We start from the raw sequence: 111402 nt of genomic DNA, 5'->3' as shown, positions 1-111402 counted from the left end.
ATTTACATTTCTATTTTTTCTTTCCCTGTCTTAGATAAGTGGAACTTTATCTCATGACATGTTCTAATCTGTTTCAAGGCCCCGTTCAAGTTTTTTTTTTCTATTTTAGCCCTGAGATGAGATGATTGCTGGCATTAAATTACGACTACATCAGGCAGCTTTGCTTGGTGAGCACGCAGACATCTACATTTACATTATGTTATATGACAGTGTACTCAAAGTTATAAAATTGGGATTTTTTTGCGGTGTTTGCAGGCTTTTCTTAGATCATTCTGATGATTTAGTATTCTTTTTTCACCAAATCCAACAACATTGGGCCACAGGGCTCAAGTAAATAAAAATAAAAAAAAGAGGTGCCAGACATTACTGCACTGGCAGACATCAAGTTGAACCTGAGGGCCTAAAAAATGAAGGTAGTGCCAAACACTGCAGTTCCTTGAATGGCCACTTGAGGCTGGCCCCAAAAGGGAGTCAACCCCCATAGACCCCCATGTTATAATGACCAACTGTATAGCAGAAATAGATATGTTTACAGCCTGGTATGAAAATGATTTTGGTCTCTTTAGCTTATCTTACTATTCCTAACAACTGTGTGTAGAGTGAATTGTAACTGACTTGTTTAAATTGTAGTTAAAGTCGCAGTAATGTGACCGTCACAGGAGAGTCAACGGACAAAAGATTGTTTGGCCCATCTCAGCTCCGCTCACACTCTACCTATTAGTTCATTTTGGCTCCCACACTGAGCTTCAAAACCTGTGGGTTTGTCTTTTTTTTTCTCTCTCTCTTTTTTTTGTCTGCAAGTCCGCTCAAAAATGACACCAACCAACCATGGTGTCATTGCTTAAGCTTCATGTGCAATTTTTTTTCTTCTTTGTGACTATGACCATCACCTGTCCTCATGGCAAATTAACCTATCATGTTTATTTCAAGCTGTTTCCTGCATTATGCCATTGAGGGCTGTGCACACCCACGTGAAACATAAAACAAACACAGGACAGACAGAAAGGTGAGGCATAGACAGTGTTCTAAGAGAAAAGGTGCATTTTATTTGTTTGTGCAAAACCTGTGGGTTTGTCATCACAGGCAACACATTTCACAGTCAAGTGATAACATGATCTAGAGCTGAGCAATTACATTTATCAATACTTCAATCTGTCAAACTGACCTACTTTTACTCCTAAGGTGTGTTTGATGAGTTAAGTCTTTCCAGCAGCTAGCCTTTAAGATTCTGGAGGTGCCTTAACTCGCCTGAATCAAACCAAAGCTCACAGAAACAACCAGCCGCAGTTTATTTCAGCAAATGCTTAACAGGAGGTTAAACCAGTTAATATGACACATGAGCACAGAATTTGTTCTTCAGCTGTGATATTGGTTTTAGCCCTAAAGGTTCATATTGATTATAGCTGCTTTAAAGACCAAGCATGCCCTACATATTTCAACCAAGTTGCACTTGACGACCTTTGAGGAAACTCCTCTCGGCCTTGAACATCCTTCAGCTCTCCTTCCGGCTCGTCTTCCTCTCTCGGAGCTCTACAAAAGGCCAGGAAACCACCACGAGGCATTTCCTGCATATTTTACTTCACCTTGAAGCAGGGGTCACTGGGAACAGTGGAAACATGCTCCTCCTAGCAACAGTGTCCCCTGTGTGTTCTTGCATGTACTGTGTTATGACAGGAGCATGTGTCGGTTCATGTACCCTCTTTTGGCTCAATAACAGTGGGTATTTTCTTTCTCTAATGAAGCTCGTATGCAGCACGCGTCTTTGATGTCACATTACCATGGAGACTTTCAGGCTCTGCTTCTTCAGTTCAAAGCTTCGGTCAATTAGATCCTGGTTTAATAGAGTTTGTGGCTGCCTGGATGTTAATTTGGTGACAGGTGACACATGACAGACCGGGATAAGCCTTGATGTTGGTCAAGTCTACAAATCTGCTGATGGCGTCTGATTTTAGCTGCATCTAAAGAACAGGTCTAAAGCCAAGAAGCTGACACATACATAGATCAGCCACAACATTAGAACTGCAGAGGAGCTGAAGTGAATAACATAATTTTCTTGCTACAGTTGCACCTGTCAAGTGGTGGGATATATTAGGCAGCAAATAAAAAGTTAGTTCTTGATGTTAATGTGTTGAAAGCAGGGGGGAAAGAGCAGCATAGGCACCTCAGAGACTATGACAAGTTAAATTATGATGGCAAGACAACTGGGTCTTCGTATCTCAACGACATTAGGTTGTGTTGGGAAGTGGTCCAGGGAAGGACAACCAGTAAACTGGTGACAGGTTCACAATCAGCTAATGGTTATTGATGAGTAAAAATTGACCCATTTGGTCTGATCCAACAGAAGAGCTACATAGCACAAACTGCCAAAAACCTCAATGCTGCTATGATTGAAAGTTATCAGAACACACAGTGCATCCCACCTTACTTCATATGGGGTTGTGCAAAAATGCAGACAAGTCAAGAGTTCCAAAGCTGATCCCTGTCCACCATCAAAAGTGCCTACAGAAATAAACTATAGAGTAATAGAAGACGGCCACCTGGTTGGACGAATCACGCTTTCTTTTAGACAGCCAGGTCCATGCGTGCTGTTTAACTGGTGATAACATGGCAGCAGAGCGCACTATGGGAAGGAGGGCTTTTCAACTATAACCCTACAACTGCAAGGCTCCAGTTTGCACCATACAGAACTTCAAGAATCTATTGTCAACATCTTGGTGTCTGATACCACAGAACACCTTTACAGGTCTTGTGGAGTCAGTTGTTTTGGAGGCACAACATACACAAAATACACAATGGTCAGTGGAGAAGTTCAACTGCAAACCTGCTGTTTTATATTAGGCACAAAAATGAAATGAATGAATGAATGAAGGAATAAACTGGTATTCCTCATTTTAAAAAAACAGTTACAGTAGAAAAGTAACAAGTAAACTGAAGAGGTGAAGTTACTGAATCAACAAAGAACTACGAAGCAATAAGGCTAAAAGTCCTTTTTGACTCCAAAACAGTCACAAAATTCCATCACAAGATCCATTTAGTTGCTCAGAATAGTTCAATGTGAACCACACAGACAGGGTTTCAATACACTGTTCTACTAACAAAATCCCGCACACATAGTCTAATTTTCACAAACTGATTAAATTGTCTGTGTTCAGCATTTTTTTTTAAATTTATCAATCACTAGTCAGAATTTCCATGGTATTTTTTTCAGATTGTAGTTTTTGTAAGATCAATAGTTCAAAATCAAAAGAAATTCAGTGACATAAGAGAGAGAAAGTGTTCCAATTCTTGGATTTTAGAGGCTAAAACCAGTAAATGTTCTGGAATTTTTCACATATTTCGGTATGGTAGTGTTGGTTTGTTTGTTCACGACTTTGGTACAGAGTGAAATGCCTCATCTCACCATTGGATGTATTACAATGACATTTTTGTACAGACCATAATGACGGACAGATAATTAATCTTTAATCTCTGGTGAACCATTGCGTAGCTCATGTTAGCACTATTTCCTCATAAAAAGAGCAGTTGTTTCATCATAGGAATAAACCAACATCTGTCTCTGTTCTGTTTTGTCAGCTCGCTGCCACTTTAAGACATTAGAAATCTGTCGCATGGGAACACAAAGAGCCATTTAGTAACAAAAAACGAGTGTTATGGCTTTATGGGGGCCAGTGTTTGATGAGAGTCCGTTACACCTGTGAACTCAGCAGTGTGTGCATGGATGGTGCTGCTTAAGTTCACAAACTGCAAAAGAAAGACGAGACTAAACCAACAGAGCCTCGTTCGCTCGCACACAACCTCAAAGTGCAGCTGTAGACATCTCTCATATGGCTGTGATCTCCTGCATGTCCACAGGGTTTTTGTGTGAGTGTTGTTCATAAGGATGTGGGTGTAAACCATCACTCACCACCTTCTAACACACTACACGGCAGTCAAAGCAACTTTAAATCTGTCTTTTCTCTTTTTTCCTTTGGCAAAATATCTTCTATAAACATTATAAAGGCCTCTGTAGACTAAGTGCTTTGCTGGATTCCCTTTCTGTCCTAGACTTATTAAAACAACATGACTCAATTATAGTCCCAACTTAAGTAATCATGTTTTATGGCAAAACCACTACCATTATGTCCGTCTGGGTGCCTACTGAGTCTCTGAAGTGAGTGGATCCTGCAGATTTCACTTAAGATGTGCAGTGATTTGTGCTCTGAAGCACTCGAGCATATGGAAGCGTCCATACATTACTGTCTTCAATGTCAATACACACACTGCTGAGACTGAACACAAACCAGCCCAGTCAGCCTTTGATCTCATCTGCGATGGCAGAGTGCTGAAATAATGAAATTGTAATAACAGAGTTCCCTGACTGATGCTGGGACATGTTCACTCAAGCTTAAAGATTAAACGACAAGGTTTAAAGAAAGAAAAAGATCTTAACAAGGGGGATTGATGAAGGAATTACATTTTTGAGCCAAAAAAATACATTCACAAACTTTCTTGGCCGAGATTCAACTAGATGTTGTTTAAACAGTAGTTTGACATTTTGGGAAAAATACTCTTTTCTTTTGTTTTCTTTCCAGCAGAATATTAGATAAGAGGATTGATACTTTAGCTCTGTCTTGAAGGCTGCATCTGGAGACCGTCAGAGCATTGCGACAAAGCTGTTGCATTTCGAAGGTGTCTTCAAATAAGGCCAAGAAATGCAGACTTTTTTCCACCTGTTGGATTTTGACAGCACGAGCAACATGGTTCTTTGCACACCAGTGGCGATTGGATATTGTCCAAAATGTGGCAGATTCTGCAAATTAAGCAGTGGCTCAGAAGTACATATTTAGAAGTAAACACTGGGTTTCAGCTCAGGTGAATATCCAACAATACAAGCTCTCCTTAGACCAAAATCAGTTTCCCCTTTATGTCCTTCGACAGATGCATCCTTTGCAATGAGACAGAGCTAATCTTTTAGCTACAGCTAGAAGGTGGTTAGCTTAGCTTAGCATAAAGACTGAAAGCAGGAGCTTTGTCTGCCTACCAGCACCTTTAAATGTAATTAACACACTGTACTGGAATGCAGGGCTGCCAACTTGTGACCAGACTTTAGAGTGAGATTTGGTTTGTGTTGGATGCTGATGGGGGGTCTGGTTGCACTCCTCCAGAAAATTTAGAAAATTATTGATCCTATTTCTTGTATTCTGGTGTAATTCAAGAGCGTTTTGCCAGTTAAAATCTTATTATAGATATTAAGGATATATTTCAAGGATATTTAGGATAATAAAAAAACTTTGACCTTAAAAAAATCTGAAAAAAAAAACCCAAAGCAAGGGCAGGCAATGTTGAAAATGGTTCTTCGTGTAAAATATGGATAAAAGTTCTGTGGCTGGATGAGCACAACACATTTCAGCATCTTCCATAAATATATCCATAATTGAAATAACTCCAGCAACCACTTTGCAACATTTGTCTTGGAGGATTTTAATGCACGCACTCAACAGCTTCAAGTTCACCACATCAGCCCACTAAACAATAAAAAGTGCTTAAGCAAAAAGAAAACATATCTTCATATCTTAAAATATCCATTCACTGAACAGAATTACAATCAGACACTAAACTCTCTATTAAATGTCAAAACAATCCATGTGACTCTAAAAACTCAACAGCTTTACAAACTTTAAGATTAAACTCTCCACAAGGATCCAAAATAAGTTGAACTTCTACATGAGAGCTAAAATTATTCTTCATCTACTTCCTGAAACGTTTGGTCAGTAAAAAAGACCAAAACTAATATTTTGAACTAAAGACAGACTTTGTAATTTTTCTGCTCACATGTTGTGCTGTTCAAATAAATAGCCTCCTAACCCCCTGGAAACCAGTGTTTGTCCTGTTTTTGTGTCGCTCCTCAGCGACCCAAGACAGCCGGTAGTAATGTTTTTTGAGCAACACACCATATTATGATGTTTTTACAGTGAAGGTTCTACTATGGAACCAGTTTAACATGTTCAGGCATTCTTTGTGTGAAAACTCAGAGATTTCAGGTATCAGAAGGTGGTTTTCAACTTTCTTTGTTAACTTTCTGCTTCAACTTTAAACTAAATTTACTTCACTAAGCCAACCCTCTGGACTTCCACTAAGCTGTGTTCCTATTGGTTGTCCAGGTGGCTGCTTGGTGTTATCAGGAACACCTGAGCAGCTCAGTGTCTTCCTGCTTTATGTCTGCAGTCAAACATTTCCTCTGCTTCTCTTCACTGAACCGGGTTTGGTTCTGTTGCTTTAGTTGGTTCTTTAGGCATTGGCTTGCAGCTTCCAGCAGTAAAATCCTCTTTAATGTGTTTCTTGGTGTGTTGTAGGGCTTTGTACTGGATAGTTGTCTTGGTAAATGTGGTTCTTTAGCCACAGTTAGCACATGGTGCTAATGTGTGCAGTGATTAGTGAATTTGGTGCAGCTGAGTTGTCTTTATCTTGGCTGTATTGAGTCTTTAGAGGTTTTTGGTCAGACACATTCTGTATTGTTGTTTGTGAACCAACGTTGGTTGTCCAGAAGGTAAGAGTTCCTGTCCTGATTCTCTGTTTAAAGGAGCTTCTCTGGTAAGCTGCAGGAGACTTTAGCGTTTGGGTTGTGCTAGTTTGGTTTTTGTACGATTTCATTTGGACGACTATCTTGAGGTCCCTCCATGTGGTTTAGTGAGGTTTTCTGTAACAGTTCTACGAAACAATCTGCAGCAGAAGAGACTTTGAGAGCTTTTAGGAAGTTCAGGAGATCAGACTCTAGAGCAGCAGAAACATTTGTCAGCAGTTTGAGCAGGAGAAGGTGAGCTTCAGAGTATAAATGGGCGTTTTTTCGTGATTGTTGCGGCCGAAAATGCCTGAATTCACGGCAGCTTTTCTAAAAAATTGCGATAAAAGTTGCGATGTTATGATGAAATTTTGGGAGACGTAACAATTGCTAAAACTGCATTTTTTTCCAGCTTGTAGAACATGTTTCAACACAGTAATTGACAATATTTATTCCGAAATTAATTATTTAATGTTCCAACCCATTTCCACAAAAGCTGGCACACCACGGTGGGACATTAGCAGCAGCCAGATACTGGTTTAACATGAAGTGACCTAACTATGCAGGGGGCGACGGGAATTGATGGGACTCAGAAACACTCCCTCGATTTAATCAGTAGTTTCTTGTCATTTCCGATACGTCCACAGAGGTAGATTTGTTGTAGGATCACAATCATGTGATCGTCAGCGGGCTGCTGAGGTAGCGTTCACTTGTTGCCATGGTTACCGTACCGCTATCAGACGCCGTGGCGCTATGACTCCTTAACAAATCTGTGGATCCAAACTTTAAGCCGTATCACTGCCGAAGTCTAATCACTTGGTCCTTGTGTCATTTCTGACCGACCCTGAGAATTTCATTCACATCTGAGTCTGTTTTTGAGTGATGTTGGTAACAGAGGAAGGATTCACACACGCTGATCGTCACATAACTCCACCGTGTTCTTTGGTGGAATAATTAATCTAATTTACCTTCATTCTTTCAGTGCTCTAACGGATCTGGATGCAATAGTTTCCATCATGGTGATTTGTCTGGTCTGTTGTCCGCTCATTTCAGCCGTTTTAATATGTTTCGCGTTTTTAAAAAAAAGTGTGTATCAATCGATGATTTTGTTTTCTATTTTTGTATTCCACCACAATATTGCACGGGTGTAAAACAGTTTAGCTCCGCTTTGGTGCAGAACATCAGTGAATTAATTGTTTATCACGGTCTTCAGCAGTAATCCTTGTTGGTAAATGAGAGGCATTAGTATCTCACATGTCTGCATCTTCAAACCATAAACAAGGAAGTGAATTCGGTGATGTATGTGCATTACGTTTGCGCTGGGAGCTGCTATGATTGGTAGAACTCACAGGAGGCGGGCCAAAATTGCGAGAAAGTTGCAGTGATTGGAAAAAATTGCAAGCCCGCGCAAAATTCGCGGAGATTGGTTGATTTCGCGCGATCGCAACATCGCGAATTCCTGGAAGGACTGTTATATGATGAGGCTTTTATTTTTCTGAAAGTAAAAGGAAACGTTGCTTATCCATAGTTTTGCTAACTTTACTTTAGCTGCATTTTCACCACGTTCTAACTGATAGATCATTTTTTATATTAAAATAGCTGCACTTCCTTTGTATATTTGGTCAATTCTTATGTTGCTGCTGTTTCATTGCAATTATATTTTAATAATATCACTGTAAATACAGATAACTGAGAAGAAAAAACTGGCTCTGAAATACTCAATGAACTGATGCATCATCTAGTGTTAAACTGAATAAGAATACTTAATAATATAAAATGTAACTGACTGAGCCGTATTAATTAAATCGAGATATTTCAAATTCAAAGAAACACAACATTGACTGAAAGGTTTCAGTCAATCAAACCTTAAATTCATTTACCTAAGAAAACCATCCTTTAATGTCTTACCTTAAACTTACTCACATTTTTTTAAAAATATAGCTGCAAAGTAAAGGTTTCACACTAAAGATGAATCACTGATGAACATTTAATGGCATTAACTAAATTATTGTGAGGAAACAGAAATGCATTTCTAATATTTCTATCAAATATGTTTATGTCTATAAAATATACTGGACATCAATAAAAAATGTCTGCATAGTCAAATCTATGAAGTCCATCTGCATTTATACATCATATTGATGTTTAAATAACGGGAACTGCAGCCCACGTTCAGTCAAGTTAATGGACTTTTTGTTCTCGTCTTTGTCAAGCCCAAACAAAAAATTAATCCATATTCTGGCTACATTACCAGCAAAAACATCCCTAGAGTGACCGGAAGTTAGCTGACCTAGCGGAAGTGCTAATGAGGTCTGCTCTGGCACGGATCATTGCAGTCACACATGTGGCTTTGAAAATAAATCTTCTACAAGACACAGAGCTGTAGCTCCGTTTCAGTGTGAGGTCTAATGTTTCTCTGTGTGACTGTGTCTGACCCTCTCTAATAAAATCATTCTGTCCACTGGGAGCTGCAGCCATAGATATCTATCTATCTACTGATTCATATCTATGCACATTAGTCTGGTCCGATGCAGTCTCCATGATGACGTTTCAGGAGTACATGAGAACGCAAGTACGGACAGTTGCATACTGAGAAACGGCCACAGTCTTCTTACCGCAAAGGTACAAAGCTGCTCGTCTTCTCCTCCATCAGGAAACGTCTTCAAAGCTCCTTCAAATCCAAACGTAATACAATCAAAAGATCAAACTAACGTCATTGGTGCTTTCAAGTGCAGTCGGACAACGAAGTTGATTTCAGGAGCGTCGGAAATTGGACTATCAATAATGTAAATTTCCAACTAAAATTTTGGAAATTAATAATTTTTTTTTTCTCAGATCACAGGGGGCACCACTAACCCTAACCCTTCTCTCCTTTACAACTAAATGCCTCATTGCCGTCCTAACCCTAACAAAGAAGTGACACGCCCGAACAAAACACGTGTAAGTTTTAAAGAAGTAAAGGTTTTATTGATGATGAAGTTATTCTGCATACATAGTGGCACATGTGTAGGGATTGTGTTGAGGTTAGAGGATGATTTGGGTCATATTTATGCTTGGCACGGAGGTAAAGGGGAAGCCTTCTGGGGCTGTTTTAGTTAGAAAGTGTCCCAAGAGCCAAGTGCTTTTAGCAGGACCAGATGTTTCAGTTTGTATATAGAGACATGAACTTTAGGTTCAGGATTGTGGTTTGTTGAAATTATCATATTGAAAATATGCACTGTGATCACATCAGAGTTGTTGGCCCTTCAGAGACACCTGATACTACTTTGAAATTGCTTTGGTGCACAGCAAAAGGGAGGCATATGTAGCCTATGCTAATTGGAAATCAGAGGTTGGAGCACAGAATTTCGCGTCGTTACGGTAACTTGGTGAACTTTGCTTCTTGATAATCAGTCCCACCGGCAGACTAAACATTTGGAAGAAAGAACCCTCGGATTTTAAATGCAGGTCCGGCTGGCTCGGGTCAGGTCCCATTGTCTACGGTCTGATTAAACAAAGTGCATGCCAGAGTTTTTATCTGGAGGAAGTCAACAGTATCAAACAATGATAGCATTTCTGCAGACTTCCATGTAATGCAAACAGCACTGCAAATGTTTTGTGTGTTTCTATATGTGTACAATATCACACATGCTCAGTACTGTGGGAGTAGTGGCCACAGGTCACTTTATATTTAGTAAAAGAGCATAAAAGCCTTTCAAAACTGATGAATAAGGAAATGAAAACAGAAATTAATCATGGAACTGTTCAGTATTTTGGGAATTATACAGCCAGCTTGTAGGTTAGCACAGAAACCAAGGGACTTTTACCAGGTTTTGTACCTGCCATTTAATATATTTTTCATTTTTCTTGACAAAATACACAGTAAAAATGTCAGTGCATGATGGGAATTTGTGATTGTCACTACTTTTAGGGTTCTGACTGTACATTTTCTGCACAGACATGACAATGATATCAGCCCAACTATAGAAAAGCATGTGAGTGCATTTCCCTAAAATGTCAAATATACAAAATGCCTTGCTCAAAATCTGAACCTGCTCACTGTGAAATTAACAAATAAAAACAGATTATAAGAGCAGAAGTCATTTGCTTTGCTTTGGATCAGTTCTTTAATTAAACGGGACATTTTCCCCAAAAATGATCGAAAGATTTTATGGGGAAATTTGATTTGCTTTTTATACATTTTTATTAGATTTCCATCTGTGCCAATGTGTGAAGCCACCGACAGGACTGCTTATAAATGAAGCTGTGAAACGTAACAAAAAAGAGAAAAAACTGCTTATTGTTAATCTATCATTGTCTGGATATATTCTGCATCTGCTTCTTTCAGTTCATCATTATGTCTCACTGAGACGAATATGTAAACTTGTTTTTTACATCAATCAGCCACAACATTAAACCAGCTGTTACACCTCTGTACCATTGGGGGATGTCCTGTGCTCTCTGACAATGAAACAATGTGAGTCTGAAGGCCAGATCATGGTACATGTCAAAGTAAAATCCAGGGACTTGACGTTTCCCAGTAGAACATTAGATTGTAATGAGATGATTAATGTCATTCACTTTACATGTCAGTGATTTTACTGTTGTGGCTGACCAGCTGTATATGCATTTTGTTACATCTTTCCATCAAATGGAAATATTTTTCATCTTTTTTTTTTTTTACTAGAATCAAAATCAACCTGATGTATTTTGTATTTGAAGCAACCTTGACATTTCCTGCAAGTTCTGCAGACTTGAACAAAGTTTGGGAAAGCATCTATTGACTGTTAAGGTTGAACTGGTAATGTTTAATAATACTAGCAGAAGCTTCAATGCAATGTCTTCATTTTATTTCTTAATAATATACTTTAATCCTAAAAACAATCTTTGAGGTTTTCTCATCTACCCTCCAACTGCCTTCCTGAGGAGGGCACATAATTCACCCTGTGCAGACTGAAGTGATGTGTTCTTTTCATGTACAGAGGAAGCATAATATCCTGTTCCCGCATGAGCTCTAATACCACACTGAGGCAGACTGGCCCCCGGCCTATCAGGGGCCTGAGTGCTCCTGAAACTAAAGCCACAGGCCTTCTGAGGCCGTGATATATGAGGTGTCTGTCTGTCTGTGCCTCGGACTCGGCCTGTTACAGCGTCAGTAAAAGCCGGGCCTAATGGGGTCGATCTTCTGAGAGCGCAGGAGGGTATGGTTCTCATTTTAGTGGCAAATGTGTTCCCTGTGGCTGAGGCTCATGCACTTTTATTGAACCGGCATTCTTCTTGCAAAGTCATTGTTGAGAAATGCAATAACTCAAGTTTGTGTTACGTGAATAAAAATCCACAGGACTTTTATTTTTCTCATGAGATCTGCATTTGCCACAGAAACCAGGCCACTCTGGCATCTTAAGTGATTTATGTGTGGCACAGGGGTGGAAATTAATGAAACTTTCATGAACAAATTCTAAATCACTCAATAAAAGCGACTTTCAGGCTGTGCTGTTTGTTGACATCATTTGATGGCATTCATGTAAACACAATTTTCTTTGCAGGAAGTGTTTTTATGAGTCCTCAGCGATGCCAAATAAGATTTGTGCTTGTGTCGCAACTTGCTGGCTACTTTGCTGGTATTACTGAGTTCATTTTTACATTAAATCATCCTTTAAGCAACCTCGGAATTGTCAGATTAAAAAAAAAAATCAAATCATTGGAAAACAAAACAACAAGACAGACTCCTTGTGTGCCACAGGCCATTTGGAAGGCATTTATCTATAATAATGCATGTAGGGCATTGCTGAAGTGCCCTTGATCAGAGCACTGGCTCACTGCCACCCTCATAAATCCTGTTCAGTAGCAGATCCTGAGCTTTGATCTGTTTGCAGGATTCCACCTGAAGAGCATCCTGTCATATTATTGCGATTCCCTTTCAGTGGCTGAGAAAGAAACTTCACCTACCAGGAAACACACACCTGTGAAGAGTCGGTGGGAGGTCCACCTGTGTGTCCCAGAAGCAGCAGCAGTCTGATGATCCCTCCTCCTCCTCCTCTCTGCCACCGTCACTGTTTCTCTGGACGCGCAGAGAAACCAGTCGGATGTCCTCTCGCGTCTCCGCTTCAGGATCCAGACGCGCACTGAAGGAATGCGTGGCACAACTCGCCGTTTATCTGGAATACCTGTCGTTAAACGCGCGCATTCCGAGCATGATAGTCCCCCTCCGGTGCCAGTAAAGGCGTAAAAGAAAATGTCTCACCAGCAGCGGCTCGTGCAGCTCTCCGCGGCTTCGCTCGCCGTCGTCTTCGGCCCGGACGAGGAGAGTTTACGCGCCGGCGGAGGGAAACTCAGCGCCAACACCGCAAGCGGCCAGGAGATTTTTGCAGACTTCAAAGCGCAAAACTCTCGCAGTTTTTGGAATAAAAGGCTCGTTAAGGCCATAGCCGAAGTGTACTTTCAGGGATGGATGGAAAACTCGGTGCTTTTCATTCAAGGGAACGCGAACAACTTGGAGGTGCTGAGAGAAGCGTGGATGCGCAGAGCTCTGAGGTCTCCAAAGGGATTTATCATTAAAGCTGTCGGTATGTAACCTCCCTTACCTGTGACATTATACAGTTTTACCATGAAGCATCTAATGGTGATAATGCAGCTTTTAAATGAGGTCCATATAACAGAGCACAATATATGAAACAGCTTTCAATGTTCTGTTTTGCTACAGACATGAGGGCACAAGGTGTGTTTTTTTCTTTTCTTTTTTTTAGGGGACTCTAGTGGAGTCACAACGTTTGTTTAACACAGAGAAATGTGTGAAAGCCATAAACTGATTAACACACGAGTGACACCTCTTTTCTTTTTTTCCTGAAGATTTTCATTGGACCAAACCACAAACTTTAGTTAAATCTTATAGAAAAGTGTTTAGTTTTGAGCCAAAATCTATAGTAAAACTGGAATATGTAGTGATTTATTTACAGTGTGGCCTTTTATTAGTGACAACAGGTTTGGAAAAACAGAGTAAGTCTGATTTCTTGGATATGTATGCAGAGGTGTGATTGGCCACAGCCACATCTTTTCACATATCTACATGGCTGTTAGGACGTATGCAAATTTATAAGGAGACCAGATTTTGTGTCCATGAGCAGTGAAATGTTCCCAGCTTTACCAGTTTTATCGCTTCTGAAGTTACTCCCTGAAGATTCTGCCCCTCCAAATGTGCTTTTGAGAAGCCTGCGTGACCATTCACACCCTCTTTATTGTCGACACTGTGATACGTTTACCGATGCTTGTTAACAAAGCTCCTTGCACTTGTAATTGCTCTGCTTCCCTGGCTGTGTTTTATGTCCGTAGCTGCACAGAAACAATGAAAATGGAAACCTTTATGCAGCCTCCTATAGCATGATCTCATGGGCTGTAAATGTCTGACAGCACCGACTGCTGGAGGAAATGACAACCTTGTGTGGGTTTTATGCCTAATGACAGTATTTTTACCAGATACAACAGGTTATTCACATATTTTTTGCATTTTAAAACTGTAGTTTGCCACAAATACACATGTGGAAGCTGATTTTTTTTTTTTGATGCCACAAAGCACCACGTTCTGCTCAAAATGTGCACAATTACACATGAAATTCTGAAACGGCAGGATGTAAAAGGCTAAGAGGTGTGTTTTCCAGCTCTTGGAGTGGCAGGTTCTTGTTAGTTGTTCCAACAGTTTCCCAGCAACACGCACTTTGGCTCAGAGTTGCCATTTTGGTGTCTCACGCTCTGTTTAAAAGTGTGTTTTGTGTGGATGTGCACCTCGCCGCTGTCTACCTGTGGACTTTGTATCAGTCTGCCAGCTCTGCCCGATTGAGCAGTGCACAGACAAGTAAATGGAGGAATGTGGAGGGGAGGAAGAGACCACACAGAGGGAGACCCCGGGAGGGCGTGGAGTGACGGAGGAAAGGGGGGAGGTGGAGGCTGACATGCTGTCCCGCTGTGAGACAGTTTCTGGCCCTAAGCCCCGACTCAGCACACAAACAGACACCATATGGGCCAAAGGTGATGCCGAGCTTATTATTATGCGCTGCGTCGGCCCAAAGGTGTACACAGACGTGCATGAGCTCACAGTCAGGCATCAGTATTTCAGCAGACTCTTCGCGTTTGAGTTTCACACCAGAAACTTGTCAGCAAACATGTGGATGTGTGGACATGTCACCTCCGTCTCCTCCTTAGCAAATCCTTCACCTCAGACTACAGCAATTTGTATGGAAATCAGCGCTGGCAGGCATTCAGAGCCTGGTTTACTGCCTTCTCACTGAGAATTGGTCAGCAGTGAATCACTGAGCGACTGGCGGCCAACCACAGCCGCTTTTCTGTTACCCAGGATTAATGTGCCTTCGTTTCATGGCCAGTGAGGGACTGTGGAAGTCAGACTCCCAGATTGATATCAGACATGGACTTAAGACCTTGACATTGTCCTGATATAAATATGTCAGCTAGAAAACAGAAATGTTATGAGTTATGGGCTACAGTGAATTTCAAACGGCCCTATTTCCTCTCTCAGGTCAGAGCAAGGTTGAGACGTGACTTTATTGCTGTGAGGAGGTTTTTTTAAAGGAGAGTTAAGGGGCTAATTTAGGGGATGTTTAACTGACACTAACCAGATGTGGACAAAAGTTAGTTAAAGTTAGGTAACTGAAAAGAGATGTCCATGGCACGACAAATCATCTGAACAAACAGACACAGTCAGTTTAGATAATTAGTAGAGACTCCTCATTGGTCCTGTCTGGTTATCAGAGCCGATAGAGTTGTAGGCAGATTGTTCTGTGGGTTCATTAGCCACCTATTCTGAAAGGAGATATGGAAGAAAGGAGGTGTGCAGGAGGTGAGGAGGGTCGATGGAGGAAGAGGATGGTAGTGAGGAGTTAGCACGAACAGGCTGTGTTGCTATCTTTATGGGAACGGCCCCCCTATGGTGCCATAATTGGGTCAAAAGTCACGCACACGTAACGCTGTCTCACGCGCGCCAAACACATACCCCGTGTGAGCGGAAAAAAGTCTCTATTGGCACAAAAAACACTTTGCGCATGCGTAGCAATGTCTCCGTGCGCGAGGAGTCTCCTAGGCGCACGGAGACATTGCTACGCGTGTGGAGACCAAGCTCCGTGCGCCCAGTGTCTCACGAAACTGTCCTCCTGCGTGCGTGGAGAAGACTTTTGACCCTTTGTGGGCGGATACCAGTGCTCGCCACAACCTCCCTATGATTGGCTGTCTGCGGCAGTAAGAACTCACCGACGACGTGGGATGCCACTGTATACAAGAGAGCAAATGGTTGTGGAGCAGGGAATAACACGGGCATCAAGTCTCGTAACACATCTCAACATACACTCAGGAAACGAGCTAACACCATGAAAGGAGCTAAGCGCGGTTAGTAAGTAGCACCACAGTCCGTGTAGCAGCATTTACCACGATGCTAACAATCTCACTATTCTCTGGATGCACACATCTCCGAACACCACACGAACGCGATAATCTCCGCCTCTATGTCTCTCCGCGACGCAGTCTACCGTCAACATCGGAAGTCGAGCTTGTTGGTGCCAGCATAGAGCACAGTCTCGAAGCGCCCTCCAGTGGATGAGAAAAACATAGCACCAACCGCAACCCTCTCTACTGTGACAGGTGACGTCATTTCCTCTCTTGTATACAGTGGCATCCCACGTGGGGGGTGAGTTCTTGCTGTCGCAGACAGCCAATCATAGGGACGTTGTGGCGAGCACTGGTATCCGCCCACAAAGGGTCAAAAGTCTTCTCCCCGCGCGCGTAGATCAGAGCTCCACGCACGCAGGAGGACAGTTTCGTGAGACACTGGGCGCACGGAACTTGGTCTGCACACGCGTAGCAATGTCTCCGCGCGCGTAGGAGGCTCCTAGCGCGCGGAGACATTGCTACACGCGCGCAGAGTGTTTTTTGCGCCCGTGGAGACTTTTTTCCGGTTGCGCGGGGTACGTGTTTGGAGCAAGCGAGACAGTGTTACGCGCGCACGAGAGAGAGTTATGTGCACGTGACTTTTGACCCAATTATGGCACCATACCCCCTGGTACTGAGGTCAACCTCTCAGCTTCAACTCCTGAACATCTGCAGGGTGTTCAGGGTTTTTCTTCTTCTTGCTCTAAAATGATCTCTTCATTGGGCGGCTGTGGCTCAGGTGGTAGAGCGGGTCGTCCAATGATCGAAGGGTCGGCAGTTCAATTTCCGCTCTCGCCTAGTCGTGTGCTGTTGTGTCCTTGGGCAAGACACTTCACCCGCCTTGCCTCCAGTGCTGCTTTCACACTGGTGTATGAATGCGTGTGAATGTTGGTGGTCGGAGGGGCCGTAGGCACGGATTGGCAGCCATGCTTCCGTCAGTCTGCCCCAGGGCAGCTGTGGCTACAAATATAGAGTGAGAATGTGTGAGTGAATGAATAATGGATCCATTGTGAAGCACTTTGAGGGCCTAGAAAAGCGCTATATATATATAATCCATTATTATTATTCATCCAACCAGTGCAACATCATGCCAGTAATGACTGGCATGCGTGAAATTTGCATGATTCTACTGGAAGTATTCTTTGCACTGTGAATAATCAGACGTAGATACGGTTTACATAATCAACATGTGGCATCTTACAGGAAACGCACAATATAAGGATGGAAATTCAACAGCTTTGTTCCTTTTCTTCTGCACCTAAATTAAATTTTCCACCTCTTGTTACTTTATATCCGGCTCATTTCCTGCTCTTTTTGCTGCATATACAGGAACCGAGCTGCAAGCTATAATTGATTGGTAATCTAGTTCAGTCGGAGGGTCCAGAGATGCTTTATATGCAGTAATCAGTGTATTGCCTGAAAGAAATAGTTGTGCACTTTGGGAAATGCTCTTATTCACATGACTGCAGAGGGTTAGGTGATAAGATTTATATTGTTGGCATACCTATGTGTTGACTGTGGAGCTAGAGGTGGAATATTTTACATAAAGACTTGAAGCAGAAACTCCGACTGTCAAGATTAAACAAACAAACACATTAATTAGTGAAATTTCTTGGTGCTTGTAGGCATATTTTTTTTTTAACCTGGGCAAGAACAGGCTAGTTCAACCAAACTCTTGATCTGTAGACAGTTATTCTCATCTAACTCTCAGCCAGAAGGTTGACAAGCAGATTTCCAAACTATTCCTTTAATCTGATTTCAACTTCTTCTTGTCAGCAGTCTTTACAAAAATGCCTCACAATCCTCAATAAGGCTTAAATTCCTTTTCGTGAGCCATCCAGGATCTCCTGAAACTAGAGGCTTCATAGTGACTGTTAGCTGGCTCTGCATTATTTAGTGTCACTATTGTCTCTGCAACAGGATGAGCATGGATCCACGAGTTGAAACATTTATATGGAGTCCACCACTGATGTAATGAGGTGTCCTGTGTCCTCCTTACAACTAGCCTCTGTAAACTCTCCTCACCCTCTTTGAACATGGACGTGAACGAGTCTTCTCACTTTCGCCATGGAAAACTCTACTTTGGTCATTGTAGGACTTACTGTACACCTCCCTCAGTGTGTTTTTGGAGCACTAGGGCACGGCCACACTGTGCTTTTTAAGCCAAGTTTCCTTTTTAAATGGTATGTTTCATTTAGCTCGCCATACCATGAGGTGGTGAAGCATTCCTGAAATGCTTCATTTACTCTTGAGATCATTTCCTGAGCACGCAGCCCTGCGAGCCTCATTTCTGCTCTTTGCTTTTCACTTGAAAGTGTCGTATTTTCACACAAGGGGTGTCTCCTTTCATGAGGGTATTTTGTCAAAGTCTCAAAGCGCTCCACTAATGGTCATAACTCTTCCAGATGTTAGCTTATTAACCATGACACCCCCTCGCAGGGCCCTACTGGCTTTAAATGGCCCACCCTGTCCTAACTAAGCAGCACAGGTCAGAGGTTGCAAACTTCCTGCTAGCAAACTACCTTGAGGTCATTTAGCTTCAGAGGGGTTTTTTTCAGGGCAAAACAGAGCAACATACATCAATACAGTATCCAGGTGTTCTGTGCTTACTGGGCAGTTCTACTTATGTTCTTCCGCCATGTTCCAAATGAGCTCTTTTGAATGGACTGTAAACCAGATGTAAGCAACTAATGAATCAACAATACTAATACAAAATCTAAAATCTTTGATTGCAGCTTTTGAAATGTAAATATTTTCATTTTTTATGACTTAATTTAAATATTTTCAGTTTTTAAAAACATCTATGAATTGTGTTGTAGACAAAACAAGACATGTGAGGTTGTCATAGTTACTGATAAATATTTTTCACTATTTTCTGACATGTTTTACATCAAACAACTATTTTATTCATTTAAAACCTAACTGACAGAATAATCACTGAAAGTAGCCATCAGTTGTATTCCTGGTTCTTACAATACGTATTGTTGACATCCTAAAACACAGTCTTTGGGCTCAACAACAACAACAACAAAATTTGAGACAGTTTGCATCAATCTTCTTGTGATGAATTTATGTCCAACCAACATACTTTGTTCAGTTATTGGAATTATATTTTCCTCTACAATAAAAGTTATTTTTAGTCACTAGTTTTAACTGGTGGCTTGACTTGAAATCCTAAACTCAAAGTTACAAAAAATAAGTTAAGCTAATTTCATAAAATTATTTCAACTTGATTTTAATTTTAAATCAACTACTGCAGAAATTTGAGGTTAAATTACACTCAATATTAAGTTGATGCAATTACCAACATTATTATGTAAACCAGACCATTAAAAGAATGTTTATTTAAGTCCCTGATTTATTTATTTATTCATTCATTTTTACTCCGGCAAGGAACGCAACAGAGTTATGTGATGATCGTCGTACATTTGTCTGTTAATCTGTGAATCTGTCTGTCAGTTCGCAGCACTACTCAGAAATGGAGCAACAGATTTGGATGAAATTTTCAGTGAAGGTCAGAAATAACACAAGGACCACCTGATTAGATTTTGGAAGTGATGCAGCTTATAGTCTGTATCCACGGATTTGTTAAAGATTTCCGTATCATTGCGAGATAGCATCACGGCATCATTGTAACTATGACAAGTGAACACTACGTCAGATGCCTGCTGACAATCGCATGATTTCGATCCTACTAAAAACCCACCGGGACTTGTCAGTCGAAAGTTATACGACTGAGCAGCCTAGGTAGAGTACTACACTCTCTGAATGCTTTTTTATCTTGCAATCTTGAAATAGGTTCCTTGGAATACTTTTTAGATTGTACTAAGTAGTCTATGTTAGGGATTCTTTGGTCACTTTAAAGCCTTTCTACTGTTACTATTATAACTGTTAACTGTAAATACATTTTGCAATTTTGACTGTTTACTTTTAGGCAAGTATTTACTTTAGTTTTAGCTCACAATTTATGTTTTTGTTCATTAAACTATTTCAGTTGTTCCCACTTTTTCCTTAACATGTCAGTCCATTATTTTTAGTCACGAGACCTACCAACAGTTGTCACACATTTTCTTACTGTTCATAAGCTTTCTTAGTAAAAATTAACATCCTGCCCATTTATAAGCCACTTATTTTTCTTCTTACTTCAGTGTATTTTATATAACAAGTCACAATTTCTGTTTGGTGTTGAGTTAGTTGAGCTTTCCACATACCCTGGCTGCACACGTGTGTCTTTACTGAGGAAGGAACCCTCATGATTTGTTACTGTATTACTTTACTTCTGGTTTAAGTCAGAAAGATGAAGGGAAACACTCATAGAAACACATTTGTGTGAGATTTGCTCCAGTCATTCTCATTCTCATCATTTGAGCTGCCGGCAAACAATATGGGTTAAAAATAATGACACTCCCGCTCCCTTGACACCAATTGTATGCTACATAAAACATGTGCTGCTGTTTGTCAAGCTCCATATGGTGACAGTGGCTGTTTAAAAAAAAAAAATAGAAGTAGAAAGTATTTAAAGGAAACCATGACTGTTCAGATTCTTATGTCTGACTGCAATGTTGGCTTTTTAGATCAAAGAACACCTTATTCCATGTACATGTATATGTATGAATTTAGAGAAGTTGAGTGGAGCTTTATTAAATTTTAACATAAAAGGTGTGGACTTAATGTGATGGAAAGAAAATGGGGCCACTGTGATTTATGTGCAGCTTGCTGAAGTTTTAAATTGCTTTTCAAATTGCATTGTTGGTGTCAGATAATTAGGCCAGAGTCTTTTACAAGTCTCTTATTATCTTTTACGGTGCCACTGCCAAGGTTGTGTTCCTGCGTTTATCTAGAGGGTCTTTCTTTCTTTTCCCTGCGCTTGTAAAAAAAAACAGCCTTCACTTGCAGTTCAGATATGATGAAACCTTGACCTTTATTCTCTGAAATGACCCTCCACATGTGCAAGAAACTGTGCATGCAAGCCTCTCAACAAACCATTTGTTAGCCACATCCTTTCCCATTGAGCAGGAAGCTGATCCCCGTTGTGAATCAGGCGTATCAGCCTCTGTATCGACCCAAACACTAAGCTCACCCATAGCGGCGGAGTGGGCCGGTGCCAACAATAACATTTGAGGAGTTTCCTCTTTATCCCTCAGCTTATGCACCCTGTCAGCGGCTGCTTGGGTTTCCCTTGTGGGACTTCTCTTTATTCATTCTCTGGTCAGACAAATGGGTTGACACAGGAATCGGACTATATTGCATTAAGTTTGGGATTAGTATTACTCCTCAGTTTCCTGACAGGATGTTTTCTTTGCTTCATTTAACATTGATAAACGCAAAGGTATGCTAACATTGTTTCTGTGATAGCAGAGCATCGTGTTATTCTATTTCAGCAGTGAAAGATGCTCTCGAGCAGATCGGTGTGCTGAGTTACTTAAAAGCAACAGATCATATGGCAAAAACTGGATGGGAGCTCCATTCTAAACATTGGGATAATATACACAGGAATCTTCTGCACCTTAAGCTCAGTTAAGCTGAAGGAAATGTGCTTCATCTGTAACCAATGACTGCTATCAGACTTGATTAATGGGTATGGATTTGTTGGAAACCCTCTTACATTCTACATATATATGTTTTAGTGGCACGATGTCTGACTAGGATGATAAAAAATGTCTGGCAAAATAGACGCCACTGCCTATTTCGAGCATTGCTTACTTTCATCATCACTGAAAAAATGCAAGAGTATCATAGAAGTGCCAAGAAACTTAATGCAAAGTTGTCTACTACGAGATTAAATAGTGAACGAGATGGGACCTCATGTTGATCCTTGCGGGACACCTTTTCTTGCACATGAAAATGACTGAATACAGGACATTTTCTCTCTCTGATAGGACTCAGCCATTTAGTTGGATCAGAGCCAGAAAAGTCTGGACAGCATCTGTGAATCAGTAACTGAATCAATCGCTAGTAAAGGATCAGTAAACAGAGCAGCATTGTGTTGTTTTTTTTGTCCACCACAGACACCATATTATACGCTAGTGACTGAGATGTTTGTCTTGATCTGATGCCAGACTGATTAAAAGTAAACAGACACATGTCAGGAAAAATGCTGAGTTTATCACTTACAGTACTTGTCATTGTAGAACTGTGAACAGATCAGATATTTCAGAGATGGGCTGGTGGTTACGGTTTGGTCGTCCTTCAGGAATATGATAGAATTCCCTGCTTTTTCCTGTGGGAGAACATGAGCAGCTATCAGTGCCTTTCAATGCTGATGTAAAAAATTAACAATACTGCCTAAATTTATTGCTAGCTTATAGAATTTATTCAGATTGTGTTGGATTTGTAGTTTGCATTTATGATTTGAGGGCTAAACAGTCAAATGGGTCAACACACAGATCATCTTACCAAAGACCTGAATCTTTTTCTTGTCCTGAGAAAAACAGATCTGCATTAAGTCTCTTATCTCCTTATCAGCCTAAATTAAAACTGGTTTTACTTCATTAGTCTGAAGGGATAAGTAATAAAGATCACAAATATGAAGTCATTTCAGCCGGATGAACGCTTTGGATAAATAACCACCTCTTTCGGTTCTGTCCTTTTCATCACAATGATATTTATAACTATGTCCAGTAGGCAATTTGTGGCGTCATGAGTGGGAATGTCATCCCTCCTGTTAAAGAATAACAAATCGCCACCTGGCTATGTTTTTGTAAAACGGCTGTTCAAGTTTTTGAAAGATGGAATATTTTCTATGGCCCTGTATGAGCTCTCCAAAGTCTGAAAAATACCCCTGATGGGCCTCTGTGTAAATATTTTTAACCATTCATCTCGAAAGCTTCTTATAGTTCCCTATTGCCATGGAAGTGCAACACAAATCTCTGGATGAAATGTTGAGGTTTATCCTTAAACACATCACATCTCGGCTGGAATAAAAGTGAGATGAATTCAGGAGATGAATGAGAGGTGGAAGATGACTACTTTTCTATACAATGCACAAATTGTACTGGAAATGTTAAAGCATGTGTATGGCCAAAGAAGTAAAGAAACGCACTATGGTGAAAAATAGCAGACAAGAATCAAATTTGTTGGGATATGGTATGTTAAATGTGAAGAGTTTGATGTGGAAAGATGGGGAAAAAGTGGTGGGGTCCATATCATGTGGGCGAATATGCCATTAACAGTAGGTGTCAAGAGGTTTTGTTACACTGAGAACTTTAGGTTTTTACAAGAGAATACAGTCCTGTGTGTCTTCCACTGCTTCCTGGTCCTCTCCTGAACACCTGCTCAGGTGTGTTTTCCCATTCCACACCATGATAACAGGGGTTTGGCACTCTAGTTTAATGCCATGTCTTTAACAAGACCTGGATCGCATTTTAAATTGTCCTTACCATGAATCAGATGGTAAAAACATTATTTAATCGCATTACAGCTACGGGGATTTACAGTCAAGATCTGTGGTGAAAGACTATGCGAGTGTAGACATTTTGATCTCTGAGAATGTTGATTTGAAAAGCTTAGTCACTGCCTGTTTGTGCGTTCTTGCCAACATACATTAAGTGTCAAAGGGCTGGTTTGGCAGAGTGAGTCTCAAAGCTGCAGCTGGATTGTAGATACCCACAATACATTTCTGTTGCTGTTTCTTCTTTTTCTTTGGCTTTGTATTGCGTGTGACAGGTCGCTGCCACAGTAAAGGTTTCTATGGTAACATGAGTCAACACAAACCCGGCATGTGTTTCTCTTCACTGCTCTGCGGTTTAGCTCATGAATCTTCTTCAGTCATGGCGTTTTGATTTTCTTTGTCTAAGTCGAAGTCCTGACAATTAGCCTAAATTGCCATGTTTGTCTGCCAAAAAACACACTTACTCAAGCACTGATTGCAAAGAGGACATAGTCCAGATTTGACTCTTCCTCCCACCTCACTTAATATTTAAACACCTGCAGTCTGAGATGCTGAACCATCAATGGGTCAGATTAAATATTGACTTGATGCTGAAAGTTTGGCCAGAAAGACTGGTTTTGTAGTTGGGAATCCATCAATAAAGCTGAAACATGATCAGCTGCCCAGCCTTTACATTTTATTGCTTATTGATGGGTTCCTAAGTGGGACAGAAAAGGCAAAATTCTACCAGCCAAATACTGGAAGGTCATGTGGAGGGCGTATAAAGTACATTCGACACTGGATATTTGTTGTAGGCATTTTTATACAGTATAATGTTGTGTTCAAAGTGCTTTCAGAGTGGAAGAGCAAGAAAGGACAGAGCTGCCAGACTGGGAAAGCTCTGGCTGCTGGGACATTTGGGGCTGTAACTGCTTTCTAAAGGGACCTTTTTACTCAGTTTATTGGGCCATTTAACTGCAACGCCCACATTTGTGTGTTCTGTGGGAGTGAAAGACACAAACTCGTAAAGCGCTTAGAAAAAGTGTGATACACACACACACGCAGAAATATAGGAAAGGGAGGGCGGAGTCACGGAGGCCTGCTGGTCCAAAATACCCAAAACAAAGACAAGTGGTCGTGGGACTGGAAGGTAGCCGCGGTATAAATTACAACTGGCATCTCTTCCCGTTTCACTAAATCTGACTGTATGAATGTTTGACATTGTCTCACCAGAGACTTAACTCAAATCTTGCGTACTGCCTGCAGATTCACTGAAGCACGTCCTTCACAAGGTCTTAGTTGAGAGGAGACAGGGAGGGACTCTGCAGTTTGGGCAGGCCTCAGGTTCATGTTGAATGGCACGCAGTGTGTCCTTAATGAGGGAGAGAGAAGATTAGCCTGTTTGCTTACCGGAGCCTGGGAGATTAGACGATAGCAGTATGTGATAAGACGGTGTCTGTCTGTGGGTGTGCGTTTCCCGGGAGGCCATGGGGTGAGGGATTGTTGCAACAAATGTGATATTTCAGTTCGATTTTACCTGCAACAGCACGAAGGTGAAAGTTCAAGGACTAGATTTAGTTAGATTTTTTATTGCTTTCTTGGTGGTGTGTACAATTGCACAGACGATGACTATCTGCATTTGATGGAATGATTAGAGCAGCAAGGTTTCTCCCATCTCATGTCTCCACCACCATGTGATGACTGGTTTGTGCAGCCTTGGTGTAAACAAGCACGCTAACACGATCACAGGTATAATGTTTACCCCATTCACCCCCCTAGTTTAGCGAGCTTGTGTGCAAACAGTTGTGAATTAGCACAAAACTCAAGGTGTAGCTGAGGTCTGTGGGAATGTCACAGGTATTAAGTCCTAAACTGGAATATTGGTGTTTAATATATTCATTCAATAGTTATCTAGACATTTCACTGGAAGTATATCAGTCTATTGGTGGAACTAGAGGACAATCCATTCAAGAGTAGTTGAGTGAACTATTTTACTCTGGTGTTGTGGGCCAGTAAGTATTTTCATTACTAGAGGCCCAAAACAGTGAGGAAAATAAGTCACTAAACTTCAGTATATGTAGTATATAGTATAAGTCATGGCCACTTCAGAGTAAGCTCAAGACTTCATGAAGAGTAACCCAACAGTTCCTACTGAACAATTATTATGTGATAGTAGACAGAAATAGACAACAATAAACATGGGGCAGGTTGGTGAGCTCAGCAATGACAGACCAGGAAAATGCTGCTCTGGAGTCGAGGATACCTGTCAAATGGTACAGGAAGAGAATAAACAAACACTGAAACAGAAAATGATGGAACCATTGTTTGTCGACTTTTCTGCAATATATTTCATAACTTGACACCACATCAGCTTGCTACATGCGCTGCACACAGTGCTGAGATTAGTATAAACAATAAAATTGGAGCAGTTGTGCTAACTACATGGTGACTATGTAGGTTGCCCAAGACATTTTTTGTTAAAATTAAAAAATACAAAATAAAGAGGTTTCCATATCGGACAGCACACACACCCACAATATATACCTTATATCTGTGATACGGGCAACAAAGTTGTCTATTAGGCTCTAATCATAACCCACACTTTATATTAATGTGCAGTGGTTCTAAATTAACAGGAATGTTGCTGTGCTGTTTTACAGAGCAAATTAAAAGTGGTTTTCACACGTGCAAGTGGTTATGATCCTGGAGAAGATGATTACTGTAGAGCTGCACTTGTCAGATATTAGGAATGTCAGCAAAATAGTTGAAATACAAAATGATGTACATGCTGTCATGTAGAGCCTGTCATTTCTGTTGAATTGTGTGCCTGAATGTGTGTGTGGTCGCTTGTCTGTCTGCATATTTGTGGTCAAATCATTTATTATTTACACAACATCATATACCACATGTTTGATTAGAGGAGATCTCTGTGTCGCATTTTATTACCAAGGTGAGTTTAGTGAAGGTTAACAGGTACCTTTGGCCTTTAAATGCCAAATGTTAGTGTTACAGTGTGTCTCATCCATTCAGCTACAGACTGAGAGGTCAAAAACAGTTCTGGGTTTTGTGTCGCCGTAGGACTTCACATGAAAACATTTTAATGATCTGCATCACTGCAGCTTATGGAGAGTCTACAGTATGTACTGTATAGCGTGGTGTGTCCGCTTTTTCTTCCAGGAAGCTCAAGGTAATGCAATCACGTATGAAATGTGAGTCATGTGGCTCTGAGGCCATGTGAATACATGTGGCATTGATCAGTGTCAGCAGTCAAAAAGATCTCAGTGGGGATAGAGGAGACAAGGTCTCTGTCAATCATCTTCGCAATGTGAACAGTCAGCTTCAGGCATTTTTCATTTTATCCCCAAGGCAGCAGTTTATCTTCACATGGAGTGTTTATGACATGGGAAGAAATGCATGTTTGTAGTGCCTCATGGGGCAGAAAGCATAGTTTGGGCTTTGTCACTTTATGTTGAGGTAAATGCTATTAAAATAACATTTCAGATGAGTCATATGAAGTCACGATGATCTTTCAGTTTCAATTTCAAGTATTTATTATGACCAAGATTCTCACTGACTATATCTTTGGAGGTTGTAGGATCATGTATAACATTTACAAAATAACAGGAAATTCCTGCTGCTGTTCCAATTCTAACAACCTGGCAAGGAAAATATATTCTTTGCCTAAACTGTTTATCTGTCTGCTTATTTATGTCTGTGACAATGGGCCACAAGTCATTCCTTTGACTCAGTATTACACTGACACAGCATCTCGGTCGTGCAAGAAGCAATCTGTGCACCAGATGCTGCGATATCTTGACTTTAAGTTTCTAGTACTTGTCAAGCTCCAAAAACACTTTATCCAACACTTGCCATAATGCATCTCAGTAGCATCTGATATTGTAATCAGGGTATCTTCAAAAAGAAGCAGTTTGTTGGACATGCAGTTAGACCACATTGGAAATCAAATGGGTTGATTGTTCAGAATGACCTCACTGGAATTACTGGGATAATGGAGCAGTCTTATCTGCACTCTGTTGTTTCTGCAACACATTAAATAAGAGAGATGTTCAAACCCTGCCTCGTTTCACTCATGGTGACTGACACGGCTTGTTGATTTTGTATATTAAAATATAGGTTTTTAGAGCTATTTGCCCATCTGATTGACAATTCTGATGACGTACACTATGAGCTTTAACATCCATCTGCTATAAATTTTCAACTTTGCGCAACTCAAGGTGAGATGATATTATGGTGACATCATCAGTCATTTTCTTGGACTTCACAAAGCTCCTTGAGAGCCAAAGCAGCCATTATACAACACCGGCTCAGCAGAACCAACCCTAATTATTCAGTGGAGCGGCCCTTTAAATGGTTAAATTGAACTGCTGCTTTCTCTAACTCATAACACCGGTCTTGTCTCCTGTTTGACTCTCGAACTGCTGTTTTCCTCCCTTGTCCTTGTGGCACAGGGTTCGGTTGCCATGGCACCAGTCTTGGGTATTCATGCTGTGTATGACAAAGGGTGTAATGTCGGTGTCGCTGTCTTGGATTACAGGAACACAGAGGTCCGTTCCCCCTGGAGAGAAGACGGTTACAACAGTGAACCTCCCCGACGGTCACGCCTGCTAATGTTAGACTCAGTAAACACTAATCCTGCTTCTGTTACACCAACTTTTTCCCACAAATTAACTGCCACAGGTGTTTGGTTTTTTTTTTGGTTTTTTTTTTTGTGCGTGTCTCACACTTTGTTCGTCAGTGCTGCGATCCAACTAGAATTATTTGAATTGCATGTAATTCCTTGAACCTGTTTGCATTTTTAACTCCCTTAAGAGTACAGATCATGCTAGCAGGTGCCCACCGGGATATCCAGCTTTCCAGAGGATCAGTCTCAGTTTAAATTACCTCTGTGCAAAGAGGGAATTAGTTTATTGATTCCCTGTGATTAAGACATTAATTATTTGCCTTCCGCTCCGTGGACCCCCTCATATCCTCGCTGACCTTTTGACTGTTGACAGTGGTTCTGAGTGGTTGCTATGTGGACAGCCTGCCAGGCATTCCTATAGGAAGTTAATAACAATGAAGAGCAAAGTCAGCAGCACTAATTCACTGCCCAGGGAGACTGCTATTGAGATATCCGCTCTGAGGTTTAGCCAGCTTAACGTCTTGTCTCAGCCGGAGGAAGGCAGATGTTTTTTCTTATTTTTTTTCTTTCGCAATCCCTCCGGATCAGTTTTACAAAGAAGGACCCCTGTCTGTGAACCTTATGAGCCTTAAGTGAGCTCAGCATTCTCATAATTGTTTTTTTTTACTGACTTTGCTTGACTTATTCCTTACTAAGAATAAAACATTTTTTATTTGAACTAAAACAGAATGAGTAATAGTGTAATCAATTCATTTCAGGAAGGAAAAAAGTAGTTCTGTGGTCTGTGCTGCCAGATTGAGTGTTTTAACACACTTTCTTTTACTTTATTTGGACAAGTAAAAATAGATTGGGGCAGGTGTAGAGGAATGTTTTGTACTATGTGGATGGTTTCCTCCTGTGAACTGTGAAAAATTAGGGGTCATTTTAACACATTTACCCCCTTCCTCTCCTTTATTTGTTTTATTGTGGTTGTTTATTTCATTTATTATAACCAGACTCCGCATTTATGCCCTATGTAAGTCAGTATTCAGTCTTAACTCTGTAACAAAAAGACTTTTTTTTAAGTGAAAGTGTTAAAAAAGCATTATTTTACTAATTTTGAAGCCCATATTTTGTGTGTGTTGGACTTTTTTTTTTTTTACAGATTTTAACTCTGATTGGGCTACTTTTTCAGTCAAAACTGGGAACATTGTCTGTGCTTCTAGTGCACATGAAACCAGAATGTTTCTCACCAAACAATAGTTATTCATAGATTTTCCTGCCAGTGCGTGTTTCATACATGTGCGTTCTGTCACGCCTTACTGTGTCAGATATTTAATTTGTTGTTTATTTCCCCTGTCTCGGACATCAGGGGTTCAAGTGTGAGGGCTGTAAATGTTTATTTTACATCAAGTGTGAGCTCTGCAGTGTTTTCACTAAATGCCCCGAGGCTGATGGGAGAATCACTCACAGTCACACACGCTGCATGTTTAAGCTGAAGCCTGAATTCACACATGTGCACACAAACTGTTGTCAAAACAGCTGGAACCTTGAAGTTCCATGGGGGATAATGTTTCTGTTGATAACAAGAATGAATTCCAGCTAGTTATGAGGGTGATTTTTACACTCAACCTGCGTTCTGTGAGGAATTACGTTTTAACTGATATCTCTTTTTTCACTCCTTTGTTCTTCTTTCATTGAAGTGATGTAGCTGATTAACTAAAAGCAATTTTCCAGCCCCGTGAGTAAAGTGATGTTCATGACCTTGTATCTGCCGTTTAATGGGGAAGAGTTTGTGTTTGTGGTAACCCAGCCCAGATGCAGAATCTGGTTAATTTTTGTCCTTTAAATGAATGTGAACTGATGATTAGAGAATTGGACATAACAGCAATGAGTGTTGTTAGTACGGCAGTATTTTAGATCACAATGACCTCTGTATAACACTTACAGTAACTGTTTCATAAGAGCTGTAGGAGCTAGACAAACATTTATCATATGTCTCAGTTTTGCTTTTATATTATCACTCAGGGGTTTGCGAGTATTCTTAGGATCCCACTTAGTTTCACTCTGCAACAAAACCCAAATTCTTACACTAATCACAACCACATCCAAGCTAGGCCCAATTCCAACCATCACTAAACTTAATCTAAATGTCACTACATACCTAAAACTATAAATCTAAAGGCTCATATCTCAAAATAGGCTTTTGTAATATTCCCTTTGCACACAGTCATCTGGTTTGGCAGATTTCTGAACAAAAACCTTAAAGTGATCCAAAATTTTGCATCTCTCATGGCTGGCATGGATGTGATAGTGGTACCTTCTTTGGACTTTCTGACTTTAAAATTTTCTACTTTCCTTCCAAGATTTCAGGTTTTGGTGGAGACGATGCCTCACTTTGTTAGAAAAAGGAAATAAAAAGTGACATGAACCTACACTGGTACAATGACACTTTTATGTCACCCAGTGAAGTTATGCAGTGTTTGGATGTGAGAGAGTCTTTATGGCACTATGAGCTTCACACCCCTGTTCTCTTCATTATAGGCTTTGCTCAGAAAAATCCTATTTTCCTGAAAAAACTCAACCACTGCATGCTGCTTCACTTAGCATTCTCCATGTGTGAAACTCATGTTGGCTGTTTTTGATACTGAACTGAAATGTCCCCAAAATTTCTGGTTAACTTTCGGTGCAGCTTAGTTTGTGGCTTCTGTCTAATGAACTCCCACAGTTTGTTTGCATGTCAAAGGATGACTGTCTGTCCATGGAATCATGCAGATTGGTGGAATTGTGATGTGGGGGGTGTATATATTTTCACACAGACAAATGTTTCCAAGCCTGTCTCTGTCTTTTTTCTTCATCTCTCTCACTTTCACTAACATGTTTGTCTAAGGGCAGCTCTGAGACGTGTAGGGCTCTATGATATGGGGGGCAGGATATCTGATCTGCCCAGCAGGCAGACCTGTGGTCATTTCTGTGGGAGTAATGGAATTCTGTGGTCTGTCCCAGTACTGATGGAATTTCAAAAGCAGTCAGGCATGGTTCATATAACTCACATAAATAGACCACCTCGGCCATGATTTAGAAGGTGGTTAGGTCAGGAATGTCAACTTCAGTACTTTGAGTTGTTTTCACTGGCAGTACCAGTCGGAGAGAGACCTCTCTGACCCAGGTGTGTTTATATCTCCTGCAGCTGCCACACCTGTTTCACTGCAGATGTGTCTGTGTTTCAGGTGACCTGTCCCCAGTGCAGATGTCCCCCGTTCCTCAGTCCCAGTTCATCCCGTTGGCTGAGGTGTTGTGCTCCGTCATCTCAGATATGAACTCCTCACAAATCACTGTCAACCAGGAAGCACTTGTCAACTACATGAGCAAAGCCCATCCAGGTAATTCTTGAAATACTTCCTGAGCTTGCTTGTTAAGCGAATAGTTTCACTTTCTGGCAGAGAATTAGACAAGAAGATTGATAACACATTCGCATTGGCAAAATTGACTTGAAAAGGAGGGAAAACGGCTGGTCTGTGTCTGCTTAAATGTTATAAAATCCACCTAGCAGCACCTTTACAAACTAATTACCACAACATATCGAAGTTATTTAATCCCTATAAAAACCAACACATAAAAATAACAGTTTGTATTTTAATGAGGGGTCATGTGCCAGACTGTGTTTTTACCCAATGCAGTAACTTCCATGAAACACACTGGCTTATAATCCTCTGCAAAACTACAATTTCCAACCCTAACCCTTTAAGCTTTGTGTTTTTCCTTGAATTAAACAAGAAACCAAGACAAACTGGGTAAGTAGTGATCTTTAAAGTGTTCATTGGACAGAGCAAGAAGTGCAGTTTCATATTTAATGGACAGACATGAGAGTGTTTCCTTTGTTCTAGTCTAGTAATTATGTAGGTGTGTTTTTCAAAAAAACTTTTCACATTTGCTTTAAAGTATTGGAATTATTAAATGTACACAATTTGCCCTTTTCTTTGTTTTGTCCTTAAGCCCCTTTATTTTTTGTGTGTCTCAGGGATAACCATCCCCACTCAGGACATCCTCTACAATGCTCTGGGCACTCTGATCAAGGAGCGCAAGATTTACCACACAGGCGAGGGTTATTTCATCGTCACACCTCAGACCTATTTCATCACTAACAACATGGTCCGAGAGAAGAACTGGTGGACTTCTGGTTCAGCAGATGACCCTCCTTTGCCTCCTCCCATTACATACCTACTGAGCAACGACGCCTGTGTTGATGGCACTCAAACGCTCCCAGTGGCCCACTGCAAGTCCTGCAGCTGTTTTGGTCCTCTCCAAATTTCCACTGATATCACCTCCACTACTGCAACAGCCACAGTCCCCTCCTCCACCGTCCCGGACCATCATTCTGTCTCCTTGTCCATCAGTGAATGCACGGGCAAGAGCTTAAAATGGCCCCGACCGTTAGATCACAAACCTTCGGTGCAACATCAGTCGACCTCCACAGCAGCAGACTGTCAAGCAAGTGAGATCAGCAAAAACTACAGCCACAACAAACGTCACTGGTCGCAAAGAAAAGACAACAAACCAGGGCGGAAGTTTGGTCTCAGTTTGTTCCGGAGGAATGGAGGAAAAAAGGAAAAGCCAAAAAAGGAGTATGGCATCATTTTCAGGCCAGTTCCCTCCAGAGGAGTGGCCAGTAAGAGACGAGGACGACTTGAACAACTTGCCCCGTGACCTGGAGCACGCCATCATCAAACGCATCAACCCTGAACTGACTGTGGACAACTTGACACGACACACAGTCCTGATGAAGAAGATGGAGGAGAGAAGGGAGAGGGGGATAGAAAGAGTGCTGGACAGGGCTCTGGATAAAGACGATAAGGGAGTCGACAAGGGAATGTCTACTGAGATACTTTCATTCGCAAAACCCAGGCATCATCACTCGGCTAAGGGCAACAGCAGGGAAAAGATCTTCTCAAAAGGCCTCTCGCAGCAAGAGGAGGGCCCACTCTTCCAGAGAGAAGCAGAGGGAAAAGGAGAAGGAGAGGGTTAAGAGTAAGGCTCCCATATGTTGCTGACACTTATCCAGAGGGGGAGGATTTGATCCCTACCCGGCTCAGAGTGGAAATCCCTGTTGATGAACCAGATCAAGTGGAAGAAGGTGGAACTGTTGAGGGAAAATCTCTGTATAAGAGACGCATTGAAAACCCTTTCCAGAGCCATCTAACCAAAGACGCTGAGACCATAACTCCTGCCACCCAGAGCATAGAAGACGAGACGTGAAAGATGGCAAGGCTTCGGGGGTGGGGAGGAAGGAGCGATCAAGCCACCGCTCCAAATCATGGGACCCCACATCGGGCCAAGGTGATGGCAGCAGATGGAGAGAGTGCAGTGAAATTTCCTACATCTGAGGACAGGTATGACTGCATCCATGAGAGGGACTTTACTGCTGATCATCTGCTCCAATCTGACATGAAGCTCAACAGAGAATTGCCACTGGACTATAGCTCGGCCTACCCACAGAGCAGTACGCTCCGAATAGAAGACAAGGTCCGACATCAGAAGGATGGAAACATCAAGGATAGTTGGGAGAGAAGGTAAAAAATAGGCCTTTTCAGGATGTACAGGAATTGAACAGTGTACCAGACCACAGCCAAAATATAGCTGATGGTCTTGGTAACATCCAACAATGCCCGTTACTAATGTGGCCTACCCACCCCTATGAGCCGTTCATAAACCACTCATATGGAGCCTAATCTGCCCTGGCCCAAACCCTCTTTAACGGCGGAAACATTCCCTCAGACTCTCACCCACAAAGGGATGATATTCAGAGGCCCGATGAGCTCCTGAACTGCAGTGACCCAGGATCAACAGGAAATGCATCCCGTCACGATCAATAGTAGAGAGCAAGGACCATAAGCCAGGGAGAAAGACTGGAACTGACAGCTGACAGCACTCCTTTAGTAAACAGACACTGACGGCTTCATAGAGGACGACTATAGACTCTATACAAGCAGCTGAGCAGGAGGATGATGATGCCTGCAGCTCCTTGTGTGTAAATGACGATGAGATTATCGATACTGCAAATGAGTACCGAGCAGATGTAGCGGATTATCACAGCCACCAGTTGATTTACCATGACCATGAGTCTGATTTGCAGTATCAGGGATCCCAAAGTCACTTTTATGAATCCAACTTTCACCAACCACAAGTCACCTCAATTCAAGATTCAGTTGACTTTAAAGATCTCGCAGCTCAGAGGAAATCTTCCCTCAGCACTGTCAGACCTGGAGAGACCAGCTGGAGACTTCACAACCAGAGGACCAGATCACCAGGCACTCAAAGTGAGTCCAACCACAGACGAGGCCCACTGATCCAGGGGGAAAGACGGCAGGAAGTAGACTGTGATTTGGACTGTTCTGGGGCATGTGAAGCTGCAGACAGTAGCATCTTTGACTACTGCCAGACTAGTGAGATAGAATCAGACACGGAGACTGTGCGGAAGTCAACTGACGAGGGCAATGGCGAGTCCGCTCGCTGGACAGCCGAGGTGAAGGAAGTGCAGCAGGATGAGTTTGGTGAGAAGGGGTTCGTCACGCCCATAGAGCTGTTCTGAGCATGCCCAGTGGAGCCAGAGGTGCTGAGGTTGGAGAAGCGGTGGAAATGGGAGAGACCAGAGTATCACGGGCGACAGTGGGATAGACTCTCCTCGGTGAGTAACTCTTTTACCTACTTTTTCTCATGTTACTCAAAATAACAGCTAATGCATGCTAAGGACCGATCAACAGCTTTCTGTAGATTTGTATGAAGATAAAAAATAAATGCTCCTTATCGCTCCATCCAGATGCCTCATCCTCTTCAGGTCAGTGTTTGTATTAGTTTTTCGCACCCCAGGCTCATGTCTTATCTCTGCTGCCCACACCTCACTGTATCCTCCCACATTTCTGGAGGTGCTTCAGGCAAAAAAAAACACAGCACTGAGGTTAGTTAACCTCTGGGTTACAAGTCTGTGGTTGGCCTTACTCCCAAGTTGTGTTTTTTTCTTTAAGGTAAATTGGAATAAAGCTGAACAAACACCTCGTAGACCAATTACAGCATCCAGTGTTTGGACAGAAAGGGAGTGATTTTGATAATTATGTGTAATTGCTGTGTGCACTTAAATGCTCGTGTTGTAATCAAAGAGGAAGAATAGACTTCTTTTCAGACACTGAACTTGCCGTGGACCCTCGTATGTAAAAATGGAATGCATAAACACATTATTCAAATAGTATATTTCACCCCTACAGGACCGAGTGAGTCTGGCCTCCAGCAACACTGTCCATACTGGAGGGTCTCAAGAGACGAGGCTTTTTTACAAAATTGGAGAAACTGCATTCAAAGAGCAGCGCCATTCGACACAGAGCTCACTGCTGCAACTAACGCCTGTCATGAATGTATAGCGGGCTGGAATACACTGCTGAAGCTTTACGTTGGAGCCGATGTGTCTCTTAATACAGATAAGTGTGACTGGTAAACCATGTGCTTAGATCTTGAGTTTTAATGCAGCTATTATGGTCAGACATATATCCAATAATGGGGGTCAACCGACAGGCTGCAACCAAGGATTATAACAATGAAATTGTTGAGTAATCGATGAGTTGTTTGGTCAGGAAATGGTGAAAGAGATGGTGTCAACCCAAAGGTATTCCATTTATTGTCACAGAGGAGTAACAAATATATTCAAATTTCAGAAGTTTGAATCGAGAATTAGTTTTATCCCCTTGAAGAAATCACTCAAACTGATACTCAAAATAGTTAATTAATTTGACAGTTAACTAATCCATTAATCAATTAATCTTTGCCGTTCTAGTTCACACTTGGTTGTTTACTTGGTATTGATATCGATTACAACAGGAGTCTGTGTACAGATGTACAGTATATATATATTTTCTTTTTGTAAATAATTTTTAAAGTAGTATTCCATGGTTTATCCATTCATAGACTACTTTGGCTATGAGTTCTTAAATGGTAAATTACATTTTTTGTGATATAAATGTACAGTTTTCTTTCTCTTCATGTCTCTTTGGTTAAAATGTTCATAACAGCAATAACATGTTCTAGCATTAGCCTTTTTCTTTTCATGTAGCTGTTACCACAAATAAAATGATGTATATCAATCAGAGTGTTTATTTTGTCATGATATTGCTTTGCGTTTAAGCATACTTCTGAGTTGTACTTTGACTATTTTCATTTTCTGCTACTGTATTCTTCTACTCTACTATATTTCAGAGGCAAACACTACTTTTTTTTCTTCACTACGTTTATTGGATATCTGCAGTTACTTTGCAGATTTGGTTTAAAAATGCAAAGTACAATCAGCAAATAAATTATGAAGCAACAGTATAGATTAAATAAAGTTTTAATTGATGCCAGAGTTGAAATTCATAACCCACACAGAAGATAAACTATATAAAGTAGTAAAACCACCTCAACAGCTTCAATATTAAAGTGAGAAACGCGGTGACGCATCAATAATTCTCGTCCAATAATATTATTCTAAACAATGTCTCAGAATAATTTTACTTTTGTTACTTTAAGTTTTGATGCTAATACTTTTGTACTTTTACTCAAGTACACATTAAAATGCATTACTTTTACATGCCACAGAAGATTTCTATGCTGTGGGATTACTTGTGTACAAAATCAGAGTTTTATGAGATTTTTACACTTCTGGTGTTGGACTACATAGCTGTTTGATCCTTTATTGCTTTTATCCACTTTCGAATTACATATTTGTGTTTTCACTGGAGAACATCACTTAAAAAGAACTGCTAGATTTCAATGAAAAAGCTTCGTAAACTGAGTCTGTATTTTTGTAAAGACTGCAATTTACGATATATACAACTTGATATACAGTATGTGTTGGTGAAGGGTTGAAGTGTTATCCTTCGTGTAAATATCAGTGATGTAAACCAGAGCATCACTGATAACCTCTTACTGCTGGAGGTTCCAGTGTCAGTGGATCCAACCTTGAATTTCTGCCTCAATAGGCAACAAAAGTCAACCTCCAGCTGTGAAGGAATGTAAACCAGCGGGGCGTATGTGAGTGTGGGAGACATTATAGTGATGTTTTTACACAGGTCACAAGCAATGCCCCGAGAGCTTTTCCTTTTATATTTTAAATTACACTTTTAACTGGGCTTCTCCTACTCCTGCAAAGTGATTCAGATTAGATTAGATTCCACTTGAAGACTAAAATGTTGCAGCTGTAGGAGGATTAGGAGTCCTATTAAACTGATGTTCAACTCTGGACCATTAGTACCTGCCCCACATCTGGATCTCCCTTTAAATTTGGTGCAATTTCTGATGGTCGGTGGTAGAGCGACACCATGTGGACACACTGTGACAGCACAGTCCATTTTCAGTGGGGGATCACCTTGCTAGCATTAAGCACCCATCATGTGCCTTTTATTTATTACAAGATGTTAGCATTAGGGTTTATCCTAATGATTTCTATTTTTAGCTGTAAGGTTGAATGCTTCTCAGGACTCCATTGACTGAACACGACAAGAGAGTCAACAACCTTTATTTATCCATAGATGTGCCACTCAGAAACTGGGAAGAGGTGTTACAGGATTTGCCCTTAAGAGAAGTCTATATGGATCTTTAACAATTTTTCTCTCTACAAACAGGCCATTGACAAAAATGAAGGGAAAAAGACAATATGGTCGTAACAGTGTAAACACATGGTAATATACATGAAAGCAAAAAAGCAATAGGTGTCAGTGACATCAAATTAAAATGTAGGGTAAGTTAGTATGAATAAGAACAAAAGACTCCTGAAAACCCTAACTTTTTTTTTCTCAAATAACAGCTCGGCATACATTTCTACATAGCATGCAATAAGGCACCTATCTAACACAAGGAAGAAACCTATGCTACAGTTTGAAGCACAATTGTTATCCAAATAAAAAGAAAAGAAAATATTGCTCACCAAAATGTTCACTCTCATAAAAACTGTATCTCTCATTCCCTTTCATATAACCCAAGCCATATCTAAAAAAATACATCAGTTTGTAAAAGATATTTTACACAGAACGGTAAATAGAGCGCAATCCACTCGACTTCGGAAAAATCTTGTAAAAGCGAGATTTTCTCGTGTAGTCTTTTAGTATACACAACCTTTTTTTGTTTAGATCAAATTGTGAAGGTCAACGAGTAAGAGTTACCTATCTTCTATACACAGGTAATTAAATTAGTCTCCAAAGCAGTAAAGTGTGATGTTGCATTTCATGTACATTTGGTGCTTGGGTACAGAGGAAACCGCACAGTAAATAATTAGGACACGGGTCATGTTGCAATATGCTACCCAGTAAGTTTTATTTTCTATTATGCATTTCTTTATGGCTAAATTGCATGTCATAATAGACTCGGGGTGTCAGCCAGTATTGCTCTCTGTACAGTCTATGCAGCAGTACTAACCCATCGCAGACATACAAAAAACAACCTCATAAATATACAAGATGGCTCGTGTTTGATCGAGCCCAATTTCAAGAACAAGCTGCATGAGAACACCTGCAACATGTTTATCTCCAACACTTAAAACAAATGAAAGCGATAAAAGGAAAAAAAAAAAAGGGAAAAAAAAAGGTGGAGACAAAGAGGATCTTACTATCAAAAATGTAATCTTTTGGAACAGCACACTAGTCACCTATACATATATATAAAAGAAAATCAATAACTATTTACATTGGATTTTCGATATTTGCTTCACATGGGTAATGCGGGTGAAAAAGAAATATCTATTTAAATCGAGACAACAGTACTTGTTCACCAATTGTGTTTGTAGCCTTGGATAAAGTTGCAGCTGAAAAGCACATGTGCCCACCTGAAGGAACATTAACTGAATTGTTCTATCAAAAAGACTAACCACAGGGTGAAGCATATTTTCCCCAGGTAACAATTTTATCGTGTAGATCTTCAAATCACATTTTGTGTTTCTTTAAAAATGTTCAAAAGAGGTCCTGAAGCATGTGAAGCACAATCACAAACAAGAATAGAGACTCCTTCACAATCTATTATTATACCCTCTATAAACTGAGCCCAAAGCCCCGGGTTCAGCTCTGAATTACAGGTTGCAAAGTCCTTCTGGCCGAGCCATTTCCTTTTGAAGACTTGTGTCACTGTCCATTTATTCTCAGCTGCTCCACTTCAACATACTAATGTGCTGACCTGACCTCTCGTCTATAGAAGCTGGCCTGATATTTCCTCTCATGTGGCGGTATCAATGAAGGGACCGTGGGTAGAACAGAAACGGGGGAGAGCAAAGATGTGCGCTTGCATGGGACCGCTTGTGAGGCCAGGAAAGGGTGCTCACTGATCTACGTGGATCCTATGATGTCTGGAGAGGGAGGAAGAATGGTTAAAGCCTTTGCCACACTGAGAGCACCTGTATGGTTTTTCAACAGACAGGATGCACTGTTTTGGGAAGGCATTGTTAGGGAATCCCTTCCCCGTGGGGATGGGGGTGTACTGCTGCGGTTGTGGTTGCGGTGGTTCTGGCTGCTGCTGTTGCTGCTTGTTCTCCAAGTGAACCCTCTGATGCCTTGCAAGCGACGAGGAGTGATTGAATCTTTTGCCACAGTGACCACACGTGTAACTCTTTCCCTCCGAGTGGACTCTTTGGTGCCGCGACAGAGAAGAGGAATGATTGAAGCCCTTGTCGCAGTGGTGGCACATGTAGGGCTTGTCTCCCTGCTGATGCACCCTCTGCTTTGGAGGAGTGCCGAAGGTAAGTGGTTTCCCAGGCTGAGGAGGAGAAAACACCGGATTCTGCAGGTGGGTCTTATGGTGGCGCGAGAGAGAAGAGGAGTGATTGAAGCCCTTGTTGCAATGTCTGCAGGTGTAGGGCTTCCCTCCGGCATGGACTTGCTGGTGCTTCTTCAGATGGCGTTTGCGGACAAAACTCTTCCTGCACATGTTGCATTTGTATGGTTTCTCCCCCGAGTGGATCCTCTGGTGTTCTCTCAGAGTGGCAGCAGCGGCAAAACACTTTCCACACTGTGCACACCGGTGGGGTTTGTCTCCGAGCACGACTGCAGCATGGGTCTTCTGATGCTGCTTCAGGTTCGAGGTTGTAGCAAAGCCCTTGCCACACTGGCCGCAAGTGTATGGCTTCTCGCGCGCGTGGACCTCCTGGTGCTTTTTCAGATGTCTTCTGCGGACAAAGCTCTTCCTACACTGGGTACACTTGTAGGGCTTGTCCTCCGAATGCATCTTCATGTGTTCTCTCAAGGTGATGGCAGCTGCAAAGCTCTTACCGCACTCTGAGCATCTGTGGGGCTTGTCTGGCAAATGAATCATCTGATGAGACTTAAGGCTGAATGCATCGATAACATCTTTGCCCATGATCTCAACACCCGGGGGAACATAGGGCTTTTCTTTCATGTGAATCTTCATGTGCTGCTTGAGGCTGGCCTCCACAGCAAAGCTCTCACCACAGTGGACACATATGTAAGGGTTGAGGTCCCTGTGGATCTCAAAGTGTTGGTGAAGATCAGCAATGCTGCCAAAAATCTCCCCACACTCGTTGCACTGCAGGCCGTGAGCTTCATGTATGATTACCCCATTCTCAGACTCCACTGTCAACTCTCCACCGTGGTCAGACTCCACTTTCACCACATGCTCACTTTCTGTCTTGATCAGCACCTCTCCCAGCAACGCCTCGTTTCCTGTTGTCTTGATTTCTGCTCCTGTGAAACAGTGCATATCACCATGCTCCACTTTGATGTAATCATGGTCTGTCTCTACAATTGCATCCACACAGGCTACAGCTCCAAGCTCTGTCCCCAGTCCCTGGATCTTTAAGTCTGAACCATGGATTTCCAGCTCTAATCCACGCTTTTCTTCTGTCATGATCTCCGTTTCTGCTCCATAGTGAAGGTCGACATGGCTGTGGGCTATGACACACTCCGACCCAAGTGTGTCAAGGCCGGGTGTGTCACACTCAGTCTCTGACTCGGCCATGAGAACACACTCCAGCCCCACGACCTCCGTTTTCCTGCCGGGCGATGACTTAAGTAGGAATCGGGGTTATAACACTTTGTTTTGTGCAGTGTCGCGCTGGTGCTTTTGTCAGTAGGCAGACCTGCAAAAGACAAGAACAATAAGGAAAATAAATACATACTGCGCATGGGATGTCTTCATTCAATAGCTTCTTCTTACAGGTCTGGGATAAGGCACCCTGATGAAGTGAACAACTACAGCTACACTATTCAAAACTGTTGTCCCCAATACACAAACTGAATAATACGTGAGGGAGACCTAAAGTCAGTTTCTGTTTTGCTGGTCATAGACTCCCATCACTTCCAAAGTCATTCTTTAAAATCTGCTTTTGTTCACACGTTTTCCCCTTTTCCTTGCATGCTTCAATGTCGCAGGTTTTTCCATATTGATTTATGACCAGTATACAAATGGTCATGCTAATTTCACAAAGGCAAGACAACAAAAGAGGAGGTCATTTAAGAAACTATTGTGTGGCAGTATGGGCTACATTTCCTATTTGGTTCCAAGCTTTTAAATGAATGTTCACTAGCCTAGCCACGCTAGACCCAGCTCTGAAGACACAAGGGTCTAGGAACTCTCGACAGGGAGGGAGGCGGGCTAAAAGGTTGTCTATCAAATCACTCTGCAGCAATTGGGTAGGTATACAACCAATTAGCGCAACGAATAGGCTGACGTAGTTCCTAGAGCGTCGGAAATCAGAGGATGTGGTAGTTCGGTGAAGCTTTATTTATATAGCCAATGAGTGAAGCTCAAGTATATTACAGACATGTTAACAGAAAGATTATTCAGAGTCGGTGCTAATGGAGCTCAACGACTGTTGTCGTTTTCGTCGTCGACCCTGGCAGAGAATTAAATTCGTTGCCGTGGGTTGTCTAGCACGGCCAGGCTAGTTGTTTCCGGTTGTTTCTGTCAGAATCGTCGCGCCTCTGTCGTCACTTAGTTACACCCGCCTTCTGACTCTACACTTCATGGCGATTCGTCAGCCAGTTTTAGGAGCATCCAACCTCGAGGCTTACCGAAGGTAACTAGACCCACCCTGGCAGAGAATTAAATTCGTTGCCATGGGTTGTCTAGCGCGGCTAGGCTAAATGTTCACTACATCTAAATAAGTGAGTAACGTTACCAGTTAACACTGCTACACCTACCATATAAATATCCATTATGTGATACAAGATAGGGAGACATGATATCTACTGAATCAGACACAACAGGCCTTTCTGCAAGATAACTTTAATAAGAGATTATTATCTTTATGTAGGCTGTGTTCATAATATGGTGTCATATGAGCAGATAATAATTTAAATGTCTTGTTCAACACAAGTTTGCCACCCAGACCCCTGCAGAAGGAGCCCTGCCTGCTCAGGATACGCATGCACAACCTCAGCCAACACACACACACAAAAAGCCCTCAGCTGGTGACACAACAGCACACACGGTGGTTGGTGGCATATTCGGTTAACACAACAGGTGAACAATGAGACAAGGGAAGTCCTTAATATTACATTAGATCCATGTTACTTTATATCACTGTAAATGCACTGGCCTACGTTAATTTGGTGTAGTACAGCTCTGTCTGTTGCCTGATACTCAAGTGAAATAATAACACGGGGACATGGATAGGCTAAGGATTCATAATTCATACCGAATGCAGATGTAGGACTGGAAAAATAAAAACGTACTTTTTAAAAAACTGCACTCCTCATCTCTCACCTGAGCAATACTACTTAGCAAGCTAAAGTGGTCAATTTGCTAGCTAAATTAGCCCACAAGACGAGCTTCACTTCACTAGCTAACACGATTGATAAAATCAAAGTGAACCACACAATAATCAAGCTTCCACTTCTAGCTTAATACACAAGCCCAGGCCGGCCGGCCTACACAATTAAGTTGACTGCGCAGTTCGCCATGCATTATTTTAAAATACACAATAAAGTATGTGAAGGCATTTAAACAGCAATGTTTTGTTATTAAAACACTGAACTGATGGTTGCTAGCCTTCCATTACAGCTACAAATAGCCTCCATAGCCGCTAGTTAGCTGGCTATGGTCGATGGGGGGACTGCGTTAACGACAAGACAGCATTGTGTTAGCTGCTAATGCGTTCACGATTTAGCCAGCTAACTAGCTTCGCGGAAAAACCAGCACACTGGTATTTATGAATCAAAGCTTAATGAACAACGAAAATACTTACACTGCGACCAGTAAACAGATGGATTAATTTCGCGCAATTTAGGACAACGACCGGCGCGGATATCTCCTTGTGCGAGTATTAACAGGCCATCTTGTTGTGCCACACCAGCACTTCCAGCTAGCCAAGATTACATACTTGCCTAAGATGGCTGCCACTAGCTAACGTTAGCTGCGTTAGCTTCCGCCATTCACAACATATCGAATTAGAGCTGGCCCGAAGCGATCTCTGGGCGAACCGAACTTAAAAAGCATACTCAAAACTGCTTAAGAAACGACGGAGTCGATTGTATGCGACCATTTAACACATCGTAACGTTAAAAAACGACATCGTAGGCTAATAGCAAGCAGGTTAGCAGGGCTAAGAGCCACACCGTAATTCCAACCAGGAGTTGGCTAGGTGAAACAAAGATGGCTAACCGTGAAAGCAGCGAACGATGTGCGAAAAGCCCGGGAAAGGACGTCTTTTACTTACAAGAAAACCTCCTCACGGCTCAAATCTCACAGCAGATGCAGTTTAAAACTCAGTAACCAAACAATAAAGGATGAGATCGAGTATTTAATTGCTGTTGAGAGAGCACGGCGGATCTTGGCTACAGAGCTGAAGCCCTCCTTTACTGCGGCAGCACCCGACAAACCGCACACACGACTTTCAATGGCGGCCTTGCTGATGTTAGCAGCTATCCAGCCGAGACAATATTAGCGTGCTGGCTAAATAGCCATGATGCCAAGCTAACGAGCCAGCTAATCCAGCTTGCTAGCACGGCTAAAGCCTGCTCTCCAGTTTAGTACGAGCCTGCAGATTGTACAACATTGGAACGGAAGCTTTGCTAAACCGCCCAACCGACCATGTTAAGTCTGGTATCGCATGCAAGACAAACTGGACGTTGATTTAAGCAATACAGATCCCACAACAAGCACGTTTAAAAAACACAGGAATGCGAATCAGAGCAGAAATAGTCCTTTATACCAGTGTATTGCTGCTGCTTGTGTATTTTTAAGCAGAACAGAATGTTACAACCAGCGCGAGTCAGGGCCTGTATTTTTTCCATCACAAAGTTCAGAACTGGAGGCGAAAAATATACGACCAATAAGCTTTCTAACTATGCTATAAACACCAAGATTGTATAGAGCTGAGCACACACACCCTGTGCCTCAACGCTGCACTAGTCACGGCAGAGCAAGTTGAATTTAAATGATGAAATAATCATCAGGAGTCCGGACCCCGTCGATCGCAAAGCCGTGCATGCACACACCCACCTTTCTGTCCTTTTACTTTCAGGTTGCTGAGAGGAGAAAGAAAGAGAATCGTTTATATGCCCAAACTCCGGGTTGAGAAGCGCTTTGCAAGCCTGTAGTGAACCTCCTCAGACTGCTGTGTCTTCCCCTCTCTCTCTCTCTCTCTCTCTCTCTGCCTGTGTGCTGGCGCCACAGCTCATCTGGCGCCAACGTTGGACGACCGACGCACTTTAGCGAAAGCAATCATTGTCATTTCAAACGCAGCACGGAAACCACTGTCCCCCCTACAGGCCGGGAGTAGCACTGCACCAATCACCGTATGTGAGTATGCCATTTCCATTGGTGTGCGGTATTTACATAGAGAGATAGGCACACTGCAGTAATTAACCCGCAGAAGTACTCTCACCTTTACTTTAAAGTATCAGCACAGCAATAAAATACTCAATTACTAAAAAAAAACGTCCTGCATGAAACAAATAACACTAGAGTAGCAAGTGGAAAATGTGAAGTATTACTGTAACAGTGCACTTCAAAATATGTAACCAGTTTTTCAAGGAATTAACTAATCTTTTCCTGCTAAGATAAGATAACACTTGTCCTTGCAGCAAAGAGAAAGTGCAACAGTGTAGCAGAAAAATAAACAAGGAATATACTTAAGTACTGTTAAAACTGCACAGTTCTTCTAAAAGTAGACATTTAGAAATTGCATTGATTTGTCTGTATGTAAAAAAATAAACAGTGTTGCATGGGGTTGTTTATATATGTGTAAAAATGTTGATATCACACAGATTTTTCCATTTAAATAAATGCACTTATTAAAGATAGTGATATTTCACACAGTTGTGTATGTGGAAAAAATGCTATTGTATGGAGGATTTAAATCCGCAAAATGTAACATAACACACAGGTGTTGCACCAGAGTGAATGTAGCAGGTTTTCTTTGTGCAGTCTGCTGGGAGCAGTGCTGGAATGGAAATACCAAAATTTTGTGAATTTAACTAAAAGTCAGCTCATGAAATCAAGTTTTTTAACACATTAAAACTAGAATTATTAATTACTTCCCACCATGCATTGTTTGAGAGTTAAAACTCTCCTAATACTCTTCTTCTGTACCCTGACAAACCCGTTGACAATAAAAACAAAGGTGTGTTAAATCCTGTTTGTTTATTTGCATAATAATAGAAAACAGTGCAAACTATGATGTTGCATTTGGTCGCCGCCCAGGTACAGTTTTTAAAAAAGACACTGAAAGCAGCCTCACATTTTGTTTTTTCTAACTGATACTTCTTCGTGTCAAGTAAAAAACGTACTCCTTAAAGTAAGAACATGTAAAAGAAATGTAGTTATTGCTAGAGAGACTACATGATTAATTCATTTTAAATATCTTAAGTTGGACTGAGCTTGTTGAGTTACCACAGCTAGTTTTATATTTCACAACTGATACGATATCAAAATAATTATTAAACCTAAGTTCAGATAACTCATATTTTTAAGGTAGCAGGTTGACTTTTGAGTCTAAGTTGAACAAACTTACCGATTTGATCATTCTAAATTATATTAAATAGCTAACATCAAATTTTAAAACTGAAACATCAGTGTGTAATCGGCATGTACTGGCTGCTGTTTCATCTAGTTCATATATATTTTTATACACAGGGACACAAGATAAATCTGAGGTACAGTTGTCACGATTAATGGGAGAAGAAAGAAGAAGAAGATAAAGCATCTCCTCCACAAATGTGTTTTCTGCTTTTGGACTTCCTCTCTATCTTTTATTATTGCAGCAACATTGGACAATTTTAACATTTATGGAAATGAAACCATGTGTGAAGTTTAGAGGCGACAAATTACTGTTTGGTAGAGCTGTTAACAGCTCACAGAGATCTGAAATATGAGCCAGGCTACGCATTGCTTTTTATTAGCAGCCAAAAAAGCTTGAAACCCATCAATTTAAATATTGTGTTGTATCCTAAAAGCTTGTTATGTTATCAAGTGCGTAAATCCTTAATTTTGAAAGTAACTAAAGTTGTCAAGTAAATGTGCTGGAGTAGAACGTATCACATTTCCCACTGAAATGTAGTGGAGTGAACAATCATAACTGATTCAGTGCTTGTGTATCAACTTAAGTGTAGTTCCTTTTTACTGTTATCTCAGCCGTACTCTACACAAAGTAGACAGTGGGATGAAATTCAGCGTCTCTAGAGCTATGGTGTAACATGTAAACAGACTGTCAGGACCAAGCAGCTAGGCAGGGGCACAAGAGGAACCTTTTAAATTGTTTAAGACTTTATTATGCCAAAAATAACTGTCCACAGAGTACTCAAAATTACAAAAGGGATTAAAATACATCAAAGAAAAAGTATCAACAGAAATTCTAATTCTGGGCCCTTTAAATAAACTGAGGTCAACCAAACAAGACGCTCAACATAGTATGAACTAAACAAACCTGTCCTTATGAATGACACAAAAGGAGGGGTATATATACACATAGGCTAGCCTACCAACACACAACAGGGGGAAAACCTATTCTTCACACCATAAAACTCCCAAAATAAACCCACCTACCACTTAAAGACATAATACAAATACATATACATATTAAACAACAATACCACCCCAAAATTCAAACAAATACACATATGCTGCTTTTCTTGAGGCCCCTGCACTTCAGATCTCCCCTTCACAGCACTGGGAGCTGGCGCCTTCCAATTCCTGTCTTCCAGCATAAAAGAGAGCCTTAAACACAGCCTCCCCTTTTGCCAGGACCTCAGCAGCATGTGGAGCAGCAGAAGCAGAAACAAAGGTACAATGACTTAATCATTTAAGCTAATTTGATAAACTTATGACTATATGCACTCAAATTGGTAACACCAGCACATTGTAAATCAAATAAGCTAAGTAAACATTTTTTTAACCAAACTCTGTGGGTGATTATTTGTTTGGAATGACAAAAAACAATACTAACACTGCATGGTCTAAGTTGTTGACGGGTCCATGACACAGAAAAATTGTAATACCAGAAATAATATAAAGTGCAAACAGTATATTGTGTGTCAGTGTGCAACGACTGGACAGGATAGCAGAACATTGCTGACTGTAGAAAAAAGGGATCTATGGTAAAGTATACATTTGTAGATTGTTCAAACCATGCATATTTATTTTTATATTCATTATTTATATGGAGACAAGCAACTGTGGATACAATGCATCAAGGATTTACTGTATTTTGTGCAGTAATAAATTAGTCCCACAAGATGATGCTGTTTTCCTGTTACCAGTGTTTGTCAAGAGTGGTTACCATATAATGTACAAGTCTGAAGTAGTAAAGACAAATAAACAAAAATGCGGTACTGATACAAATAAAACTAATCGAAGGAAATTCCTTTACAGTCCATCTTTATAGATAATGGAGCACTAATTATGAAGTAAAATTAGTCAGTGTGGACTCCTTTATGTTATTAAATTCATCTTTCCCTCTCCTTTGTCTCAACTCTCTTTGTTTCAGGCACGAACACCCATTCAGATTATTAAACGTCCAACCTGGTATACTGGTTTTACAATGAGAGCAGACCACATAGCAAACATTCTGTCACACACCGCGTCAGTCACACAGTTTCAGTGGAGCTGTTAACTTCAGGAGCTCTCTTTCTCTGCTGATACCTGTTTACATTTAGTTGAGTCTTCTTTTTAGCTGTTGACTAGCACAGTTTCTGAAGAAGTTACCTGTGGATTTTAATTTTGTTTTCATATCTGCTGGATATATCTACGTTTATTTACTCTTTTGGTAGGAAAATGTCCCACCCGAGCACTCTGGATTTAGACAGACACACCAGCTTGGAAAAATCCCGTCGGTCCAACAGTCGTAGTCAGACCAGGGTCCAGGCCAGAGATGGGGACCCCCTGTGTGACTTCTGCACAACCAGGAAGCAGAAGGCCGAGAAGTCCTGCCTGGTGTGCCTGGCGTCCTACTGCGAAACTCACCTCCAGTCTCACTACGAGTACCCAGCTCTGATGAAGCACAAGCTGGTCAAAGCTACAGGTCAGATGAGAGAGAAGATGTGCGCGCAGCATGACAAGCTGCTAGAGGCTTTTTGTCGCACTGATGAGACATCGGTGTGTGTTTTGTGCATGATGGATGAGCACAAGCACCACAACATCGTACCAGCTGGAACTGAGAGGACTGAGAAACAAGTAAGAGCTGAAAACAATTTATTAATTGATAGTTTGAACATATTTCTGCAGTGTGACCCACTATTAATGACAAGTGGAATGTACTTTCTTTCTGTAGAAACAACTTGGTGTCACACTGCACAAATCTCAACACAGGATCGACCAGAGAATTAAAAAGTGGCAGGATCTGCGGCAAGCTGTTGATGCAGTTAAAGTAAGTGACTCACACTAATCCAAACATAGCATGATGCTAAAAACAAGACAGTAAGTTTTCCTGGCTTTTTTTTATTTTAACAACCTCTTTCTCCCACTTTCTTTTGCATCTCATCAGCACTCGGCTCAGACGGTCCTGGATGAGAACGAACGGATTTTCACTGAGCTTCTTCTTTCCATTGAGAGGAAGTACAATGAGGTCAAGGAGATGATCCGTTCCCATGAAAAGAGCACCGTGACCCGTGGTGAGATACTGCTGGACCGCCTGGAGGAGGAGATCACTCTGCTGAAGAAGAGACACAATGACCTGGAGAAGCTCTCACACACAGATGATCACATACACTTCCTACAGGTGAGGCTGTACTGAGATACTGCTGCAAAAGTCAAGGGTCTATGGAGAAAAGTGCAGTATCACTCAATATGTTGGCTATTTGCTTCATGTCTCTCATCTCTATCTTCTTGTTTTTCCCAGAGCTGGCAGTCTCTGTCAGGACCCTCGGGATATGAAGACCTCAACAACATCAGCGTTGTTCCAAATTACAACTTTGATTCTACCAAGAGAGCCATTTCTGCAATGAGATTACAAATAGAAGAAGTCAGCAAGACAGAAATGAGCAAAATCTCAGGAGCAGGTGGACAAATCTGTCTTTATTTACCTCCCTGAGGAGTTTCTACAGAGGAGTTCTTTTCAGATAACGGTTGTTTTTTACTCTGTTATTGCTTACATTGCCAAGTGTGTGTTTTTTAATCTGTCTTCATAGTGAAGGAAGTGTACATCACTCAAGAAGCTGAGACAAAGACAAGAAGGGAATCAAGTTTGATGGAAGAACCGAGGACAGATAGAAGAGAAGAACCAAAGACAAGAGAAGATTTCCTGAAATGTGAGTTGTTAGATTAATTTTTTTAAAGAAAAGCCCATGAAACTTCTGGCACTGGCCTTGCATAGCTACATGGCACCAAACCTTCACCAATCCGGGCTTTTAAAAGTACAAGTCATGGTCTCATGTACAAGAGACATTTCAGTGCCTAACAATGGAATGACTACACTGTGTGGTGAAATGACTGAAACTTGTCTGGAAGGTATGCCGCCTGCAGAACCGGTTTGGTGAAATGTAGTAAAGCAAATGTACTGTTCAGTTTTCCTTAAGCAAACACAGGTGTTCCTGCTTCTGCTTACATGCAGAAAGCATTTAAGCAAGCTGATTCATGGGAGTTACTGAAACTGTATTTAATTTAGGTGATTTATTTATGTGGAAGATGGTGAAACGAAAGAAAAGAAGTAATAATTTAATATAGTGTAAAAAATTGATAGATGTATGATAAAGAAAACACCAGTCTAAAAAATCACCTAATCTGACAATACACAAATGCCAAAACATCCATTAACATTAAATTAGATGATAAATACAAGTAATATTTCATAACTTTCTGTTCTGTGTAGATGCTTGCCAGTTGTTTCTGGATGTGAACACTGTCCACCCAAACCTTCACCTGTCTGAAGGCAACAGAACAGCCACAATGAAGAATGAACTGAAGAACTATCCAGACCACCCAGACCGATTTGATCACTGGCAGCAGGTGAGAATTTAGCCCTGTTTTCATGTAAAGAGGTGGAAGGAAACTGATCTGTTGTGAATGATATAGATATTTTTTCCTCTTTCTTGTACTTTTCACATGCCTTTTGTTGTTATTGATTGAAAACTGCAACCCAAATGAATCTTTTAGTGGAAATCAATCAATCTTTCTATCTTCTAACTATCATCTTTGGCTCTCCATTCCCCTCCAGGTGTTGTGCAGGGACAGTGTGACCGGGACTCGCTGTTACTGGGAGGTGGACTGGAAGGGAACAGAGATAGATGTGGCCGTCACCTACAGGGGAATCCGCCGTAAAGGAAACGGCAACGACTGCAGCCTGGGCTGGAACGACAAGTCCTGGAGTCTGTACTGCTCCGACTCCAAGTTCTCCTTCGTGCACAACAACAAAAGCAAAGATATCCAGGCTCCCATGTCTCCTCGTATTGGCGTCTATCTGGATCATGCAGCGGGGACACTTGCATTTTACAGTGTCTCTGAAAACATGCGGCTTCTGCACAGAGCCCAGACGACCTTCACAGAGCCCCTCTACCCTGCATTCAGTGTGTGGGGCTTTGGTACCAGCATAAGACTGTAGAAAAGGTGCCACAGTGCAGTAGTTTAGCTCAGACGATATTCTCTGCAAAATCTTCAACAGTTTGATTAACTCTGATTTATTTCACTTTTCGCCACAAGTTGTTGTTTTCCTCGTATGTGAATTTCATTGTACGACTGTTTTGATCACTGGATGTTGTTTTAGGGGAAATTAAGATAGGCTATTTAGAGTTTTTTAGTAGGAAAAAACTTTTTTTTGCTTTTTTCTAGCATTTTCTTTATTATGTTCAAGCAGATTATTATGCTTTTAAACTGAAATGTTATAGATGCTGTCTGTAAATAAAATTTCCAATTCTAAAACTCCAGCACTGTTATTTATAGCTGACAAGTGTCCTTGATCCCCTTACAAGTAGCTCAAAATTTCTCTAAATGGAGTTGCTGCTGTTTACATTGATAATTTATCAGTCCATTAAATACAGTACTGCCAGAGAGCAACAGATTTTGATCTTGTTTAAAACTGTCAGTTAATTTCATATTATATCACCACATCATGTTAACACAGATAAGGCTAATTTAAATGAAGGTAAAAAACACAAGACCACAACACAGATGGTGTCAAACAACACTGGAATACTAATATTGATACTAATATTGGGATTTTCTCATTAGAATATACAGATAAAGTGACCATTTATAACTCCAGAGGGCAGCAGAAACAGCTTTTGTTGCACATTATTTCTCAAATCTCTATTTCTGTCTCCCACACATGCACACACACTAAGACAGTTCTCCTTTTTTATTTTTTCTATATCCACTACAAAACTGAAGCAGTGTGACTTTACAGTGAGAGAAGAAAACGTGCCATCTTCAGCGGAAAAAAGGAACAAAAAGAAGGGTTTTATTGTGTAGCCGTAGAGTTTTTTTTCCCAGAAGGCTCTGGTTTCCAAATGTTGTACCGTTTACAGTGTTCAGTGGCGTTGCTAGGAAACAGCTACACTCTTGTCAGGGTTCCATAGTAACAGAAGAAGAAACTTAGACACGTTTAAAATGCTAATATCTAAAGCTGTGAGGTGTTTGTAACATATTGTATTTTCGTACGTATTCTAATAGTAGTAAAGTGTAATGGTGAGTAAAACAGTGAGTACAGTAGACGAACCTGACTTTAGCCCCGCCCCCGGTGGGCGGAGTCAAACAGCTGGATACTGTGGAGTGTCTCGTGGCGGCGATGCATCCAGACGGACCGCTGAGACAAACGAGCCTGCCCACCAACTCAACTCACGACGAGGACGGCTAACTGGGACCGCAGCTGCTCGGAAAAACACACAAAAATAGGATACAAAAGTAAGGCTGGACCGTGGTAGTTTCCCCTCCACCCACCTGAGTTGTGGAGGACACGACGGCGTACTCAAAGTTTCCCGAAAAAAAGCTGCACAAACCGGCTAGCTAACAGAAGGTGAGTAGTTAACGCAGATTTGCATTTGAAGCTCGTCGGTGCTGCTAGCTAGAAGGTGAGAAAAAAACCCGTCACTGGTGGTAAATTAACTAGTTAGCGAAGCAGAGTGTGAAAGCTGTGTTTTTCCTTCGCAAAAATCAAATGAACTAACGGTATAAGCCCAGTGCAACACCATACAACATCTTGAAGCAAGTGGTTGTTTGGAAAACTGAAGAAAAAAAAAACAGAAAATCAATGCTATTATAAAAGCAACGTGATGTTATACGAGACTAAAATACAGCTGTTTTATTTACTACACATTAAATTGCTGTGAGCATCACATCTCTGGCTGCACATGCTTTGATGACTCCAACTTGTAATGATGTTTATGATAAAATTAAATTAAACTTTACTGTCATTGCACAAAGACAGCAAAATATAGTTTAGCATCTGACCAGAAGTGCAACACAAAAGCAGTAATGTGCATAGATATGCACCATATGAGCATGTAAAAATCCAAGATATGTGAATGCTCAAGATGTTAAGTAATCCATGTGGTATATACAGCATTGGTTTATACTGAATGATGCAGCATTAATGCAATAAACAGTACAGACAGTGTGGTGTGAGCATGCTAAGTATGATGATGATTACTGTCTGATTAGCATATGAGTGATCCTGGCCTAACTCGCTGCCCTTCTCGTGTCACTCTCAGGCTAAAAGGACACATCTGTCCTGCCAGCGTCCTATCGAACATCCTCCTCCTGCAGGAAACATGAATCACTCGGTGGCAGTGCAGATGTCATTGACACTCAGTTAAATGTTACTTGAGCAGATATCGCTCGGCTGGCCGAAGAGGAAAAAGAAGAAAGGGGCTGTTCAAGGTGTGGGAAGATGTCTCTCTGGATGATACTGCCTGTTAGCCTCCCAGTCCTGACCATCACTGGGATATGGGTTGTGTAAGTACCGTAATAAATGATGATAAAAAACACTTTAAAATCCATGTTTAAATGTACATGACAATAAACATTCCAAGCCGTATGCAGCCAGGTATCAACTGAGACCAACGTGGTTTGTAAAATTGCCTGCTGCTTTGACACTGAATAGTGATGCTCAGGTTAGTACATGTCAAGGATAATAGATAGGTTAAAATGTAGGAGCATAATAGAGTTTGGTGGTTCAAAAGACTCTCTGCTGGCCTAGTAGGTCTTGTTAAAGAATTTCAAGAAGCTATTTTTTCTATAGAAGCATAATTTCTGCATTGTTAGCAGATTCTGACAGTCAGACTGTTATTTCATCATCCACACTCCTTATTTTAATGGAAACCAGGCACAAAGAAAATACCCTATACTTATCCCTTGCAAGCTTCTAATATAGATAAATATTGATATATATACTATAATTGTGTTTGTGATAAATAACGGTCTTGAATCTTGAAAAACAATATTTTCTTCACATCACTATCACCTTGTATCTATGTGCAATAGTGCAATAATGAAAAAAGGCCCACAGTGTAACTCTGTGTAAACCATTTTATTGCTTAATAGATCTATGAAAAACATGTTTCACCTATTTCACTTCACTTTCACTTTCACTTATTCTGCCTGCATACCCACACAACAATTACAGTCATTTATCGATTTTCACATTTGTTTTGTTTGCAATATAAAAGCAAATTCAGTATAAATCATTAATTGGATTTATTCGGCATGTATATCTATTTTTTCTTTTCTTCTTTAATATCACAGTATATGTAGCAGAAAATATAAATTATTGTCATAATAAAAATGAGAATGTTCAAATGATCTGTCTCACACAATTCACATAGTGATATCCAGGCAATATTCTACCAAATTACAAATCAACTGTTCGTATTGAAACAAAAACCTTTCAATACCACGGCCTCTCCTGTCTTCAGGAGGGCAACACTGGATATTTATTTGAAATTCCTGGGAGCCATGGCAATTACATGTGGATTAACTCCCTCCAGGAAAGATCTGGGATTTTCACCCTTGTCTTAAAAGTGAGACGTGCAGGTTGGCAGCGTAGCTTAATTATCCGAAGTACAGTATCTGAGCTGATGTAGCGGAGAGAAGAGAATGAGCACCTCCTGGTTATACTTGGGCTGACAGCTCTTCTCTCTGTTCTGTTATTACTTTGGGAGGAGGAATGTAAACCCCAAGGGGAGAGAGACAGATGGCCCAGTTCCAAATTGTCGTAGTTATGCATCGAGGCTATGTGCTACATCAGTGTGGTAAGATATACGGGGACTAAGCAGACTAATCAGGTGCCAAATCTCAGAACTTGTTTGCCAATTAGTGTTTGTGATCACAGCTGCTTCACAGTCCAGTCATCAGTGTGTATCCAGGTGTACAGCTATACATCTACAGTAGCGCTAACGTTGCGCTTTTCTTCCTAGTTTTGGCTTTTATGTCTGAGGTTGAAAGCTCTGACGCTGCCAATGGGCATACCCTTTAAAACCCGTTTCCTTCCCGTTACCTTGACAAGGGCGCCTTGTCTCTAAGAGCAGTGAAGGGTCTTTTCCCGACTAGTGGAATGTCAAAGGATGTGACATGTTGCATAACTTCTTTATTCAGTGTGGGTGACTGGGTGGGAGTAAGGTAAATACTGGAAGGGTGTAGTAGAGAGCGTAAGCAGAATTTTCACTCTGCATCTGGTGGCCATGCCCAGTGTGTGAAAATTCTGGAGCCAGACTTGTGCCCACCCAAGAGTCTTGGCATTGTTTGTATTGCTGATCTTTTATGAGTTAAGTAATGTCTTAGAAAAACCAGCGTGGCTCCATGATACCTAAAAGCAACTCTTCTTGCCATTTATATTTGGAATATTTTTTCAAAAATATATTTAAATTTTTATGTGCTTCTGCAGCCATTGACAGAAAGAACTGGAGTTTAGCCTATACTCCCTCAATTCATCCATGATTTATGCATCACACCCTTTCCTGAGGTTATTTTTGCACAGCTTTTGGGAATTTTCTCTGTGCAAACCTGATTTTTCCATGAAAGTCTTTCCAAAATGTTTCTTGTTCAGTCTTATGGTTTGTCCCACGTATATGTTGCTCACAGGCATGCAATTACAGTTTACAGCTGCTGCTGAGCTTTGATAGAGGGCTAATTATATAAACAAACCTATTATTACTCGACCTCCTCCGAGCACATAATGCACTGGTTCAGTTTCACATACAGCTAAATAAAAGTCGTCTTTATTTAGAAATGTCCCAGAGCTACACTGGTGCTATTTTGTCTTTGGATGATAACCAGATATATACAAAATGAGCCTCAGAAGTTATGGAAAGCCAAAAACATAAATCTTCATCAGGCTTTAGTTAATTTTCAATGTTTTTCCAGTGAGACTCTGTCGTGTTCTTGTAGATTTTTTTTGAGGTTTGTTTTGTTTTTGTCATGTTGGTGTTATTGTACTGTGGTTAAAGGGCTCAAGGCTGGAGCTGTGAAAGTCTTTTACCCGACAGCCATATTCCAGTTATACATGAGGGTGTCCTCGCTGCATTATGCTAGAGATACACTCTTTGCACACATGGTGATTCTTTTGCTTCATCCTTACCAAAAACCAGCTAACCGAGTGTTTACAACCTCCACAGCAGGAAGTTGTAGTGTTAGCTAGCTCCAAAAGCAGCTTCAGACTTCTGAGAGTAAGTGAAATGAACCACAAATAGATGTTCCATGTTTCCAACAGCAACTGTGCTCTTCAACTGACTTTAACAGCATCAGAATTAAATCTAAAGGTCATTGTCATAATTACAGATGCAAATTTTCAATAATTCTCATAATCAGCAGCCTCATCTGTCAAAAATCAAATAATCATCAACATGTTTTGCATCTACGAGTTGGTGTTGCAGTTCTCTGAGTGCAATTATGAAAACTATAGCAGACAGTTGGAAAAAATAATCAGAATCTTGTATGATTTGCTTGCTATAAATATGGGCATGAAATGCGTACATGTGTTCACGTATATGATGTGCTTGTTAGTGACTTCCAGGTGTCAGCTGCGTGTTTCTGATTTGTCCCTGCTGTTTAAACATTGGTTTGTGAGTAGGATACTATCAACCCTGGAAAACATTCCTAATTGATGCTTAACCTCTTCCTGAACTACAACTGATTGCACAAATCAGGACAAATAGTCTCTCTGTCTGACTGTGGCTGTCTGTCCTCCCATCTTTTTCTGGTATTTAGAAATATTATTTTTATCATTGTGTGTCAGTAGCAATTGTATAATGTAATAATTGCATTTCCTTCCTGCGTATCCCGTTTCCCGAGTCGACATAGAAACATGGCTAAAATTGTACATGTTGTTTATAGTTGCCATTAAAAACATGGTTTAGCATGAACCCCTCAGAACCCTGACAGTCCTACCAACATTTTTCCTTCTGCTCTTTATATTGAGCAGTGCAGCCAACCATCAAATATGCAGACGTCTGCATGCCTGTCTCATTTACATACGCCGTTTTGTTGGACTTGTGCATGTATGGACAAGACAGATACAGTTAAGCTGCAAATGTCGATGTTGGGGAAAGAGTTAAGGGCCTCACACTGAGGCTCAGAGACACTAATATCTAAAAGTCGGCCTAAAACAACTCCCTCATGGCCAGAAACAAATCTGCCCCTAAAGAGCACCTCAGTATTTTTGAATTTCTTTAAAAGATTTGTTCGGAAAACATCTGATTTTTGTTTTTAAGTTCTTCTAGGCAGCAAATAACCACAGCAACATCTTCAGGCTAATAAAACATGTGATCATTGTCGCCTAAGTGAAGACGTTCTCATGATAAGTTTTATTTATAGTCTGAGCAAAACTGGATCCTTGAGGCCAGTGCTTTTGGAAAAAAGACTGACAGTAGTGAAAAGACGAGTGACAAAGTAAAGAAAAAATCTGAACTCTTGACTCCTACACTGTGGGGATGTGGTGGCTTTCTTAGTTTGGTGCCGTTGTTTGGGTCCACGTGTTCCTATAGAGAGACGAGTCACTGAAGAGCAATACAAAGTTCATCGGAGTGATTAGCTTTATCCTTTGATGAATGGTGTTCATCTCTCTTCAACTCTCCAGTGGACTTGTAGCATCAATACCAAGGTGTACTGAAGCTGTTTTAAAGGCATGTGGTGGCCCAACACCTCACTAAGACACTTCTTGTTGGTTTTTGCTTTCAAACAGAACCTCAGAAACAATAGTGTCACTGTGGATCCTGCAGATTTCATATTTTTTGCCCATTAAAAAAACATTTCAGAGATTTTTTTTTCTTTCAGTCTTGAATTACACACCTAGAATTACCATTTTTATTCACTGCAAAATGTTTAATTCAACTGTGGACACTGAAAAACATGTATAGCAACCAATAGCAAGTCGAATATAAAATATGCATTAAGTATATGATTGGTCCAGAGGTTGTGGAATACAGATTCTGTCTTTTCACCCTCTGGTCATTGACATCTTCCTGGATGCGACTGGTCAGTGACCCAACCAAATCAACAATACAGCTGGATTTCAGTAGGCTACAGTCAAACCAGTTTGACTGACACAAACCAGTCTTTTCTGTCTTTGACCCTCTGAGAACTGGATCGAGTGATAAGAAATGTTCAGGTCACCTGGTCCGTCAGGTTGAACAGATGCATCTCAGTGGGAGGTCAGACTGGCAGCATTTGAGTGTTTTTAGAGGTGACTGATGTAGGTGATTTGAAGAAGTGTAAAATATGTAAAAGTATCGTCCAAATGTTTAAAAATAATTCACAACCATCACTATACATGAACGCCTAACTGTAATGCAGATGTATGATGATAAACATGATCCTATTTAGACTTTTTGTTCACTGATTTTAGGCTTGAAACAAATTAGACTTGTTTTGTTTTCCTCTGTTCAGGACGTACGCCTACACATATTATGCTCTCTGTGTGTGACATCTCCTGGGTCTCAGTAATATGAAAGTATTGTGTTGGTGATGGTTTTGACAGTGAATTTCTCACTGCTTGTTGCTTGAATTTCTGTGAATATTCTGTGAGTTTTTTTAATTGAGTCATCATGTAAGACAACAGTGTAATAATACAATTACAATAAACCACAGTTGTTGCTCTTATTTTGTCTTATCATATTGTTTGTCTTTTAGGTATGCCATGGCCTTGTACAACCAGCATGTCTGCCCCGTGGATAATTGGTATGTTGCTTAATCTGTCCTGCATTTTGCTTCATGTTGATCCCTATGTGCTCATCCCTTGCATTCAGCCTTTAACTTGATCAGGGTAATTTGACTTACCTTGATCTAAGAATCTTTTTTACTTTGTTTGCTGCATTAAATACTGGCATTATTTCCTCTGTTTAACAGATATTGAAGAGAATCAGCAAAGCTCACATAACCAAAAGAATAAACTGCAGAAAATACGCTCAGTTTTGAGAACAATAACATTTATTGTTATTATTCTCGCTGTTGTCAGTTAATATGCTGTTGTTGAGTAACTGACGAGTCCTCTGGATGTTGGGTTTGTTTTGTCAGAGAAGTTGAGGTTAGTCTCTACCAGCAGAACTACTATTTGATGACACACTGTTTTTTTGTTTTTTTTGACGCTTTCGCTCACCAGCCCTACAACAAAACTAAAGAAAGCTTGGTTGTGTTTCCATAGCAAAAACAACACTGCTGCTGTAATGTGATCTAAAAACTGAATGTATTTATTATACCACATAAATAAATATTTATAGTGGCAAATCTAAGAACTTACAAAATAATCAGTATTATGTCTTTGTGTTGGCTTCTCATTTGCACCACATGTGTAGTTAAGATTTTCCTTTGCACCATGTTTGTGTGTTTGTGCCCGTGTTTAATGTATGTTTGATATTCCAGGTTGTACAACCAGTCATGTGAAGAGGAGCTGTATTTGCAGAGTGGGCCATCCTTGTGCTGCACACTAGACAATGTACCTCTGATCAGGTCTGTGAGACTCCCACCATAAACCACTACAGCTCTGCCTCTCCTCTGTCTCTTTTCTGTCTCTGTGTCTCTGCCGATTTAAAAACAGGAACACAGCCCCATTGTTTCACATGACCCCTGTCAGCACGGCGTTGATAAAAAGCGAGTGAGCTTGAAGGAGACAGTTCTCCTGAGTGTGTCTGTGTGCGTGCCTTCTGAAAATAACTTGGGCTGAAATATCCTGCCTGCCACTGTGGCAGTTCAGAGGCAAAACATGGGTCTACACTTAACCATGTAAACACACGTGCAGAGGAGTCGGCTTACAGTTGGGAGGAAATCAAGACACTCCTGCTCCTTTGTTTAGCTTCTTGGCCTTCTGAGCCTTTAACATCAAAGGCCAGTTGCAGAACGTAAATACTGTGGTTTGCATAAAACATTTGGAGAGAAGCAAATAAATCACTGCCTGTGTTTTTTAACTAAATAGAGATTATATAATGATGTATCTAGAAAGACGCCTTCAACTCAATGTGCAGCTACAGATTAACAGAGAAACTGTCCTGGTTGTGCTGTTGTTGCATAATCAGTTAAAGTGATGAAGGTAGAAGAGATTCACAGTGTTAATCAGTGCTAAATGTAGTGCTATTGTCGCAAATCTAGCAAAATATTTATAGCCATCCTTCAAAAAATTCTTCAGTGCAAATATAAGTCCAAAGAATTTTACATTTCCATCCATGTTCTGAAGAATGCGTGTGTGACTGCAGTCAGCTGAGAAGGCTTTGGCTTTGTAGGCTGCAGGAACTCGGGCACAGACAGCCAGTGTTGACTGTCTCCTGGCTTCCCCTCCTACAAACATTTCCCATTCCTAGAAGAGAGGCAGCTTGTAGGTGGTGAAAAGTCAAAGGCATGACGACGGGATGTTGGGAATCGTGGTGCAACGAGCGTGCGTTTCACGGGCAGAAATTCATCTGTGACAGCGTGCTGCATTTCAGAGTGAAGAAGTTGCTGTGTAGTGTGCACAAGTTGACTCGCAGTGTTTCTCTGATTCATGTCTGTTTGCTCTTTCTTGCAGCAAATGTGGGACTCTCCCACCTGAGAGCTGCTTCTTCAGCCTTATCTGCAGCACCGGCTCATTCATGGGTAAGACACACACATCCATCACTTCAGTGGACATTAAACAGACTTGCATTAATTGCCTGGACACCTACTCTCACTGTAACTACTACTTGCCTTACCATATCCTCGTAAAATACAATAATTTACATTATACAGGACTTGTTTTTTTTCCCCCCAAAGAGAGACAAATCCTCACAATATCACTGTGTAAGCATGTTTATGACCCAGTAACATGAGTAACACAAGTATGCACACAACCCCTAAGAGCCAGTGAAAGCCCTGCATGTGGTCACTTTAAAAGGAAGATGGGCAAAAATAAGCACAAATTTTGCTTTAGAGTTGTTATACTGCAGAATCTGCACATATGTTGAAGCCACATGCACAGAGTTTGTATTTTACTGGGCACAAGGAAAATATGCGATATAAAAAAGAGAATGATCTCCCATGTGAGGGTCTGCATGTCTTTTGTAAGTCTACACGTGCTGTTGCCCTCTGCTCACTGGTGGTTCTGACTACCCCAATCTAGTTAATGTTTCCCAGGTGTGTGTGTGTGTGTGTGAAGCAGAGGAGAGAGCTTTTTTTTTTGTCTTGTTTGTGCCCATGCTTCTAGCAGCTCTTTAAGGTTGATTGGCTGACTCTGGACCATTTCTTCTAGATTCCAAAATAATCTGCAGTACTGTAGGTTTGTTTATTGAGCCAAATTACAGCTCTGCTCTTTGCCTATGGCAAAAATGAGAGGGCCTTTCTCTGTCGTGTGTTTTTGTACATGGAGAGAGACTACACATAAGTATACTGTGCTATATTGGAGAGACTAGACTGTTGCAGCTAAGTGTGAAGTCTGCTCAGGCAGCAGTGAAAGTCCAGTGTGTTTGAGCAGTTCTGTGAGCCAACAATGACCCCTGTGTACATATGCATATAGGTGTAAGACTAAAAAGGAAGGCAAAGCACCTGCCTGAAACATGAATCGACATATTAGGGAAATCATAGTATGACCTACAGAGTAAACAACAACAAAAAATAGAACCTGTTCAAAAACCTGAGAAAATCTAGAAATAAATAAATACTATAAGGTTCAAAAATTGTAAAAATAGTGTCAACATGACAATTAATTGTTTCTTCTTTTGGATATTACCTATAATTTAACACAATCTGTAAAATAACAGTGAAATATCCTCAGTCCTGTTAACCCTAACACTCTCTAGATGTAAGGAAACATGTTTTTAACCTTTTGATGCGCAACATGGGTCAAAAGTGACCCAAATCAAATGGAAAATGGGTATCTTCTGACACATACTGCACATCAAAGGGTTAATACAGATCACCACAAAAATCATATTTGTTCCATTTTTGTGTTTTTGTCAGGGGAAAAGAAGTGCAAAAATTGCTATTTTCACTTAAATCATGACTCGTGTTGCAATGTCTGTCAAAATAATTCTGATGTAATTTTTTGCATGTCATTCACCTTATCATACTGTTAGCTAAGATGCAGAATAATGTATTTTCTGCACTGTTCTGCAGACACTTTAATTCAGTGTTTGGTTCTGTGGCAACCAAACAACGAAGGTTTCAAGCTAAAAGCCAAGATGTCTCCACTGTTGACTTCATTGCTCAACCGTGATGGCAGTTCACGTCTTACTCAGTTTAGACGTAATTCTGTTGTAATCTTCCAGTGCTCCATGTTTACCTACACAGACCTTCTTACACAACATGTGTGCAATAATGACATCCGTCCACCGGTTCTTCCCTTTGCAAATGGTAAATGCTTTTCAGAAAACTGGATTAGCTTCTGTTATGTTTTCCTCTGAACAGGACCACCAAGACAGACTCAGAAATCTTAGCAAGCAGTCTGTCAGAGTTGAATACAGCATTATGATGCAGGTTTATTGTCGGTGTGGGACAGCTTGGCTTACAGACAGTAACTGTAAATCTAAACTCACAGGTTAACAGCAAAATCACTCTTGTCATTGTTGCTTGTCACCGAATATTTGAAGCAGTTGTGGATATTGATATGTAGGGGAGTAAGAAAGTTAGATAACAAAAAATCAGCCAGTAGTTATTTTTTTTAAAGCCGATTATGAATAGTTGATGACCCACGTAATCAATCAACCAAAAGGAAAATCCCAGGCAACAATTTAGATGACTGAGGAATCAGTTTTTGTCCAGCAAAGATGTACTAGTTGCAGCATTATGGATAGAAAAATATGCAGCTTCTTTTTGTTTTCCGTGATAGTGAACTGAATTTTTTTGGGATTTTGGACTGTTGGTCAGACCACACAATTTATTTTAATATGATTATGTGACTTATTAGATTTATCAGTGAAAATAGTTGGTCGCTGCAGCTCTGCATAGAACTTGATACAGATCATCTGCTTTTAGGTTAAATAAGTGAGACATTTTGTGATTGTGGAAAAATCATCTTCTCTGCTCTCTTTGTTGAATGAACTGTGTTAGAATTGCACTATTTTGAAATTATTAGCTACATTATATTCAAATCTGAGCATTTACATCTGGCCAAATGGACATGTGAGCACCTCTGCAGGTGGTTTGGTTGCTTTAATTGGGTGAATTTAAAGCAGATGTTAACACCAGTTGTAAGGCAAGTTATTATGGCTCTACAAAGTGGGTTAAGTTTGTCTGGTATGTAGCTATACAACGGACTATTGTAAATAATCTGTTCTTAGCTTGTTAGCCTATTGATTTATGCCCTACTTGTAGAGACGGTGCCTGCTACAGCTGGCTCAGGGTTTCACTCCTAAGTGGGATAACGTGGACTCAGTGAACTGTATGCTGCCTCATGATTATTCTTCTCCTTTTCATCCAAGTTCCCACCCTTCTGCCAGTGTACACACTCGATGTTTTAAGACAATGCGTGTGTTCTTTCTCTGCGTGCCTCCCGTGGGAGAGAATGCGGCAGGGTGTTTGGGTTGTAACGTATCCCCTTATGGGGACAGTGGAGTTTGTTTTACTGTGAGGAGTGGTGTGGCTGGTGTGACTTTTGTGGGAATATGCCCTTGTATGTGCATGTGCACTAGCTTTTGTCCTGCTCTGTGTGTGTGAATGCAAAAGCGAATCAGTACTTGTGACAGTGTGGTTGTGGATACTACAGTATGTCCACGCTTCCCCTTTAATGGAAGAGAAACAGGGGTGCGTGTGCAACAGTGCATGAGTCAGTGGTAGTCCCCACATTTTAGTTCCTCCTCCCAGCTTCCCGATTTTAGAGAAAAAGAGCAAGAACTGTAAAATGTAGCTTTTTATATTTTAGCTTTTTTTTTTTTTTTTTTTTTTTTTGCTGGGACAGTATTAGAAGCTGTGGTGACATGTTCATGCAGAATTATTCCTATTGTTGAGCTGTCAGACAGCAGCTTGTCCTGACCATCTTAGGCCAGGTGGTGGTCAGCTGGGCTGCTTACTCATCAGACATGAAGCCCCTGCTGGAGCAGACCTCGACCTCAACATGACATGCATCCTCAGAGTAGGATGGCAGAAAACAGCTGACACAAATGCACCATTAAAGTGCCCAAAAGATAAATGTGGAAGAAACATGGATTTGCTTTGTAGAGAAAATGGGTAAATGTTCTTTCTTGTCTTTAACCTTCGGGCCTAGCTTTCATCATTTCATGGTGACTGTTAAATGAAGCAAGTTTAAACATGCTCATTAGTTATGATGAAACAGTCATTTTGTCCAAACAGAAAAAAATCCAAGGCAGTAGGGGGGAGAACAAATGTTGCTATCTAATGAAATAAACTGCAGCACACTTTCTTGTCCTTTCAGCAACGCAGCATGTTCTCCATTTTAAAAGGAGCTGGAAAAACAACGACAGGATTGTTTCCAAGCCTGCAGACACTGCTGTGTGTTTTTCCATGATTGCAACTGAAATCACTTTGCCGTGATGATTTTAGTGCTGCTCTGTAGAAACAGAGGGAAGCTCACACAAACACAGAGATACACAATCATGAGGATTTTAACAAAAAATGTAAATAATAAGTAGAGATTTCACATTACATCATGATATCTGTTCCATTAGCTTCAGCTAGAGGACCTATTACTATTACATTATAATAGAAATGCAGTGATTGTGTTTATTCAAACAAAATAGAGTCAGATCACAGTTAACCCTACATTTGTACTTCAGGTAGTTAGTGATATTGATAAACATACTGTATGTGGAATACGGTCTGAGTTCATTGGAGGCTTGTCTTCTGAGCTGTTTGTTGGTTTGCCTGTCAGCAACATTATACAAAAACTACCAGGCATGATAGGTAAAAAGGCTGAGAATATGCAAAGAAAGGACCCATTACGTTTTAAGTCTTTCATCCCATATTTCCTTTATTTTCTGTTCAATGCCGACAAAATATGCCAAAAAAAATTCTTGAAAGAAAAAGCGCAAACATTAGGCAGCTGTATTGTTATTGTATAATCCTGAACAATTTCAAATGTAAGTTAAATGTTTATTTAATACTGCTAACTGCTACACAAAAATGTTTTTATGAATACAGAGCCAGTTTCAGAAAAAACAATGGTTAATGTTTCATGCTGAGGTTGTTGCCAGATTATGAAATCTGTCTTGTCACTGAGACGCTGGCTTACAGCCAGACAGGCCACAACATTTCCAAACCTTGACTAATGCGGACAAAGCTTTACATTGTTAGGTTTGTCTTTCCTCTCTGTGACTTTGGTTTCCATTTTTATTCTCTTCTAGCAGCACAGACCCTCTTAAAGCCCACTCCTTGCACAGAGATGGTGACAGAGTTACCACAACAGTTTAGTCTTTGAGACAACATACGAGCTTCAGGTCAAGACATGAGAGGGGCTCCTTGTCCCCTCCGATTCTCTCAGCCTCTTTTTTTTACCCCTCACCCTCTGTCCCTCGCTTTCACCAAGCCCAGTCAACCTTCATCAAGCGCCAGCCGTGAGGAGCTAACAAAGAGAAACCAAGCGGGGGTCAGCTGCTCGGTGCACCAACAATGCACCCAGTCACAGCCCATTAGCACATCAGCACTCATCTGTCCCATATACTGTACTTAGTTTCCCTTCACCTTTTAATCTTATGCAAGACTTGGACAGCCCTCACAAAAGTGTCTTTCACACTTTCCCGCCATTTCCTGCCGCTCATATTTTCACTCGTTAGTCAGAGAAGTTGGACTTCCTGTAAGTTTCATTAAGTTTCCAATGAGTTCTTGTGTTTCTTGGCTAAGTGAGGTGAGCCAGTGTTTGGATTACACTGAAGCCAGGCACATGGTACTCTTCCAAAAATATGCAAGGTGATACTTTTTCTCCTTTTCATGAAGCACTTTCCTCTTCCACTGGTACTGTGTAGTGATTTTAACATGTAATCTGTACAGCTGACCCTCTCTTTCTTTCTCTGTCTTTCTGTAGTTATGGTGATTGTGCTGCTCCGCTATGCCCACGTTATTGAGAAGCATCAAAACTGTGTTCTCAACACAGCGAGTCTTTCCACAGGCTGGATCTGTGCCGCTGGACTCATCATGGTGGGCAACTTTCAGGTATGTTTTTTTTACTTTATTCCCCTAGCAAAACAAACACAGTAATAGAATACAATATCACCATTTACAGCAGGGGTGCAAACTCATTGTAATTCAAGGGCCACCCAATTTGATCTGCAATGGGCCAGACCAGTAAAGTCAGAGTCTAATGACATAGAAATAACAACAACTCCAATTTTTTCTGTTTCAGTGCAAAAAAGTACATTATTAAAATGTTAAGGAACCATCTTTTTTGCAAAACATTATGAACAATCTGAAATTTCTTAAGAAAAATAAATTAAATTTCAATATCATTTGTCATTTATGCAGTACAACTTACAGATCACAGCAAATCTCAAAAACAAACATTTAGTTACAGGCATCAGAACAATAGAGTGTTTTACTTTATGATCAAAACAACTTGTGAAGGTGTAGAAATCATTTTAAATTCAGGGTTTTACAAATTTACAATTTGCAAATTATGCTTTCTCCATAATTTTTTCACTTTGCGAAATCCCACGGGCCGGTTGTGCCCCTCTGTTTGGCCGGTTTTGGCCCACGGGCCGTATGTTTGGTACCCCTGATTTACAGCAAAAGATGAACAAGACTCGTATTTACATAGTAACAGCACAAAGTAATAAAACAGAATGAGAATAATGGAAGCAAGTCACAAATCCAAGTAGTACTGTTTGTGTGTCCTTGCGTGCATATGAGATGCTGACTGACTGTAAATAATCAGTATGACACACAAAATTGAAGTTTGTCAAACTGTTAAACAGAAGTACAGCTTCTGAATTTTTCTCAAGCAAATTGCCACAAATTCTCAGGTTCCAGTTTTATTATTGTGCTGATTTTTTTTGCTTTTTTGTCATCTCCTTAATCAGTATCATCACTTTAATAGTGGAGTAGCGTTGGGATTGTAGGATATTGTAGTCTGCTTTTTTTCCCCCCGCTTTTTATAGTTTGTAGACCAAATGCTCAGTCAAGAAAATCATCTGCAGACTTAATAAAAATCCAAGTAACTGTTTGATGCGGCACTAAACAGAACTACGTCACTGACCCGTGTACATGACGCAGCTTCTGTTTTGCCTGTGCTCTAATCTTCTTCCAATGACCCCTTCCCTTCTGCCTCTTTATCACACACACCTTGTATTTCAGTGCAAATATCCATGAGCATAACTTAAACTGTGTTCTGCCTGAGAGAGAGAGAGAGAGAGAGAGAGAGAGAGAGAGAGAGAGAGAGAGAAGAGAGAGAGAGAGAGAGAGAGAGAGAGAGAGAGAGAGAGAGAGAGAGAGAGAGAGAGAGAGAGAGAGAGGAGAGAGAGAGAGAGAGAGAGAGAGAGAGAGAGAGAGAGAGAGAGAGAGAGAGAGAGAGAGAGAGAGAGAGAGAGAGAGAGAGAGAGAGAGAGAGAGAGAGAGAGAGAGAGAGAGAGAGAATGCCTCTTCATATTTTGATTCCTATTTCAATATAAGTCCAGTGTTGAAAGTGTCTATTTTGAATGAAAACATGCCTTCTTATGAAGTACAGTAGTGTCACTTTGTATCTGTTGGCATTCTTAGCATGCCTTCACCAGAAACCTGCCTCTGTCAGCAGCGTTAAAGCTTTCAGTATTTGGTTCAGATCTTGGCATTATTTCCTCTCCACTTTCATACTTTCTTTTGTTTGCTTAAGATAGTTTGGTTCTTAGAAGTGGATGCAGATGTTTTAACTGTTCGATATGTTTATTCTACAACTTCATGATTCGTAGTTAAGCATATTGTGTGATATGGAACTGAATAGCCAGAGATTCTTTGTGTCAGGTGTGCTATAGATGAGAAGGATGCTTATCTTAATGTTTTCTGCGGATGACATGACATCTTAGTTAAACTATGCATGTCTGAAGGTCGCTGTATGACGAGAAAGAAGAATCGTTGGACAGGAGTGTGTGGAACAGATGTGCAGATGTGGCAGTTTGTGTGAGAGTGAAAGGATGTCGTCTTCGTCCTCTTCCCGCTTCTCCTCCGAAGCCTCCGCTCTTCAGAACTGGGAGGAATTTTACGGGAACAGCCAGGGGGAAGTGAGTCATCAAGTCTGGCCATGCATAGAGAGGAGCTGGGCAGACAGGGTGTGTGCAGCAGAGGCCCCGTCTCTAACCAATCATGAGCATGATCCTTGCCGCCTGTTTACAGAGTGCCCTTTCTTATAGTTGGGGACATTCCAGTGGGATGCAAAGAGAGATGACACTGATAGTGAATAAACTGTGGAAACCACATGAAAGCATCAAAATTAAGCTGCAAAAATTAAGCAAAGACCCAAATGAACCCTAGATCCACACCACAATCAAGGAACCAGAGGGGGAATGGAAACAGGCTTCTGACAGTCAAAATCCAGCTGATTAAAGAGAGTGAAAGCACCAGAAATACAGGAACACACGGTAACGTACTCGGCAGTGTCAACTGCTTCAGTTTGTAGTCGTGTGTTACATAAGGCTTTGGCGGTACAGCTGTGGTGTGGCCACTGGGGCTTTTCCTGTCAGACGGTCTGATGGTTTGGGCAGAGAAGCACATAAATAGATGATGGAAAAGCACATTGCTGCCACATAGAGGTCCATGAGTGTTCCACTGCTGGGTCAAAAGCTGCCTTCACGAAGAGGACAGAATAGAGGACAAGAGATTACTGGACTGCTAATCTCACTTTTTGCTGTGTGTTTGATGAGCAGATCGATAACACTTATATCTACGCTAAATACAGCCCTCAGTCGAGCTTAGCAAAAGAAACAGGGGGCACATAGTTACTCTAGCTGCATCTAAAGTTAATAAAATAAACACCAATAAAGTTCAGAAGATATAAAACTTTTTGAAATCTTTTTTTCCAAATTTCTCATTTTGGATCCTGCTCAAAGTCTGATTGAAGGGCTTTTGTAATTGTCGGTGGTGACATTCTCCGTTGCAGATTTTGGCAGGCGTTTGGTACAGCAGGTGTGTTGTAAACGGTTGGACGTCAGAGACTTACTTCAACTCTTTTAGTTCTGTTTCCAGAAAGTCAGAAGTGAAACGAACAGAAAGCTGATCAGTTGTTTGTTCCCACATGTGCATCCTCGCCCTCTTATTACTCTGCACATTTTGTGTCGCTGCAATACACACTCGTTTAAAAACAGTGTTTTTAAGAGCAACACTCAGTAAAACAGTTTCTTTTAGATGATTTGCCAGTAAAGCATACACATATTCAAAATTTCTGCAATGCACACACACCTACTTTAGTGTATGTTAACTTGATAAGGATGCTGCAGTTTAACATAAATCCTATGCAGAGCATGAAACTGATGTGTTGCAAGGACAGTTTAAAGCTATTGCTAATATTGTAATGTTAATTCAGTTCTGTAGTTGGGCTTTTAAACACACACAATGTGCAATTAAAATGCACAACTTTCATTCTTATAAAACTGCCATAAACAATAGACATGGAAGTGGAATGAAATACTCATAAAATGCATTACTCATGATGCATAAGGGGTGTAAGAGAAAAAAACAACAACAATTAGACGGCTAAAAATGGCTACAGATCTGGTTTGCTTTTCTCCAGCCCCTTACATTTGTTGTGAAAGATTATATAGATAGATAATTGGATTTTGCTTTGTAATGTATTTTGTATTTGACAACCATTGCTACTTGCAGATGACTCCTTTGTTTAGCAAGTGTGAACTCGATGTGAACGCGATTACTATTCATTTATGCAGGCGAACTGCTGGTCAGTGTCAGCCTGCAGGAACTGATTTATCAAGCTGATCTTGTTTAGTCATCAAGCTGCATTTCATGTAGTGACAAACACTGCAGAGGATCATGTCTGAACGCTTTAAAGAAGAAGACACGACCAATTTGCTGGAAAATCTGATGTATCTGCAGATAATTTCAACAAAGGCCGGAGCTCAGAGGAAAGTACTTTCTGATGAACACATGCAGCTGTAATCAAAGATGTTGTTCTTTAATGCAGCCCAGTCTTCTCTTCATCATTTCCCTCCTTTTACTGCTCTCGTTTTTCTATATTTGTTTCCGCCATTTGATTTGCTGCCACGTTTTCGTTCTCGTCACTTCTCTCGTGATTCATTAATGTGTCATTCATGTCATTATTTTTCCTCCCAACCCCCCACCCTACTATTATCTCAATATACACTGGTGACATGCCTAAGGGTGCTTGTATACTGTATAAAGTGTGAAAACAACATAAGGCAGCAAAAGTTTACTTGATGCCTTGATGCATTATTCAGGCACCAGGTAAGGACTGCAGCTAGTGACTTAATCTGCAACACTAGGCAGAATACACAATCAGTACAGATTATTAAGCAATGCATGGACTAAATGGTTGAAGATCCCTCTTACTCCTCAAGCCAAAGTGACTTCCTCTGATTTCTTAAAATAAGTGAGAAGTTTTATCTCTGTCTTGTTCCATAACAACATAGTTGCAGATTTATGTTTTGCAGGTCAAACTGTTTCAGCTCTATTATGGAAGGAAGTTACATCAATTAGAACACGATGATGAAGATACCAAGAGAACAAGCATATGGTTGTTGTTCATGCATGTGTATTTTATTATCCCTGATTTATTGAGTAACAGATTGGCAGCACTCAAATCTAACGGTGCCAATAGGATGTGGTTACAGTAACTGTAGAGGTGATGCAGGAGAAGAAATAGGATTGTGAAATAACCTGTTTACTCTGTAAGGTACTAGATTGAAACAGGAATATCACTAGAAAGAATGCACTGCTTTTTGGACACAAAAAGTGTAAAATGTATAAGACCTGGCCATGATTTCTTTCCTTCTTTCATTCTGGTTTAGGAGATGTCCCAGACAGAGCTGTATGGGCTACTCCTGCTGAATTGTCTGGAAATCTTACGTTGTCATTTCCAGGAATAGCCCACTGCACAAGAATGTTCAGCATGCACTAGCCGGGTCAATGAACAAATGGCTTAGAAGCCAAGACTAAATAACTTCTAGGCTATTGGTCTAATGATCCCTGAGAACTATGTAAAGCAGAAGGATACTGTTGTTCCAAAATGGCTGGAAAGCCAAGAAAAGCAGTTCTTTTTCATCAGACTAAATCAGTCTAGTCCTTAAATGTGTTTCTAGTTATAGTTAATGCACCATTAAATCTCGTGTGTGTGTGTGTGTGTGTGTGTGTGTGTGTGTGTGTGTGTGTGTGTGTGTGTGTGTGTGTGTGTGTGTGTGTGTGTGTGTGTGTGTGTGTGTGTGTGTGTGTGTGTGTGTGTGTGTGTGTGTGTGTGTGTGTGTGTGTGTGTGTGTGTGTGTGTGTGTGTGTGTGTGTGTGTGTGTGTGTGTCCTTCAGTGGGAGCTGTGGTCACATGCTCGTGAGCAGCTCTTTTGTGTATTGTTTCTTATCATTCTTGTGACCAGCAGGGAAAAGGAGGCATTCTGTTGTCGCTTGCTCCCTTCATAGCCTATATGTGCTCGTCTCTTTTTCACTTATTCTTCTGTGCCTTCTTACTTAAAGAAGTCTAAGAGCCTTCAAGCAGAGTATTACCGTCTATCGAATGATCAAACCCAACAGCTTGATGCAGAATTTAGCTGATGTTGCCCCCTTCTGATCGTTCCCACATAGTGTTGTCCTTTTCTGTTAGTGTTTCTCGTGGTGGTTAAATTGCTGATTTTATCTTACCCATTTTAACGTAGCCCCTCTTTCTTGCCCACCCTCCTCTCCCATCTTCTCTCCTTATCTGACAGGTCGATAATGCTAAAGTTCTCCACTATGTCGGAGCAGGCATCGCCTTTCCCACCAGTATGCTGTTTGTGTGCCTGCAGTCAGCACTGACCTACCGACTGGCCAAGACCCAGGGGGAGTACAGCTTGGCCCACCTCCGGCTCTGCATGACCCTGCTGGCCTTCGTAGCCTTGGTGCTCAGTATCCTCTCCAGCCAATAACAGATGGCAGCCTTCAATGCTATCAAGTGCTGTAGACTAGTGTGTTTTACTGCAAGCTATGACAGACACACACAGGAACTATTTCCTTCCAGTCTTCATCTTTACATACTGTCTGCTGTCTGTGGGTTACTTTTTTTTTTATAGCTGTACAGGAGAGTAGATCCAAGTATTGATAGAGGACATGCTGTCAAACACTTAGATCTGCTTTACATGTCACTCAGTGCTGTGAAGCCTCTGATAAACACAGTTTAAAGAAATAATTTGATATTTTGAGAAATATGTTTAGTATTTTCCTTGTAAACACTACTTCTGGATTCAGACTGCTAGATATTGGCACAAAAATAACCTGATCAGAAAGACGTGGGATGACTGGACCAAAAATGAATATTAGACATGACGATTATCTAATGGAGTGTACTATAGTTGACAACCACAGATGCTACATGTTGGACAAAGACAAAAACACTTGACAGAGTTATTTAACCTCTCTTCATTTGTCTGTGGCATTGACCAACTGGCTCCCTAAGTGTTTTCCTGCATGCACCATAGCAAAAACCAAAGACAGGCTACAAACAACAGTAATGCATATTGTCCTCCTGTTGTGACTCACACACTCCACAGATGCTTTGATAATCTCTTTTTAGACTTTTGCGAACACAAAACGTCCAGAATCATTCACTCTTTTACTTACATTATTGTGTCTGGTAGCTGGTCCGTGACACTCCCAAAGCAAGATGTGATTGGTCGGTTATCAACAACATGGCAAGAATTCATGACTCTACTGTCGACTTTATAGAATAGAATATATACTTTATTGATCCTTAATAGGAAATTAATTTGTAACAGCAGCATTTTAATATAGAGAACCAAGACAACAGAGAAGGAGGGGTGAGGTGGGACTGAGCTAGAAGGTAGAAGTTTGGGCTGAAGAGAAGTTTGGTTGGACGAAGAGGGTGGGAGGAGATTGTCGACCTGCTCTCTCCAGTCTCAGCGTGTGCAGTATCGAGGAATGTAAACAACAATGGTGACGATCACAGTGAACTCCGGTGGCAGATAGTATGATCTCAGACTGACTGCTAACTGTTCAATGCCCTGCTACAGAATCTGTCATTCACAAGCAGAGAAAGTCCTCCACCTCTCGTGTTACTCCACGCTGTGTCTGCTTGTGCAGTCCAGAAGCCTCTGACTCTGCCGTTATTCTTGGTAATACAATCTTTCAGCCATGTTTCCATGTAAAACATGACGCTGCTTTCCCGGTAGAGTCTTTGGCTCCTGACGAGCTCCTCAAGCTCCTCCGTCTTATTACCCACAGAGCAAACATTTCCATAATAACAGACAGAAGAGGCGGTCATCATTAATGTTGCTTCTTTATTCTGGTCAAAAACAGGAGTGTTAACGCTGCAGTACACAGTGTTAAAGAGGGCAATGTTCATGACTATTTCTTGGCAGGGTGTAGTGATTTAATCATTTTTACCACCAGCAGGGACTCTCAGAAGACCAGAAAGCACAGACATCAGGATGCATTTTAATGAGAACACCGAGAACATTTTCTTTCATAATCAAAACAAACTCTGTCCTGAGTTTTGAAATAATTGGATTGAGATTTGAATTTTGCAGCCTTTGTAGGAGCAGTTAGAGATCATTTAAGGCAGCAGAATGGTGACAACAGTTTCACTCTCGCACTGTTTGCTGTTTTTGTCCTTAACCGTGTTCTCAGGTGGCGTGTTTTTCTGCCAGGAGAGCTTCGTCCTGCAGCACGCCTCTGCCATCTTTGAATGGGTGTTCTGCGTCATCATCATGCTGTTTTACGGGACGTTTGCCTTCGAGTTTGCCAGCATGTCAGGAGACACCATGGTGGTTCTAGCTCGAGGTGGGAGCCTCGGACCTGCTGGGAGAGAACACAAGATGGACGCGCTAGGAGCACTGGGGGCACTGGGAGGGCTCGGTCCGCACTCACAACCACACGCTGCACACCAACCTGAAAGCATGTCCATCCTGTAGCCTCCTGGCATGTTTCGACGCCACGCAGTTGCCTTGTTTATTCCTTTCAAACTCTGGTTGCTGGATGAGTTTAATTATTCATTTCCAGCCACGTTCGCCTGAAGCTTTGAAACGAGCCAGGCCAGTGCAGCAGCTGTTGATGGCCGAGCGGGTGCAGATCTGCCACCACAGCAGAGAGCTCAGTTGGTGTTGTGCTCATATCAAGCTAAAGAACTTGTTTGCATTTTGCACATTGCACAAACCAAATTTTCTCCCAAATCTGTCCTGTCGTCAGTGACCAGCAGGGGAGTAGTTTGTCAATCAGATCAGTAAAGTGTGCTGCTCCCCCCTGGGTTCCTGTAAACTGTCTCAATATGTGGCCTTGGACCGTGTCCTCTTAAATGACTGATGATGGTTTCAGTGTATGTTAAGAAGTGAAGGCTGCTGGATGGCCTAGCTGACAGTATTACAGTAGTCAGACGGAGAGAAGGTGGTGTGAGAGTAAGGTCAGACCTCAGGCTTGTTTTCCTGCCAGAGTTTGGATGAATGCAATAAATTCTGTCAAATACAAAGTATAGAAACGTTTCAGTCAGAACCAGGCAGCCGTCTAGATTTTGCAATCATTTGAATCCCCTCTAAGCAATATTTGCCATATCAAATAACTCTGATTATTAGCACACGACTCTGCATAAGTTTCAGCTGCTTTTATCTGACCATTTTTGTTATTCAGTCTGCATACTCAACTCCATGTTACCTCCCGGCCAAAGATGAGTGAATGATAAGACACAGATTTGTTTGTCAGGAGTTGTTTGGCCAAAGCTGAATGGAAAGTGAATGTTGGGCTCATGTTCTTCAGGTTGACATTAGTATAATAATGTGCTCTGCTGGTGTTCTGTTGGATGTGTGCGTAAGCGTTAGCTGTGATGACTTATGTCGGTTTGTTTTGTGGTTAAAATCACCTTAATGCAGCTTTAAAATATGCGTCATTTATGTTTGAAGGACAGCTCCAAATATGCAATTCTGTTTGCTTCGGTTGAAGTTTCATATCTTTATTTTAAAGTCATGAATTCAAATCATAACTGCATCTAGAAATACGTTTCTCTTCTTATTGTTAGCTCGATGACAAACCTGAAATATTGGATTCAACTTCCTCTCTGTAAAAGAATATGAAGAGGGTTGACAGAGTGTCCAGAGACCAAATGCATGCCAGCTAATTCAAGCCAGAGCTCTGGGTTTATTGAGTTTAGTGACGAGGTATCACACGTGCTTTCAGGTCCTCTATAGATGGAAGTCTGTGTCTTATTATGCCCCGTCAAGAAGGAGGAGAATGTGCTCTTGTTGCTTTACCTGCTTGTTTTTCTTTAAAGTTCTGCGTAGTTGGAGTTTTATTTCAGCAAGTCTAGCTGCAGATAAAGGGAAAAGGTTTGTAATGTAAGACTGAGATGCACTGTCCCGCCTCTGTGTTACTGTACAAAATGTGCCAAATATCAGTTTGCCTATGGCATCGGTGCTACAACACAAAAAGGCCTTATTCTGTCATTTCCCACCTTTCTTAGTTGTGATTATGAAAGCAATAAGAGGAGACATGGAGTCAATCAGTTACTGCTTGTATACAGAAGATCCCTGTGAGTGCCAGAAAGACTAGTATGTAGAGAAATGCTCCCCGCTGAGAGAACACAGTTCATATTTTTAGGAGATTGTTAACATCTCAGTGTAATATTAACACATTTTGAGGTCCGAGCTGAAAACCAGAGCGAACAGAAGGTTTTCTCCAGCCGTACTCCTGTTAGTTGGCTGTTATTACACCCTCAGACCATAGCCGGCCACATGTTGGGAAGAGGTTTGACTGTAGTGCCAGTAAAAGTGGTTCAGGTGCAAACTTTTCACACAGGTTTCACAATCTTTTACTAATGGACTGAACTGTGGTAATTCACCATCAGGCTGAATGTATACGTTCCACAGGAGAAGCTCGTGCACGCTGCAACGTGGAATGAGCTGGAAGGTTCGCCACTTGATCACTTGCTTCTCCCTACTGGTCAAACTGCTTATTGCTTGAGTTTGTGTACACGTCAGAGCTGTGGTTTTGTATCTCAGCTCACAGGACGTCTTGTTTTCTACTTGAAAAAACAACTCTACGTGTTTGTGTCTACAGCCAAGGATATTCAGTTGGCGACAGTTTTAAGGTCAAATCTGCAGATACGGAGTTACTGTCAGAATGAGTAGTGAGGTCTCCTGTGATGATACACTACCTTTACAATATGCATTCCTCTAACAAATCATAGTAAAGATTTGATGCGTTTCATGTATTTAGCCAAATGATGGTGCTGCTCATGTCGCTCTAGCAAGAAACCTGTTGTCATTTGACATTTATTAAAAGTGTTTAATTTGACGTCATTGATGCCTGTCTCCAGTCGAACACTAAACAGTTTGACATTTTGTATCGCCTGCTACACATCTTTTTCGTCAATTTATGTCACTGTTTCTACTTTCTGTCCCTTTCGTTCTTGTTTGTGGGTCTGTCTGATCTTTGCTCTCAGGAAAATGTTACAACACCAGCTACGTTGTTTGATTCCGTTTGCTTCTGACGATGACGATTCGTTGTGTATATTTGTTTTGCGTAGTATAGGTGCAGCTGCTTTTTCACAGTTGTAGGGCTGATGGTTAGCCGTGGTGTAATAGAACGTTTTTGTTTATCAAATAAAAAACTCAGTAAAAGCTTAACAAAATAAGCATTCCTGTAATGTTAGCTTGTGAGAATGCTTATGCTGCTCACGCAAACGTGGTTAAATATCTGCGAGAATAAATGAGCTTCCTCGTGTAATCAGTAGATCATTGGTGAGAGCGTTCTGACAAACTAACCAGCTCCAGTAAACCTCAAAGAAATGTCAATGTCACGCTGTCGGACGGCGAAATGCTCCCTGTGCCTTATGTATTGTTTTGATAATGAAAACCAAAGAGGTCTAGGTTGTAAATTCTATTTTGATGAAAAGTCATGATTGTATACATGTATGCCTTAATGTTCAATAAAGAAAAACTGAAAAAGCAAATGTTGCAAATGTTATGAAAAAAGGCCAGAGAATGATTTGTATCTTTATTTTTTTTATTGTTCAATTATTTACATTCATCAGTTTCTCTGCCAAAAAAGCTGACAGAAGATGACACAGATAGATAACACGTTAATTAGAGGAAGACTCCTATTACAAAAACAATGTCGGCTGTAAAAGTAAGCATGAGTTGTTCTGCTCACCACAAAAGCCCTGAACCTCTACAGACATGAAGCCTAAACTGTTCATACTTCCTCAATCCCATCAGAAGGATAGAATTAAATACTTTGTGATTAAGCAATAGCAAAAGCTGACTTGGAATTACATTTTCTAAATGCTCTATGGGAAATCTTTCAATAAACACTCTCTTTTTTCCCACTCTAAATCCCTGGATTTACACTCTACGATACAGAGCTGCAGTGTAACTAGTACGAAATTAGCAAAAAATACCTCAAAAGAGGATCAGACTGTATACAATGAGGAGAAATTTGCATCTTCAACAAGGTACGTCAGTACAAGCTTCTAACGTTGTAAAAAAGCTGCAACTTTAAGACATCAGTGGTCCAATAAATGTGTCGGTCTCAACAGTTTTAAGAGCAAAGTGAGAAGAGACTGATTCACAATCAAGTCAGGATTCAAACTTCTAATTTTTGCCAAAATGACTCACATTTACAGCAGAAGGTAAAAAAACAATACCAAAGCTGAGTCTGACAGCAAAGAAGAGCAGTGTGAAAACATAAAACTGCAAGGCTATTTTACATCTGACTGATTGTAACATATTTTATGTCTCAGAGATCAGAACTCTCCCCGCGTTTCAGTGACCTGACTTGGTGATTGTAACAGTGTGAACAGCTCGCTGTAGCACACATTACAAATTAAGACTCAGACAAGACATTTTACAGTCGCAATGAAAGGGTTAAATTAGTTTAGAAAACCTTTGGCGGAGCAGTAATTACACTTCCAAACATTAATATGGTAGTCACTGTTGTCAATAGCACCCTTTGAAAAAGAAGCACTGAGGTTATTTCAGTGCATCACACTGGTCACATAAAGCATCATAAACAGCTTGGAGGTAAAACACTCAAGTGGTGCAGAAGTATTTATCTTCAGAGGGTTTTATTTGCCGTTATAAGGGAAGATCTTTGGCTAGAGATTGTACATACGTTTATAAAGCACCAATGGTTTGATTTTTTTTGTGGGCTGGAAGAGGACACGGGGAGAAAATGTCTCTTCTCATTGGGAGCATTGCCCATTACATGTCTTTCATATAATCATCTTCTGACCTCTTTAAAGCTGACTTATACCTCACTAACTTTGGCTTTTATTCTCTCTATTAAAAAACGTCCTATCGGTTGATGGAGCTGGAAGTTAGAGCCCATGAAGAGGCGTCTCATTCAGCCTCCAGGCGGGAAACAGGACAAGCAGGCGGAGTATTTAGAAGACGAGCTTTTTGGGCACCTCCCAGGAAAACTCTGCTCGGCCAAAGTGGCCATAAGAGGCTGTTTGCTGGTAGATCGGCCTTTTCAGGTTCAGTTCCCTGAAGAGGACACAGAAGAAAGGCAATATTAGAAGTGAGAAAAGACTGCAAGCACAGTTTCAGAGTTCATCTTTGGACAGCAGGATGACGGACAGTCAGCAGGGAAAAAGCAGAGGGAGGTGCAGCAGAGACACCATATGTCACCGCTGAGCCCTCCGGAGGTGTTGTGGGTTTATTAATGAAACGCTAAGAAAGGATGATGCTCAACCAATGACCTTGGAAGCAGAGGTTTCCTCCTGTTTATAAAAAGTGGAGTCATTTCTGGCATTTTCTTTTGCAACAGATGAGAGTGCTGATATTACGGATGTCGCTCGGTAATTATGCTATAAGTTTACTGGTCCGGCCCCTTTGAGATCAAATTAGGCCGTATGCGGCCCCTGGATCAAAATGAGTTTGTCACCCCTGTATTAGATCGTAAACGCTTTCGTTACATTCTTGTCTGATTGGAATGATGTTTATATCATTAACATTTACCCACTGAACTTGAAATATATTATGACTGCAACTTTAAATAGCAATATTTTTTGCAGTGAATAATCAGTTTTATTGTATGGGTCAATATATAATTGTGGGACTTTTTGTATCATAGTTGACATTTTTGCTGTTTTCAGGGCTGAAATCAACATAGCCGCCTATAACCAAACACCACATGGCATTTTTAGAGAAAGATTCTTCTAAGATATTATATATATACACAATTAAGTAAAATTTAAATAGAAAGTTATTTTTAAAGATATTGTAGTAAACTTGTTGACATGCAATAAATCCACATTTGACACACACTGCTTTATATTAAATAACTAAGAAAGTCTTGCCAGTCTTTTCTTCAGGAGGAAATGACATCATGTGGAGCAGGTCATGTGACCTGGAATTAACACAGTTCCTTGAGAGGTGTTTTTGTAATGAGTAACTTAGTTGAATGTGATTTCTTGGATACAGATACAGTTTGTTATTTTCCAAAATGTGCTCTATTGCCAAAAAAAGAAATATGTGTCATGATTATATCAACTTAATACAAATACTTAATACACAATTTTTTTATTAATAAGAGAGTGTTTCCAGAATAAATAATTATGGAATTTGTGAAGACATGATCATAATGAACATAAAATGTTTTTGTTTTTCTACTGCTAATAAAAACGTATACAAGATACACACGTGGACAAAATTGTTGGTACCCCTCAGTTAAAGAAGGAAAAACCCACAATTCTCACTGAAATCACTTGAAACTCACAAAAGTAACAATAAATAAAAATTGATTGAAAATTAAATAATCAAAAACAGCCATTACTTTTGAATTGTTGATTAACATAATTATTTAAAAAAACAAACTAATGAAACAGGCCTGGACAAAAATGATGGTACCTCTATAAAAGATTGAAAACTATTTGACCAGAGTGACATGATTAACTCAGGTGTGTCATTTAATTGACATCACAGGTGTTTCCAAACTCATAATCAGTCAGTCTGCCTATTTAAAGGGAGACAAGTAGTCACCCTGCTGTTTGGTGAAAAGGTGTGTACCACACTGAACATGGACAACAGAAAGCGAAGGAGAGAATTGTCCCAGGACATCCCAAAAAAAATTATAGACAAACATCTTAAAGGTAAAGGCTATAAGACCATCTCTAAACAGCTTGAAGTTCCTGTGACAACAGTGGCTCATATTATTCAGAAGTTCAAGACCCACGGGACAGTAGCCAACCTCCCTGGACGTGGCCGCAAGAGGAAAATTGATGACAAATTGAAGAGACGGATCGTTGGAATTGTATCCAAAGAGCCCAGAGCAACCTCCAAAGAAATTAAAGGTGAACTCCAAGGCCAAGGTACATCAGTGTCAGATCGCACCATTCGTCATTGTTTGAGCCAAAGTGGACTTCATGGGAGACGACCAAGGAGGACACCACTGCTGAAAAAAACTCATAAAAAAGCCAGACTGGAATTTGCAAAAATGCATGTTGACAAGCCACAAAGCTTCTGGGAGAATGTCCTTTGGACAGATGAGACCAAACTGGAGCTTTTTGGTAAGGCACATCAACTCTATGTTCATAGACTCAAAAACCAAGCATACGAAGAAAAGAACACTGTCCCTACGGTGAAACATGGAGGAGGCTCAGTAATGTTTTGGGGCTGCTTTGCTGCATCTGGCACAGGGTGTCTTGAAAGTGTGCAAGGTACGATGAAATCTGAAGACTATCAAGGCATTCTGGAGAGAAATGTGCTGCCTAGTGTCAGAAAGCTTGGTCTCAGTCGCAGGTCATGGGTCTTCCAACAGGACAACGATCCAAAACACACAGCCAAAAACACCCAAGAATGGCTGAGAGAAAAGCGTTGGACTATTCTAAAGTGGCCTTCTATGAGCCCAGATCTGAATCCCATTGAACATATGTGGAAGGAGCTGAAACATGCCATTTGGAGAAGACACCCATCAAACCTGAGACAACTGGAGCTGTTTGCTCATGAGGAGTGGGCCAAAATACCTGTTGACAGCTGCAGAACGCTCATTGACAAATACAGAAATCGTTTAATTGCAGTGATTGCCTCAAAAGGTTGTGCAACAAAATATTAAGTTATGGGTACCATCATTTTTGTCCAGCCCTATTTCATTAGTTTGTTTTTTTAAATAATTATGTTAATCAACAATTCAAAAGTGATGGCTGATTTTGATTATTTAATTTTCAATAAATTTTTATTTATTGTTACTTTTGTGAGTTTCAAGTGATTTCAGTGAGAATTGTGGGTTTTTCCTTCTTTAACTGAGGGGTACCAACAATTTTGTCCACGTGTGTATATCCCACAGACTTCAAAAGTCCCTCAATTATATATTGGCCCATATGGATCTACTGACTGACAATGCATTTCACTGAGGCTGTATAAACTGTGTTATGTGGCTCTGGTAATATATATGTGTCCCTATAAAAATAAACCTGAAATTGATAATAGATTATGAATTGGAACTGCAGATGCATAATAAATAGGATTCTATTTAAAGCTACCATGTGTCCTACTTTAGTGCCGCCTAGTGGTAGAATCCAAAAAGGCAGATGACAACAGCTCTTTCTAACTTTCTATAGAATTTTAATTAATGATTAAAAAATACATATAGTGGTTGTATTATTACATTTAAATTATTTCTGTTTTTCCTAAGCAACGATCTCATTTAATCACTTTGTCATTCACCTGTAAAGTACTTGTAATAACCATTAAGCGTATGATATTGCGATTACCTTTAAGTTTATGAAATGCCAAAAAGTAGTTTTTATTGTCTTTTATTATATCTGATATAAAGAAGCAGCAATTCTTCATTTTCCCTTGAAAAACAACTGACATGATTAATTGATTAAAACTCTTCTACACACAGTGGATTTAGAAGAATCGGTCTCCTCTGTATTTGTCAAATACAGAAGTCACATTCATTTGTTTACCTGACGATGACGCCTGGCCGCAGATCAAAGTTCTTGTTGACGATGTGCAGCAGTTCTGTCTCTGTTTTCTGGGAGGAACCATAAGTGAACAAGGAGATGGACAGAGGATGGGCCACTCCAATAGCATAAGACACCTGGAGAACATACAGACATGTCGATGTAAATACTTCCATTAACAACGCTGGAACAAAACCTTAGTTCTTGAGCATGTTTGGAGTTGTGCACTCACCTGAACCAAAACTCTTCTGCACAGTTTGGCTTTGACCAGAGACTTGGCCACCCAGCGAGCAGCGTAGGCAGCAGAGCGGTCCACCTTTGAGAAGTCTTTACCAGAGAAAGCTCCACCGCCGTGAGCTCCCCAACCTCCGTATGTGTCTACAATAATCTTCCTGCCTGTCACACCAGCATCACCCTGTTAAGGAAGAAAGAGTGGGAAATAAGCAAAAACCTTCTGTCACCAACATTTTTTTTATAACTAAAACAGCCGTTGTGTGTGCGGTGGTCACCTGTGGTCCTCCAATGACGAAGCGACCGCTTGGCTGGAGGTGGTAGATGGTTTTGTCGTCCAAATATTTCGCAGGAACCACGGCCTTGATCACCTGAGAGAAACAATTCAGTTTCAAACTAAATATGTGACTTTATTTGCTAAACAAGATAGAGGCCAGTGTTCTGTGTTTCTGAGGCTGTACCTTCTCCTTGAGGACGTTCTGCTGTTCCTCCAGAGTGATGCAGTCGTCGTGCTGGACGGAGATCACAATGGTGTGTACCCTCTTGGGGATCACAGCTCCGTCCTTCTGGTCGTAATGTACAGTCACCTGTGGGACAAAGGAAAAGCAATTATTTGGCAAGCAGCATTGTAAATGGCTTTCTTTTACTCTAATTTATCGAATTCTCTGCTGTTGCTGTTCCAAAGACTCAAAGATCTCCAGAGAATGATGGAAACTTAGCTCTGAATCATGTTCAGACCCTCATCTTGAACAACTTTTTCTTCTTACATCACAGGAAAAGGTAGAACATCTCCAATAGATTGTGATTTATGAAGCTTCTGTTGGCTGTTATTGTCTGGTGTTAAGAGCAGGTTGTTACAGAGTTAGGATCACTGTCTGTCTCTGCCTCCTTATGTTGCCCACTTATCATTTTTTAGTAGAGCTAAAGGTAAATCTAAAGCTCTCTTTTCGAATACCTGGTCTAAAATCTCACCTAGCCTCTCCTGCCTGATGTTCTAACAAACTACATTTGACCTGGAAGACAAAATCACAGCAACTTTCTACTACAAAGCTGCAGTCAGCAGCTAACTGCCTCTAAATCAGCCAAAAGTTGATCATTTCTGCAGACAGATTTAACTTAAATACTTGCAATAGCCAGCGTTGATCCGATTTTCCGGCATAAAAATAATCTCTTAGAAGACATCCAGTGTAGAAACATAAAACTAATTCACAGAGAGAGGGCTGTAGTGTTTTAGTTTCTGATTCTTTTGTTCAGACATTAGGTGAATAGATAGATGTTAAATACCTAATGTCAAAACCTGCCGGCTGACACGTCACGCCGTCAGTGAGACGCTTCTGATGAAGGTGAGAGTGTTTGCTGAAACTGTCAAGTAAGGTAAATAACATCTATCTATTCACCTAATGTCTGAACAAAAGAATCAGATACTAAAATATCAACAAGAAGACATGATGAACGTGTTTGGGTTGTAGTGTTGCTTCTGTTTTAGGGAATAAAAAGAAAAAAAATGTTGCTAGAAAATGTTGCTATGTAATGCTTAATCTCACCTGTGTTTTGGAGTCAGGACGCAGCCAGGGGATGGTGCCGTTGCGTCTGAGATCAGCCATCTTTGCATTGAGTTTGTGGGCTAAGACGATGGTGAGAGGCATGCACTCCTCTGTCTCGTCTGTGGCGTAGCCGAACATCAGACCCTGCAGAGCAGAGAGAGAGAGAATCAGAAACATCGTAGACGGTGAAGTCTAATGGGACAAATCATTATCGGCAGGGAAAAAGCAAAGCATAACTTTAAGCTAGGCAGTGACAAAATATGAATACGCCCTGAGCTCCAATGTGGCCTGTGAGGAGTCAGTTAGAAGCATATTTATATATCCTTCATCCACATTTTACATGAGACAAGATATATTCTATGAAAAGAGCTAAAGTACTTCACTCATGAATGTAAAGAAGACATACAATAGAAGTAAAAATAGGAATAAAATGTGAAAAAATCTGAGATAAATCAAGTAAAATAAGAAGCTTCCAAATGAAGTTATGCTTTGGACGGGGGTAGGCTGGGCGGTAGGCTACAACCCCTCAGGTGTTCGGATTTTATTGAGTATGTAGCCTATTTTTTCCTGTATTTTAAATATTGATACGGGCATAGTCTTAAAGTGGTCAGCTTCCCCAAACAGTGTATTTAATTTGTTGGTGTGGTTACCTCTGACGCTCCTGACATCAGAAGCAATTTGTGTAGTTATTTTGTGATAAATGATCAGCTCTAACCCCAAATCTCTATTCAAACATGTTCCTTAATTATAAGCAAACTTCTGTGGGTGAAATGAAGCCCAACATATATAGCAGATAAAGTTTTCAGAAGAAATTTATAAGAAGATTGTGATTCGGCCAGCTCTATTTTCTATAAATCCATCAGTTATTTGTTTTTATTTGGTGGACCGTGGATATTTTTATGGTGCTCCTGACTGAAATACACTTTTTTACTCAAGTACTGTACTTACGGACAATTTTGAAAATCTTTACACTTCTACTTCGCAACATGTCAGTGCAAATATTGTACTTTTTTAAAAACTTTTTTAGCTACAATTACTCCAGTGATTTCACTAATAACTGTGTAGGAAGGAGCTAAAACAAGCCTCACCACAACCACTTATAACAGTAAAACGTGAAGAGCAATCAGTGTCTATCTAAGCTAACAATGTCGCGTTTAATGTTATATCAGTCACAGGGGACAATTTTCTGCAGAATAAGTGTTTTTAAGCACACGTGTCTGATAATATTTCTGTACTTTCACTGAGGCAGATGTAAATGTTGACACTTTCATCCAACATTCATTTCACCAGATGTCTGAATTCTTTATTAACATGGTACTCAAACCAACTGTGATGTTTGTCTTTTCAAAGGACACATCTTCCTGTTGCTAGAGTCCTACCTGGTCTCCTGCTCCAATGTCCTCCTCCTGTCTGTCCACATGGACTCCCTGAGCAATGTCTGGACTCTGCTGCTCCAGAGCAACCAGCACGTTACAAGTCTTGTAGTCAAAACCTATGGAAGGAAAATAAACAAAGAGAGAGAAAGCTGATGAAAAAGGAAGAACATACTGTAGAATGTCTATTTTTGTTGCTTTTACATGCTATTCTCCCACCTTTGTCAGAGTTGTCGTAGCCGATGTGTTTGATGGTGTCCCTCACCACCTTCTGATAGTCCACATTGGCCCGAGATGTGATCTCTCCGCAGAGCAACACCATGCCAGTCTTACACACCGTCTCTGCAAATATGATCAACACATAAAGTAAGGAATGACCTTTAATTATCTTGTGATCCTGTTTAGTTCTAATCTTCAATCGCTTTAGCTGTAGCAGTGCTAAAACAAACACAGTGAGGGGCTTATAAAGGTCAGATGTCAATACTGAAATACAGTAAGTTATCTCAACATTGCTGATGAAATAAATTCCAAGTGAAATTCAGACTAGTAGGTCAGTTTGTTTATACTGTACTATAACTGACCACATGTTGCTCTTTGTCTATCTTTGGATAACGTAATAAACAAGTTCAGATGAGTCCTTTTCAAACTGTTGAGTTGATACTGACACATATGTTTCTTTGTCATATTGGCTCAATCTGAATTCTGGTTCACTCACCACAGGCCACTTTGGCGTCGGGGTCCTGCTTCAGATGTGCGTCCAGGACAGCATCGCTGATCTGGTCGCAAATTTTATCTGTGGGGAAGCAACAAGCATTAAGCAACAAAGTAAGTTTTAAAGTTTACAGCTACATTCTGATTTCTAGTCTTTGTTTATTAGATGTTAGCATTTAAGACAGTGATTCTAAAGTTACAACTGTATGTTTTGCATAAAAATAAAAATAGAGGATGTTAGTATAAGCGTTTCTCTGAAAGGTTGCGCATTAATATTTCAAACAGGAAGTGTGTTAGATTTTAGTTGTATCCTTTTGATTTCCGTGCAGTAGCAGGACAATGCCTCACAAACCACTCTGTCATGCTGCTGAAGCAATCCCACACACAGATTGCATCAGAACCAGCATCGGCATTTGATTTCTGATGTAAAATGCTTTCATTTTGGCTCAGATTGACTTTGCTGTTAGTTTCCAGTCTGCAGGTGTGAAGCCACGTATCTTACCTACAGGTCTGGCAAAAAAAAGGCCACTATCTGTGGGAACAGCCCAGACTTCGAGGTGTGTTATCAAATCAAAAGGTGTTTACTGTAGCTCTTTGCCAAGGCCGGTCAATGTTTGAATGTACAAACAGTGTGAGGGAAGTTTCAATCCTGTGAACTTTATCACTAGAATGCAGCTTCATATAGTCTGCACTAAAATTTAATAGCAAAAAAATACAGATTATTCAGAAGAAAGAATCTACTGAAATAACTAAGAAAGCATCTGGAAATCTGGAGATCACATAAAAATTAGAATGAACAAAAAACACCATAAACTATAGTTATTTTATGTTGTTTCTGCAAAATTCTGCCTTTTCTTTCTTCACAGCATGGCTGTAATACAGAGACACATGCTGTCTGCTGCTACCAGAAATTTGGATTTACTTTGAAATTGTTGAATGAATAAATTGTTAGATTTCTAGATGATCTGTAGAGTTAAATGTGATTATGTGTTTATGAAAAGATTCTCAAGCGATCAAATCTCGTCTTCGAAAATCAATTTAAAGTTGAATCCAAAAAACAGTGACACTAATCTGAACTTTTTAAATTCAAAATCAGCGTAATTTTTCCATGGTCAAGTTCTGTCATTATCTGTGAACAGCACAACTGGTTTCGTCTGCTGCATTTACTGATAATCGATTGAGCACAGGGCACTTTGTAAGTTACATATTGGTGGATTACAACACATGGACAGGGGTGGGCGGATGGAGGGGGCTAAAGGCAGCAGTGCACAGGACAGAGTGCACTTTAACTTTTACAATTGGGTTATTTTACTACATATTACATGTGAGTTATATATAAAATCTATTCCTATGAGGTGATTTAAGTTTATATCTGCTTTCAGTCTACACCGTCAGAATATGTCTTATCAAATAACTGGCAGACGACAGGGAAATTGATTGCTATTGTCATTTTAATTAGGTTTCAAGTAAAGAACAAGGTAGCTCTGTAGCAGCAATTCGTTTTATTCTTTCTTTTGGATTTGCATCTGAACATCAGCGTTAAATATCTGCTCCAGAACCAGCATGTCTCTCTGGTCTCTCTCTTCTTTTTTCTTTTTTGCCTTCAGCATGCAACCTTACACCAGCCTGTCACACACACATTTGCCTCCTGCTGCCCATGAGTGAGAGTGAGGGGCAGTAAACACATGTTGCTGTGAATGGAATACCGACCACGCTTGGAGAGTAAAAACGCAGCACTGTGGGGTTATTTTGGACAGATAGTAACACCTGTGTCAGGTTAATTCATGTGTATGTATGATATTTCTGTGAAAAATATCTGCAGCTATAGTAATAATGTCAGAAGCTTTTCATTTATATACACTAGGAAAAGTGTGCATTTTTGGATTTTTACATTTTGGGAACAAAAGTGCAAATGTTTGACAAGCTGTGGTGTATTTTTGTACATTTTTTCAGTGTGCGCACAGGTAGCTACAGTTGATTAAAGACTCACCTGGATGTCCCTCTCCCACGGACTCCGAGGTGAACATGAAAGAACCGTCGTCCAGGTGATCACTCATTTTTTCTGCGGGTGTCAGGTAGTCTGCGAGGTTACTCAATTCCCACCAGCGAGCAGTCCAGAAAGACGTGAAGGCGGCTTTTATATTCCTGCTGGTTCTCTTCACCACAGAAATGAAGAACAGGAGGCCAACAGCCCTGCAGCAAATACAAAGTTATCCTACAAAACTCCACGTCTGTGTCCACATGGTCCAATATATATGGCTAAGGCGACGCACACACATCCTGTCACTCACACACACACACACACACACACACACACACACACACACACACACACACACACACACACACACACACACACACACACACACACATATGTCATGTGAATCCGTGGGACAGTCCATTCCAGGGGGAGTGGATGAAGGGAGGGCATTTCAGCTCGGGGAAAGTGCTTGTTAACCCCTTGTGTACAGCGTGACGCCTGAGTGAGTGTTTTTTAGTCATCACCTGGTTTGACTGCTCCACTTCAGGGGGGCGACGCTTCCTGGGTGAAAGCAGGAGCATCTTGAACAGGGGGTCCCCCTTCACCCCCCACATCACACCGGTGGGACAGCTCCGTCTGCTCGGACAAGGCCGGGCTGGGGGCAACCTACAGGCAGAGGGAGAGAGGGAAAGGTTATTGTTGTCAACAGCGAAAATGATGCAATTACACCTGTTTACGTGGTCTGAGCAAAGCGATGGTGTTCAGTGGTGCTGAGAGATGGAAGTGATTAAAGAGGGACCAAAAAATAATGATGTAAAATATGAAGCGCTGCAATACCTACTTAGAGAAAATGAATCGAATGCAACTTATTATATGATAATTTAATCGTTTGAAGTGCTGGAAAATAGCTGAGTACATTTAGTGAATTATTTTTTTGATGTACTTGTACTGGGCATGAAAGGTTACATTTTGTACTTCTTAACACTTGTGTTTCATTCTAATCTTTAATAAACCAGATGATTATTCTGTTAGTTCAATAAATGATACTCACATTAATCTGTGAATAAAATAAATGTCACGCCCTTAAAAATGTGCAAAGGGTAAAACTGGACATACTGTACTTGTAATACTAGAAAGAAAAACATACGAGCATAGATCTGATTAGAACATGTGTACACAAATATACACATCTCAAATCCATGCAATACTTATTATTGCAGTACTGCTATATAAACATATTTGTAGTTTACTTCTGCACTTGTGTATCTTAGTGAACAAAATAAAACATGCCTTTTTAAAGAGAGATTTATACTGCAAAAGAAATGACATGGCTTTATCAGCGAAATATCCCAAGTATCAAAAGATTTCATTATTCAAAATGTCCCCCAGTCAAAATGGTATTATGTTAAATTACTGGATTTCTGTTATTGACTACTTTACTGCAACACCTTACTAAGTCACTAAGTAATAAGTGAAACATTAATTTTGAAATGCAGCTGTAAATAATTATGTGGGATAAAATGGTAATCTCTGTGTAGAATGCCTGAGCTGAATAGCCGTTGTGTTTTAAAGGAAAGAAAGCAGAAATTGGAACTTTTATTTTTTTTAAAATCTCTTTAAAATGTAATGGAAGACAATTTTTACAGCAGCATATAAAAGAAATAAAAGAAATCTTTAAAATTTGTACTTTGGTACAGTTCAATGTAATTAGTTACTCTCTCACTCACTGACAGTAATTAAGTTTAGAGCAGACGGTCACCTGTTGTCTAAATGCTCTTTTCCATCTCTTTCCAAATTCCTGCCTGAGGCTCTTGTCTTTGTACACAACTGCAGAAAATATCAAGCCATTTCCAGGGAGCAGATCAAATAATGAAGATGTGTCTCTGTGATATCTCATGGTCTTTCAGGTGACTCAGCGTGTCTGTGTTTTTGCAGAAAAGTGAGGACTGTATTGGACCGTTTGCGAAAGTGATGCTGGCAAGCAGATGCACCCAAACATGGGTACATGCATGCACACATATATACACCTTTCCATATAGTATACAAGCTCTGCATGCTGTGAGAGATAAACAAATCTCTCTTTATTGTAGTGTAAACAGTGCAGAGGGACAAACCCCTTCTTTCCATCCTTGCCTCATCTGGCTCTAATTTCAGTTGGTGTTGAGTTGGCCTCGTGAAATGAGACGAGAATTTTAACTAGCTCTCTGTAGTGAATAAAATACCGCTCTTCCTGACTGCTTTAAGGCTCATTTAAAGGAGATTTGACCAGAAGAACAAAAAGCTACACTGCCCATACGGTCAGTGGAAGCAGTGATTTCGTAACTCCCTTTTTCCTCCAGTTCTGCAGAGTCTACAAATGGCTTGAAATATGAGATCCCTTGTGTTAGTGTCCTTTTGTATTTCAGAGTATTGGTAAAAATACAGTGAGGCTGCAGGACCTTTGAGTGCTTTTGGTAGAGAAATTTGTTATTTTTTCAGACAATAAACCATAGCTCTGCTGGTGTGATTTGCATAACGAAATGTGGAGCAAAAACAATTGATAAAATGAATTTCTGGCTGAACCAGGTCATTCATACAATGTTTTTGCACTAAATGAGAGTTTGTGAAATTACAGAGTGGATAATTTTGAGTAAAAATTCGGAACAGATGTATTAGCATACAAATACAGTATACTGCATTGCTGTTCACAGTCATGGATATTTCAAATAATTCAAAATGTTATCACCTCTCAGTAATTACATTATTCCTAAGCTGAACAATACAGTATTTCATTTCTTGAACATCAGACCTGTGGACCTGTGGTCTGCATCATGGCTCCACATGAACAAAAATTGCCAGAGAAATTCAAAAATGTGATTGTGCCACGTCGCAAGGATGCAGGAGGATCGGTGACCAATTAAAATCAGTTCAAACACAGTTGCAGCAGTAATCAGGAGAACAAATCATAGCACCACTAATCAGAGCTACAATGATTAGCCTCCTAAAATAATGCCAAGGACAGTGTATCGTACTTTAACAATCTAGCTCTGAAAAAGAGATGGGAAGGTGCCTAAAACTTGGCATAGTGATCCCTTCCTGTGACTCAGCTCAGATAGTGACAAGGACATTGCATAATGTCCAGCTAATACAGGCAGCTTTCAAGAAAACTCTTTCATGTTGTTTGGCTCAAAATCACCTGATTAAACTTTGCCAAAGAACATGAAAAGAAGCCTGATGAATGCTGGGATGAGATAACGATACATTTGTTCGCATCCGGTGTGTTTGGTATGAACCTAGTCAGGACTACCATAGTAAATGCATAGTCCTGACAGTGAAGCATGGAGGTGGGAGTGATGTGCTATGGGGCTGCATGACTGCAAAGGGCGTTCAGGAGATGACATTTATAAATGGCACCTTAAATGTTTATGGATAAACCATAACAATGGCTTGCAAAATGACTTCCAGTTTGCAAAAGCTTGGCAGAAGAGGAATATTCCACCATGACAAAGCACATTGCCAACAAGCATGAGTTTTTCTAAAGTGAAAACGATGGCCGCATAACCACTCCAGCAAAAAGGAAAATAATAGTCTTTGAAGAATGGTAGAACATCATATTATGAAAAATCTAGTTTGCAGTAAAGCAGAGCAGTTTAAGTAGTTAGGTTAAAGTAAATAGCTAACAGTTAAAAGTAACCAGCTACAAGCAATGCATTGCTGTTTAGGACGAGAAAAGAAAAATGGCTGATAGTTAGCCAAAAGGGATGTACAAACATTTGAAGTGGTAGGACAAATATGAAATAATGCTATAAGTTAGTGAGTTATAAGTTAGTAAACAGCTAAACATTTAACAACAGCTAAACATTTAAGAACCATTTAGGCTAATGCTACTTACCTTCAAGTAATGCTTTGACAGTTGAAAGAGTTAGCTAAAAGTGATGGATAAACAGTTAAAATTAACTAGCTATTTGTAATATGCTACTGTTTAAAAAATAATAATTAAAAATGATAACAAGCTAAAAGCAGTTTCTAAACTTTTAAAGTGGTAGAAGGAATTTTAAAAAAAAAAAGCTAAAGTTACCTAAAGCTAAAAGTAAACAGCTGAAAGTAAGTAAACTGTTGAAATACTTGGCTAACAGTAATGGTTCAACAGTTGAAATATATTAGCTAAAAGCTATGGACAAGCAGTTAAAATTAACTGGCTAAAAAGTAATGCATTGCTGTTTACAGTGAGAGATAAAAGTAATTTATAAGTGGCTGATCTTTAATAAAGTTAATAAGGTTGTTCACTATTTGTGAACAGTTGAAATAATTAGCAACAAATAATGAATACAAAAGTAAGATAATACTTGCTAGCATAAAGTAATGGTTTGAAAATATGAACATTGAGCTAAATGTAATGTAACACAACAATAGATAAAAGTACTAGATAAGTGGTTGATTTATAATAGTAACAGAAATATTGAATACAAGTGAATGTAGTAAACTAAAAGTACACACTTTAAATAATTAGATAAAAATAATAGATAAACATTTGAAATAATGCAAGTTAGCTTAAAGTAATGGTTTGCCAGTTAAAATAGTTATCTAATAGTAATGGATAAACTATTACAATTATCTTGATGAACATAATGTAATGTATTACTGTTAACAATGGCAGATAAAAGTCATTAATTATGGTTCATAGTTAACTGAAAGTAATGTCTTAACAGTTGAAATGGTAATAAAAACATTAAATGACGCTAAAGTTAGATATCTCTTATAGCCAGAAGTTTAACAACTGACTCTAAAAAATAGATCAAGAGTTTAAATAATGACCTAAAAAAACAATAAATGAATGTTTTTTATATACATTTTGTGCTAGATTGTGCCACACTTTATTTTGTCACACCTCCAGTTGTCACACTCTCCACATTTAAAATCTGGGTAGATTTGGTTTGTTGTATGGTACAGAGACACAGCTGTCTGCAGGGAAGAGGCCAGAGGTTTGAGGTGTTTCAATGCAACAGACATGAACTAGATCAAACTAGAGACAACATGAAAATTCATGCCTGATGCTGAAGGGAGCAGCGAGCCAGTCTGAAGGCACAGAGAACGAACTCTGGACGATACACCTCTGTTTGATTTGGCCTGACCAGAGTCTGCTAGGAGGAAATCACTCAAGGCTCGCACTTGTTACATGTGCACACGTGAACGTGCATGAGAGACAGGCTTCTCTGAGTTTGCGTAGTTTGCCTCTAAGCACTTGTTAATAACTGACCAGGAAAATTATTTTTTTTCCCAACAACAAGATTGTTCTGGTCATGTTGAAAGATAACCGCTATCAGGGTTCTGACAGCATGTGAGCCTGAAGCATGAAAAGAATAAGTATGTGCTGGGGACTACAGTGACTTCTTGAAATGATTTTCTAATTAAGTCAAGTTAATTATGACTAAATCTCAGTACAACAGAAATTACTAATTAATTATTCATCCTGTATTCCATAGAGCAAATCTACTGTACTCACTTTGTTCTATTTAGTCTTTTTTTATTTAGAAGACCTGAATAAAAAGTAAATTAGTGGTGGTAGCAAACCACAAATTTTCTAAATAAATAAGCTTTCAACCATCGCATAACTCGATCAGCTATTCATTTATTCATTCAAATTCTGCACCTATAAAAGTCAATTTTAATCAAGTGTGTGCCAATTATTGATCTTTATAAATTTAAAGTTGGAAACAAGCATTCTGTGCAAAAAAAAAGACAATGGTAACCTAAAAAGGAACCTACAACACTAAAATAGTTTTCTTTTATCTAATGTTATTTACTTTTCTCTCCTAATACCACATTTTAGCATCTAAATAGACTACATTGCAACTTGAATTTTAACAATGACAGGTTAAAATGATCGAAAAGTTGTGAATTTGAAGGATCATTTCGTTTAGAGTTATTGTGCAGGCGTTCTTGTTTGCTGAAGTAGATTTTTAATATCTCTGCTCTCACAAATGAAGTGTGTGTAATATCCCTCATTTCTTCTAAATACCATCCATTGCATTTAAGAAATGGAAACTCCAGATCTGAGGAGTGATTTGTGCTTTGTTTATGCTGTATAACTGATTCCAAAGAAACTACATCTGCACTCCAAATAAATTATACTAAAAGAACAACATGAAGGATCACCAGGTTTCTTCTGGGTTACACTAAGTTTAAGATCTACTGTATCCTGACAAGACAGAGGTGTATGTCCACTACACATCAGTCAGCAATCAATAAATTTACATATCTTATAGAAGAAGCATCAAATGTTTATTACGTTAGTGTACAGTGGTGGGCCGGAATGAAACCTACAAACTGGAGATCCCCTCTAGATAAAGTCTTAAGTTCAAATCCCCCCTTCACCCACAGAGCCTTTGAGGCCTTTGGAAGGTGAGGAGCAGGATGATAAACATCAGATGAACTCTGTGTTGCAACTTAGCAGGTTTTCAATGTGTTTAAATCTTCATCTATCTTCACATAATCTAACCCAATCTCTAGTCAGTGTGACAAAAACAATCTAGCCATGTGACAGCGTCTGATTGGCTATGTGAAAAGTGTGTCACACTGTACCCCGGGTGTGTTTCAATTTACAAGCCAAAGTCAGGGTTTTGGGGTCACTTTGGGATCTGAGGGTGAGTCAGACTCAAACTTGACAGAACAGGATGAGATAACCAAACACCGCAGCCTCAGGAGCTGTTAACACCTGTTTGTCCCAGGTTCAAGGACACACAGTTTACCTCCATAACTTGCCTCTCTGTCCTCTGAGCTCATCTGGTTACCAACCAGTTTCATCTGGATGGCGTTCAGAGACGGCAGAATAAGTCGGATCCTGCCAGACATGAACTTTTATTGCAACGGGGAAAGATTGGGGAGCAATTGGTGTGTACAATTTGTTACATAAGCAGCTGCATTACAATAAACAGTAGATAATGCATGCAGCCTGTCACTAGAATAATTTATATACAGTATGTTCATTGATATTTCTTCTTATCATTATTGGGCTGTGTGATCCACTTTTACAGCCTTTGTAATCTATTACTGTGTTTATGTTTTGGCTTCTTGTTTCACAGGAATTTTACAGCGTTGTTTAGCAAATGTTTATTATATTACAATTTTTTTTCTGTCAAAGTTTTTGATGTTCTCTCAGAACAAGAAAAGGAAGCTGTGCATTGCTTGAAACAGATCCACGAGCAGATCTCTCTTCTCAAATGAAGCTGCACTGTAATTGCTATCATACTGGCAGTCCTTTTACTACTGCACACTTTGTTCTCTGATTGGCTTCACTTGCACAATAAGAATTTGACATGTCAACCAATGTCTGTGAGCGCAAAACACTACACAGGAGGTGGGGTGCAGCGCCGCGGCTGTGATTGGCTGTGAGTCCCACACACCCCCCACTGGAACAGTACAGGCTGAAGGGGAGACTGTGTTGCATTTGTGTATACCTTTGCATGTGTGTCTGTGTGTGATGAGAACACCAGCACCAAAACATCCCCAGACCTCCACTTAATCTCACAAATGAGGGTTTTGTGCATTGTGAAATAATTACAGTGTATTGACTCCTAGTAGCATATTTTTACTCCAAATGGCTTGATTATCTCACTCACAAGCACGGGTTTCACTTTCTCTCAAAAACCAATAGGCATTCATTCTGCAAATAAGCATCCAGGCAGACACACCCCAGCAAATGGCTGCTGGGGTGTGGGTCCAAGATCAGCCAGAGGGAGAGCAAACAGCTGGGCTCATGAGGTGTCATCCTATCCCATCTCTATTCCAGCCCATTTTGGACCCTCAGCACATTCCTCTGTGAAGCTGCCACCAATGAGTGAAATATTACCACCATGTCACTTTAGCAATTAACTTTCTTCACAGATATTATGCAGGAGGAAAACAATGTCCTTCATTTGACTTGTGTGTTGATGATACGTTGCAGAAAAGTTGATTAAAGACAGTTGAACTCATTCAGGACATGCACTTTGAGCTCCTGGACATCTTGATCCCCTCTTTATTGCAACGTTCTGGGGTGGTTCAATCAATAGCGCCTCTAATAAAGCTGTCACTAGCTGGTGGTTGTAAATAAAATGGGTCATAAAACAGACACAGGATGTTGTTGAACCGCTGCTACTTTATGTAATGAATGCATATTATGTAATATAATGCTACACATTTGTCTTCTAACACTAAGTTTTTTTGTATTTTGAAAACTGTATTTATATGTGTATAAATAGGTTTGGACAAACTATTACTTGTAACTCTCACTATAAAAACACTAAACTGACCAACTACATGAGGCCTCAAGACCGCAGAGTTGGCTCACCTTCTCGCTAACACAACTGAACACTACAACTGTCACTAAAGTAGGATTTATTGGGCTGCTGTATTGAACTGAATTATTATGCAAGAGTCTAATAAACTGGGAACTCTCGGTACAGCAGCTAGATTGAATGAGAAAAAATGGAAACACTGTCATGTAGACAACAGTGAAGATTTTCTCAAATACTGTATTATATGAAGTAATTTAACATTGTCAGTAATCAGAAGGTTGGATGAAAAATTATTAATGGCTATTTTATTAATGAACTAATCAATTTCATAATTTTCAACAAAAATGAGAAAAAAAGTCAAAGGTCAATTCATGCTTGACACGTCAGGATTTGATCTTTGTCATGTACGAGTGGCTTTGATTTCTGGCCTGATTGTTGGATGAAAGAAACTGTTTAAATAAAGATAAGATAAGACAGAACTTAATAAATCCTAAAGGAAATATTTGTGCCAGATATTGGTCATAAAAAAGTCACAGTGACATGGCAATAAATGCAGTGCTTACTAGAAAAGCAATAAAGCATGAGTGCAATACCATAGTAAAACTAAAACTAGTAAGTCAAAATAGTTTAGAATAGAAGAAGTAATAAATAATAGTGGCAATGATTGAAGTAATGGAGCAGTGGTGCATGTGATAATAAAATATTGCAATTATAAGATTAATTATGATCAGCATATAACAATTATTGCATTAACTAAGAAAATAATTGTGAGATTCATAAGTAAGTAAATTAAACTTAAGTCCTCCATTGTGCAGACTTTTGAGTGTTTGCTCTCTGAGGTCACAAACCTCCTGCAGAGGTCAGTGTTGCTCTGAGCCAAGACTTGATCTTTGGGCCTCTCCAGTTACTGAGGGTTGTTCTGCTGTCAGACAAAGAAACACTTATTTTGACCTCTGCTGATAGGTGCAAATTCCAGTAATGTAAACAATAAAAAAATCAGATAATGCAAATTAACTTCCCTTCAAAAAAATGTGGAGACAGAAGGGTTGCTTATGTTGACATCCATCTAAAAAGCTGAATTGTAAATGTGATTTATTACATTTATAGACAAACTACAACTACATAACTGATTAAATAAATATCCAAACATGTTGTTAACACTGCTGAGGCTGTTTGATGAGCAGTCCACTCTGCACCACGCTGAACCTGGTACCGGGGCTTCACCTCAACTTGAGCCAGCAGTCTTTCAGGAATTCCTACCATGTTTTGTTCACATTAGCAAAGCTTTCACTGTGACTGGACTGATCTGAGTTTAGAGGGCGGCTTGGAAACATCAGATTCCTCCACACTGGCAGCAAAGCATAGACCGGTGAGTATCAACTTTTATTCTCTAATAAATCTTGAATAAATGGTAAGCCGTTAAAATTTTATCGCATTGCAGTTGCCTTTTGTTAATGTACAGACTTTATGCATGCTGTTAATCCAATCAAATTCGAAATGACTGCCAACAGGAAACAGAGAAGAGGAAATTCTTGATTTCTGAACCTGAAAAAAACATGCAATTACTTAACAGTTCTTGTGTTTAGGGGTTCAAATCTATTGATTATCTTGTAAAAAGGTTATCTTGTGAAAATATTAAAGCATTCCGATCTTGTTAACAGTTTGTGAGGCGAGAGCACTGTTGAAAGTTAGTTTAATCACGTTTTATCTGCAGGTGAGCTGTGAAGTGAGTTTTGGACCATGGTGACTGTGATCACAGTCCTGAAGGTGCTGGGCCTGTTTGTTGCAGACCTCATCAGCTCCGTCATGGACTGGTTCCAGACCAAACCAGAATGGGCCAAACTAGAAGTGCTGGAGGACACAGAGCTGAAGACAACTGGAGGTGGTGAGTCACAAAGCAGAAACAAACTTGCTGCATTTGCCAATTTTTAAATCAAAAGTTCGAGTCTTTTTTTTAGTATGAAATTCTGTATTTGTGTTACTATTTATTGCAGTCTAATGAGGAATCTGCCTGTCTATTGTACAACAGAGGAGTTTAAACTAAAAAGATGGCAAGAACTTGATTTGTGCAACTCTGGAATACATTTTTACACAAAATAAGACCTGCATGTTTTGTCTCCCATCACTTCTTTTGGAAATATATCAGGAAGAGCTCTCTTAATGGCCAGTAGGAACAGTAGGAAAGAATTTAGCAACTGAAAAAATCAGGGGGACACCCTGGACAGGTTGCCAGTCTGTCGCAGGGCTACATATACAGACAAACAAGCACACTCACATTCACACCTACGGGCAATTTAGAGTAACCAATTAACCTCAGCGTATTTTTGGACTGTGGGAGGAAGCCGGAGTGTCTGGAGAAAACCCACACATGCACAGGGAGAACATGCAAACTCCATGCAGAAAGATCCCAGGCCCAGCCCAGGATTTGAACCAGGGATCTTCTTGCTGCAAGGCGAAAGTGTTAACCACCACACACTGTGCAGTCCCTCAACTGAAAAAATGTGAAGCTAAATTTTATTCTTTCTGAATGTCTTAAAATTAAGTTTGACACAAAACCCAGTTATATTTCCAGATAACACTAATGTGAAGCTAGACTGGTTAAGCTGTAGGAGTTTGAGATTTTGTAGGACAGCATTACATAACTCGTTCATCTGAAATATGTGAGTTATAGCTTCTGAATAATATCTACACTCAGTAACATTAGGATTCAGTAACAATCTGCCGTCTTTTCAAGTCCACGAGTGACACAAGGCCAAAACTCTGTGGGAGAAGACTGGAGCTGTGGTCATGGTTGTCCGACGACCCGAATGATTGTTGTGCAGAGAGGTATGAAGTGAAATGCCTGTCTGTGAGCTGAGAACTGTTTAACTTTCATGTATGCTATTTGATTCTCTCTGTCCTCCTCTGTCTAGGAGGCGACTGAGCTGTCCTCTCTCAAGTCCCAGCTGCAGGACCTTGAAGTGCCTCTCTTTGCTGTGGTGAAAGAAAACCTTGGCAAGGAGCTGGACTGCTTCAAGAAGTATTTCTCTGGGAAGGTCTACGTGGATCAGCAGGTCTGCTCGGGCAAAATCTTTAAAAATATTCAATGAAAAACTGAGAATTACATAATTTAAGGCAATAAACTGCTTGCACATTTCTCTCTTAGAGAAAATTCTATGGTCCGCAAGAGAGGTGGATGCTCCTCTCCACGTTTCTGCGTGTTGGTGTGTGGAGGAGCCTGTGGAGGGCCTACAGGAGGGGCTTCAGGGGAACCCTAAGAGGTGAAGGTCTTATCCAGGGAGGAGTCTTTGTCATTGGGCCAGGAGATCAGGTAGGATGCAACTCACAGATTAAATTCTTCATGATGAGTATATCTGGATGTTTTCATGAGCTAAAACTCATGTTTAGTCCCTGCAGGGTATTCTACTGAATTTGGGCATAAAGTGAATATGCTGGCCGTACTCAGAACAGCCTGCAACATAAGAAATGGCATGGCAAGATAGATTGAATGAATGGACTTTTTGTGTGACATTATGTAACAGTGACTGCCTGCCTGTTCCTATATGCATGACTTTGGTCTCAGCCAGGATTTTCCTACATCACTCTGTGGCCTCTAACATGTTAAACTCTACTTACACTGCATCTGCATGAAGCATGAATTTAATCTAATTTTGACTGCATTTAGAATGTGCTGATGTTTTGGCAATGTCACAGCTCTGTGGTGAAATGTGGCAACTTACCTGTTTATTGTCGTATATCTGGTCTTATTGCGTGATAAGTGTTTTGTGTGTTTTAATGATGATTTGTTTCTAAGTTCTGTAGAGAGAACAATTCTGATGCTACACAGCACACAAATCCAACACTAAATGTGGGCCTTACATGGCAGAGAATAAGAAGTTCAAGTGATAAAGGGTATTCAGCATCTGTGTCTGTAAGATTCTCAATCATCCAGGTCATGGTAATTGTAAGAGCTTTAGTATAAGACAAGGAGATTTCTATTTTTGGTTCTTGAGGAGTTTTCCCCTCTCATGCAAGAGATTTCTTCAGTTATAACTAACTAATAGAGTTGCAGGTCAAGATTCACATGCCTCAAGGTATGAGTGTTTGCAAAACTGCCAGGTGAGGGATGACTAAAGACTTTAATGGTGTTAAGATTGTGTGGGAGGAATCTCAGTACTGTGTTGTAAGTACCCCGTGGCTTTCTGAACTTTCTCTGCAGAATTTGTACATTTTTGTCCTTAAAGAAGTGTCCAGTAACCTTTCAATGCAGATGAACTGCTGAGTTCATGTCCCAAGTATCACTTATCTGGTACTTATAACACAATCTTGGGATTTCTTCCCAATACATTTTTTACCACCAGTAATAACTTGAGTCATCCTTCAGCTGGGAGGTTTCACAATCATTTTACACCTTGAGGCACATCAGTTTTACATGTTAACTGGCTACTAGCCATGTAAATGGGGTTTGAGAATACATAACCTGGGACTTTTTATCAGTCACTTTGAACAGAAGAAGCCTCTTGGACAAAAATTGAAATGTTTCTAGAACAAAAAATAACCATAGTTGTCTTTTACGAATCTCTGGGAAACATATGGCATTTAACTGTTAACAGTAAACCAATATGCTGTCATTTATCGACATATTTCCAGCCTGTGCAACTTGTTTTTGTGTGGTCTTGATTGCTCCCTACTGTGTCTTGGCAACGATCAAATCTATTGTTCCTGCCAGCTTGTTCGATTAGTCTCCCTGCGCTCCCAATCGGTTAGTACGCCTGCGCCGAATTCTATTTGACAAAACGTCTGATCGGAGAGCGTTGCTTGTTGCTTCATTGAATCTGGGAGTGGTCGTTTATTATGAAACTAGTCCATTAACTTTAGGTCCCAGTGGCTGTATCAAAATACGTGCACCTGCAGTAGCAAGCCTCGCTAGCTCTAGGCTAACTAGTCAACCGAAGAACATCATCTGACAGGCTATGCTAATAAATGCTAATTTATCGACGGTTGCCACGACGCTGTCGCCGTCATAGCTGTTGACAAACCGCAACAACTTTGGTAGGACACGCAAAGTGCATATTTATTGTAGTTAACTGTCATCTGCCTAGCTCTCAAAATGCTAAATCATATGAAACAGCCCGTTTCAGTTACAATTTTAAGTGTAGCTTGTGGAGCCTTTGGTTATTGTCAGTGGTTAAGTTACACAATTACAGTATCAAGGTCATTAACTGCATAATTGTCATGGGGCGGTCCACCAGTCAGTTTGTGCCACCTCATCTTTTTGCTTCACAAGCAGACTAAATGTCGTTTTGACTACGATATCAGGATACTTTTATTTAACAGTTAATGTGTTTTAATCAGCTGTTAAATTAGTAGCACAAAATATTTAGCCCAAAACAAGTACGTATGAAATAATCTCACACACCTACACTGAGCTGCTATTGCTACAAAAACAACACATTATTGACAGTGACAAATAGAGTTAGGTAACCTGTGTTTCGCAGTATCTGTTAACTATGCTTGGAAACAAACACCGTGGACTATACCTAGTTCAAAATGGTTCTCAGAGCTTTATTTTGCAGATTATTTTGTTAATTATTTTCGCTAATGTGGTATAAGTACAATTTAAATCGAACTCCTTTACATACTGTTGTGTTTTTAATCTGAGATATAAACCCATAATTTGTAAACCTGTCTGCTTTGTGTGAAAGATCTTAAGGTTCAAAGTAACCATTAACTGTTGTTCCTGCTGTAGTTTATTCAAGATTCAAGGATATTTATTGTCATTGTATTTCTGCAATGAAACTTTGTTGACATTTACAAAAAACAAAACACAACATAGTTATAACAAACAACAAACAGCTGTATAAAACAAGTATTAATTATATATACAAGTAAATAGAAACAAGTATTTAAAAGTGTAATAGTGCAATGAGGTGCAATGTCTGCTTTAAAGTGTTTACTGCAATTCTTGCCATATTTACCCTTAAAATGTATTTGAAAAGAAGTATGACATTAAAATACTCAAGTAAAACCACATAGATTTCTAATCAAAACATACTTATAGTATTAAAAGTAAACCTACTTGTTGGTGTAGGAGGAATGACAGAATCAATGAAGTATTAAAAAACAACCACGTTTCCTCCTGCAGTGGTTTAAATAAGGAAGTATGCAGGGTACCAACATATAACAACAGTCAAAGTACTGAAAACTTTACTTGAATTTACTTTACTTGATTGTCCTTCAACCAACCAGACATCTCATTTCTGTAATAATTTTAGTAGCTTTGTTTATTGTTTACAAACATTGTGCAATGTCTCATTGTTGGCAGCTGTTTTCACTGCTTGCGCTGCAGATGCATTTCAAAAACCCAGCCTCTTGTTTGTGTTGCAGGCGTGTACGTCTGTCTCTATTGGCTGCTTATGTTATCGTTTTTTCACTTCTTTGTCCCCTGAGATATAAGTGTCTCAGCTGGAGCTAGAGAAGAGAGAAAGCATTTATTTGCTCCTTGGCAGTGGAGACAAGTCAGTATATGACATTCTTACTTTTAATAGTTTATATTTTTGTGTAGCATTTTGTAAACTGATGTTTGTGATCTCTGTCAAATGTATGCGTTGGTGTCTCGTCACATGCAAGAGAGAGCTGAAGGTGCAAGAAAATAAGAAGTTTATTTGTAAAAGAAAAGCGAACTGTAATGCTGTAAGATGTGAAGATAAGAACCAAATATTTTTACTTTTGCTTTTTCATTTTGTTATGGCACACTGCAGTCCACAGAGTGAAAGTCGGCTAACCGGTTAACAGTAGGTATAACACTGAAATTAAAATGCCATGAAGGAATGTTTTTCTTTTAAAGCTGCCAAATCAGTTACCCTTGAAAGTAGGGCTTGCAGATGAGATGCACTGTGTTATTTTTTTATTTTATATTCACGCTCTGTAGCATGGCGGCGTGGTTCGACCCTGCTTAGAAGACACCTGTGTTTTGTGTCTTCAGTGAAACCTTGAGGGAGTGTGTAGTCAGAGGATCAGGCTTTTTCCAAAATCCCTGATGCTGGCACTGTCCAGATGTTTCCACCGCTTTGAGGTGGAGCCTTCCCCGGCGTTGCTCTGCGCTCCCTCTGGGGAACTCTACCGTGAGCAGACAGCCTTCCATCCCAGCCAGGCCCCCGATTTTAGGAAACCAGAACGCTCTGTTTCACCAAAGTAAAGCCAAAGCAAGTCCTGACCCGAACAAGATTTCTTCAGGCAAGGACATATTTGACTGCTTACACAGTCACCTTTTTTTTTGCAACCCAACTTGCGTTGGTTATAGTTGCAGTTAGTCGTGACCTGCTTCCTTGGTTCCTACCAACTTTGTGCTGGAACTAGCAGCTGTTGTGAAAACAGATAAAATAAATGTGTATTTACTAACAGTCATTTTATCTTCAAAGCACTGTATCATTTTTTAATTAAAGTTACCAATCAAGTTAGAAAACTTAGGAATACTTTCAGAGTGGAGTTTCCATATGGTCTGTTATTCATTCACAGCAAATATAATTAGCTCCCTGTGACAAAAAACATAATATCTTTGCCTTTGGAAGTAACGTCTGACAAAGGATTTAAAGACCTGGGTTGTGGAAATTGTGATGGCTGTGGTCATGACATTTTATAGACCCAAACAAGGATCTATATTTATCTATATATTTGGATAGTACGTTCATGTCCCAAAGTAGCTGATCAGAACACACACTGGCTGCACGCAAAAGGAGCTTATGCATGTTTTTATGTCAGGTATTTTATCTCATTGTTGAGATTTAGTTGAGATGCTATGCTGGCAAAGAGTGCCACACTAACAGACAGATATAGCAACACGCTGAGTTGACTGTTGGGTCTTGTTGGCGTCTCGACCTCATGGAGATTTCAGTTCCTCCTGTGGATTCATAAGAAAGAGAAACTGCTTTGCTGTGAACATGTTAATATTCAACTGCGTCTCTACATCTGAGAGCTACAAGAGGCAGTGAATGAAAACTGTTTTGCTAAAACAAGATGATTAATTGTTCTTGGTTCTGTGTTTTATGCTGCAGTGTCTGAGTCTGGGCTGGAGGGGAGCTATTCGGAATGGGGATGTGGTCACTGGGTCGTGGCGCTGTCGGAGCTGCCCTAGCCGGGATCTTTCTGGCCAACACTGATCTGTGTATTCCTAAAGCTGCCAGTGCATCGCTGGAATACCTTGAAGATGCGACCTTGCGCTCCACCACAGATGGTCGGTCGGCTTTCTGATGCAGTTCCATAATGTCTCCCACCACTAAGCCTGCTTTGTCTTAACACCAGCCGTTCTTGAGCCTATTAGGATGAAAATTAGTGTACATCAGCACTAGAATCAGCCATGTGTAATTTTCTTTACCGTTACATGTTTACATGTATTGTACATGCAGTGAATGAGGTTTTGTGCTGCATTTGAGGAAAAGCAGCTTTTTAAAATCTGCCGGTATTACAGATTAGATCACTGTAAAGCACTGAGAAACCATTTACTGTTTTAAATAAGCATGTTCTACATATGCTCCATGTGGCCATGAACATTTAGTTTTCTCTCTACTTGAAGGCTGTATCTTTTATCTTCTACACTTCATTGAATTATTATAGCAGTAAAATACATTAAATGTTTGTGATTACTTTATCACTGGCATGTCAGCTTGGAGAGTTGAAGTCGAAAGATTGTGTTGTTTTGTCTGCAGATGACAAGGTCATCAAAGCAAAGAGTCTGTGGGAGACGAACGGGGCGGTGGTCATGGCCGTTAGAAGACCTGGATGATTTTTGTGCAGAGAGGTGATTCTCCAGCTCCCTGAATATGAATATAGTCTATTCTGTTCAACTCTGAGTTACATTTTCCCTCATGTGTATAACTGTCATGGCATAGGAAGCCCGCTGAGCTGTCCTCTCGAAGCCCCAGCTGGAAGAGGCTCGGGGTCCCTCTGGTCGCTGTGGTGAAAGAGAACGTCGGCACAGAGATCCAGGACTTCAGCCGCAACTGGCTGGGACATCTAGTAGATGAAAAGGTTAGCAGCTCTCCCCAGTAACGTCAGATCTACCAGAGCTGTGGTTACAAGTACCCAGTCTTGCTTTTTGTATTTTTTAAAGACCAGTAACAGCAGTAAAGCATCTGTCTTAAAACCTAGCAATAAAACAGTCATGTTATTTATTTGTTTGATCTATGAATATCAGAAAAGCTGAAAATTGTCAAAGACCCAAATTGGGCAAGTATACATCACAAAGAGGCTTAATCTCAATGCACTCCTTATTAAATAGAGGCTATAGAAGTGCTTGCTTCTTTCTAACAGCCAGCCATAACACATGCAGAATCTAATTGTTGTATCTTTCTCCTTGTGTCACTCTTAACAATATTCAGCTTTTGAATTTTGACATTTGTGTTAAAAGATACTGAAAACTACATGTTTCATTTTCCTGATTGCTCACTAAATGTACACTGTGTTGTAGAAACATTTCTACGGCCCGCTGCAGAGGAAGATGGGCGGTCTGGGTTTCATTCGTCTGGGAGTTTGCAGAACTTCATCCGGCCTGGAGGTCCGGTTACCAGGCAACATGAACGGAGAGGGTTTTATCCTGGGGGAGTGTTTGTCATCGACCAGGAGATCAGGTAGCCCAACAGACATCTCAGCTTCACAAACTGGTCATCACTGCATTCTTATACATGTCTGTATTTACCTGTGTGCTGTGTTTTGCAGGGCATCCTCCTGGAACACCGTGAGGAAGGAGTTTGGTAATAAGGTGGAGACAGCAGATGTGCTAGAGGCTGTTAAAAAAATTGCACCAGTGAAATAATATTTTGTAGCATCAGACAAAGGTCAGTTACGCTGTATTAGATCAAAACTAGAATTCTGAAATAATGTACAGTTAGGATTAGCTATTATACTGACATTTAACTCTGTTTGCATTGTCTAATATCACTTTATACCTGTTTTTGCACAGTAATTTGCTGTTGGGGATGAAAAATCTAGCTGTGAAATGCCGAAAAGAACCAATGTTATTACAGCGTTTGTCACTGATTATTCTGTTACCTCTGCAGACAATGATGAGTTAGATTTTTGACACGGGTATGAGAAAGTAAGGGACGTAGGAGTTAGCTTTATCATTCAGGGTCATCAATAAGTTTAGATTACTTGAAAATTGCCATTTAGAAAACCACATGCTTCAATCTAAAGGCACACTTTTATGAGCTGTTAGTGGTACATTTTAAATATCACTGGTGTGTAAAAGCTTCATTTGCTTCTCCTGTTCGGGCACCTCAATGAGCCTCTAATATGACAGACAACAGTGTGTGTTCTCTGTGTGTAATAATGACAACTTGACTCTAAACTCAGCACTGAGAGGAGCAGGTTTGATGACCAAAGGCACACAGGTTCGGCTATTGTTGTCACATTTGAGACTGTTTGTGGTGACTGAAGCAGGTGTTGCTTGCATGTGTGTGTTGAGTGCAACAAGGATAAGTGCATACTAGCTGCAGTTAATAAAGACCTCATCACTATGTCTCCACTAGGCTCCGTTGTTTTTACTTTTATTATTATTAATTTGGTGACATAAGCCTAAACACGTTGATGATGATTCCCAGAGGAAATGTGACTCGTCATCAAAGGGCGTGTCTGTGGTGGTGCGGCGAATTTCGATGTTTCGCCATGAAAATTGAATTATTTATATCTCAGCTGCACGTGGTCCAATCTGGACCAAACTTCATATGGTGGACACCAGTCCGGGTCTGAACACATCCACACTCATGAATTTAGAAATACTCATAGCGCCACCTACTGGCAACAGGGAGTTCTTGTCATTACATTTGCACGTCCCGTTGCATGATACGTTGTCATATCATTCTAGAAATTTGGCAGCTCAGCGTTCACACCTAGATGATGCCACAGTGAAGATTTTGACGATTCATATAACGCTGTTGCTGTGGCAATGCATCACTGCCGTGACAAACAAAGTACTTTTTGACGGGTTTAAAATGCTCAAAAGCTCGCCAAAATCAACACACATATCTGGATTGGTAAACAATTTCATATTTAGGGGAATTTCACCTGATTGTGGCGAAATGGCCTCCCCTCCTACTCTCTGCCCAGACTCCACCCTGACTCCACCCAGACTCTGCCTTGGCCCCACCGATGTGGTCACTTGAAAACTACGATGTCAAAGGGACGACGAAATTGTATATTATTATCTGATTTGTAGCTCAGTGAGTTAAGGATATGCCTATGGAGCTGCAGGTTGCTGGTTCAAGACCAGACCCTTCTCAAATTTTCTGAAAAACTTAGACAAAGAAAGAAACTTGCTGGTGGTGGGACTCAATCCTGCTATCTTCCACTTGGTAGTCTCTCCTCTTATCCCCCTGAGCTACTTGCTCAGATACTAATTCTTCTTTTTTTCGCGCATTTATCATCTATTTTTTGTCATTTTCAAGTTTTTTTTAACTCAAGTCTCAACTTGACCGTTTTTCTTAGAGGGTTGGACTTCAGCCTTTGTGCTGGAGGGTTGAACCCTCAGTTCCAAGACTTTCCAAAGCCTACAGACCTCCCGAGTCCTCAGGACCTGAGCTTTCACACAGTCTGAGGGCTGTCCCATAGTAGATCTCTGTTAGATTCAACTTTCAGACAGTCCAAGGACTGATATCTTCTAAGTTCCTGAGTAGTTCACTGTTTGTTTGAACCTTTAGACAGTCTGAGGACTGAAATTTAAGAAGTTCCTGAGTAAATGGCTGTTAGTTTGAACTTTCTGGTTCACAGAAGCCTTAAAACTTGTGACCATGAGTCTTGATTTCACATTTAGACCATCCATCTGAGTTCTTCTCAGACCTTCACCTGTGGGTTCTTTAGAAATCCTGAACAAACTTTGATTCTCTTCACTGAACAGTAAAGTTTGTGGAGATCAGAAGGTAACGTTAGTTTGATTGATGCCTTCAACTACTAGTAGACTTTATCTGGAAAGCACTTTTCTTAAATGAGCTCTTAGTAAATCTGTCCACAATCAAACCAAAAACATAGAAAGAGGAAATGTTTGAAGAAACAACTTGATGTTTTCATTTCAGACTACAAAACACTTTAAGACCTTTATCTGTTTTTGCTCTTTCATCATTTTATCGTCTCCTCTGTTTAATTTGATCTTCTAAAGTCTAACTGGTGTCTTTTCAAATGTTTTGTTTTTAGTTTGATTCTTCTTCAATGTTTAGTTTTGCTCTTTTCTTACCTTTTATTCTTTTCTAATGTCTGATTTGACTTTGAAATGTTTGTCTTTTTAATGTTTAATTGTTTTTTCAAATGTTTTATCGGCTTGTTTGAAAAATTTCCTTTTCTTTAGCAATGTTTAATTTTTAGATTAAATCTTTAAGATTTTTCTTAAATGTTTTACCCCCTTTTAATGTTTAATTTTCTTTTTAAATGCTTCATTAACCACGCCTGACGAATGTCAGCGGGGTTGCTGCATTCGGTGCAGTATCTGGCTGGGTATGTATGTATGTGGCTATGTCCGTTCAGATATCTCTGCAAGTGCTGAAGTCAGGATAATCAAACTTGGCACTGAAGATCAGTCTAAGGTCCCCTGCTCAGTTGTGGAGTTACAGGTCAGCAGATCAAGTAGGAAGGGAGATACGTACGATGATCAAAATCGATACATATTGCATCATTTGTATAGGGAGGACAGGGTTTCGCCAGTAGAGGGCGTGGTTCTGCCCTCTACTGAGGGCTCGTCTAGTTGTATTTTCTGTTTGATTCCTATTTAAAGTTTTGACTTTAAGATTTAATTTTCTAATTAAACATTTTAATTTTTAATTAAGTGTTTTGTCTTTCTAAAGGTTTAATAATCTTATTAAATGTTTCATATTTTTTAAATGTTTAATATTGTTCTTGTTTGATTGTATTTTTAAATGTTTAATGATCTAAAATATTTAATCTTTAATGTTTAATATTTGTTTTAAAATGTAATTTCATAATTACATATTTGGTATCTTTTGTTTAATTACATAATTAAATGTTGTTTGTTTAATATAATTTAATTGTATTTAGTGTTTAATTTTTAATTTTTTTTATTGTATTAAATGTTTTTTCCTTTGATTTAATTCCTTTTTTTTATGTAGTTTAATTCTTTAACCCTTTTTTCTGTTAAGATTTTAACCCCAACCTTAAAAATGAAACAAACCCTCAAGTCACAATGAAAATACTTCTGTTGTCACAATCATGAGTTAGTCAGTTATTCAGTTTATTCAATTCAACTTTATTTGTTTAGCACCTTTCACACAGATGACAAAACTACACAAGCAAAGAGAAAAACTATGTTAAAACTCAAGAACAAATAAAAAAAAAAAAGATTAAACATGGTAATAAAATCTGTTGTGTCCAGGGGATGGAGGGAGTTTATTGAAGTCTTCTTGGGCTCACACAGTAAATCATTTAAAATAGAAACATGATATCCAGTGTAAGGAAACTGCAGAGTGACAGAAGAACCACAATATCTCCATTTTCTCCTTTAATGAGTCGACTCTTCTTGTTCTTTCGGACCAAAGAACTACAGACTCTTCACAACCTGCTCAAACTCTTCATACAAGACCTCACCACACGGGTCAAGTTTCCTTCTCATTTCTACTCTGAAGCTCACCTTCTCCTGCTCAAACTGCTGACAAATGTTTCTGCTGCTCTAAAGTCTGGTCTCCAGAACTTCCTAAAAAACTCTCAGAGTCTCTTCTGCTGCAGGTTGCTTTGTAGAACTGTTACAGAAAACCTCACTAAACCACATGGAGGGGCCTCAAGATAGTCGTCCAAATGAAACCATACAAAAACCAAATTAGCACAACCCAAACGCTAAATTCTCCTGCAGCCTACCAGAGAACCTCTTTAAACAGAGAATCAGGACAGGAACTCTTACCTTCTGGACAACCAACGTTAGTTCACAAACAAGAACACAGAATGTGTCTGACCAAAAACCTCTAAAGACTCACTACAGCCAAGATAAAGACAACTCAGCTGCACCATATCCACTAATCACTGCACACATTAGCACCATGTGATAACTGTGGCTAAAGAGCCACATTTACCAAGACAACTATTCAGTACAAAGCCCTACAACACACCAAGAAACACATTAAAGAGGATTTTACTGCTGGAAGCTGCAAGCCAACGCCTAATGAATAAACTAAAGCAACAGAACCAAACCCGGTTCAGTGAAGAGAAGCAGAGGAAATGTTTGACTGCAGACATAAAACAGGAAGACACTGAGCTGCTCAGGTGTTTCTGATTACACCATGCAGCCACCTGGACAGCCAATAGGAACACAGCTTACTGGAAGTTCAGAGGGCTGGCTTAGTGAAGTAAATTTAGTTCCAGAAAAGTTGAAGCAGAAAGTTAACAGAGAAAGTTGAAAACCACCTTCTGATATCTGAAATCTTTGAGTTTTCACACAAAGAATGCCTGAACATGTCAAACTGATCCACAGTAGAACCATCACTGTAAAAACTTCACAATATGGTGTGTTGCTCAAAAAACATTAGGACTGGCTGTTTAGGGTCGCCGAGGAGCGACACAAAGACAGGACAAATGCTGGTTTCCAGGGGTTACGAGGCTATTTATTTGAAAGAGTAGTTCACAACAACACAACATGTGAGCAGAAAAATCACAAAGTCTGTCTTTAGTTCAGCTGAAAATATTATAATATGTTGTCCAAAATGTGCAAAAAAACGTCATAGTTTAGCATGTCGTCCAAAATGTTATTAAAACATCATAGTTTAGTATGTTGTCCAAAATGTGCAAAAAAAACCGTCATAGTTTAGTATGTCATCCCAAATGTGGAAAAAAACCCGTCATAGTTTAGCATGTCGTCCAAAACGTTATTAAAACATCATAGTTTAGTAATGTTGTCCAAAATGTGCAAAAAAAGTCATAGTTTAGTATGCCATCCAAAACGCTACATCATAGTTTACTATGTCGTCCAAAACGTGGAAAAAAACGTCATAGTTTAGTATGTCATCCAAAATGTGCAAAAAACATCATAGTTTAGTATGTCGTCCAAAACGTGGAAAAAAACGTCATAGTTTAGTATGTCGTCCAAAATGTGCAAAAAAAAAACGTCATAGTTTAGTATGTCGTCCAAAATGTGCAAAAAAATGTCATAGTTTAGTATGTTGTTCCAAAATGACAGAAAAAAACGTCATAGTTTAGTATGTTGTTCAAAATGACAGAAAAAACGTCATAGTTTAGTATGTCATCCCAAATGTGGAAAAAAAGTCATAGTTTAGTATGTCGTCCAAAATGTGCAAAAAAATGTCATAGTTTAGTATGTTGTTCAAAATGACAGAAAAAACGTCATAGTTTAGTATGTTGTTCAAAATGACAGAAAAAAACGTCATAGTTTAGTATGTCATCCCAAACGTGGAAAAAAAGTCATAGTTTAGTATGTCATCCCAAACGTGGAAAAAAAGTCATAGTTTAGTATGTCGTCCAAAATGTGCAAAAAAATGTCATAGTTTAGTATGTTGTTCAAAATGACAGAAAAAACGTCATAGTTTAGTATGTTGTTCAAAATGACAGAAAAAACGTCATAGTTTAGTATGTCATCCCAAACGTG

General features: G+C 40.2%; 6 protein-coding genes and 2 pseudogenes across 10 annotated transcripts; 6 read left to right on the top strand and 2 right to left on the bottom strand.

The window, feature by feature from the left end:
* Nucleotides 1-12559: 12559 nt before the first annotated feature.
* stox1 (storkhead box 1) lies at nucleotides 12560-33927 on the top strand. The gene is given in 5 exon segments (XM_022190090.2): nucleotides 12560-13083; nucleotides 31167-31319; nucleotides 31958-32565; nucleotides 32567-32860; nucleotides 32862-33927. Coding segments are annotated over 5 exon segments (1512 nt in total). The 5' UTR covers nucleotides 12560-12752; the 3' UTR covers nucleotides 32988-33927.
* LOC127537536 (uncharacterized) lies at nucleotides 33277-34697 on the top strand. The gene is given in 3 exon segments (XM_051960102.1): nucleotides 33277-33436; nucleotides 33881-33918; nucleotides 33920-34697. Coding segments are annotated over 3 exon segments (804 nt in total). The 3' UTR covers nucleotides 34526-34697.
* Nucleotides 34698-37458: 2761 nt separating this feature from the next.
* si:ch211-198a12.6 (uncharacterized protein LOC563253 homolog) lies at nucleotides 37459-44610 on the bottom strand. Of its 3 annotated transcripts, none has more exons than XM_022190091.2 (2): nucleotides 44401-44610; nucleotides 37459-41035 (listed from the first exon to the last, which is right to left on the bottom strand). In XM_022190091.2, exon 2 carries the CDS (start codon nucleotides 40912-40914, stop codon nucleotides 39262-39264), a length of 1653 nt encoding a protein of 550 aa, XP_022045783.1. In that variant the 5' UTR covers nucleotides 40915-41035; nucleotides 44401-44610; the 3' UTR covers nucleotides 37459-39261. The 3 variants fall into 3 exon arrangements, with proteins under 3 accessions (XP_022045783.1, XP_022045784.1, XP_022045785.1); XM_022190092.2 differs by lacking the exon at nucleotides 44401-44610 and adding an exon at nucleotides 43616-43782; XM_022190093.2 differs by lacking the exon at nucleotides 44401-44610 and adding an exon at nucleotides 43145-43273.
* Nucleotides 44611-46448: 1838 nt separating this feature from the next.
* Nucleotides 46449-51249, top strand: ftr14l (finTRIM family, member 14-like). Its single transcript, XM_022190094.2, has 8 exons — nucleotides 46449-47182; nucleotides 48168-48570; nucleotides 48668-48763; nucleotides 48881-49114; nucleotides 49235-49394; nucleotides 49524-49643; nucleotides 50204-50340; nucleotides 50549-51249. Exons 2-8 carry the CDS (start codon nucleotides 48172-48174, stop codon nucleotides 50930-50932), a joined length of 1530 nt encoding a protein of 509 aa, XP_022045786.2. The 5' UTR covers nucleotides 46449-47182; nucleotides 48168-48171; the 3' UTR covers nucleotides 50933-51249.
* Nucleotides 51250-51613: 364 nt separating this feature from the next.
* Nucleotides 51614-76787, top strand: zgc:154058 (Transmembrane protein 150A-like). Of its 2 annotated transcripts, none has more exons than XM_051960079.1 (8): nucleotides 51614-52342; nucleotides 53157-53280; nucleotides 58450-58497; nucleotides 59179-59265; nucleotides 60314-60381; nucleotides 65735-65862; nucleotides 71559-71736; nucleotides 73474-76787. In XM_051960079.1, the coding sequence occupies exons 2-8, from the start codon at nucleotides 53216-53218 to the stop codon at nucleotides 73755-73757; spliced, it is 858 nt and encodes a 285-aa protein (XP_051816039.1). In that variant the 5' UTR covers nucleotides 51614-52342; nucleotides 53157-53215; the 3' UTR covers nucleotides 73758-76787. The 2 variants fall into 2 exon arrangements, with proteins under 2 accessions (XP_051816039.1, XP_022045791.1); XM_022190099.2 differs by having other exon boundaries at nucleotides 51615-52342; nucleotides 53037-53280.
* Nucleotides 76788-76882: 95 nt separating this feature from the next.
* On the bottom strand, nucleotides 76883-87828 carry mat1a (methionine adenosyltransferase I, alpha). 2 transcript variants are annotated; one of them, XM_022190097.2, is made up of 10 exons: nucleotides 87589-87827; nucleotides 85603-85680; nucleotides 85107-85229; nucleotides 84894-85006; nucleotides 83515-83658; nucleotides 82432-82557; nucleotides 82249-82341; nucleotides 81972-82154; nucleotides 81743-81876; nucleotides 76883-78317 (listed from the first exon to the last, which is right to left on the bottom strand). In XM_022190097.2, exons 1-10 carry the CDS (start codon nucleotides 87653-87655, stop codon nucleotides 78215-78217), a joined length of 1164 nt encoding a protein of 387 aa, XP_022045789.1. In that variant the 5' UTR covers nucleotides 87656-87827; the 3' UTR covers nucleotides 76883-78214. The 2 variants fall into 2 exon arrangements, with proteins under 2 accessions (XP_022045789.1, XP_022045790.1); XM_022190098.2 differs by lacking the exon at nucleotides 76883-78317 and having other exon boundaries at nucleotides 81739-81876; nucleotides 87589-87828.
* A 9277-nt stretch (nucleotides 87829-97105) lies between these two features.
* LOC127537483 (peroxiredoxin-like 2A) lies at nucleotides 97106-102900 on the top strand (annotated as a pseudogene).
* On the top strand, nucleotides 102838-106327 carry LOC110948536 (peroxiredoxin-like 2A; annotated as a pseudogene).
* The last annotated feature ends 5075 nt before the right edge of the window (nucleotides 106328-111402 follow it).

Source organism: Acanthochromis polyacanthus, chromosome 15, assembly GCF_021347895.1.
Source record: "Acanthochromis polyacanthus isolate Apoly-LR-REF ecotype Palm Island chromosome 15, KAUST_Apoly_ChrSc, whole genome shotgun sequence".
NCBI lineage: Eukaryota > Metazoa > Chordata > Actinopteri > Pomacentridae > Acanthochromis > Acanthochromis polyacanthus.
The sequence above is the reverse complement of the archived record's forward strand: the minus strand, read 5'-3'. Positions and strand labels throughout refer to the sequence as shown.

Coding starts and splice junctions, on each gene's coding strand:
- si:ch211-198a12.6 (XM_022190091.2), bottom strand. CDS start 40,914: ATGGCCGAGTCAGAGACTGAGTGTGACACACCCGGCCTTGACACACTT.
- ftr14l (XM_022190094.2), top strand. CDS start 48,172: ATGTCCCACCCGAGCACTCTGGATTTAGACAGACACACCAGCTTGGAA. Junction 48,764..48,880: donor AAGCTGTTGATGCAGTTAAA/GTAAGTGACTCA, acceptor GCATCTCATCAG/CACTCGGCTCAGACGGTCCT. Junction 49,644..50,203: donor AAGAGAAGATTTCCTGAAAT/GTGAGTTGTTAG, acceptor TGTTCTGTGTAG/ATGCTTGCCAGTTGTTTCTG.
- zgc:154058 (XM_051960079.1), top strand. CDS start 53,216: ATGTCTCTCTGGATGATACTGCCTGTTAGCCTCCCAGTCCTGACCATC. Junction 60,382..65,734: donor CAGCACCGGCTCATTCATGG/GTAAGACACACA, acceptor GTCTTTCTGTAG/TTATGGTGATTGTGCTGCTC. Junction 71,737..73,473: donor CTTCGTAGCCTTGGTGCTCA/GTATCCTCTCCA, acceptor CCGTGTTCTCAG/GTGGCGTGTTTTTCTGCCAG.
- mat1a (XM_022190097.2), bottom strand. CDS start 87,655: ATGAGTGATCACCTGGACGACGGTTCTTTCATGTTCACCTCGGAGTCC. Junction 83,659..84,893: donor ACATTGGAGCAGGAGACCAG/GTAGGACTCTAG, acceptor TCTGCTCTGCAG/GGTCTGATGTTCGGCTACGC. Junction 78,318..81,742: donor CGGCCAGGCGTCATCGTCAG/GTAAACAAATGA, acceptor TGTCCTCTTCAG/GGAACTGAACCTGAAAAGGC.